The sequence below is a fragment of the Sturnira hondurensis genome, unplaced genomic scaffold (genome assembly GCF_014824575.4).
Source record: "Sturnira hondurensis isolate 20B ecotype Veracruz unplaced genomic scaffold, ASM1482457v3 Scaffold0024591, whole genome shotgun sequence".
Taxonomy (NCBI): domain Eukaryota; kingdom Metazoa; phylum Chordata; class Mammalia; order Chiroptera; family Phyllostomidae; genus Sturnira; species Sturnira hondurensis.
In genome coordinates, this window is record NW_028097222.1 from 889,507 (window position 1) to 1,033,685 (window position 144,179).

Genomic DNA, 144,179 nt, shown 5'->3' on the forward strand with positions numbered 1-144,179 from the left:
AAAACGATGATTTTCTCAGACTTAAACGTCTCTCACTTTTCAAAGGCCATTTCTAGCATTCTGAATATGTCGTGCCTCCCTGGCCTTCACTGCCTTTTAACATTTCCACATTTCAGCTGAAAGGTGGAAATTTGGGGTAAAATTCTGCAAGAAGACAAAGTAACTAATATTTGTCTAATCCCTAGCATGTGCCTGAAATACACTAAGTATTTTCAGCCATTAAATCAGGGGTGTCAAACTCATTTTCACTGAGGGCCACATAAGCCTTTGGTTGCCTTCAAAGGGGCAAATGTAATTTCAACTCCTTAACAGTTAAGGAGTCGTTACATTTATACGGCCCTAAAATTATTTCAGCCCTGGGCTCTGTTACTTTCCCAGGATCACACAGCTCACATGCATGACTCACACTAAAATAGTTGACTCCAAAGTATAGGTTGTTCCCAGGATCACCCTCCAGTGACATGACACCTCATGAGCTAGCAGCGCTGCATTCAGAATGAGGCCAGGATCAACAAGATAATCCTTCCTTCAAGGCCCAGTTTAAGACTGTGGCTTAGGCGACTGAACTAATGTTGACTGTGATAAGAGGAGTCCAGTTACCATCCCCAGTACTTGTCAAAGCTTCCTGGCTGTCAGGAAGGTTCAGCCTGTATACCATGTCCAGCCTGCTTCCATATCATGTAAACCAAGTTTTACCTCATGCTACAATGGCAGAGGTGAGTAGTTGTGACAGAGACCTCCTGGTTTGCAAAACCTAAAATAGTCCCTCTTTGTCCCTTTATAGAAAAAGCTTGACAGCCTCTGAGCTGCAAACATTTCCCACCTTCCCCTAAAGCAATGTGTGAAGCCAGAAGATGACAAAGAGGTGGGAGGGAGCAGGGTGATGAGAACTATCAATAAAAATGTATTGGACCTGTGATGGTTAATTTCATATGTCAACCTGACTGGCCCAAGGGACCCAGTGACACACTGTTTCTGGGTGTGTCTGGAAGAGACTGAATCAGTGGACTGAGTAAAGCTCCATCTCACCAAAGCAGACAGGCACCATGCAACCAGTTGAGGGCCGGAACAGAACAAAAAGGCAGAGGAAGGGCAGATTTTCTCTCTGCTTGAGCCGGGACATGCCACATTCTCTTGCCCTCAGACATCAGAGTTCCTGGTACTTGGGCCTTCGGACTCAAATCAAATTATATTAGCTGCTTCCCTGGTTCTTCAGCTTGTTGGTGGGAGATAATGGGACTTCCTGGCCTCTGTGACCATGTGAGACAATTCCTATAATAAATCTCCCCTTATGTGTATATCTACATACATCTTATTAGTTCTGCTTCTGTGTAGAACCCTAACAAAGCACCTTTTGTATGTGCTCAGCATGATAGCCACTGTCCTCCAGCAGGGCACAAGCGAGAGAGAGAGACTCATTCACTCAACAAGTACTTATTGAGTGACTCTATGTACCAGGCAATGGAGGAGGTGCTGGTTAGATGGTGATAAACATAAAGTGCATAGTCTATCTAGAGAGATACATACTTCATAATCTCTGCTTCAGAGAATTTACAACTCCATGGGGAATACAGGTTACAGTGGCACAGTGTAAATAAGGCAGTAAGAGGGTCTGAACACCCCTGGCTGCCAGAGAAGTGGGAGACAGAAGGCTTCCTTGGGTGACACCTGAGTGGAGTGTTGAAGTATGGTCTGCCAAAGGAAGAAGGGGAGGGAAGATGTGCCAGGCAGAGAGAAAAGGCAGTGCAAAGGTCCTGACATAGCACAGCACTGAGAAAGTCAAACCAACATCAAAGAGATGTCCTGTGACTGCAGCCCAGGGCATGAGAAGGGGGAGAGTGGAGGAGAAAGTTGCAATACTGTGGGCTAGGTGGTAGGTTATGCAGAAAGGTTCCACAGGTTCGATCCTGACCATATCAATCCAAGTATAAACCCTGCCTGCAGGATCAGAGTCAGTGCTTCTATGCCCAGCTCTCAGACTCATCATGAGGGCCCAAATATATTTATATACCTAGGACAGAATATGCATATAAGTGCACAGAAAATTCCTTTATAGTACTTAGCACAGTCTGATAGATCAAAGCACCAGCTAGTCACTTTTATTGTTAATACTACCATATAAGGGCTGATCAGAAAGGTCCTGCAAACCAACTGTTCTTCATATATTGCAACATTCAGCCTCCATGGATGCTTTAACTGATGAAGAGGAAAGTGTCAAAAAACAGTAGCCAGATAAAATGTATCAATACAGGCTGTAGTCAGAATGTGTCCCACTTCAAAGAGCAGACTGAACTCAATCCAGGCACCACCCTTTTCTGGGTGTGTGACCTGACAGAGGTTACCTAATCTCTCTGTGTCTTAATCTCTTGACCTGTAAATTTGGGATGATAAACACAACCGGGGGGTCCTAAAATGGTCGTGAGAATTAGATGAGATGAATACATAAAGCACCCAGCACAATGGTTGTCATGGAGCAAGTAATCAATAAATGTTAGCTACCAACTTATCTTCAAAGCCATCATTACTTGAGTGAAAGAGGAATGTTTTTTTCCTCATACTCTAGGAAGCCCCAATAAAGAATCAAGGGCTTTTATTCACTTGGCAAAATCACTTGACAGTCTAGATATTTCTAGTAAAAGCAGAGAAAAATATTCATGAGTGGGAGGCAAGCACAAATCCTGACACTTCTAAGTTCCTTTCCAACTGTAAAAATGTTGTCCATTATCTTTACTGGAAACTCCACCAGGTTGGGAACCAAAATTCCTAGTCTGCATGTTGTACTTAGAAGGAAGAGGTAGGGTCAGGACAAGAGCCTGTGGGGAAAAGACTGGGACAGAAGAAAGCCCCACTTGTATTTTCTACCTTCCCACTCCCCACTGTTGCCAACAACTTGTAAATATCAGGTCCTCTGGCTCACGGGGAATTGCCCACAGGTGGGTCCTCTCATTATCCAGGAGCGGAAGCAATCAGATTACTGTTTGCTCCTTGGAAGAGTATAATCCAACCTGAACTTAAAGCACCAGCAGCTAAATAGGTGCTTATTTAAACATCAATCTAAAATCAAGGTTTCCTTTTGAAACCCTTCCACTAAGAGGGCAGTGGTGGTGGAGTGGAGGGATAAAGCCTTGAGAGGTACCAGCTCTGACCACAGACATCTCAAGGAGACTTTACAGATTTCAGTGCATGACGAATGGAAACTAATTCTGAGAAGCGAACAAAGGGCATAATGCCAAGACTGGCTGCCAATCTAAGGACCCTGCATAAGTATGAAGATGCCTGGTCCTCCCTGCTTCAGTTAGCAAGAGACTCCTTACCACATCAAGCATACGAGCTGAGGCTGGAGCCTACAGAGATGACTGCCTAGTGAGTGAGGAATGGAAGAAGACATGAGAGAGATCATCGCTCTGTGACATGCATGCACATGTGCATGCATGGGGTGATGCAAGCGTGCACATTCTCAGAAGCACTCACACTCACATACATGCACAACCCTACACCAGGCATGGTTAAAAGGAAATGAGTCTTGGTGGAGAAGGTCCCAGCAGGATCACCTTGGCTCCTGGGAATTTTCTGCTGCCTGAGGAAACCTAGCACTCTGATTCTTGCTGCCCAAGTCTACTGATGCCAGGAGAGAATAAATGACCCTTTGATGGGCTGACCTAACACAGACCTGAACCTGGGATCACAAAGTCAAATCTCTATAGGAGTGAATGAACTGGAGGTCACAATAGGGAGTGATGGGGACTGTGGCAAACTAGAGAGCCCTCTAACTGTCTAAAAGACTGCCACCACTTAGCACCAGTGGACTGTGACTGGATAAGAATGTGGACCCAGTGTTGTTCCATATTTTAATTTTTTTAAGAATCTAGAAATCCAGATTTGTGTGTGTGTGTGTGTATATATACATATTCAATGTATTAGCTAATATATATAATCAATATATTAGCCTCTGATTCAAAACTGTCTTAAACCCCACTGTACCAAACAAATCAAATCTCATCTCTGGTGTAACACTGTCCCTTCACTTCACTGAGAACAGCAGGACCTGGGGGTCCCTCTCAGGCCAACTTTTACAATAGAGGAAACAGGGAGCCAGTCAGGCAGTATAGCTTTGGGTGCTGAGTTGAACTCCATAGGCAGCTCACTCTCAGGATGGGCAGGCCCTGTTCCACTCCACACCTGCTCTGCAAAATGTCCAAAGTGCACCCCAAGCAACATCCTGGCTTCTCAGCTGGTGGGATCCCCACCATGAATTTTGACCACACAAAAAGCTGGTCTTCCAGTGTGTTTGCTGAAGAAACAAGAGAAATGGAGAGAGAGAGGTAAAGAGGTAACACAGCCACTCCCTGCCCAGGTCCTCCAGACCAGTCTGATCTCCCTGGGAGGTGCCTTACCACTCAAGCACAGAGTGCAGCTATGACAATATAAAAAGAAAAAAAATCCTGCCAGGGTATGGCCCATAAAATACACATATTGTATGACTTGTCTACGTTGACTTGGACATGCAGGGGTGAGAAAAGACTGAAAGGCACAGTTTTGGGTATGAGAAAAAGTACGGGCCTCCAAAATCCAGCTGTGCTTCCTGCATGACATGCAACTCATCGCTTCGCTTCCTTCTGTTTCCTCCCTGTAAAGTGGAAAGGCTGGGCCTTAAGCTTTAAATTCCTCATGTCCAGTGTGAGCTCCACAGTGACACAGATGTGACTCTATTCGTCCATGTACCCACTGCTAAGTACAGTGACAGATCCACAGCGCCCATAAAGGAACTAATCCTCCAGGCACCCTAAGAGACCAAAGAGCACCAGCCAACATGAATCTGAGTGGCAGCTTTGTCATTGACTAGTGACCATGGTCTGTGACTTTACTTCTCCGAGATCCTATTTCCCCTGAGAAGTATTTATCAAGCATTTGCAATATGCCAGACACTGCTCAGTACTCTAACACACAGAGAGCAGCAGGCACCATTGTCCCACACCCAGGACACCCATGCTCAGAAGCATGCAGGATTCTGAGTCAGAGGCTCTGCAGACTGGCTGTGCCCACCTGGTGACATGGTGTACCTCCCAGACTCTGACTTTGCTCATCTTTAAGGTGATGTTATGAGGACAGAATGGGGAAATGCAGGTGGAAGCTCATTATACTGCTACTACCTGCAACAAGTTTGCTTTTAAGTGTCAGCTCTTAAACCTCCACCCCTAAATATGAGCTCTGTGAAGTCAGAGTACTTGTTCTCTTCATCACTGTGTTCCTGGTGCCTACTACATAATAAAGATACTCAATAAATATCCCTTGATTAAAAAGGATACATGTGCATAGATGACTAATAGATGTAACAATAGATGATAGATAACTAAAATAAAGTGACAGAAGAGTGAGTAGGAAAGACAGAGAGACAGAACTGTCACCAGCTAAACCCATCTATTATCTCTTCTCTCTGGACACAAATCTAGAAGTCTGGTCACAGTTTGCCAGGCTCTTCTGGCCACCAATGGGTAAAATTTGTACACAAGCTATAGCCCACTCACTTTCCCCTGGATGGACACACTTCTTCTGTGATTCATTCTACATCGAGTGGTCACTTGTATGTCACTCTAAGGAGTCTAATGTCAACGCATGGACCCCGGGTCCCAGGAGCTGGGGTGGGCCACTTCGTCTCACCATGTCCTCACAGCCCTGGGAGGTAGGCCCAGCTCACAGCACAAGAGATCGAAGGCCTGACTGGTTGACTGAACTCCCTAAGACCACACAGCTACTAAGTGATGGTACCTATTTTTGAGCTGTGCCCACTGATCCAAGTCCAGAGATCTCATCCCCACATCCCTGACATGCTACTCTTCCTGGTACCACTTTCTGACCACATTAACACAACACACCAATTAACCAATGAACACACCAATCAATAACCAGCCTAGTAACTTAGCTTTCAGCCAAGACTTCTCCCATGGAAATGGGCACTGGGCAAGTAAGCCATGGCCCAGCCACTTCCAACTCCTGCTCCCAGCACCACGTACTCAGCGAAGTACCTTGTTTTGTCTAAGTTGACCACGGATTGGACTAAAATGGGGCACCTGACTCAAAGAAGATCCATGTGTAGACTGGCTAACAAGTGTCATGAGGCCTGCTGGAGAGGGCTCTGCACTTGACAGTGACAGTATCTAGTTATGCCAATGAGAGTGCTCCCATTGGACCAGTCCCCACAAATTCACAGAAATGAATAGATGCCAACAGCCCAAGCCAAGCCTAAAAGGAACATGCAATTTGTCACAGCCTTTGACAGAGGATGTGTTCCATTCTGAAGTGTGGGATCAACACCCACTGACTTGCTCTGGTGGAAACAATGACAGCACTCTTATCTTAGCATCTGATTCAGAACCTGGGCCCTGAGCTCTGATCTCAGCTCTAGGCCCCTCTGACTTGGCCCCTTGTTTCAGAGACATTAGGGAACCAGTATTTTCAGCCCTGGCTCAGCTGTAACTGGCAACCAGCTTCTCATTATCAGGTCTTCACAATTTGATTCCTTTAGAAATAGCTTCTCAGCAGTGTCTCTGAATTTTTATAATGCCTTGGCCCACTGAACAGAGCACCATTTAGAATAAATGCGGTAGGGCAGAATTTCATGCCAGGGTTTGTTCCCTCTTCAGAAAACAAAGGTGTACTTTCAAGGACCAAATCATAATTTTCAATAAGTTATGATTTGATCCTTGGAAGGATCAAAGGATCAATAAGGCTACAGCCTCTGGAAGGCCAATGGTTGTGGCCTTGCTTCCTGCTCCTTCACAAAACCTTTCATGTGGACAGCTCTGCCACCCTTCAACAGCCACGGGTACTCAAAAAGGTGCTGTGCCACTGTCCCAGCCGTTTCCTCTTCCCCTCTCCCATCTCTTCATTTTAAGCTATTTCTCTTGTTCTATGTCTAGGCTTTTAAAAGAGATAGCTGACAGGATCAGAAGGTGGCCTGTCACAAGGTTACTTGTACATCAAATGATACTGCAGCAAGTTCAGGCATACAGCACTGAGTGGAATTATTTTCTGATCTCTTGTTCTTCCACAGAAAAGTGATTTCACCAAGATCTACATTCACGGCCACATATGGCAGGGTGCAAAAAGGACCTTCTAAATCGAGAATCATCACTCCTGGGGCATTGCTCTCCCTCATGTTCCTACCATCAAGCCAGCACTAATCTTAGTTCCAAGCTCATGTCACTGTCCCATCCCTACTCTGGGGGCAGTCAACACTGGATATCCTATAGAATTCAGCCAACGATGTGTGCCAAGTTGGCACAGGCAATGGTGATATTTCCAAACACTGGCTGGCAGAGTGAGAGTGATGACAGGACTAGGAAGGAAATACACGCACACATGTGTGTGCACACAAAGCCTATGTCCAGATCCCAGCCTGAAGGCAAAGCAGTGTATGATCCTTAGTTTTTTAGAGCCTCTGCTTCCTTGTCTGTGAAATGGGGTTGTGCTGCAAGTGTTAAAAGGAAAATGCACTAGTGAAAGGTGCCTATTCAGCAAGGGAACAGTGCCCCTGTTACCCTCCTCTCCTCCGGCAGCTCTGCACATCATCCAGTCTAGATCACCATCTGGGCTCAGGACACGAGTCACTCCTTATGCTCACTCCCTTCAATGTCCCAACATGTCCCCAACAGAATTCATCACCTCCCGGCCCCCACACGTGCTCATCCTTCTGTGTTCCCTGCATCACTGATGTGTGATACTACACAGTCACCCGAGCCAGAAGTCAGGCTGAATGTTGCACTCTCCTTCACCAAGTCCTTTAGAACCTGCTTCCTTAAATTCATCTGCTTCTTTCCATCTCTGCTTCTGCAACCCTAATTCTGTTCAGATCATTACCTGTGCTGGTTTTCTCACTGCTCTTCCTGAATACTTTCATGCCCATATCTAACCTGTTCTTCAATCACATGGCTAGAACAATTCTTCTGAACATTCAAATCTGAGCAGGCCACTCACTCCCTGAACAGGTCACTCACTAAATGTTAGAAACATTCAGTAGTTCACCATCGCCTTTAACATAAAAGACAATCTGCTTATGTCCCTGGCTTCAAGCTCTGGAAACCCTTCACCAACCCACAACCTTACTCCTCCTGTAGGCACACTTCTGTCCCTCCCCCTTGCTTTTGAGATCTGGCACAGCGACTTTCCTTCTGTCTCCTGCATGTGCCCTTCAGAGCTCTGCACATGCTCCTTCCTGCTGCTGCAATACATCTTTCCCCAACTCAGCTCCACTCCATCCCCACCCAGCTAATATCTCATCCTGATGATATTTGGCTTAGTGTCTGTCCTGCCCATGCTCTGTGCCTGGTGTTCCATCAATCTGGTAAATGCACAAATAATTTGATGCTCAAAATTTGCCCAGAGATGGCAGGAAAATGTCCACTCCAGGCACCCTGAGGGCCCTGGCTAGGTTCCCTTTGCCAACCCCGTCCTCAATCTGTTTGAAGCTGCTGAGAGGAGACTTAGGGGACAGCCATCGGAAGAGACTTCTTACCTCCTGGGCTGCCTTCCACCTGGGAGAAGCAGTTGAGCAGAAAGCACAGGAGCCTAGAAATCTCCTGTTGTTGCAACTTTCCCAAAGGCAGTTTCTCCCATAACTCCAGGGCTCTGGGAGACCTTGCCTGAGGTCAGAGCAGCCTTCTTACCAGGCAGCCTGTCAGCAGAGCCAGAACATGCTGAGATGGATGTGCTGTGGCAGCCAGAGGAGCAGGGTGAGGAAGAGACCAAGGCAGGTAGGTGAGCCCAATTCTTCAACTTCCACACACCTGCCCTGCCTCCTGGCAGCTGGGTGTCTGTCCCTGTCCCGAACATGCATTCGAGGACCAGCAGACTGAAGTCCTTCTCTGAGTCTGTCCCTGCCCCTCCGGTTGGTATTTCCACAACCTGCTTTCTTTCTGGCTTTTGCTTGGGGTAAATCCTTCAGCAGATGCTTGTGGCAGCCTTGCTCCTGGCATCCTCCTCACAGGAGCTGGTCTCACAAGTGATGCCACTTCTAAAGTCACTGAGATGAACTCACTTTTCCTGCTCTTCATGGAACTCCTGGCCCACTCCCCTCACCTGCACCCCCTCTCCACTGAGATCTTCCAAAGGACCACAGTGATCATGAGTGTAGACTCTCAAGTGAGACTGATCTGAACCCCACTTTCCTTTGTTGTAAAGTGATAAGATACTATCTACCTCAGAGGCTCACTATGAGGGTTAAATTCATACACATACAGTGTGTGTTGTTGGCACACGGCAACCACTCACCAATAGTACAATTAGGTAAGAACTGTCACACCAGTGGAGCATGATAGTGATGCTAGAACAGGGGACAGAGCACAGGAGTCTCTCCTTACCCAAATGGGATATGGTCCAAGACCATCATGCATGTCTGAAACCAAGGACAGCACTGAACTCTCTGTATACTATGTTCTTCCCTATGCCTACATACCTCTGATAAAGTCTAATTTATATACTAGTTAATTTCACAGGTAATTGTGAATTCTTTAGAAGAATCGTAGGGCTCAGCAGCTAGCAGCATACAATTGTTTTCTTTCCTTGTTAAGTAGAGAACTTCCACATTTTCACATAAGGTAAACACTCTGTGGCTTCTCTTTGGCATGTCTGAACTGTAAGCATTACTGCTCTTGTGCTTTGGGGGCCATTATTAAGTCAAATAAGATGTCTTAAACACAAGCACTAAGATACCACTATTGCCCACCTGCTAATCAAGACAGCGACTAAATGACTAGTGGGTGGGGAGTGGGTACAGAACAGAGATGCTGGGCACAGGGGTGGTTCTTGTTCTATGCAGGATGGAATGAGATAGCATGAAATTTCATCACGCTACTCAGAACTTCATGCAATTTAAAATTTATAAATTGTTTATCTCTAGGATCTTCTATTGAACATTTCGGATCATGGTTGACCACATGTAACTAAAACCCTGAAAAGCAAAACTGCAGGTAAGGGGGAACTACTGTAGGCACTTAAATATTTATTGAATGAATTAGTGATCTTGCCTTTTGTTTGAAGGGGGATATTAGAGAGCAGTCTCACAGGAACTGGTTCCCTTCCGTCTCTCAGCTCAGTTTCTGTGTCATGAAGATGTGAACAAACTGTTCCACCAACACTTACAACTCTTGGAGGGGCTCATGGAGACCCCAAACCCTTCCTAGTTGATCTACTAGTCAGTTTAGATGGAGGCTGTGCACCCAGTAGGGTAGCCAACAGCCACATGCAACTTTTAAATTTTCAGTGGTGACCAGCGGCCAGCATTTTGGGCAGTACAAACAGAGCACATCTCCATCATTAGAGAGAGTTCTGCTGAGCAGGGTCTGGGCAGGGTCATCTGAGCTAGATGGCAGCTAAACATCTGAGTGGAATGATGCATGGTGATAACCTGCTTGATTTTATGAACAAGATGTGGCTGTAAGAAATCTACCAGGTGAGTCCTGCAGGCCCTGGTTTCCCTAGGACCTGAACCTCGCCCAGCCTACCTGAGCTCTGGCCTGGGTCTCTCCAACTCTGGTTTCTTACCTAGAGACCAATCTGCATGCATTCATTCACCTTGACAAGCCACAATCCCTCCCCTATCTGCCTTTGGCCAATTGGAGCTCTGCTCAAAGGAGATTCTGAAGTTCTTCTGTCTCTGACTCAGCACCACTCCTACAGTCCCCTCCCAATTTCCTACACTATCCAAAGTCTTTTTTTTTTTCTTTTGGAAGAGTCACTACTGTGGGCTGGATTGTGTCTCCCCCAAAATTTATACATTGAAGCCATAGCCTCCAGTATTCAGAACATGACTATATTTGGATAGAAGGCCTTTAAAGCAGCAATTAAGTTGAAATGGGGCCATTAGTGTGGGTCCTGTCCAATATGACTGGTTTGCCTATGAAGAGAGACTAGGTCACAGAGAAAGATGCAGAGACATACCCACACACGGACCACGGGACGACCATGTGAGGGCACAGAGAGAAGACAGCCATCTGCAAGCCAAGAGAGAAGCCTCAGAAAAAAACCCATCCTACTGGCACAGTGACCTTGGACTTTCAGGATCCGGAACTTTGATGAAACACCTTTCTGTTGTTTAAGCTGCCCAGTGTGTGGTATTTTGTCATGGCAGCCCAACCAAACTAACACACTTGTTAAAATGGAGTTCAAGTCCTGCCTCTGCCATTTATAGTGTGACTTTAGGCACATTTCTGAATCTCAGCCTCGATTTTCCTATTCACAAATGAAGTAAACTTCTATATATCCTATCTGCGAGGGTTTCAGTCCCTCCTGCTCACCTGGTCTAGCTCCATGGCTGGCTCCTCTGCTAAGGAAGTCTGTTTCCCTCCTTGTCTCAGCTGCAGAAGCCTTGCCTTCAGGCCCCAACTTATAGTTACACCCCAGCCTCCATAACCAGCCTGTTATGGGCTCATAGCCCCTGTTGTAGTTCAGGTAGTCCCCTGGTGCTCCCTTTTCACAGTACCTGTCTTCCTTGTGTGTGTGGCTATTTCATTAATGTTGGTCTTCACAGCTAGACTATAAACCACACGAGGCAAGGGCCATGTTTTCTTTTGCTCACCTCAGCAACCTCAGCATCCTCAGCACCTAGCATGGTGCCTAGGACACAGCAGGAGCCATTAGATGAATAAATGAAAAGGCTACTGGGAAGATTAAATTAGAGAATCCATACAAAGTACTAAACACAGTGCCAAGCACAGGGCAGGTTCTTCCCAAATACCAGCTTTGTCACCTTTAGTGAATTGTTCCAATCACCTGCCAGTCACCTGCATGACTTCACTCTCTTCTTTCCTATTTCTAAGCAGGCCGTCGCTGAGCCAGGCTCACCCTTCTCAGTCCCTGCATTTACACCAAAGGCCCCTCTTCTTCTTTGGCAACACCTGTTTGGAGCCTGGCAGGCAATTTTTAGCATCTCAGTCACCCACCTTTCTACCCATCTTCATATGGCACAAAAGGAGCTGCACAGGTGAAGGCAGTGCTGCCAGCAAGGCGGCTTCTACAGCCTTGTAGGGCAGGGGTGTCAAACACATTGTCACCAGGGGCCACATAAGCCTCGCAGTTGCCTTCAAAGGGCCCGATGTAATTTTAGGACTGTGTAAACGTAACTACTCCTTAACAGTTAAGCACACACTCAGCGCTGCCACCAGGTAGAAACAAGGTGGAGGGCCGGATTCGGCCTGCAGGCCTTGTGTTTGCCACCTGTGTTGTAGGGAATGGAGAACCAGCCAATGCTTCTCCACTCTCAAATGAGAAGGGAGGTGAGAAGGGCCAGGCCCATGGGGGAAGTGAGTAAAGGGCAGACCAAAGAGGGAAGCATCTCTCTTATCCCACCATGGGTGCCAGAAGGATCTTCTTGGGACACACTAGAAAGACTGCAAGTTATTTTGGGGGCTCAGGAGAGACACAGGGAGAGAGAGCACACAGGAACTGCAACATCCCTTGGAAGTTAACATCTCTTAAAACAAGTTACCTTCTGTTCAAGGACCCCAGTCTGGATCTTATGTATTAAATGTTTATTGTGATTCTTCAATATTCCAGGCTTTAAACAGGGGCTGAGAACACAACAGGAATGAGAAGCCTTCTCCAGTAGCCCCACCTGAATAGACACCTGCACCCACACAGTCTCCACCTCAGGGTCTAGGAAGAAAGGCTGAGGAGCCAGAGTCTTCCCCTAAATTGGCCACCCAAGAAGATAAAGAAGGGAGACCTACATTCCATAACATAATACCAGCTTTTAATGGGTAGACAGAAATCAAATTACAAGGGATGCTCTACATCCTACATCATCAGAGAAATGCAAATTAAAGCAACACTGAGATACCACCACAAATCTATCAGAATGGCCTAAACCTGGAACACTGACACCACCAAGTGTTAGTGAGGATGTGGAACAACAGGGACTCTCAGTCACAGCCAGTGGAAATGCAAAGCGATGCAGTATAGCCACTTGGGAATATGGTTTGGCAGGGTTTTTTCTTTTAATTAAATGTGACCCAGCAATTGTATTCCACCTTATTTACCCAAAGCAGCTGAAAACTTACATCCACACAAAAACCTGCTGTGGAGAGTTGTAGCATCTTTCCTCATAGTTGCCAAAACCTGGATGTAACCAAGATGTCCTTCAGTAGGTGATGGATAAATAAACTGTGTTACATCCAGACAATGGAATATTATTCCGTGATAAAAAGAAATAAGCTATCAGACCATGAAAAGACACAGAGGAACCTGAAATGAATACAACTAAGTGAAGGAAACCTATTTAAGAAGGCTACATACTGTGTGATTCCAACTATGTGATGTTCTGGAAGAAGCAAAGCTATGGAAACAGTAAAAGGATCAGTGGTTGCCAGGGGTTGGGGGGAGGAGGGATGACTCAACCATGTGCAGAGGATGTTTAGGGCAGAAAATACTTGTGTGACACTACAATAGGGATACATGTCATTGTCAGGATGGGCGGGGTAGTACAAAATGGCGGCTGAACTACAACCCGGAAAAGATGGCTGACGTCAAACCAGAGAGCCGAAAGGGCAGGCTTCATCCTCATCAAAACCTGAGCCCGAGGAGAACCACCAATGATATATTGTTGTTTTTTCCAAAGGGGACCAATCCCCAGCTCCCATGAAGAGAGCCAACCAAAATAAAACCCCGCCATATTCCCTGCTTGGGCGCAACTTCCCTGGCCCCACTCTGAGGTTCGGAGAACCTCGCCCAGGTGTGCCACCCCAATAAAGCTCTATAGTGCCTGACTTTGTGGCTGATCAGCATTTCTTCCTCTGCAGAGCCTAAGAAAACCTTTCAGTCATTATACATTTGTCCAAACCCATGGACTATATACCACCTAGAGTGGACTCAGATGTAAGCTACAGACTCTGGTGATGGTGATGTGTCAGTGTGGGCTCATCAGTTGTAACAAATGCACTGCTCCGGTGGGGCGATACAGATGGGGAAGCTGTGCACGTGTAAGGACAGGGGCCACATGGAAACCTCTATACCTTCTCAGTTTTGCTGTGAATATAAAATTGCTCTAAAAATAGTCCATTTATAAAAGTTGCAAAACAAAAGTAAAATCATAAGATTTAAAAAGTTAAATAACTACAATTAAAAATAAAAGTTTTAAATATAAAAATAAATGTACTTTACACAGAGCCAGACTTTACTAGCTTTCTAGCAATGAGAAAACTTACAATCCTCTGCTTCAACAGTTTCAATGGCCACTCCCTCATTCTAGTCTTTTCAAAAGCCATTGGCAAGGCTTAGGTGGCACACACCTAACTGAATACTGATTACATGTCAGACCCTGGAATCTTCTCCAGGTCCTACAGAGCAGGTAAAAAGTTCACAACATAGTATCTTAAACCCCAAAAACAAGCAATATTTTTCTAAGTTCAAATAATCTTTAGCGAGCCACTGTTGTATACCAGACAGTACATCAAGTGCTTACCATAGTAAGACCAGAAATTAATTAAATACCTACTGTGCACAGTGCTCCATTCTAAGCACTATACACACATTAATTCATTTAATCTTCAGAGCACTTATTTTTTAATGTATTTAATTGTTGGTCAAGTACAGTTTTCTTTTATTCCCATCCCAGCCCACCCACCCAGTGCTCCCCACCTCCCTCCCATTTCCACCCTCCTTAGTTTTTGTCCATGTGTCCTTTATACTTGTTCCTGTAAAAGCTCCCTCTTTTCCCCTGAAATTTCCTCCTTTCTCCCCCCTGGTCACTGTCAGCCTGTTCTCTATTTCAGTGTCTTTGGTTATATTTTGTTAGCTTGTTTATTTTGTTATTTAGGTCCCTGTTAAAGGTGAGATCATATGGTATTTGTCTTTCACCACCTGGCTTATTTCACTCAGCATAATGCTTTCCAGTTTTGCCCATGCTGTTGCAAAGGGTAGGAGATCCTTCTTTGTTTTTGCTGAATAGAATTCCATTGTGTAAATGTACCATGGTTTTTTGATTCCCTTCACTCACTGATGGGCACTTGGGTTGCTTCCAGCACTTGGCTGTTGTAAATTGTGCTGCTATGAACATTGGGGTGCATTGGTTCTTTTGGATTGGCATTTCAGGGTTCTTAGGATACAATCCTAGCAGTAAAATTGCTGGGTCAAAAGGCAGATCCATTTTTAGTTTTCTTAGAAAATTCCATACTGTTTTCCATAGTGATTGTACAAGTCTGCAATCCCACGAACAATGAACTAAGGTCCCCTTTTCTCCACAACCTCTCCAACACAGAGCACTTCTTGATATGTATGCTATTACGATCCCATTTTATGGCTGATAAAGTGCAGGCACAGAGAGTTTAAGTGAATTTTCTCAAAGTCATTCATCCAGGAGGCAGCAGAAGGACAGGTTCAAAGCCAGACAGTCTGGCTCCAGGGTCTAGAATGAAGTCAGGTATCATAACTGTACGTGGTTTAAAGATAAGAGACTTGAGGCTCAAGGTAGTTAAATAACTTGCCAAAGGTCACATGGCCTACAGTGTTAGAGCTGAGATTTGAACCCATGTTTAAAAAGTTATACTGGGATGGAGAGAGAAGATGGCAGCTAGGTAAGAGGGAGCAGATTCCACTTCCCCCTACACACAGGAGAGAAACCTGGCCGACCTACGGAGGCACAGAGCAGGCAGACAGCCAACAGTACCCCAGCATATATGAAAATACAAGATCAAGTATTGTAGTGGACATGGAAAAACCAGATGGTAAGGAGAGTGCTTCAGGACAATAAGGGCCCAAAGATTAGCGCAGGGACCAGGGAGGCTGCAGTCCCAGGCCCTGGGACGCTGGGCTGGACACAGGGCTCTTGGGAGAGAGATGGGTTGGTTTTCCCTCCTGGGCCAAACAGGCTTTGAGCAGCACTGGAAGAGACCTGCTTGCCTGAAGTTGCAGAGAGGAGAGTAAGGTCTGAGTGACAAACACATGGGGGCTGTGAGCACCCATGCATAGCCCAGGAAAGAGTGTGCACTCAAGCTCATGGGACCCAAGGGGCCCACAATCCATGGAGAGAGAGCTTTGTGAAGTGCCTGGGGCCCACACTCATGGACCCTAAGACAGTGTGAGCCCTGTAAACCCAGAGTGAGCTCATGTGCCTCCAGAGATCCTCAGCCTGCACCTGGAAACCTGCCCCTCACCCTGCTGCAGCCAGCAAGAACAGAAAAATCAACCGGTTTGGTCCATTTGAAACCAGTAAGAGGTTTTTGTTGTTGTTGTTGTTGTTTTGTGTTTTTGGTTTTTGTTTGATTTTTTAAAGTAATTTTTTATTTTTTCATTTTTATTATTTTTTATCTCTCAATTCTTTTGCTTCTCCTTTGTTCTTTCTTGTTTTATTCCTTCTTCCTTTCTTTCCAATTTTACCTCTTCTACATTCCCTAGTCTGTTATTTTTTTTAAATACCCACAAATGAGACAAAAAAAAACAAAAGTGTGAAAAGACCAGAGTTGGACCCAAACAGTGGACATCCCAACAACTGAGACAGAGAGACAAATTTCACTTTGCTATTACAGAGAACCTGCAAGATGTTGCATATTTGTATTATTATTTTTCATTATTCTCACATCTTTTATTTGAATAATATTTTTTGTATTCCTCTTCTTTCTATTTAGTCTTCTTTGCTTGGCTGGTTATATTGTATCATTTGACAGGATTCCCCTGTTCTCTCATTCCTAGGCTATTGCTAATTTCTGTCCTTCACCTGTGTTCCATTAGCACACTACTGAAGGTCCAATGCTACCTATTCTTGGTATCTAGATCTCATAGATTCTATCATACAATTGTTGCTCCAATATTATTGTAAATAATACCTGTTCCATACTATTTTAAGTACTACACAACACCCCTCCCAGATCTTAGTCCACTTCACAGTTTTCTGAACTCTATTACTGTAGTGGTTAACTCTATTCTCTCACACACTACACCTATTTTCTATCCTTTATTCTCACTTTACCTCAGAATCTGACCTCCCACATCCTCACTGCTTTCTAGATCCAACTCACAATCCTTCCCTCCCGAACAAGAGTCTTATATTCTTTCCATTCTTTCTAAAAAGTGGCTAGTTGGGTGAAATATAATGATTAACACTATACATAGCCAAAGAATCTCCTATCTCTTCCTTACCAGCTGCTACTATAAATAGCATAAAATACTCTCTTCCTATCCTAAACCATTTTGCCTTACCCCTCCAACTAACCACAAAACAGAGTAGGTGGAAGTGGTGAAAACCAGTGGTGAACACCACTGAATCTCACAGGTATTCTACCACAGAAGATTACATCACAAACCCAGGGAGTCAGAACAGATCAATTTAAGATGATGCGACTAACAAGAAGAGTTTCACGAACAATGGGAAAACAAAGAAACAATCCCGAAATGAAAAGAAAGGAGGAAACCTCAGAAAGAATGCTAAATAGAGGCATTCAACTATCAGATATTGAGTTCAAAGCAATGGTTATCAGGAAGCTGCATGAGCTCACAGAGAATTACCAGAAACTACGGGGAAACTACAATGGACTCGTTGCAAATTATATCAATATGAAAAAGGAAATAGAAGCTATAAACAAAGACCAAGATGAAGTGAAAAATATAATATGTGAACTGAAGAACACAGAAGAAGGAATCAAAAGCAGAATAGATAATGAAGAAGATCAGATCAGCGAGCCAGAACACAAAGTAGAAAAAACACCAAGAAAACAAAAGAAAAGGAAAAGAGACTCAGAAACAATGAAGAGGGATTAAGATAAATACAAGAAAATATGAAACATAATAATATCCAAATAATAGGGATAACAGAAGAAGAAGAGAAAGGGATACAAAACCCATTTGATAAAGTAATGATGAAAAACTTCCCTAATTTGATGAGAGAAAAAGTCACACAAATTCAGAAAACACAGAGTCCCAGTCAAGAGGAACCCAAAGAGGCCCACTTCAAGACACATCATAATTAAAATGGCAAAATTCCAAGACAATGAGAGAACCTTAAAGGTAGCATGGGTGAAAAAAAATATCATACGAGGGAGCGCCGATAAGGTTAGCAACTGAGTTCTCAATGAAAACACTCCAAGCCAGAAGAGAATGGCAAGAAATATTCCAAGTAGTGAGAACCAGAGGACTACAACCAAGGCTACTTTACCCAGCAAGGCTCTCAATCAAGATAGAGGCCAAATAAAGAGCTTCCAAGACAAAATAAGTCTAAAAAACATGCCTCCACCAAACCAGCTCTAAAATGCTAAAAGGACTGCCTTAAGAAAAGGAAGGAAAAGAAAGAGAGAGAGGGAGAGAGAGAGGGAGGGAGGGACACATGTACAAAAATGACAATGAATAAGAACCTATCAATAATAACCTTCAATATAATGAATTAAATGCTCCAATCAAAAGACAGAATAGCCGAATAAATAAGAAAGCATGGCCCGCACATATACTGCCTAAAAGAGACCCACTTCAGGACAAAAGACCTACACAGAATAAAGGCGAAGGGCAAGAAACAAATTTTCTAAGCAAACAAATAGGTAAAAAAAGCCGGGATAGCAATACTCATATCAGACAAAATAGCCTTCAAAATAAGGGCCATTAAGAGAGACCCAGAAGGTCACTTCATAATACTCAAGGAAAGAATCCACCCAGAAGACAAAAACATTGTAAATATATATGCAACCAACATTGGAGCACCCAAATATATAAAGAAAATCTTAGATGATTTCAAGAAAGATATTCACAGCAACACAATTATAGTAGGGGATTTTAACACCCCACTGTCAAAAATGGACAGATACTCCAAACAAAATATCAATAAAAATATTGAAGAATTAAACAACTCCCTAGATGAAATGGACTTAACTGATATATGTAGAGCGCTTCATCCCAAAGAAGCTAAATTCACATTCCTTTCAAATCTACATGGAAAATTTTCAAAGATAGACGACATGGCAGGACATAAAACAAGCCTCAACAAATTCAAGAAAATTGAAATCATACCAAGTATTTTCTCCGACCACAAGGGACTGAACAAGAAACCAACCCAAAGGGAAAAAAACCCAAAGACTCAAAATCATGAAGATTGAATATGCTATTAAACAATGAATGGGTCAAGAATAAAATTACAGACCTACCTAAAAAAAATAGAAACATTTCAAACAGGACTTCCACCAAGATGGAGGCATAGGTGGAAACACTGTGCCTTCTCCCACAACCAAGTTTGAACACAACAAAGGTTTGGAGAACTAGGACACACCCAAAGACCAGAAAAGGGAATTATATGGAAGTCCAACAAAAACGAACCGTTCAACGGGGACGGTAAGAGAGGCGGAGTCAGCAGCGGAGCTGGGTCGGGCAGGACAGATCCCTCAAACTAGGTGCGCAGGCAGCCCGGAACCAGTTGGTGTGTGGGGCAGACTGACCGTGGTCGCACATGAGACGGACCACACAGGCCCCAGGGGGCAAACCCAGTGGTGGAGGGTGGACGGCGGTGGCACACTCGCGTGCAGTGGAATGAAACACGTGGGCCTGGTGACGGTGGTGGCTGTGGAGCCAGGGCTGTGGCAGCTAGCAGCAGAGGGAAGCCATTGTCCCTCTTTGAACCCGCCCCCACATACAACGTCACAACCCAGCGACTTAGTTGCCCTGCTCTAGTGAACACTTTAGGGCTCTGATCCTGATACGGAACAGGCACAAACAGCCCAAAAGATGGTGCAAGAAGAACTCAAAGTCCCAGAGCCAATAACTCTAAACGACCGAGAAATTGCCAGCCTCTCAGAAGCACAATTCAAGACACTATTTATCAGGATGCTCACAGACCTGGTAGATTATAGTCACAAATTAGAGGAACATAGTCACAAATTAGAGGAACATATGAAGGCTAAACTAATTGAAATGAAGGGAGATGCACAGGAAACCAATAGTGATGGAAAGGAAACTGGGACTCAGATCAATGGAATGGACCAGAAGGAAGAACAAAACATCCCACCAGAAAGGAATGAAGAAATGAGAATTCAAAAAAATGAGGAGAGGCTTAGGAACCTCCAGGACATCTTTAAACGTTCCAACATCCGGATTATAGGGGTACCAGAAGGGGGAAAGAAACAGCCACGAGTGCAAAACGTATTTGAACAAATAATAAAGGAGAACTTCCCCAGTCTGGCAAAGGAAATAGACTTCCAGGAAATCCAGGAAGCTCAGAGAGTGCCAAAGAAGTTGGACCCAAGAAGGAACACACCAAGGCACATCATAATTACATTAGCCAAGACTAAAATGAAGGAGAGAATCCTAGAAGCAGCAAGGGATAAGGGGACAGTCACCTACAAAGGAGTACCCATCAGCCTGTCAGCGGATTTCTCAAAAGAGACCTTACAGGCAAGAAGGGGCTGGAAAGAAGTATTCCAAGTCATGAAATCCAAAGACCTACAGCCAAGATTGCTTTATCCAGCAAAGCTTTCATTTAGAATGGAAGGACAGATAAAGTGCTTCTCAGATAAGGTCACATTCAAGGAGTTCATCATCACCAAGCCCTTATTATGTGAAATGCTAAAGGGACTTATCTAAGAAAAAGAAGATGAAAAATATTAACAGTGAAAGGACACCAAACACACAGTTATTAACAACCACAACTAAAACAAAAGCAAACCAAGAGGACAGCTAGATCAGGAGTGGAACCATAGAAATGAAGAACACATGGAGGGTTAGAAACAGGGGGGTGGGAGGGGGAGAAGGGGGGAGAAGGCACAGAAAATAGCATAGATGGTAAGTAGAAAATAGATAGGGGGGAGGGTGAGAATAGTGGGGGAAATATAGAATCTAAAGAACTTGAGACACGTGGTTATAAACTAAGGGGGGGAGAATGGTGGGGGAGGGAGTGTGCGGGTGGAGGGGAATGAAGGGGGGCAATAGAACAACTGTAATGGTATAATCAATAAAATATATTTTAAAAAGAAAAGAAAAGAAAAAAAGAAACATTTCAAACAAACATCCTAACCATACACCTACAAGAACTTGAGGAACAATAACAAAGACAGCCCAGAGCTAGTAGAAAAAAGGAAATAACCAAGATCAGAGCAGAATTAAATGACATAGAGACTAAAAGCACAATTCTAAGGGTTAATTAATCCAGGAGCTGATTCTTTAAAAGATAAACAAAATAGACAAACCTTTAAGCAGTCTCATCAAGAAAAGAAGAGAGAGGACACAAATAAACTCAATCAGAAATGAAAGAGGAGATATTACAACTGACACCACAGAAATATAAAGGATTGGAAGAAATTACTATAAAGACCTGTATACCAAGAAATTTGAAAACCTAGGTGAAATGGACAAATTTCTAGAAAAATATCGTCTTGCAAAATTCAATGAAAAAGAAGCAGAAAACCTGAACAGGCCAATAACAGCAGGTGAAATTGAAGAAATAATTTAAAAACTCCCAATACACAAAATCCCTGGACTAGATGGTTTCACAGGAGATTTCTACAAAGCATTTAAGGAAGAGCTAACCCCTATCCTTCACAGACTATTCCAAAAACTCTAAAATGATGGAAGACCCCCAAACTTTTTTTATGAAGCCAGTATCATCCTAATCCCAAAACCAGATAAAGACACAACAAAGAAAGAAAACTTCAGGCCAATATTGCTGCTGAACATGGATGCTAAATTCCTCAACAAAATATTGGCAAACTGCATCCAACAATACATTAAAAAGATCATACACCACAACCAAATGGGATTCATCCCAGGGATGCAAGGATGGTTCAATATTCACAAATTAGTAAATGTAATACACCACATAAACAAAAGCAAAAACAAAAAACACACAATCATATCAATATTTGTGGAAAAAAGCATTTGATAAGGTACAGCACCATATATGATAAAAACACTCAGCAAAGTAGAAATAGAGGAAGTAGTTCTCAATATAATAAAGGCCATATATGAGAGATCTACAGCCAACATCGTATTCAATGGTAAAAAACCTAGAGCTTTCCCACTAAGATCAGGAAAAAGACAAGGATGTCCACTTTCACCACTTCTATTCAGCATAGTATTGGAAGTTTTAGCCACCGTGATCAGACAAGAAAAGGAAATAAAGTGCATCCAAATCGGAAAGGATAAAACAAAACTGCCATTGTTTACAGATGACATGATAATAACAGCGGACATAGAAAATACTATAGACTCTGCCAAAACACTATTCAACCTGATAAATAAATTTGGGAAAACAACGAGATACAAAGCCAATATCCAGAAATCAAAGGCATTTTTGTATACCAACAATGAAAGAGCAGAAACAGAAATCAAGAAAAAAATCTCATTCGATCTAGCAAAAAGGAAAATAAACTACCTAGGAATAAACCTAACCAAGGAGGTAAAAGATCTGTACTCAGAAAACTACACAACACTGAAGAAAGAAATCAAGGAAGACACAAACAAATTGAAACATATATCGTATTCATGGATTGGAAGAATTAACATCATCAAAATGTCCATACTACACAGAGCAATTTACAGATTCAATGCAACACCTAATAAAATGCCATTAGCATATTTCACATAAAACAAACACTTCAAATATTTATATGGAACCATGAACAACCCTGAATAGCTGCTGCAATTTTGAGAAAGAGGAGCAAAGCAGGAGGAATCAGAATACCTGATACCAAACTGTATTACAAGGCCACTGTAATCAAAACAGCCTGGTACTGGCATAAAAGCGGACACATAGACCAGTGGAACAGAACAGAGCCCAGAAATAAACCCAAGACTCTAAGGTCAATTAATATTTGACAAAGAGGGCAGTAACATAAAATGGAGTAAAGATAGCCTCTTCAATAAATGGTGTTGGGAGAACTGGACCTCTACATGCAAAAAACTGAAACTCAAGTTCCAATTTACACAATACACAAAAATTAACTCAAGGTGGGCAAAAGTCTTAAATATAAACTGTAACACCATTGAAGTCCTAGAAGACAACATAGCAGGAAAATTTCAGATATTTCACACAGCAGCATTTTTACTGTTATGTCCCCTAGAGCAAGGGACATAAAGGAAAGAATAAACAAATGGGATCTCATCAAAATGAAAAGCTTCTCCATGGCTAAAGAAAATAGTATTAAAATAAAAGAGATAAAAGAGAGACTACCGTATGGGAAAACATATTTGCCAGTGATACCTCAGACAAAAGTTTAATCTCCAAAATATATAAATAACTTACATGACTCCACTCTAAGAAGACAAGCAACCCAATTAAAAAACAGGCAAAGGACTTGAACAGACACTTCTCCAAGGATGACATACAGAGGATCCAGAGACACATGAAAAGATGCTCAATATTGCTAGCTATCAGAGAGATGCAAAGTAAAACCACAGTGAAATACCACTTCACACCAATCAGAATGGCCATCATAAACAAAGCAACAAACAACCAGTGTTGGAGAGGTTCTGAAGAAAAGGGAACCCTAGTGCACTGTTGGTGGGATTGCAGACTGGTACAACCACTATGGAAAACAGTATGGAATTTTCTCAGAAAACTAAAAATGCACTTGCCTTTTGACCCAGCAATTCTAGTGCTAGGATTATACCCTAAGAACCCTGGAACAACAATCCAAAAGAACCTATGCACCCCAATGTTCATAGTGGCACAATTTACAATAGCCAAGTGCTGGAAGCAACCTAGGTGCCCATCAGTAAATGAAGGGATCAAAAAACCATGGTACATTTACACAATGGAATTCTATGCAGCAGAAACAAAGAAGGATCTCCTACCCTTTGCAACAGCATGGATGGAACTGGAAATCCTTATGCTAAGGGAAATAAGCCAGGCGGTGAAAGACAAATACCATATGATCTCACCTTTAACAAGAACCTAAACAACAAAACAATCAAACAAGCAAAATATAACCAAAGACTCTGAAATAGAGACAGTCTGACAGTGTCCAGAGGAGAGAGTGGAGGGAATTTCAGAAGGAAAGGGGGAGGTTTTACAGGAACAAGTATAAAGGACACATGGACAAAACTAGAGCTGTGGTAGAAATGTGAGGGATGGAGAAGGGCTGGGTGGGTGGGATGGGATGGCAGTAAAAGACAGAAAACTGTACTTGAACAACAATTAAAATTTTAAAAAATCCAAAAACAGTTACACTGGTAATCACCTGTCACAATGCAAAGTCTTCACAGTATACTGACAATTTTTTTTAATTATACCAGAATAAAGTTGGAGATTGAACACATCCCTATTTCAAACATACTACAAAACCATAGTAGTCCAAATAGTTCAGTACTGGAATTAATTTAGTCTAATAGGGCCACTAGGTACAGTTGTGTGGGTTGAATCCCAGGGCATAAACTCTAGAGGGCACCATTGACATTGGGATTTATGAGAATAGTGCCCTCCTGGAGTTGCGCAGTGCACAGCCTGCTCAATCTCACATGGCAATCCTGAACTTGTAGAAGACTGATTCTACTGAACTATAAATACAGGTAAGGGATTATTAAAATAATATGTTTGACCCTTGAATAAAGCAGAGGCTAGGGGTGCCAACTCCACATGTAGTTAAAAATCCATGTATCACTTTTAACTCCTAAAACTTGGTCATCCTTCACTATCCATGGAGGATTGGTTCCAGGGCCCCACAGATACCAAAATCTGCCAATATTCAAGTTCCTTACACAAAATGCATAAAGTAATGCATGCAGTGAGCCCTTTGCTCTTGCCCACAGATAGAAAATACTATCTTTGACCAACAGGTGGATCAGTCCATGGTCAGACACAGAGGACTGACTGTATATTTATTGAAAAAATCCATGTAGAAGTGGACCACACAGTTCACACCTGGGATGTTTGTTCAAGGATCAATTGCCTAGGAAACATATGGCCAGGTACCTGCCCACAGGTAGTTCTTGATCTTATTACATACATAAAATCTATGTCCAGGACAAGAATTGAGGGGAGAGCTACTGTAACACATTTTGCTTCAGTTCTTTCAATGTGGTACAAAGTCCACAGGCTTCTACCATCAGGTGCAGGAAAAATGTGTAGCTTCCAAGCAATTATGCTTCTTTGTTGTGCTATGCTGTTAGGTGGTGGTTCTTCTTTCTTCTTTCTTCTCTTCCTTCTTTCTTCTTTCTTTCTTCTTCTTCTTTTAAAGTGTTTTCGACTTCATTATAATTCTTCATCTTCCCTCATCTCTACACCAGCACCAGTGACATCTGTTTCACAAAAGGATAATTTTTATCAACAAAGCAGTTTCATGATAAGGGTATATTGTAGGTTTCAAGAGGCTGCAGCTGACTCTGCCTCCCCATAGAGGCTTGTAGTCCATATTGCTCTTGAGGACATGGGCTCTTCTTTGGGGTGCAATGAGAGCCAAGGAAAGGGTATGAATGGATGTCATATGATTCATCACTTTCATGTCCAATGTACATGCCCTTGTCCAATCAACTTGCCCTTGTTCTCAACTCTTCCTGCCAGTCTTATTTAAATTCAGACTTACCTCTGCCCTCAACTGGATAATTGCAACAGCCTTTCTGTCTGTGGATTTGTCCTGTACCTTCACCTCCTGTTGCAAAACCACCCCCTAGTAACCATTCCCACAGTGACCTGAGTGGCTTCACCCAGATCAAATAAAACCTATGTCACTTCTCTGCTTTGTGTCCTGCAAGACTGCTCCATTCCCACAATAAGAGTCACAGGCTCAGCTATTTTCCAGGTCCAGACAGGTAACATAAGGAAAGAATCATGTATGTGTGTGCATGTGTGTTTATGTTATACCACCTAGAGCTGTACCCTTCCCACACTGACGTACTCTGTTTCCATATTGAAGATGAAGAAATATTCTCCACCTCCACAAAGAAATATGTTTTCTCTCTTATTTTTCTTAAAACAGACAAATCTCTTGGTCTAGTTTTTGTTTTCCTTCTTTTAGTAGAGACATAAGGAAATAAAATATTTTATTCTCCTCTTTAAGGCAAACAACAATGCAAGTCAGACAATAAAATAAAGCTGACATTTAGCTTCAATGTCAGAAATCAGCTGAGGAGGGTAGGAACTGGGGTGAACCAGGGAACATGCACCCCACTGAAGGGGGCAGCCTTCCTTGGACAGCCAGCTCATCACTACCTTGTAGGAAGGCAGGCCCAGATTTTTTTGATTTTTCTGGCAAATTTTCTGGCAAACTTTCTGATTTTTCTAAGAAAAGCTGAAAATCTGGATGTTTATGTGCAAGATCCCTACTTAAAAACTGAAAAATTTATTTACTTTTTTTAAAAACTTCAGTCAGTCCAGCCCTGGCTGGTGTGGCTTAGTGGATTGAGTTCTGGCCTGTGAACCAAAGGGTTGCCAGTTCAATTCTCAGTCAGGGCACATGCCTGGGTTGCAGGCCAGGTCCCCAGTAGGGTGTGTATGAGAGGCAACCACACCCCTTGATATTTCTCTTCCTCTCTTTCTCCTTCCCTTTTCTCTTTGTAGAAATAAATAAAATCTAAAAAAAAAACCCTCAGTCCAACAAAGCATAGCTACAACCCATGTGTGACCTGTGGCTTCCATTCTATGACCTCTGACCTAGAACACAAAGGTCATCTTCACCTTCCAGCACTGCTGTATCATTTCCTTCACCCTAAGATCCTCCCTCCACCCCACATGCACTGGTTTGCCCATATCTGGGCCTTTGGGCATGCTGTTTCTTTTTCTTCCTTTTCTACCTGGAAAACTTCTTCTCCTCCAAAGCATGCCTCCAATGCCACCTGCTCAGTGGAGCCTTTCTGAATGCCCTGGCAGAATTCATCACTGACTCTCTAGGAATTCCCTCCACACCCTAAACATTACATTGCGAACCTACTTTTCATGTTATTTGAATTAACTTCAGCATCTCTGAATAGTATGTAAGCTTCTTAAATACAAGAGTTATATGCTTTTCATCGCTGTGGCTCCAGTGCTAACAAAGGGCTTGTTGTGGAGTAGGCTTGCATGAGTATTTGTTGAATGGATAGGTGGCCAGATGGATGGGTGGAAAGACAGAAAGATGGATGGATGAACTGTGTAACTTAAGGCTCCACACCAGGGTCTTCAGTATAGCTGCCAGGGACTACTCCAGACATTCGAATTTTATTTCAGTTCCTAAAACAGACCAAGCTTATTCCTTTACTGGGGACTCTGAACGTGGTCTTTCCTCAGCTTTCCCCAAAACTATGCAGTTCCTTCTCATGATTCAGACTTCAACTCAGATGAAGCCTTCTAAGAAAAGCCCTTCTCAGCTACCCCAATCAGAAGACCCACAGCCAAGTCAATAATTAATACATTATTGTGCCTGTTAGCAACTAATTCTCACTGTCTAAAATTGGTTTGTGTATATTTTTGTTTATCTGTCCATGTTATACATCCTTTCCACCTCCATGCCTCCACTAGAAAACTTCACAAAAACATTGATGTAGACAAACCTACCATTGTGTCTTGCACACTGCAAATGCTGAATAAAGATGGAAAAATTGAATAAATTGATTATTGGATAAAATAGTCAAATAAATAAGTAAAATCCAGTTCTTTGGTGCTTTTATTGGACTCTGCAGCATAAAAACAATATCCACTGGGAATAAGAAATCTCTAGTCCTTATTCAGGTTTCCTCTAGGAAGTTGTATGTTCTAGGTCTTAAGAGCCTGGGCTTAGATTCAGATCATCCTGGATTTGAGATGAGGATTTGTCACTTGTCATCACTAAGTGACCTTAGACAAACTACTTTTTAAGCATTGGTTTCCCCATCTGCCTAACAAAAATAAAAATAACACAAACTCCTAAAGCACTTGTGAAAATGAAATAAGGTCATCATGCATGAAAAGCATCTAACACCAAGTTCTTCACAAACTAAATACCTAAGTGAACAACACTGTCACTGGGAAGCTGTGAGCCATTCTGCCTGTTCACCTCTGATGTTCTGATACCTGGCCTGTGGAACAAAGATAACATAACGGACCCCTTCTCAGAGCACTTTAACTTAACGTGGCTTGTGAAAGCTTCCTGGACTGGACAAATGTCGTATGTGATGTTCACTCAGCTTTGAAGAAAAGAGTCAGGGTTTCCAATCCCACAGGAGGCAGAAAGGTGTGCACACCTAGGGCCAGTCTGCTCAGGACAGCACTTGTTCACAGACTCACTTCCTCTCGGCAGTGCCATTCTCCAGGAAAACCTCTTCTGAGCACACATTCCTTGGGGGTCAGGCCGCCGTATGTGAATCTCCTTTCAGGGCCTAGCATATGTCAACATGGTATTTTGCTAAGAAAACTCATAAAAAGGTTTACCAACTGCAATACGACACTCACTCTATAATACTGGCAGTCTAATTGTTTCCAGAAGCAAACAATTAAAGAGTTTATGAGAAAAACTCTATCTGTAATTGTAGGGCCTCTGCACAGCTGCTTCCAAGTGAGGCAGTTGGAGACTAGCGGGTGCAGAGATTAAAGTACAGTGTGTAGTCAGCAAGATGGCACCTAAATGCATCACAGCAGACCTACTGGGGAAATAAACAACATTCAAGTGTATTTTTGGAAGATAAATACTTGATTCTTCATTTAACATGTGGTTTGCTATTAGTGGTTAATCTGAAGAGGGAGCCACATTTTACATGGCTACAGAGGAAATGTAGAATTGATTGTGAGAATGATTGAGAATTTTTAAAGCACCCAGTTCCCAAGCTAGCAATGCCCTTTGTTGCTTTCTTTCTCCTTCTTTTCAAGTTGTCTGTAATCCACTCAGACAAATTACATTGGTTTCCTCTCTTTATTATGACCAATATGATTAATTACTAAACTTCTCCCTCATTCTTACACAACTCTAAGGTCTCATTTTTCATGTGCAGAGTGGCCTTTCTTGTCCAAGTGCACATACCCGCACCTGCTAAAACATCTCCATTTTATGTCTCTAGGTTATTAATAATAGTTTTCAATTGGCCCATTTGGAAAACTGGTCATTTGCAAATGTGAAATGTATCCAGAGCTAGCTGGGCCATACTGGAGAAGAGCCCAACTCCTCAATTGGATAATTAGTTGGCATGGTTTAGTGACCCTCAGAATCTTTCATAACACTGCTCTTTTGGGGACAAACTTATTCATGGAGTAAATGGAACTGGGAAGCCCTTCCTAGTCCACCTCTGCCTATATTTCCAAAGCCGGACTGAGTCATTCCCTGGTACAGAAGCTTTCAACCAGCCCCAAACTTAATCTTAGGATGGAAATAGAAAGAAAGGGAAAATGGATGCATTAGAGCAGATCTGAAACTTACTAGTCACAGAAATGCAGTGGGAAAGGCATTTTTTACAAAAACAATCTAGCGCATAACGACATGGGGACTTCCTTTCATCCATGTTAGACTGGGATCTCACTACTGACAGCAGCCTATTCTCACTCTGCCTTCCAGCAGACTGTCTAATCCTCATTCTCCACAAACACTACCACTGTGTGTGAGCCAAACAGCAGGGAAACATGAAAGGCAATTAGATTTAAATCTAGTCCTGCTTACTCCCCACTGGTCCTTCCCCCCCCGCCCCAATACAATACTCTTTAGTCTCAGAGCAAACGTGGTTCCTGTTTGGCACAGTGTGAAGCAGGAATGAGATGCAGCTCTGTTAGTGTGACTCAGCTACCTGATGGCATTTCTAACCCCTGAAAGGGGACTCTAAACACAGATTCCCAACAGAAATCTGAGTGCTTTTTAAGTATTTATATGTCATACCTACATCATTGATGTCTCTTCAGCAGGCATAGGGCTTATTCCTTGCTTTGTGTAACATTCTGTGACATTCTGTGAGTAAAATTATAAGGACCTTCAGCTCTGTCTATGCCACTTACTGAATTTTCTCAGTGATGGTCAAAATGAAAGAGACTTTCTATAACCAGAGAGAATGGAGGAGACCTGAATAAAGCCATACCCACATGCACACATGCACGCACACCAGCAAACATGCACATGTGCCCACATGCACACAAGTGCATCTGCCCACATCTCCACACTGCTAAAAGTAATATTTTCTGTGAGGTGGACAAAAAAGTAGTGGCAATCAGCCTTTTGTGCTGGCCCTCAGCAAGGGCCTGCACATGTCCACTGCTGTGAAGCCCTAGCCTCGGCCCAAGCAGATGCGGGCCTTGTGTGAGCCTCCCTCACCACCACCCCCTCCCCCCCGCCCCAGAAGCACATCAGTGCAACTCCTTGGCTCCTCGTCAGCAACACTCCCACCACACATCAGGGACTCCTTGCAAATTAACATTCCTTCCTCCTGCCTGCCCTGCCCTCTAGTTTTCAAACATAACAACAGGCTAAATGAAATAATGAGAGAGACTCATTCTAATGCTGTGGAGGAAACGGTTTTATTGCCAAGGCAGCAAGGAGAACTAATTCAATCCACTAGAAAGAAAGAAGTAGAAGGGAGGAGAAGAGGAAGGTGAGGTAACAAGACGGAATGATGAAGACTGAAGAGGCTGACACTTGCTGCACCCACATGCACACACACAGGCAGAACAAGCAAGTGGAAATATTCATAGGAGAGAAACTGTGTACATGTGAATGAAATGACTTCCAAGATGGCAACTATGCCCAGGGCTGGGCTCCCAGGTGCTTAAATCCATTTACTTAGTTCCATTTACTCCATGAATAAGTTTGTCCCCAAAAGAGCAGTGTTATGAAAGATTCTGCAGTTCATACTCCAAGCTCCTTGGAGAGCTATAGCACATTAGGCGGAGCATGTGATAGCTGTCTGAATACAGACACAAAGGTAACCTCAAGCCTAGGCAGCAGCACAGTGACTATAAAACACAGATGCCATGTTTATGACATGTCTTTCATGAAGAATGCAAGTCTGGAAGCCTAAGCTCCTTTCCCTTGAATCCAGGCAGACTCATCCCCTACGACTCCCAGAGTATGTAGCAATATGACTTCCAAGGCTAGCTCATTGAAGGCCCTGCAGCTCCCACCACTGTCACTGAAACAATTGCTCTGGGAGCCCTGAGCCGCAACATGAGAAGTCCAACTACCCTGAAGTCACCATGCTGTGAGGAAGCCCAGCCACACAGAGAGGCCACATGGGGGCATTTTACATTTTACTCAACAACACAATGGGCCAAGCCTGCATCACACCAGCCAGGCCCAAGACAGAGGCACTGAAGAGAATTCAGAGGGTTCCAGCACTGGGCCATTTGGGTTCTCCTGGCTTAGGCCCCAGGCCCTGTTCTGTTCCACCCCACAGAATCTGTAAGCCTAATAAAATGGTCATTGTTTCATGGTACCAATTCTGTGAGTTTGTCACATCATAAGAGCAAACCAGAATATTAAGTATTTATTTTCTCTACTTCTTCAGGAAACAATCAATTTCTACATTATTAACCTTAATTTCAGCATCTGGAAAATGGGACTAAGACTAATAATATCTACCTCACAGAGGGTTCTGAAGAGCCATCAACATAAAATTATAATAATAACAACAACCAACATTTATTTAGAGCTTCTATGTCTCAGGATCCATCTTACATGTATGAGGTCTATCCAGAAGTTATCCAGCCATGCAATATGAAAAGTAGATATGTTTACTAGAAGAAGATACTAGATACAGGAAACACTGTACACAAGACAATGATACCTTAGTCCCCCTCAAAGTAGGCACCACGGGACCTCACATAGTTCTCCCAATTGCCATCACCTGCCCCCGTTGTATTTTCCTGAATCGCATCAACAGTTTGAAATCTCTTCCCCTTCAAAAGTGATTTTAGTTTTGGGAAAAGCCAAAAGTCACAGGGTGTCAAATCTGGGCTACAGGGAAACTAAGTCAACTGATGCTTTGATGTTTCATCAAAAAAATTACATGAGATGTGATACATGAGCGGGTGAGCTGTTGCAATGAAGCTGCCAATCACCAGTTGCCCATAGCCACAGCCTTCTGAATCATCCAGTTTCCACAGAGGAATGTTCAAGTTTAACACAATATTTGATGCAGATTCATTGCTCTACTCACTCAGTCATTTTGAATGAGATGGCCACACAATGCACATGCTCACTCAATGGCGTCTACTGTCCCCACTCACTAGTACAGTGAGGTCATCTTTGTTCATGCATGTGCATTCCAGTCCACTTCCCTTGGTTGCCACATTACATCAATGTTGTGCAAACCATTCTTGTTATATCAACAATGGCCAATGGCTGGACTTTTTCAGGACAGACCTCATATGACATAAATTAATTCCCCTAACAACCCCATAAGGTATAAAGTTGTTACTGGTTACTGTCAGTTTAACCAGAGGGTAGGTGGGAGGGGATAATGGGGGGGAAGAGGAAGGGTTTTCAGGAACATGTACAAAGGACCCATGGACAAAGTCAAAGTGGGATAGGATCAAGGGAGGGAAGTGGGGATGGCTGGTGTCAGGGGGAGTGGTGGGGGGGAAAATGGAGACAACTGTACTTGAACGACAATAAAATTTATTTTAAAAAAGGTATGAAAGCACAGAGAGAACAGTAGCTTGCCAAAACATATAGTAAGAGGCAGAACGAGAACTTGAAACTAAAGCAGTCTTCTCCAGCTCCTTCACCATTCAAAAAATCTGCTCATAGAGACAAGCATGACAGTGCCTGACACATCCTTAAGCTTAAAAAAATTTAATGTTATTATTGTTGTTGCTCTTTAAGGATCTGACAATTAATAAACAGAGACTTAGGAAATACGAGAGTGGGTTTTTCCTACTTGTCTGGTTTAGGAATCTACAGGTGAACTTTAAAGTGCTTTGTACACCCTTCATAATACCCGCTCCCAGCTACCAGATAATGGGAAGAATATTCATATTGTATACCTCCTATACCAAAAATATTTCTATTTCATACTGTACTGAACCTTAAAAATGCCTCCTTAATCATGTTTTTATTCCCAACCAGTGTAGAAACTTTTATATTTCCCCATAAAGTGTATATTTACCCATTTCTACCAATCTAATGGCAATTTATGAAAAGTCAGGCAACAGCCAGTAAGATAAGTTTGAAGCTTTTATTCCAAAAGTTCAATCAGTTAACCTAGGACAGCAATCACATTTCCTGAATGAATAACTATGTGGAATAATATTCGAATGGAGATAAAGCCTTTTTTGCATAGGAAATTGCATTATCATGTGCACTATCTCAGCTGGATACATAAGTTTACCAATAAGGACAGTACTTCATGTATTTTTATCATGGAGTTGTTTGATGCTGGAGTTTCCAGAGGACTCACACATTGATGGAGGAATCCTTAATGTTTGTATAATGCGCGATGTTCTCTGAGCTGTAGGTATGAGGGTGCAAAGGCAGGAGCTGGCTCTGCAGGTCTGAAAAACTTCCACCATACCTTCTCAAGGGTTCCACCTTCCACTTAGCAATGGAGGAAAGCTAGTAAGGCACAGTGAGACTGAGTCCTTTAAAGCAATGGCACTGAAAATACCCATCATGTCAATTTTAGCTAATGGGGCACAGTATGGGCTCATTTTAAAGCTAGGAGGAATAGTGTGCAACCATTAACAAAGCAATGCTTATGCCATATGTGAGCATGCCATCCAAGCACAGCCAGAAACGCGTGACTCTGGGGAGAGCTCAGCACATGTCTCCCACAGACTTGGAGATGGCCCTCCCGCTGACCAGATCCCAGGCAACCATTAGGGAAGTATAATTGTAAATGAAATTAGTGAGGAAGTAGGCAAGGGTTTTTCCACTGGAGCATCAAAGACTCCTATTGGTGTGATCGAGAGACTTAATTCCTGATACCAGCAACTTCCCTTTTCACAGGTACAACTGCTAGAACATTTCAGATTCACACACCAGCTTGCCAGCTGACATTTATTTGAGAGCGCCCTTCCAAACTCAGGAGGAAGCTAACTGGGGAAAACCCTCTCTCCACCCATCACTCCCAGAATGACTGAGCTGCCTCTAGCAGAATTCCAAGTATGAATTATCTACTCAGCACTGCTTCTCCACTGAGAACACAGCCAGATTTGGGTCTCTGAAGGAAACTGAAGATTTCCACAAGAGTCTGTTGGTGCCCCCTGGAAGACAAATCTAGTGGCTAAGAGCATAGATATTGGTGTCAAGAAAACCCAGTCTTGAGCCCTGGACCTGCTACTCATCTCTTCTGTCTCTGCCTCAGTTCCTTCCTTCTATAAAAGAGGAAAAATGGCATCTGCCTGAGAAGAGCTGGGAGGATTCAGTGAGGAAATGCAAGTGCTATACATAGCCCTGTTCAAGTGAGGGTGCCTGATTCTTTCCAGTCCCTAAGTATTGATGCTCTGCCACCAGGGGCTGGGAATCTCATCCTGCCCCAAGTCCTGTGTGGAGATAAACCAAGTATCTTGGCCTATAGGAGGCAGCAAAAGCAGAGTGGTGCAATCAGTGCTGTCCACAACTACAGCACTGACATTGAGCTGCCTCCCTACCTTCTGAAACAGCCCTCAGGGCTACCTGATGGTCATGTCCACAGCCTCTAGTTGGCCAGCTGTCTCGGGTAAGAGGAGTGAGTCAGGCCGGTATTGAGGAACAAAGCAGATGGTAATTCTTCATGAGGGCAATCAAGTTTTCTCCACTTCTTTCTGAATAACTGTGATGGTAAACATCAACTTCTGACTTGTAACTTGAACCCTCCTTGCTTTCTACATACCTCAAACTTTGACCACTTGGACTACTTCTTCCTCCTTAAACACTTAACATCCACTCATATAGCTGTGCTTTTTGCACACACTGGCTGCTTTATTTAGGATGCTCTAACCTAATTCTTTGCCTACCAATTCCTTTAAAGTCCACATACTCACAGTCTAATGGAGCATACTTAGAGTAGAATCAATACTAAGTCCAAGAAGCAATGTTCCATATGGAACAAGTAGACAATGAATGATGAAAGAAATGAAGAAGGCTTTCCAATGGATGTGAAATCTATACACAATCTGGAGGATGCCTGGATCAGGCATCCATGAGCCTTTCTCCATGAAGGGGAAAGGCTGTGTGCAGTGGACACTAGTTTGTCAGTATCTGCCAAACTGTCCTATGATCCTAAGAGACCAAATAAAGAAATTTGAGCCAAATGAAACAAAGGTTAGAACAAGCCAGAGCTTATTTTTATTGAAAACATTTAGATTAGTAAATCTCAAGTTTTAATGGTATACAAAGACTACTACATACCATTATATTCTTTTTATATAAAATTCTAGACACATCAAAAAGCTGACATAAAGCATATTTATTGGGGCTACAGTGAGGATTGGACTGGAAAGCAACACATGAGAACTCTTTTGGGTGACAGAAATATTTTATATCTTGATGGTACACGTGACTGTATATATTCATCACAACTCATTAATTTTACATTGAATTTGTGTGAATTCCATGGAATGTAAATTATACTTCAGTAAAATTGCTTTTAAAGGAAGTAATAAAATATTGATATGTATAAAAATATAATATATAACCCACCACTTTGCATCTTTAACAAGCATCTCTAGCAAATCTGATGTGGATGGCCTGACAGCAACCATTTTAGAAGTGCTGACAGACTGATCATCAACTCAAAGTGGTACTTGGGAAAGTCTCTGGCTATGTGACATATGACCCAGTGCTTGAAATGGTATGGCCAAGACTGCCAGCTTCCCAGTTCACCACTTATTTTCTCATTCATCTTCAGTAATAGATGAATTTTTATATGAATACGTAGTTCCCTAGTAAAAAACTATTATTTCTTAGCCTCTCTTGCAACCAGATATGGCCATATGATTAAGTCCTGGCCAATGAAAAGTGCATTTCAAGATTCCCAGGAAAACTCCTTTATAAGGAAGAAATACGCCCTTTCTGTCTCTATTCCTCCCATTTAGAATATGAATCCACTGGCTGGCATCCCAGCATCCCTCTTTAACCCTCAGGCAGCATGTTAAAGATGAAGAAGCACTTGTTAAAAGGAGCTGAGTCCCTGATGGCCATGGAGAAATGATTGACTATATTAATCCAAACCTAACTCTGGACTTCTTTTATGAAGAGAAAAATAAACTGCTGTCTTATTTTAAGTTACTGTTATTTGGGACGTTTCTGCTATGTGCAGCACCTAATCGTAAGTCATACATATGGCTTACTAATGTTGCATTTCTTACCAAGCTGGTTTCATTATCTAGTGTGCTGGGTAGCAGAATGAAATTTCAGGCAAATCTGATAAAAACAATGAAAGATACCTGGTCAAAATTGGGACAAATAAAAAGTCTCTTAGCAGTCTTAGTTCACTATAGGACTCAGTATTAGTCAACTTCGTGATGTAGATGATTTTAAAAAGTTAATTCAATGTCAGGTTAGGTTAACAGAGAGGTAGAATATAAAGTACACAGAAGATGCCTTCCAATATGCTTTTTAAAAAACAGATGAAAATACTGAATTCACTTCTGACATGCCAATGGAAAAAGAGTGCTGACAAAATTGAGGGGATCCACAATGGAACAGAGGGAGTGGTGGGGCCTAGAAAGCATCAACTGAAGAATTTAGACTCTGTAAACTGGAGAAGGGAACTTGGGGGTGGAAGGCACAGGTGATGGGATACACCTGCACAGCCCTCACATTCGAGAGCAGGTCTCATTCCACACAACAAAAGACAAAACACCTGACGCAGGGTGCGAGTGTCCGAGGGAATCAGTGTAAGACCTGTCACAGTGAAAATGAGCTGCCCTACAAAATATTGACTTCTCTCATACACTGATTGATTAATTGATTTACACCTCCCCTTGTGCCCAAAATAAATATCTAACATTTCTAAAATGATTATGTGATAATACTATTCTGACTGCTTTATATGTATAATTCATTTGATTCACACAACACCCTTAAGTAGTTACTATTATTATCCCTATTTTTATGGATGAGCAAACTGAGAAAAAAATGGTTAAATAACTTGCCCAAGGTCACACAGATAAAAGGATGGAGTCAAAGTCAAGATTCAAGACAAGTGTCCCAGGAGCTGGTATCTGCCACCAGAAAGCTCCATGGCCTCCTGCTCACTAACACAAGCAAGGCTACCCACCACCACCCTATTACTGGAACTGGACCAGATCATAAGTGCTGACAGTCTACAGTGCTGAGATGACACTTGGGTACTGTGGACCTCTTTGACACCTTCAGTGACTTGGTACTTTGGGGAAGTTCTGTGGGATTTTGGATTTGTGGAACCATTGATATGCTGGGTTTGTGACGTGTGAAATCTGTCAGAAAGGTCGAGAAAAAAAACAAAGAATTTGAAATCATCCTTTGGATATGTGAGAACTGGAGCCACAAAACATTGGTATTTGAGAAGGTACAAAGAAAGCAGAGACTGAGGATGGCAGATGCAAAGGCCCAAACCATAAAGCATGCACTGTGCAGAGTGGAAAGAGAGGCAGGGGGCAGGGTGCACAGTCAGAAACTATAGGTGACAGGACATGAGCCCTCGAAGATGAGTGACTGAGAAGGGTCAAAGGCCTGCACCACTTCTGCTGGTTCAGAATTTACCCTCCTTACCCTCTACAGTGCGCCTACTTTCCCCTGGGAGTCACTCCTTTCTGTCATGTTCTCAGATATGCCTGACCCGTGAATCCACAATTAATTGCCTATGTTCAGACTAGGACAATAAACATGGCCTACTTCCTGGACCACTGTGATCGGTTTAAGGTGGACATATGACCCAAGCAAGTCCATTGAGAATCCACATTAAATACTTGGTGAAATTATTAGGAAAGATACTTTACCACTCAGGGCACACAAGCAGGTACGATGACTGTGTGGAGGTGCTGTGACCATCTTTGCCACTGTGGGGAGAACTTGCCCACAAGTGAACCAATGGGAGGAATACAGAGGCGAGGGATTGGTGCGGGGTGGAGTGGGGCTGCACACCCAGATCCAGCTCTTTGGTTATTTGTATACACCCTTTGGATTTTTCAGTTACGTAAGCAAACAAATTCTCCTTTCTGTTGGTTTCTGTCACTTGCTACTGAGAATGATGGCTGATATATCACTGCTATGCTTCAGAGAGACCTCTGTTCCAATGCCGTGCCTGTATGTTCCCATGCCTCTTTACTACAGCATGAATTCCTTGGGAGCAAGAAATGAACTTCCTCCACATGGCAGCACCCAGCACAGGGCAGGCACATTCACAGCAGAAACAAACATCACTGAGTTCATTTAAACCCATTTACTTAATGAACTAAACATCATTTAGTTCATTAAGTAAAATAATATAGGCAAGAGGGCGCTATAAGGATTTTTACTATTACTTCAAACAAAGATGATATCATAGCCTCTCTTTATTTTTAAAATGTACTGAGTCTGAAATTCAATTGAGTTCACTGAGAAGAGATACCCTCAAAGTATTCTGATCAGCTACGTATCATCCTACCAGTCTGGCCTTTGCCTTTTTTGCCTCCCCCCTGCCAAATGCATCCTTTAAGGAAATGCAGTGCTGGTACTTAAAATCAAATCTTGGCAAGGTAAATGCTTTCTTTTACACAAAAACAAAACAAAACAAAAAAGAATGAGAGTATGCCATTTAAAGCAATACAAAACAATTTATGACCCATCTCTGATGTTCAAATGCAAAACGGGACAGAGAAATGTCTATGTGTATTGAATTTTACAACATTTGCTAAAGTCCTGCATAGGAAGGAAAAAAGACAGATGATTTAAAAATAGAAATCTCTTCAATTCTAACACTTTTTTGCAAAAGTAAAGTATATACACATGCACACACACTATATTCTACAATAAAAAATGTAACAGTTACAGATTCCAGACAGAAACTAAAAATCTGTAATAGGCCCAGTAATGAGAAACTCTCACCATGTCTTTTAACCATATTTACTCACACACCCTGTCTTTCCCTGGTTCTTAGCAAGCGTAGAGACTAAAAGGTAAATAGCAGGGAAGGTGGAAACCCCATCCACTAAGCAATTAAGAACATGAGTTTGGGGGACATGTGAGTCCTGACTGCAACTCCGCAATCTTGAGCAAATCAATCCACCTTTCTGGGCCTCGGTTTCCTCGTTTGCAGAAGGGGTAAATGGTGCCCTCCGGGGTTTATGGGACTGAGTGAGAAAACGGCCTGGGAAGTGCTTACCACACAAATCCAACATTGTTTTATTTATTTTTTAAAGATTTTACTTATTTATCTTTAGAGGGGAAGAGAAGGAGAGAGGGAGAGAAACATCAATGTGTAGTTGCCTCTCCTGCATCCCCTGCTGGGAACTAGCCTGCAACCCAGGCATGTGCCCTGACTGGGAATCGAACCACGATCCTTTGCTTCACAGGCCCATGCTCAATCCACTGAGCTACACCAGCCAGGGGCCATCATCGTTTTATTTATGCTTTCTTCTTGCATGGTTTATATTAGCCACCACACATCAACAAGACCCACCTCATGAAGACAGCCACAATCAGAACACCAGGCTGCTAATTGCCTTACCCACGTTGATTTCTCCATTGGTTAAAGGAGACATTTGGAACCTGAAGTCTCCAAGGCCCATTCCATCTAAAAGAATGGACCTATGCAGAGTGCGCAAATTCATATTAAGGGAACGGGCAGAGAAGTGTCCTGACTTAGAAGGAGCCCTGTGCGTGACTACACAGCCTCTCCTGGGTCTCATCTCCACTGTCTGAGTGAAGTCTTGATGAGATGCTGTTAATCACTTCAACCACAGGAAGACGCCAATGCTGGGAGAGAGGCGCTGCCCTGCAATCAAAAGGTCTGTGAACTGCACTTGGAATCTCAAAAAAAGTTTAACTAGAACAGGCATCCTTCAATAGCCAACATCATCATCTCCCCCAAGTGTTGCCATCCCAAACAGACATGTCCAGGGAGTCCTGCTCTAGAAAGCACTTTTCAGGAAGCAAATTGCTTAAGATATCACCCAACCAATTCACTTTGACATTAATGAGCAAAGTAACCATCCTTAGAAAACAGAGACAGGAATTGCATACAGTCACTATGACAGCCAACTACTGGCGAGTCTTTTGAGGTGTTTTTTGTTTCCAAGTGTCATTCACTGAAGAGGAGATAGGGGAAGCGGGCAGGTACAAATAGCTGCCTGTCTCACTGGAGGCTTAAGATAATTACCAAACATTCTAAATCTCCATTCATTCATTCATTCACTCATTCAATAAATATCGAACCTTCCTACTCAGAGGAAGGTTCTGCTCTGGATGCTGAGGATATAGCAGTAAACAAACTAAGCACAATCTTTGTTCTCATAGAATGTATGTATCAGTGGAAGGACACATGCAAAAAACCAATGAGCAGATAAATAAAAGCATCTCAGGCAGTGTCGAGTGCTAGGGTGGGACCACACTCAGCAGTATGACAAAAAGTGACCTGGGCTGGAGGGAGCAGGGCTGGAGCCTAGGTGGGCAGGCTGTGCCCTCAATATTTCATGAATGAGTGACACAAGAGAGTCAGGAAAGCTACAGCAAAACCACTGAGGTACTTGCAGGTTTTCTTGAAGGGGGTGTTGTTGGTGCTTGAAGAGGGAGTGTTTTTGTCATGTGGTTCTGTCCTGAGCACTGCAGGACATTTAGCATCCCTTGAGCCTACCTACCTAACATCTTGTAAGGTCCACTCTGTAGCCATTAGAGTAGCGGAAAATGTTCCCACTCACTTCTCAAGCAGGTGGGTCATAACTCCCCTTGTTGAGAACCACTGATAAAGGCAAGGACCCAAGTTAGACACAAGCATGGCATGTTCAACAAACAGAGAAGGCCAGTGTATGTGGCATATAATGAGTGATGGAAAAAGATGGAAGAGTTTAATGTATTGTCATAGATGCTTAGCTGAGACTGCATATCAGCTGGGGAGGTTTCAGGTAGCAGACTAAGGGTGAGCAAACCACAGACACCAAGATTACCCAACCCCTTTGTGCACAGAATCATAAAGGGGGGTACAATTCTGTGGACAATCAGAGTAAGTATGCCACCTGGTGCTGCTATTAGCAAACATGGGAGAAGAAGAGGAAAGTGATTCAACATCCATATTTTATCCTAAAATATTTTAGGATAAAATATTTATTCACATTTTAGTCCTAAAATGTACATTTTTATTCACATTTCAGCCTATCTGAAATCAGAATGGGTCTCATAATGACCACTGGCCAGGAAGAAGTCATGACATATTGCCACTGCCTCATCCTGTGCATCAGAACCAGCAGAAGTGTAAAAAGTCTGAAAGACCATCAGGGCACTCTCTCAGAAATGCTGCAAGAGTGGCAGCCTTGATGGGATAGAGAGCAATACTATTGAAAGGATGGGAGGAAGGACACTACCAACTGGGGCGAACTCAGGAGGATCAAGCCCTGAACATGAAATTCTAGGAGGGGAACACTTGAACCAATTTCTTTATCTACTTTTTCAGATGCGTGAATACAGAGGAGTGGTAGAAGATAAACATCTAAGTATAAGAATTTTCTTTCAATTTACAAAATTTTCAAATTGTAAATGTGAAAGTATTATTGTGATTTAATTAGCTTTATTCCTAGTGGTCATAAGAGTGCACTTTAGAGACTGAAGGAGGCCTGGCAACACTGACAAGCCAGTGAGCACCAGGAATTCCACACACTCTCTACAGCACATGGCCTCACAGCAACTCTCGATATCCATCTGTGAACTCCACCTCACAGACGTTAATAAGTAACTTCATGGAGCATGACTTTTCCTCACTTCAAACAGATCACATTTGAGCCCTGACTGGTGTAGCTCAGTGGATTGAGCGCGGGCCTGTGAACCACACAATTGAGGTTCGATTCCCAGTCAGAGCACATGCCTGGGTTGCAGGCCAGTTCCCAGAGGGGTACTCATAAGAGGCAACCATGCATTGATGTTTCTCTCCTTCTCTCCTTCCCTTCCCCTCTAAAGATAAATAAATAAAAATTTAAAAAAAACAGATCACATTTCATATTTAAAGGGCCAAGCTTACTCTGTAGGGACATGACCAAGAGGGGTCATATCCTCAAAGATATGTTCTTCCAACATTGTTTTTCTGATTAATTTCCCCCTATACCTTTGTAATGTTTTTAATGTTTTTATTGTTTTTAACTTCTCAACTTGACCAAGCAAAGAAACCAAAATAGCTGGTGAAACATTACTTCTGGTGTGTTTGTGAGAGTGTTTCCTGGAGAAATTAGCATCTAAATTAGTAGAGTAAAAAAAATCCCCCTCACTAGTGTGGGTGGGCATCACCCAACTCACTAAGGGTCTAAACACAACAAAAAGGTGGAGAGAGGGTGAATTCTTTCTGCTTGAGCTGGGACATCATATTTTCCCTCGTGTTTCCCTGCCTTTAAATACCACACTCCTAGTTCTTGGGCCTTCTGACCTGGGATGAATTAGACCACCAGCTTTCCTGAGTCTCCAGTTTGCAGATGGCAGATCATGGGCCTTCTTGGTCTTTATAATCACACAAGCCCATTCCTATAATCAATCAGTCTCAATCTCTCTCTCTCTCTCCACACCCCCAGCTTCTGTTGGGATACATCTGTGTCACATGTGAGGGATCACCTGTCCGGATCACACAGGTCCGCTCTTTACACCTGGTGCAGCCTCCTAGACAAACTAGGCAGGCCTGGGATTGTCTGTCTGTGGCTAACTGTTCCTCCACTGTAAATTCCCTAATAAGGAAGAAGTGTGTCTTTCCTGGGCCCACAGCACCTCACGCAGTGACTGAAAAACACAAGCACACAGCCAATACGTACTGAATAAATGGTATACAATTGACAGTCTTGGGGCTGGGTGTTAGGGGTCCCGTTCCTGCTCACAGCCCCACACCACGTCTACATGGCTCACATTCAGGCCATGCCCCCTGGGACCTGGGGCTTCATTCTGTAACAGGGTGCAGCCAAGAGGGGTGCCCAAAAAGGGTTTTGGAATGGGGTCCAGAGCTCAGGGTTTCCAGGAAATATCAGAAAGGCATATAAGATGTCCTCACCCCTTACTACCCCCCCACCACCACCACAGGTGTCAGTTGGGGGAAGGGACAAATGGAGCAGGGCCATTGAGAGTTGTTTTGCATAGCAACTTCACAGATAACCTCTGGCATGGTCATTTAATGTATCTATAACCTTTAACTGGTTTCATAGATATGTTAAATAGCTGTGGCAGTGCTCTGAGCCAGGGGGATGGAAGTGACTTCCATCTAAGATGTAACTGGGGGCAGGTCCCCTGAGTGACAGCACCTGTGTGAGAGCTTGGAGAAGACTGGCTCTACCACATGGGGCCACACCTGCCCAGACTCACGATGGCAGCCCAGTCAACTTGGAATAATACAGGAATGCTGGCAGGTGTAGCCCATTGTGGGAGGAGTCGGAAATGGGGCTGCAAAAGAGGACCGGCACAGGGATTTAAAACCCAGACACGGTAGCCATTGGAGGAGTACCATGTGGCTTTGCCAGAGTGGGACCCCTGCAGCTTTGGTAGAAGAGGCACACGAGGCTTTGGGGTGCTCCCTTTGGCTACGTGGTCTGGGGAGCAGGAGAGACTTTGCCTGGAAGAAGGGTGAAAGAACTCTTTGCTGGTAGGCCATGAGAAGGTGCCACATGGCTTTGGAGTAATTAGAGATTCTGCCTCGGTGGCAACACAGCTGATGGTGCCAATGGCCTGAAACATGGACGTGTGCTTCTTTTCCTGAGTTACAGTACCCCAAATTAGGGCACAGGGAGAAGGGAGTGTTGTGTGCATCTGTGGGTATCCAAAAGGACTTTGATATTTTGATGGGGACTTTGGGTCACTACTTCAAGTCTGTACAGCACTAAATAAACCTTTCCTTTCCTTTTCACAAATCTCTGGCATTGAGAGATGTCTTTCCTCTGGCGGCAGACAGACGAGCCCAGTAGATGGTCTGGACAGTATTAGTATACTGTCCTTGCAGGGGGTTGGGGGGCTGTTGTTCTGTAACAGTTTTTGGCATCCCTGGGTGGGCCAAATATTACCCCCTTGGACCTCTGTTCTGTAACAATTTCAGCGAAGATGGAGGTGGGCCTCTGAGACCTGAGGTCAGAGCAGGGTGCTGTGCAGTTGGGTTTATTTGGCCCACCCTATGATTTCCCATGTTTCTAGCAATCTAAAAAAAAAATGAGAGATTTCATATAAAAACTCAGATCTCTGGCTTTTCTTCCAGAATAGAAGTTCAGGCAACACTGAGCCCACTTTGCCCAGAAGAACAATAGCCAGAGAAGAGTAATGACTGCCCCTTTAAAAGAGGCCTGAATCCCCACCCTGCACAGTCCCACCACAGTCCCTGCACCACGGCCAAACATCAGCTGCCATCCAGGATCACGTGGCCATTTCCTTTCTTTTAGTAAATAAATATCCATAAAGATTCTAAGAGGGTCATGTTTTAAAATATTTTAGAGAGCACATATTTCTTACTAGGAGTGAACTTAACCCCAGGTACTCAATAGCACAACCAATCATCCATGCCACAATTTACCATATGTGCCAGGTGCCATTCTAAGCACATTGACCCACCCTGTTCTGTCTTCATGGCAACCCTATGACATTGACCCTATGAGTAGCCGTATTGCTAAAAAGAGAAAACTGAGGCATAGAAAGGTTAAGGAACTTGTGCAAGATCACAGAGCCAGGAGCACAGGCAGCCTGCATGTACCCACTACATGCTGCTGTGACCTATTTCTGAGCTGGAGGAGCCTGGCCAGACTCACACCCAGACTGTTGCACTCACCTGTTCATTAATTCCATCTTTCTTGCTTCCCCACCATTTTTCAGAAAGGGAACCTAAAACCCAGAGGGGGGAAGCCATCTGTTCCCCCAAATTTATACAAAAAAATTGAGACAGGATGGGGGCCAGAATCCAAGCTCACCAATTCACAGCCCATTTCTCTGTTTTCTACACCATAATGCTTAATCCTGGATCCTAGACTAGAGTTAAATTCTCACATAGTCTCTTCTGAACCAGGAAATTGAATCATTTGGGGGACTCTCACTCACTACTTTGCATAATGTGATGCCACATGACCAGGCTTGATGCTCTGTTCCACAGGAAGAGACCAAATGCAGAGGGGATGTACAGTGTCAGCTTGTGCACAGGCATCTAGGAAGGGGACCATCTAACAAACCTGGTTATCTAAGCTCAAGCTCAGGATGAAGAGAATCAAGATTACTCAGGTGAGTAATAATCAAAGTTAACAAAGGTATACCTCACATCACCAATTTATTGGAACTTTTAAAATAATAAAATGTTGCCCTGGCTGGGTGGTTCAGTTGGTTGGAGCATCATTCGGTATGCCAAAAGGTTGTGTGTTCGATTCTCAGTCAGGGCACATACCTAGACTGAAGGTTCCATCCTTGGTTGGGGTGTGTACAGGAGGCAATCAACAGATGCTTCTCTCTTACGTCAATGTTTCTCACTCCCCCTCTCTCCTTTCTCTCTCTCTCTCTCCCTCCCTCCCTTCCTCCCTCTCTCTCTCTCTTCTTCCCTATTTCTCTCTCTCTAAAATCAACACACATATCCTTAGGTGAGGATTTAAAATAATAAAATGCATGTGCTTCTTTCTTGATAATATCTAAAATACATCTTCCACTGTTCTCATTTCACCACATCCTGGAGGAAGAAGAAGTTGAGGCAGAAGGCTGTAGAAATCCATTACATGGGAGGGATCTCAGAGACTAGATTGTTTTATTAGGAAGGCACTTTTCATCCATAAATCTACAGGGTAGGTAGGTGTGGAGACCCTCTATCAAAATAAATCAAAATGTATCATATTTGTTATTACTACAGCTGTTGTCAACAATGTTGCCATTTATGGAGTTCACGGTGGGCTAAGCTTAGTGCTGAACACTTTGCATACTCTGTCCTACTCATCAGCACAACTCTGCCATAAAGCTGGTACGACTGTTGTCTTCATGGGAGAAGAGCCTAAAGAGTTAGATGACAGGCCCAAGGACCCATAGCTAAGAAGTAGTGTGAGCAAGAGCAATAATTAATATACAGGGCTTAATTAGTATAGGGCTTCTCTAGTGCCTCCTTCTAGAAGTCTAATCGGTTCCGTGAGAGTAGTGGGATGCTTTGGGGTGTTGTTATTCTTGTTCTTGCTGTTAAATCAGTCAAGGCTGCACAAAATTACTATCAAAAACCCATTTCTTGAGGCTTCTTCGGGTTGTCAAGAGCTCTGTGGTGTCACCTAGGCTCTGACCATGTGCTGTGACACCAGAATGCCAGCTGAAAGTTGGCAGGAGTCACTGCAGCAAGTTTGAAAAGCACATGCTACTCTCCAGGGCTTGTTAGAGTGAAATAATCATGCATTTTCTGTTGTTTGGAGGCCCAGTCACAAGGGTCAGCCTCAGAGCGGGCATGTCAGTGTGGCTCATAGTAGGAGTCAGTCACAATGAGAATAGCAATTTATTTGGGCAGATCTGTCTACTGAACTCGTACAATGTAAAAAGGTAGCTGATGTAAATAAATTGCCTCCAGAAAGTACCACCTGCTTGGCAACCTTTGTTAACGTGGTGCCCAGGGTTTGGGGGCAGTTACGGGCCAGAAAGAAAGGAAAGAGTGAGGAAGAGCTACAATTCTTGTTTTAATAACTAAGTTTCAGGAACAAGGATACTGTCCCAGCTGATGTGACTGAAACTCGGTCCTGGGATTCTAAGAGAAGACAGGCCAACTCTAGTCACATTCCTTCTGGGTTTTGCCAGGATTCTACCCCAACTGAGGACCAGGAGAGGCCAACTGAACACTAAGCAATGTGATTCAACTGCTCCTTTGCAAACATCATGAAGAGGTTTATCCTTCCAAGGTAGATTCTAACAAAATTGTGGGACAGGAAAGGGAAAAAAAACAAATCTATTCATCATAGGCAGTCTTTAGATTTTCATGGAATACAAGGAAGCCCCTTTCTCTCCTCAGCATTGTGTACCACTTACCCTGGGGTCTGTGTTGAGGTGGGGTGCACATTAAAGGGCCCCCTTGGCAAGCAGCAAGGGCTTGATTGGACTGCCAGCAAACCCTGGCAGTCCAAGAAAAGGCCTGACCCTGGACTGTGTCCTAGGAGATAAACTCTGTGCCCTTGGAATACCTGCCTGATAAGAGTATCTCTGGGCACATGAGACGCTGGACCCTGCCAAGCAGTTTATGCTAACCTTGTGATTGGCAGTGAATAGCTGCAGCCCTTTGTCTGAAGCCTGGGCCACACCCTAGCAGCCTGACCTCTGCAGGAGGGTCCTGGAGACTGAGTGGAAGGTCAGGCCCACCAGCACTCAGTGCCTACACAACTGACCCCCAGTGCAATCCCAGGACACTGAGCCTGGGTGAGAGTCCCTGGTCAGCAGCACTCAGCAAGAACTGCCACATATCCTCGCTGGGAAAATGGCGCTGTCTACGCAACCCCCCTGGGAGGGCACAGCTGAAGCAGGGTCTGGTTTTTCTGAGGCTCTGCCCTTTATGTCCTTTCCCTTTGCTTATTTTAATGGACATACTTTCACTGTAATATATCGTAACTGAGTCTGACAGCTTTTCTGAGTTTTCTGAGTCCTTGAGTCCTCATTGCAAATCCTTGAACCTGAAACGCGGTTTCAGAGACCCCCAACCCAGTCAGGGAGGGAGGAGGAAAGAGGGCAGGAGAGGGATGAAATGGAATGAAACGAGTAGGAAACAAGCCAAGGAATTGTTCCAGTGCCAAAATTCTAACTGTATACCATGTATATAAGAACGCTGAAAGACACTGAAAATAGATGAAAATCAGAGGCTGCCTGTGCAACACCCAGGGCTTAACGGAACACTCCACTGTGCCGCCATGGAGGCGTCTCTGTCCAGCTGCTTCCCCAGGACACAGCCAACCTCCAGCTTGGGGAATGACTGTTCCCTTCTGATGAAAACGTTCCAGGAAATGAAATAAAATATTCACAGCTGATCTGGAAGAGATTTAAACAGATTATAGCATTAAATGCCTTCCTTTTACTTTTCATACTTGAGCAAGAGAATAAAATGACTTGTTGCCCACTTCGGGTGCAAGGGTACACATAAGCTGGCCAAGGGCCAAGAGTACACACTCCAGACCTGGACCCACCACTAGAAACTCAGCCCTTTGTTCATATGTACCTTTACCCTTTTCAATTCATTGAAAACGACTTTAAGCAAAAATCATTTGAAAGAAATTACTTCTGTGTACTACACCATAAGCAGTGACAAATGCCCCACATGAGACTCAATGGTCCCGAAGCAACAAAATATTTGCTGAAGTGCAAAGTGTAATAACTCAGGGAAAAGAAGTCCCCATGATAACTAGAAGGGAAAAGGAATAAGTGAGAGTCCGAGACTCTGAGTCTCTTACAACACGAGGCATCACTAATTTGCGCCTGGAAATCAGTCTCTGGAATTGAAATCCCGAAGAGCAGCTCCCTCTCTATCGCTTCTCTGCCTGCCCAGCTGGTACTGTTAGACCTAACACATTCCATCCAGGAGGAGGGCGGGAGTCCGGGCACCAGGGTGGAACCTGAGTCTCCTCCCAGTGTCCTGCACCTGGACTCAGAATGGCGCAGGCGCTCTCTACAGTCTAGAGCGAGACTGGGTCCAGAGGTCCAGCAGGCACATGTCTACGAGTTGTGGCCAACTCAGAAAACCACAGGATGTTCACACCATCTGATGCCTGGGATCATTCTCCAAGCTCTGTGTCCCATTTCTATCTCAGGAAGGTCTCAGGAAGGAAGCCCTATTTCTCCTCTGGGTTCCCTGGTGTGCCGCCCCAGGCCAGCTCCTCAGTGGGGGATCCTACCCCTCAGACTCTTTCTTGATGCCCCTACAAAAACCTATAGGACCAAAATTTTTAAGGGTTTAACCAGTTATCATTACAGAGAAACAGAAGACAACGAAACAAATGCTGACTCTTCTAAGATCTTGGTTGTATAGCCACTTCCCACTGGCTGGATCTCTGATGCTGAGAGACCCAGCATGCTGTCCATAGATGCTGCTGCTGTGGCCTGCCTGGCCCTGCCCAGCCCAGACCTGCAGTTCTCACTGACACCTTCCTAACAGATGCCCCTCTTCCCAAAATATCAGCATCATCAGAAAAAGCTATTCATTATTCAGTGGGTATCCAGGGGCTGCCATCAGGCTAGGTATTTTATGTATCTCCTTTAACACAACCAACAGCCCTATGGCACAGGTATTGTGCAAGATCAAAAAGTAAAGTTCAGAGAAGCCAAGCAACTAGCACAGAAAGCCTGAATATAAATCTACTGAAAATCCAACCAGAAAAGAAGAGGAGGTTAAATTTAGGCAACAAGTCGTGTGGAGTACATAATGCACATTCCCAGGGCCTGCACACTGAGCCAGACTTCCTCTCTCCAACTCATCCCAGCATTCCCATGAGGTCCTCAAAGCTGAAGTCATAAATTCTGACTTTGCCATTTTAAAGTGTGTGTATGGGTGTGTGAGCGCATGTGTTTCTTCCCAGGTTTAATCTTCCATAAAACACTTGGATGATCAGCAATCCTGGAAACCAATCATAATTCCAGTCACGAAGGGTACCAACTGGCGTAATTCAGCTCCCTGTGAAAGGATAAGGAGGACTGAGTGATGCGGGCGCCCCTGGGTGTAAATGGGCGGAGGCAGACAGGCCTTTCTGGGATGCAGAGTCCACTTCTTCCAAGTCTCTATGATTCCCAAGGATTTTCTCCACCCTAGAAGAACTCAGCCCCAAATTCTCAATCACAGACAGCACCATAATATGAGATCACTGAGTTGTTTTTCCGATGGACACTTCTCTAAAATATGTTAGACATTTTCTCATCTTTACTTTTTTCCACGATCTGTTTTTAATTGAAGAAATCCACTCATGTGGATTTTAAAAAGGAAAGTTCACAGTGTGAAGGATCCCCACAACCCACCAGTCTGCGCATTTTTCTTCCAACAAAGACCCGTGAAATTGCATCATGCCGAGACACACAGTACTGCCTCGTTCCTTTTTACACTCACTGTGTCCCTTCTGTGCACGGGCCATCACTTGTTTAACCAGTCTCACACTGATGTACATGGAGGTGTTGTCCAGACTTTTGCAATAACAAATGAAACAGAATTTGAATACGTTTTGTTACAAAAATGAGCTTTCAGCAAACTGAAGGCCAAGTGGCATGGCTCTAAATGCAGGTGCATGCCTGTTCTAACAAAGACAGCATTCTCCAACTCCAAAAGGAGGACACCGACCAGCAAGTAGAGGTGGACCTCTGGAGAGCATGATCATTTGCGGTAAAATGTGTTCTGGAGATTGTGTGACCCATGGTCACTGCATGTATGCTCCTGAGAGACTCAGAGGACCCCTGATCACTGCCAATGCAAACGTGCAAGGTCTAGAAAGTATTGCTCAGCATTGAAAATGTGCATTTCTTTTTGGTGGCATACGAGAAAAATACGAATGCTAAACCTCACCTGCAGGGCATGGTGCGTGGGACATTAACTTAATACAATTCAGACACAATAGCAATCTTCAGTCATAGATCAGTCGAATCGACTGCCGAAAACAGTTCTCCCCTCCCCGCTGAGAGCTGCTGTGAATTCCACCTGTGACTCAGATTCTAAGTTACCTCCAAAAATGTGGTTTTACGTGTGAGGGCAAGGAGGACTGGATGTCCCCAGATACAACTGGCCAGAGTGTAAATATTTATATAAGCTTCCTGGAGGGAAACTCAGCAATGTGTACCAAAAGCTTTAAAATCAGGCTCACCAGTCACCTTCTGCCCCAGTAATTGTTTACCCATTTACTCCTAGGAATTTACCCTAAGAAAGTGTGTGAGAATGTGTGTGTGTGTGTGTGTGTGTGTGTGTGTGTGTGTGTTTTCTGCACCCATTTATTCACTGCACTCTTTTCCGACTAGAAAACCTCAGAAGCACTGTCAATGCCAGGCTGTCTGGAATCAGTTAAATACATTATACTACACCTGTGCCACACAGTAAACACCACACAACCAACACAATTCACAGGATGAAGGAACAGTTCTCAAATTGTGGGACACAAGTTGTAATGAGTCATGAAACCAGGTTTTTTGTGGGTCATGACCAGTTTTTCAAAAGAAGAATAGAAAATACAAGTCCATTACACATAGTAAGTGGAAGCACAGTTTCATGATACCTTTTTTAAGCACAAATGTGCTTATGCTAGGTGATTATACAAAATCTCCTTAATGCCTGATTTAGTAAAAATAAATAAATTAAAAGCCATTGTGGTAATAAAATATCCAGCAGCATGGTAACATCTCAAAATTCTATATTTAAGGGAAGAAATATAGGTTAAAAATTACATAGTATAATCTCAAGTTCGAGATAATACAAATAACCAAATAGATACACACATATGTACACAGAAAAGGAGCATTCTGTGGGGAATAGGATTACACGCTTTTACAATAGTACCTTCTAAATATCCTATTATGAACAATAATTATACTAATAACCAGAAAAAAAGCCAAAGCTATTTTTCAAATGTGGTTGGGAGTAAATAGTGACAGAAAAAATAAATGAGATGACTAGGCGGTCCTCCCATCCTCTGAAACGCACCTGTGAAATTCACCCTTCAGAAGTGGTGCACGCCACCAAGGCACTGGGGCAGGTGGCATGTTCATACAAAAACGTGTGTGTGAAAAATAAAAGAATGGTAGTTCAGAGTTAAAAGTATTCTGTATTATGGTGTAACAACACATCCAAGTGACTGTTGTTTCTATGAAAAAGAAAGGAAGGGAGAGAAAAGAAAATTAAAGGATGGACAGAATAAAAAGAAAATAACTTATCTGCTATTCGAAAGAAAGAGAGAGAGAAAGAGGAAAGGAAGGATGGAGGGAGGGAGGAAGAAAGAAGGGGAAACTTGTCTATAAGATACAGCAGACCAAAAAAATGACAAAGCTTTCATATGACTTGGCCACCAAGGTTCTGTATGTGTTTATTAAATTTTAAAATGACCAAGAACTTAAAAAACTTGTTTTAATTCATAATAAGTAACTGCAGTGGCCAATGACATGCCCTCTTTTCAAATTACAGGAGGAATTTTATGAGCCAGTCCTACTCCAGGCCCTCATGATGACTTCATGCTAAAAACACACAGTGACATTTTTAAAAAGGAGGGGGGGCCTGTGGTATGAAAGTATAACCATGAGTGACTTTATTTGATCTTCTGCTTTGCCTCAATGGAGTCCCAGTGGGACATGTGGCTATTCAATGTGAAACAAGGAGACAGCAGCTTTTTAAAAAATTTTAATTGTTGTTCAAGTACAGTTTTCTGTCTTTTACTCCCAGCCCAGCCCACCCACCCATCCCTCCCCCATCCCTCCCATTTCCACCCCCCTAGTTTTTGTCCATGTGTCCTTTATACCTGTTCCTGTAAACCTTTCCCCTTTTCCCCTGAAATCCCCTCCCCTCTTCCCTCTGGTCCTTGTCTGACTGTTCTCTATTTCAGTGTCTTTGGTTATATGTTGTTTGCTTGTTTGTTTTGTTGTTTAGCTTCCTGTTAAAGGTGAGATCATGTGGTATTTGTCTTTCACCACCTGACTTATTTCACTTAGCGTAATGCTTCATTATGAATTCCATTCCTTCATTTCTCAAAGCTTCCTCAAATACAGTTGTGAGGACAGGTCCTCAAAATGTTTACATTCTGCAGGAGAGAAAATGACAGCTCCAGGATTTCCACTTAGTAGGTGATTTTGAGTTCTAGTTAGGATGAAAGAGAATGCTTGTTGATGGAAACAACTGGTACGAAGAGTTAAAACCGCCTTCCTGTTGCCATTCAGACACAACATAAATAACAATGGGAGGAGAACAAAGGGAGAAGAGAGCTAACTCAGGAAGAGTGAAAATCTTCCAGGCTGAAGAAGAAAAGTACTTGAATGTCACTAGTTATATTTCAGAAACAAGAGGTAAAAAATTGTTAGATGGATGGACAGATCCATCCTTTTGGATGTTGCCATGAAAATCTGGAGTCAAACTAAGATGGTTTTACTGACCACGTAAAATTTTCAAAGAGTACATTGGTTATATTTATAACCCTTTTTTCAAGTCTTGTAATTTGTTTTTGTATCACTAGCATCCTTCAAAGTACTGGAGATACCAGACAATTATAAAATAATTACCCAATATTATAGTTGCTTGAATTTTAAGTGGAGTTCAATAAGGATTTCAGAAAAGAAACATACAGAAACTCCCAAAGGCACCTGGATCAACTTGTCTATGGTCACAGATAACTGAATTCTAATTCTTTTTATTAAAAATTTTTTANCTAGTTATATTTCAGAAACAAGAGGTAAAAAATTGTTAGATGGATGGACAGATCCATCCTTTTGGATGTTGCCATGAAAATCTGGAGTCAAACTAAGATGGTTTTACTGACCACGTAAAATTTTCAAAGAGTACATTGGTTATATTTATAACCCTTTTTCAAGTCTTGTAATTTGTTTTTGTATCACTAGAATCCTTCAAAGTACTGGAGATACCAGACAATTATAAAATAATTACCCAATATTAGATAAATATAGTTGCTTGAATTTTAAGTGGAGTTCAATAAGGATTTCAGAAAAGAAACATACAGAAACTCCCGAAGGCACCTGGATCAACTTGTCTATGGTCACAGATAACTGAATTCTAATTATTTTTATTAATAATTTTTTATTTAATTTTTGTTCAAGTACACCTTTCTGTCTTATATTCCTAACCCTGCCCACCCCCAGCCCCATCCTCCCCGCCTCCCTCCCATTTCTGCCCCCCACCCTTAGTTATCCTCCATGGGTCTTTTATACTTCTTCATGTGAGTCCATCCCCTTTTCCCCTGTGATTATCTCCCCTCTGGACCCTGTCAGCACATTCTGTATTTCAGTGTCTTTGGTTACATTTTGCTTCCTTGTTTGTATTGTTTAGATTCCTGTTAATGGTGAGATCATATGGTATTTGTCCTTCAACACCTGGCTTATTTCACTCAGCATAATGCTTTCCAGTTCCATCCATGATGTTGCGAAGGGTAGTAGTTCCTTCTTCCTTTCTGCAGCATAGAATCCCATTGTGTAAATGTACCATAGTTTTTTGATCCAGTCATTTACCGATGGGCATCTAGGTTGCTTCCAAATCTTGGCTATCATGAATTGTGCTGCTATGAACATCGGGGTGCATAGGTTCTTTTGGATTGGTGTTTCATGGTTCTTAGGATATACTCCTAATAGTGAAATTGCTGGGTCAAAAGGCACATTCATTTTTAGTTTTCTTAGAAAATTCCATACCGTTTTCCATAGTGGTTGTACCAGTCTGCAATCCCACCAACAGTGAACTAGGGTCCCCTTTTCCCCACAACCTCTCCAGCACTTGTTTGTTTCTTTGTTTATAATAGCCATTCTGACTGGTGTTAAGTGGTATCTCACTGTGGCTTTAATTTGCATCTCTCTGATAGCTAGTGATATTGAGCATCTTTTCATGTGCCTCTGGATCCTCTGTATGTCATCCTTGTAGAAGTGTCTGTTCAAGTCCTTTGCGCATTTTTTAATGAGGTTGCTTGTCTTCTTTGAGTGGAGTCGAGTGAGTTCTTTGTATATTTTGGAGATTAAACCCTTATCAGAGGTATCATTGGCAAATATGTTTTCCCAAACAGTTGCTTCTCTTTTTATCTTGATACTGTTTTCCTTAGCCATGCAGAAGCTTTTAATTTTGATGAGATCCCACTTGTTTATTCTTTCCTTTATATCCCTTGCTCTAGGGGACATATTGCTGCATGGAATATCTGACATTTTCTTGCCAATGCTCTCCTTTTGGGCTTTAATGGTTTCCCAGCTTATATTTAAGTCTTTTATCCACTTTGAATTTATTTTGGTGTATGGTGTAAGTTGGTGCTCAAGTTTCATTTTTCTGCAGGTAGCTGTCCAGTTCTCCCAACACCATTTGTTGAAAAGGCTGTCTTTACTCCATTTTATGTTATTACCCCCTTTGTCGAATATTAATTGTCTGTAGAGACTTGGGTTTATTTCTGGGCTCTCTGTTCTGTTCTGCTGGTCTATGTGCCTGTTTTCATGCCAGTACCAAACTATTTTTTTACTGTGGCCTTGTAATACAGTTTGATATTAAGTATTGTGATCCCTCCTACTTTGTTCTTCTTTCTCAAAATTGCAACTGCTATTCAGGGTCTTTTATGGTTCCATATAAATTTTTGAAGTGTTTGTTCTATGTCTGTGAAATATACCATTGGTACTTTAATAGGTACTGCATTGAATCTGTAAATTGCTTTGGGTAGTATGGACATTTTGATGATGTTAATTCTTCCAATCCATGAACACAGTATATGTTTCCATTTGTTTGTGTCTTCCTTGATTGCTTTCTTCAGTGTTGTGTATTTTTCTGCATACAGGTCTTTTACCTCCTTGTGTAGGTTTATTCCCATATATTTTATTTTTGTTTTTACTATATCAAATGGGATTTTTTCCTTGATTTCTGCTTCTGCTGCTTCATTGTGGGTATACAGAAATGCCTTTGATTTCTGGATATTGACTTTTAACCCACTGTTTTGCCAAATTCATTTATTAGTTCCAGCAGTTTTTTGGTAGAGGCTATAGGGTTTTCCATGTACACTATCATGTCATCTGCAAACAATGCCAGTTTTGTTTCTTCCTTTCTGATTTGGATGCCTTTTATTTCCTTTTCTTGTCTGATCGCTGTAGCTAGAACTTCTAATACTATGTTGAATAGAAGTGGTGAAAGTGGGCAACCTTGTCTTGTTCCTGATCTTAGTGGAAAATATTTTAGTTTTTGCCCATTGAGTATGATGTTGGCTGTAGGTCTTTCACATATGGCCTTTATTATGTTGAGGAATGCTCCCTCTATTCCCATTTTTCTGAGTACTTTTATCATAAATGGGTGTTGAACCTTATCAAAAGCTTTTTCCCCATCTATTGATATGACCATATGGTTTTTGTGTTTGCTTTTGTTTATGTGGTGTATTACATTTATTTATTTCAATATATTGAACCATCCTTGCATCCCTGGGATGAATCCCACTTGGTTGTGGTGTATGATCTTTTTGATGTATTGTTGGATGTGATTTGCCAATATTTTATTGAGGATTTTAGCATCTATGTTCATCGGTGATATCGGCCTGTAATTTTCTTTCTTTGTTGTGTCTCTATCTGGTTTTGGAATTAGGGTGATGCTGGCTTCATAAAAAGAGTTGGAGAGTTTTCCCTGCTTTTGGATTTTTTGTTATAGTCTGTGAAGAATAGGGGTTAGCTCTTCCTTAAAAGCTTTGTAGAATTCTCCTGTGAAACCGTCTGGTCCAGGGCTTTTGTGTGATGGGAGTCTTTTGATGACTTCTTCAATTTCATCTGCTCTTATTGGCCTGTTCAGGTTTTCTGCTTCTTTTTCATTGAGTTTTCGAAGATTCTCTTTTTCTAGAAATTTGTCCATTTCACCTAGGTTTTCAAATTTATTGGCATACAGTTCCGCATAGTAATTTCTTAAAATCCTTTCTATTTCTGTGGTATCAGTTGTAATCTCTCCTCTTTCACTTCTGATTGTGTTTATTTGAGTCCTTTCTCTTCTTTTCTGGATGAGCCTACTTAAAGGTTTGTCTATTTTGTTTATCTTTTCAAAAAACCAACTCCTGGATTCATTGATCTTTAGAATTGTGCTTTTAGTCTCTATGTCATTTAATTCTCCTCTGATCTTGGTTATTTCCTTCCTTCTATTTGCTCTAGGCTGTCTTTGTTGTTGTTCCTCGAGTTCTTGGAGGCGTCGGGTTAGGTTGTTTGTTTGAAATGTTTCTATCCTCTTTAGGTAAGCCTGTATTGCTATGAAGTTCCCTCTCAGGACCGCCTTCACTGTGTCCCATAAGTTTTGGATTGTTGTGAGTTCATTTTCATTAGTTTCAGGAAGTTTTTTGATTTCCTCCCTAATTTCAATCTTGACCCATTCATTGTTTAATAGCATACCATTCAATCTCCATGCTTTTGGGTGTTTTGGGTTTTTTCCTGTGGGGTTGGTTTCCAATTTCAGTCCCTTGTGATCAGAGAAGACGCTTGGTATGATTTCTATCTTCCTGAAGTTGTTGAGACTTGTTTTGTGTCCTATCATGTGATCTATCTTTGAAAATGTTCCATGTGCACTTGAAAAGAATATGTATTTAGCTTCTTTGGGATGGATGGCTCTATATATATCAATTAGGTCCATTTCTTGTAGAATGTTGTTTAATGCTGCTATATCTTTGTTGATATTTTATTTGGAAGATCTGTCCATTTTTGACAGTGGGGTGTTAAAATCCCCTACTATAATAGTGTTGCTGTCAATGTCTTTCTTGAGGTCCTCTAGGATTTTCTTTATATATTTGGGTGCTCCTGTGTTGGGTGCATATATATTTATGATGTCAATGTCTTCTTGGTGGGTTCTTCCCTTGAGTATTATGAAGTGACCTTCTGGGTCTCTCTTTATCGCCTTTTTTTTGAAGTCTATTTTCTCTGATATGAGGATTGCTACCCTGGCTTTTTTTTTCTTGACCATTTGCTTGGAAAATTTGTTTCCATCCTTTCACTTTCAGTCTGTGGTGGTCTTTTGATCTGAGGTGGGTCTCTTGTAGGCAGCATATGTGTGGATCATGCTTTCTTAACCATTCAGCTATTCTATGTCTCTTAATTGGTGCATTTAATCCATTTACGTTTAAGGTTATTATTGAAAGGTACTTATTCATTGCCATTTATGTACCTGTGTTCCTCTCTGTCTCTCTCTTTTCCTTCCTTTCCTTAAAGCAGCCCTTTTAGTAATTCTTGTAGAGCCGGTTTGGTGGAGGAATATTCTTTTAGACTTCTTTTGTCTTGGAAGCTCTTTATTTGGCCTTCTATCTTGATTGAGAGCCTTGCTGGATAAAGCAGCCTTGGTTGTAGGCCTCTGTTTCTCATTACTTGGAATATTTCCTGCCATTCTTTTCTTGCTTGGAATGTTTCTGTTGAGAAGTCAGTAGCCAACCTTATTGAGACCCCCTTATATGCTCCTTCCTTTTTCTCCCTTGCTGCCTTTAGGATTCTCTCTTTGTCCTGGAGTTTTGCCATTTTGATGATGATGTGTCTTGCAGTAGGCCTCTTTGGGTTCCACCTGCTGGGGACTCTCTGCGATTCCTGGATTCGTGTGACTTTCTCTCTCCTGATGTTAGGAAAATTTTCCGTCATTACTCTTTCAAGTAGGTTTTCTATCTCTTGTTCTTCTTCTTCCCCTTCTGGTATTCCTATTATTCGGATATTATTAAGTTTCATATTGTCTTGCATTTCTCTTAGACTCTCCTCATTTTTTTCTGATTCTCTTTTCCATTACCTCGTCCGTCTGGGAGATTCTTTCCACCCTGTCTTGGAGCTCGCTTATGCGGTCCTCCGCCTCATCAATCCTACTCTTCATACCTTCTACTGTGTTCTTCAGTTCAGAAATTGTATTCTTCATTTCCTCTTGGCTCTTACTAATGGTTTCCATTTCCTTTTTCATGTTGGTATAGTTTACAGAGAGTTCATTGTAGCTACTCTGTAGTTTCTGGTGGCTCATTGTAAGCTCTTTGAATTTCCTGATAACCAGTGCTTTGAATTCAATATCTGATAGTTGAATTGCCTCTATTTCATCTAACATTCTTTCTGAGACTTCCTCCTTTTCTTTCATCTGGAGATTGTTTCTTTGTCTCCCATTGTTTGTGATGCTCTTCTTGTTGGCCTCAGCTTCTTAGATTGATCTGTACTGGTACCCTGAGTTTATGGCGTGAACTTCTGTGGTAGGATACCTGTGAAATTCAGTGGTGCAGTCTCCTGTAGGTGTCTTGGTGTTTTCTGCTCCCACTACTCCTCTGGTTGGTGTCCAGCGAATCAAACCTTTTCTTCTGGTCTCACTAGCTGCAGCAGCCTGAGGGCCTGTTACTGTGGCTCTTCTTGCATCTCTATACACTCAACTGGTCTCGCCAGTAGCCCCCAGGATCCAGACTGGCGCCACTCTCCCGCACCCTACTGAGAGCGGATTTTCTACAAGGCCTCCCAGCCCTGGTCTGACATGAGGGCACGCACTCCCAGCCAGGCTTTCCTGTTCTCGTAGGCTTGGGTGCGGACCTTTCCCTTTGTTGTGGCTGAACACACAGGGCAACTCACAATTCTCCCAAACCAACAGCAACAGCCTGACTCCCTGTGTTTCCCTGTCTGTGCTGGCTCAGTAGGGATGGAGCTGGCGACTGGCTCTCTTCCAGAGCCCAGCCAGCAGCCCGAGACTCCCAGAGACTGTTGGCCAGCCGGTGCAGGTCCTGCACCACAGGGATCATCCGGGCAACTCTCAATTCCCCAAGCCGAGGGTCGGCGCAGATCCCTCCCCACCGGAAAAGCACAGGCGACTGGCGGTTCCCCAAGTAAAGGGCCTGCATGGGGCCCCTCGAGGGCCGGGATAGCCTGGGCGACCGCCAGCCCATCCAGCCTGGCCGGCTCCGGCCTCTCTGGGGCCAGGAAGGTGTGCAAGACCGGCGGTTGGCAGAGCTGGGGGCCAGGAAGGCGCACACGACCTGCAGCCAGTCAAGTCGAAAGCCAATGATTGACTCCCAGTGCCACCCAGTCTGCACCAGCTGAGCAGGGATGGAGCTGGTCTGTGCCGGCTGAGTAGGGATGGAGCTCGCAACTGACCCACTTCTGGAGGCCCTGCCAGCAGCCTGAGACTCCCCGGGACTGCTCGAGGGCAGGCGCAGGCCCCTCGAAGCAGGGAATGCTCTGGCAACTCTCAGTTCTCCCAAGCCAGCAACCTGACTCCACGGGTTATCAGAGATTTCTGGTTTGCTTCTGAATGCTCACTCCTCTCTCTGCCACTAACTGGCAGACCGATCTCTTATGGTGTTTTCCAATCTGCGCCCTGCCAGATGAGGGTGGTGCCAGTGACCAGTTCTCTGCCAGAGTCGATGTTGCCCACCCTCGGCTCTCAGAGACCGGGGCGGCCAGCCAGGGCCCTGGCTCCGCCTGGCAGGGGGCCCGCCACCACCTCTGCGCTGCTCCCTTGTACCTTGTTGATCTGTGGTCCTCTCCTCTCCTCGACTTCTGGTCATTCAGTGTCCGCTACACTCTCTGGAGTCCTGCCTTCTTATATGCTGGGTCCCAGTTGGGCATCTGCTGTGCTCTTCCGCAGATCAGCCAGGTCCTTCTCTGGTGCGTGGAGAGAAGCAAAATCCTTTGTCCTACTCTACTGCCATCTTCCCAGGATCCCCCCTGAATTCTATTCTTAAAAAAAATGACTAGATTACCTATTTTGCTTTAGTATCTATTTTTCAGAGCTTTGCATGTGTATCTCATTTATTCCTTATAACCACCCTATGAAGTATGTATTATTGATACCTCCATTGTACAGGTGAGAAAACTGAGTCACAGGCCAGTTCACTAACTCATTCTAGGCAACACAGCTAGTAGGTCATACAGCCAATACCCCTAGCCAAGCAATTGGCTCCAGAGCTCGTGTTACCCTACTGGCCCCTATTTCCAAGGCAGTCTAAATGTCTAAAGTATGGCCCCTTATTCTTTCTTCCAAAAGCCACTGGAAATAGCTTGTTAAAATACTATGATCTTCCCCACATCTTTTTCTATAACCATGCCCATGTAGGACACTGTGAGACCAATGTAATTTCCTGCAATGCCAAACTTCATTCCTCACTAGCTGAAAAGCAAAGCAAATGAAACAAAATAAAAGGAGGACAATGAGGGGCTCTTTTGACCCTCTGTGTATTGGACCTAAGCAAATAAAATGGTTTTAATAAGGGAAGGACAAGTGAGCACATACATCAGTTAACCTGGTACCTTTGGTAGACCAGATAACCCACGTCATGGAGTCTCAGAGCCTGGAAGACAGATGTGCCCTATGTTCTGGGTTTTATACTCTCTGAGGTCTGATAGGGCAAGTTTTAATGAAAACAACTGGCACTGTAGGATACATAGCTAGTAGGTTAATTTTAGGGTACAAATAGTTGACTGGTTTTATTCTCAAACAAAAGTCAGGTATGTCAACACACTTCCGGTAAAAACCTTGGGTAGTTATGCAGTTATCTAATAAACTGGAGTTTCCTGAACTGGCCACACTCTGTCAAAACACAAAAGTGGCAAACAAGGGCCAGAATTGTCTTTTAGAATAAAGATAATGGGGTGCATTGAAGAAATATGGTCACAAATTAGTAAAGGCACATATAAAATTTTCCACACTCCATGTCTTTTTTTCAGCTTAATGTTTCTTGTCAAGAGAAGGAAAACTTTCAGTATAAATATGCACTTCGATCATAAAATCCACCCAGTACTTTTTCAGAAACAGAGAGAAAGGAGAGGTCCCAGGAGAAACATCTAGGTAAAAAATAGAAAGTGCCTTTGCCCTGCTCATCAACTCATGGTGCCTTCCCCGTCTTCTCATCCATCCCACTCATGTTACACAGAATGCCACACAGAATTCAACAGATATCACTGTGAAAGTGGAGGCCAGACAATTTCTCTCAAAGATTATCTGCACAAAAGCTACACTGACGGGCTGTGGTCAGCCAGACCACACGGGCACAGGAAAGTGTTCCCGCCATGTGAGTGAGGGGATGTAGAATGTTTTTTTCGCTTGGATGACATTTGTGAAAGAGATCATTTCGAATGAAAGGAGTGTATCTCATTTCTAGGCAGGCACGTGCCATCAGGAAAAAAATAGCAAAAAAAAAAAAAGGCCAAGGCTAGCCCATAGAAGGTAGTACTTATAAGGCAACTCTCAATACAGAATTTGTGTGCATGCTCCAAGGTTAGACTGCAGTGACATTCTCCAACCCCCATCAGTAATAATCCATACTGATGCATGTTTAAAGAGAAGAATTATTATTTTACCATAGGATATGTAAGTACCATGTCCTCTCTCCCCCAAACTTTTGTCTACTCTGTTGCTTTGGCCTGACATTCTGAGCCTAAAAAAACTAAGCCCTACAGGTCTCTTACGTATCAGCTTCAGTGTCCTTTCTCTCGGGAATTCCTTCGTTGTATTCACTGTGCACACTCCACATCAACAACAGTGCCCAGCAGGTAGCAGTTACCTAACAGACTGTAACAGATGGATAATGTAACAAATGAATATGACCTATTTGTGGCCAGTATGGTTTAGAGGAAACATCCTAAGGTCTTCTGGAAGGTATTTCTCCCTTATATAAGGGAAACACTGCCTGAAGACCAGCGATTTATCCTTTTCTGCCTTCCTTCTTTGCAGCAGCTATCTCCAGATCATGATCAACAAGCTGCAGTTCAAACCTGACAGCCTCACATGGGAGCACAGGAAGGACGCAACCAGCCTGACCCTGCCCACACAGTATTTTGCTGGATTTATCCTGAGACCACCAATCCATATTTCTTGCTAAGTGAAAATTAAATATCCTAAGTCAGTGTTTGTTAGGTTTCTCTTGCTTACAGCCAAAAAGTATCCAAACTGACACATTATACACTACCATCTAAATTGTAATTGGCACTTGCTGGTCTGTCTTCCTAACTAGGCCAACTTTGACAAGCATAAAAATGCCTTGTTATTTACCATTTGCCTGTCCTCTACAGTGCCTGGCAAGGTACAGGATGCCCTAAACCTCTGTTACATGGGAGGCTCATGTCCCCTCTTCTGCCTCCCCCCCAGTTCCCAAGAACTAAAATTCAAGCAGACCTACTTGTCTCTCTCTGAACTGTCAGAGATATCTGTGAGGTTGGCTCCCAGCTCTCAGATGGCAGGACACATCTTAAAAGCCACTCTCCCTCAATTTTTATCTAAATCAAATGGACATTTTTCAGACTTCAGTTTGGAAGACCTTTTTGTGACATTCAACATGGATGCCCACTTCTTCCTTTTTAAAACACCAAGTGCCATAAAATGCATTTTGATTTCTTACTGGCCTCCTGTATATTTCATTTTTATGTATTCACCACCCAATTTCAAACCTAATTTAAAGCCTTCTTCTCTTCCCACCGTGTATTTGCTCCCTATGCAAAATCACCTTGATTGTGGCCCCAATCATCACCTTTATGTTGATAACTCCCAAATACGTATCTTCTAGCCATGTCCTCTCCCCTGGGCTCAGATGCATATATCCAACTAGCTAATATCTACATATAGATATCTCAAAACCATGTGAAACTCAGTATTTTTGAAACTGAACTCATTATCTCCCCTGATTAATCTGGGTGCAGATGATGGCATCAGAACCATACCTCAAGCTTAAGACAGAAGAGGAAATGTGTTGGCTCAAGTCATGAGAAAGCCCTTGGACAGAGCTGGTCTTAAGCACACCTGGATTAAAGAATTTAAACAAGACATGTTCCCTCTCCCTCCTTCCCTCCCCTCCCCCACCATTAATCTCCCTCTAACTCTTTTCCCTCCCACTGTAAACCAGCTATCTGGTTTACATAGGTTGGAACATGACCAGAAACATAGGTTGGAACATGACCATAGGTTGGAACATGACCAGAAACATCTACAGCACTCCATCCTTCTTGTTCCAAGATCCCAAAAGCAAACCCTTCATCTTCACCTCCAACGTCCCATGAAAAGGAATCTCATCATACAAGCTTTGGTCACTGGAGCAAGCTTTAAGCCAGTGCTTGCTCCAAGCTCACTGTCACACTGAAGCACAGTGTGCTACAGCCAAGAGAGCTGGATTTTCCTAAAGGAAGATCTAGCTAAAAATCACATAATTGGACTAACAGTTCTTCAAAGGACTGGGGCACAGGGTATGCTGAGCAGGTTCTCTTAGCAGATGTCCTCTGTCTACCCCAAGGCTGCACTTCTGAGGTTATATCTTGGGGAATAAAGTCATCATTCTCCCATGTGATTACAGAAGCCAGGCACGTAAAATTCCTGCTGACTTCATTCTCTCTCATCCCCAGAGGCAAGCCAACATCAGAGCCTTTCAGTTTTGCCTCCCAAGTATCATTCAACATCATCTAATCCTTTCCATCTTCATTGCCCCCTTTCCTGGTCTAAGCCACCAGAAACTGCCTGCACTACTGTAAGTACCTCCTACATGGCCACTCTCTTGTCCCTCTGGCCCATTCCCTACACAGCAACTAGGCTGATCATTTCGAAGTTGGAACATACCGAGGTCACCTATCTGCTAAAACCATTTAACAGCCCTCCATCTCCATCTCTTTGAAGATAAAGCCCCAAATCTTTAACATGTCATAAAAGTCCCTGCACAGCTACCCTCTCCAGCTTCATCCTCAGCCATGCCTCCCTCTCCTACTGGGCTCCTGCATTCTGGGATTTTAGTTCTTCCAACACGCCATCCACCTTCCTGTCCTGAGGTCACTGCACATGCTATTCCCTCTGCTTGGATTACCTGATCCCCGAAACATACACACACTCTTACTTCCTACACATCTTTCAGATGCCATTTCCTTAAGAGTCTCCCCAATCTCTCTAATATTCCAAGAGGTTAGACCACTTGCTATTATAAGTTCAAATTCACCCTTTGTTATACTCTTTTCCCTTACAGTATTCATTAGGCTCATAAATTTATTTTTTTTAAATTTACCTTCATTGATCATATTCCTTCTCCACCTGAAGGTAAGAGCCACAAGAGAGCAAGAATCAACTGCTCTTGCTTACCTGTGCACCCCCAACATCAAACACAGTGCCTGGCACATTGGAGGCTATCAATAGGAATTGAGAAGCAGGTGTTGAATAATTTCTGAGAGGTGTGCAGATTAAAGGTACAGGTTCTGGAGTCAAAGAGGTTAAAATCTTGGGTCAGTCAAAATACAAGGTATGCCACCTTAAACAAGTCACTTGTAATTTCCCTTCTTTATGCCTCAGTTTTCTCACTTGTAAAATATAGACAACAGTAAGAGTTCATAAGATGATCTACCTAAAACATTTTACACAATGCCTGGAACACAGGTGGCACATGTACCCACTACAGTTAAGTTTAGCCAAGAGCAACTGAAAACCCAAAATAACATGGATGAGGCAATACAAAAATATATCTCTGTCTTATTCAGAGGGTTCCCATGGGCTCTTCTGTCTTGTTCTCCATCACTCTTAAGATGGGCTTTTCTCACCAGTGTGTCAAATTACTATTCAAGCTTCAACTATCATGTTCACATTCTCATCAATAGCAAGGAAGACTGTCCTCAGAAGGACATTTCTCAGAAGTCACACCCAGCACCTCCTGTCTAATCCCACTGGTCCGAACTTAGCCTCATCAGCCACATCAAGCAGAAGGCCAAGAAACAGAGTCCTTGTTCCAGATTGTTATATGCCCAACAAAAACTGAGAGACACATAGTAGCCTCTTTCACAAGAATGAAAGAATTCTTACACAGAATTGGGCATTTTATGTCTCATGCTTCCGTAAAAAGTTATATAGGCAAATGAAACTACAGAAGCACCTACCAGTGCTTCTCATCTTGCCACAGTATGAGGCCACAAGTGTACCTTTTGTATTTTAAAGAAAACCACCACCACCATACCCTAGCCAAACTTTCTTAATCCATGGGCCAAGGCCTCACAGGTCCCCTCAGGAAACTGTTCAGCTCTGGTCTTGCCCAATTCCATGATCTCCTCCCTCATCACAGTAGGAGAGGAACCTTCAGAGGAGCCTGTCCGCTGTCACTCACATACTCCTGCCTGCCTTGGGATTTGCAAAATGCAAACAGGTACCAAGCTGGACTTCTCAGAGCGGTCAGGGCAATCTTATGCCCAAAGAATTCCCTACAGGGGAGGTCACAGAGGACAATGCTGACTCAACTGTACGTGACACGTTGAGGGCTTCCCCATCCATCATGAACCACCATCTCAGAAATCATCTTGTTTTAGAGTTAAGGCAAGCCTGTTGCTCCACTTAAATTCACTTGGGAAGCACTCTCTGCCTCAGGAACATGATGCCACCTCCCCTTTGCATCACCTTTACCCTTCTCTCTCCTAGGCTTCAGGGGCTCCTTATTTTGCCTCTGTAACTTGTTTCCTGAGCCATTTTCTTCTACCACTCACTTCTTCTACCTCTGTGACTTTCCAAATAAAGTTTCTCTTATAGTTTGAAAAAATTTTGCCTGGGAAAGTTTAAAAAGGAAGTTTTGGCACCCTGGCAGGGCAGTTCAGTTGATCAAAGTGTTGTCCCTTACACCAAAGGGTTCCAGGTTCAATCCCTGGTCAGGGCACATATGGGAGGGCACATAATCAATGTTTCTCTCTGTCTCTCACTCTCCCTTCCTCTCTCTCTAAAATCAATAAACATATCTTCAGGGGAAGATAAAAAAGGAATTTTTGGCTTCACTGTGAATTCTCAAGTCTTACAAAAAATGATTCTGCAATAGTTCAAAGAGAGAAATGAAGTATTTACTTTTCCCCTCTTTCACGCAGAAGAGAAGCATTGAGGATTATTTTGATAATAGAAACTAAACTCTAAACAAGAGCATCCAAGAATGATAACCATACTGCCTATTTTCCTTCATCCTGTGGTAGCTGTACATGGAATCCATCCTTACAGTTAAAAGTTTTTATCAAGAGCCAGTACATGCCAGGGCAGAAAAGGGACTGACTTTTACTAAATCTGTATCATTACTTGGAGGCCATGTGCAGGTTTTTCCCAAGAACTTAGAAATATGATTGTTTTCTGACAAGTTACCAAATATCTCAAAGGGTCTCTAACTTTAGAAAGTGCACACTTGGGCATATGTCTGAAGGAATGGTCATTCTATCATGATACAGCCAAACAAGGAAACACATTGTCAAGCTTACAATTAATGAACTTGACCTGTATGCAGTGTTGTGGAAAGCGTATGACAAGGCACCACAGCAAATACAGCTTGGAAGTCAGTAGCTCTGGCTGAAGTGTTTCCCAGCTCTGTGACTGTGAGCAAGTTCCTGGATATCTCTGCGCTGCAGTTTCCTCAGCTAAAACATGGGCTAGTAAGAGGCCCCCCTCACAGATCAAGCCCAGCACTCAGCCTGCTAGATGATGAAACAGCATGGGGTGTGAACTAACTACAGTAGTGCAGCAGTGTTAGTAGTGTCCATAACACCGCATCTGTCTGTGTCATCGGACTATATCAGTGACCACATCTCACTGCACTGTGCTAGCAGCTCAAAGGGAAGGAAATAGCCCACTGCCAGCAGTGGCTCCCTTCAGGGAATGAGGTGGGCAGTGCAGGAGGCAGGATGTAAACCGTAGAGAGACTTTTATTTTCATTTTAATTTTTTGTCACTGTCTTTTTCTTCTAATACCAGCTCATGTTACTTTTACTATAAAGGTTTTTTTTTTCAAGATTGGTCTCTAGGAATTAAACTTTAATTGCATCGCTGAATGGATTAGAGTATGGTTCTATAAAACTAGTGATGCAGATGATCCTAAATCTGGGCAGCTTAGGAAGAATAAGGACAGTAGAGGTGGCACAGGCATCCCAGCAGCTCCCAGGGAAGAGGCAATTTGGGCTCTTAGACCCTCATCTGCCAGTGTGTCCTCCAGGCTCCTCACTTGGCTTTCGAGCTGCATGCATTTCAGCCTGAGTTTTGTGTCTCCCAAACTCATGCACCTCAGAACATGATAGATTTGGAGACAGCATCTTTGAAGAAAGAACTCGGGTAAAATGAGGTCACTAAGGTGAGCCCTAATCCAATATCACAGGGATCCTTAGAGGAAAGTGAAATTAGGACACAGACACGCAGAGAGCGACCATGTGCCGACACAGGAAGGAGAGGACGGCTGTCTGCAAGTCAAAGAGAAAGGCCTGAGAAGAAACCAACCCTGTGGGGAAAAGGGGACCCTAGTTCACTGTTGGTGGGATTGCAGACTGGTACAACCACTATGGAAAACAGTATGGAATTTTCTAAGAAAATTAAAATGAATGTGCCCTTTGACCCAGCAATTCCACTATTAGGAGTATATCCTAAGAACCATGAAACACAGATCCAAAAGAACCTACGCACCCCAATGCTCATAGTGGCACAATTTACAATAGACAAGAGTTGAAGCAACCTAGATGCCCATCGGTAAATGAATGGATGAAAAAACTATGGTACATTTACACAATGGAATTCTATGCTGCAGAAAGGAAGAAGGAACTACTACCCTTTGCAATATCATGGATGGAACTGGAAAGCATTATGCTGAGTGAAATAAGCCAGGTGGTGAAAGACAAATACCATATGATCTCACCGTTAACAGGAATCTAAACAACAAAACAAACAAGCAAAATATGACCAATGACACTCAAATACGGAACAGGCTGACAGGGTCCAGAGGGGAGAGGGGAGAGAATCATAGGGGAAAAGGGGATGGACTCACATGAACAAGTATAAAGGACACATGGACAATAACTAAGGGTGGGGGGTGGAAATGGGAGGGAGGTGGGGAGCACGGGGTGGGGGGCGAGCAGGGCTGGGAATATATGACAGAAAGCTGTACTTGAACAAGAAATAAATTTAAAAAATTATTTTAAAAAAAGAAAGAAAACTGTACTTGAAAAATAATTAAATAAATTAAAAAAAATAAATCTTTAAAAAAAAGAAACCAACCCTGTGCACACCGTGATCTGGGACTTCAAGTCTCCTGAGTTCTGAGAATAAACCTCTGTCACTGGGGCCTTCAGGTGTGGTACTCTGCTTTGGCAGCCCAAAGCTGGCTAATGCCCTCTGTTGATCAGTGTCCTCCTGTACATGAATTTTACATTTTCTATATGTAAATCCATCAAGCTTTCCCTTGTGGATTCGGGGTTGTCATTTTGTTTTAAATCTTAATTTGAAAGGATAATTCTATCCCACCATTATTAAGATATACCCACAATGCCTTCTGATGTTCTTTATCATTTTCTTATTATTACTGTGATTATTCTTTGTGATATCTCTTGTCTAAGTATTTATCTGCAATTTATTTCTGCAATTTGTTTGTGGTTATGCCCTAACCTCTGGGGTAGCCCATTGTCTATATTACTTTTTACACTCATAAAAATATTGAAATTATGTTACAAAAGTATATTTTAGGCATAGGAAGATGTTCATGTTACACTTTTAGGTGATAAAAAACAAGTTACTTTTAAATACATATTTTTGAAAAAACTATATGAATACACACTTTGTAGTTATTGAAAATAATTGTGGAACAGGTGACACTAAATTATTAGTAACAACCACCCTTAGGTGACTGAATTTTTAATGCTTTCAGTATTTTCTAATTGTCTTTACTGAATACAGATGACTTAAATGATAATAATTTAAGTGGAATCCTACTGTATTCCAAGGGTTGGGCGGATCAGAAGACTGAAACATAACTCTGTGCTGAAGTACAGAATCTGACAGTGAGGTTCTGGGCTTCACCCCAACTCTTCCCAGGATCAAAGTGACCTTGGGCAAGTTATCTGACTTTCCCTGCCTCAGTTTCCTGATGTATAAAATGGAGGCAAGAACAGTCTTTCTCTTGGTGCTATAGAAAGACTGATTTATTTTTAAGGAAAATAAAGTGCAATGGATATAGAATCAGATTTAGAAGATGAAGTCTGTTTTCCAGCAGTGCAAATGTACTTAACACTACTGAACTAATGGTATACTTAACACTGGTTAGGATGGTAAATTTTTATATTTCGTGTTTTTTACAACAATAAAAGAAAAACAAATTGGACTATGTTTAAAAAGGGAAGAGTCTCTCACATGGGGTTGTTAGGAGGACTGTTTGGGAAGAGGGTACACTTCAAAGTTCTTAGAACAAACAACAAGCATCAATCGATGTGCCATGCCGCCCTGCACAGGTGTGAAGAAGGGCATAGCCCACCTTCTGGACAGGTGTATAGGCAGAGCAGGGAACAGACAGAGCCAGGCTTGTGGAGGATTGGGTTTCGGGAGCTCTGTGCCTCCATGTCAGGTACCCTGCACCGACTTTAGAAAGACCAGGAATGTCTGTGTCACAGAGCTTTGTAACAAGAGAGAGATGTACATTATTACCAAAGTTTTACCAAAGCTCTCTGTCCATGAAAACACTTTTCCAAAGGCAGCCGTCAACCTTGGGAGGAAGGGGGATTCCTCATGAGGAACAGGAGAGCAGCCATGACAGAGCAAAACACCATCTCTGCTACCAGCCCTCCACACAGAGATGGCCCACAGACAAGGCAGCAGGTCAGAGGAGATGCTTTCTAACCCTCACACTTCCTTGAAACAGCCTACGCTTGGAGGGGTTTTCTCTCCCTTTCTGTTTTAAAAAATGTACAGCCCAGAGCAACTCTCAGACCTCAGCTGCCCCACTTGGAGAAGGCGCAGCTGAGTCACTGCGTCTCTGAAGCAACCAGTGCACAGCAGGGCTCGAAAATCGATAGGACTCTGAAGTCAACCCAAGTGCTGAGACCTCTGCACCCAACTCTGGTAGGCAGACATTATCAACAGCCTTTCATAGCACTAAATATGCAGGTTTATTTTCCAAGCAGCCTCAAAATTCTGTAGCAGAGCTATTTTCTAAGATGCAGAAGTGAGATTTGGCTGCAGAAGTGGCTCCCAGACAATCACAGCTCTGTCTGCAGATGGCACAACAGACAGCTGGACTCTGGACACTAGATGGAACAAGATCCCAGCATCTTCTCTCACTGACAAGTAGCACAAGACTGTGGCCAAAACAATGCACCCTAAGTGCCCCTGTTCAAACCCAAGTTGCATTGGTAATGACCTGTGGATCTTTCAGTACCATTCTGCAACTCCTTATGCCTCAGTTTTCACAAAAAGACAGTGCACTAACTCAGCAGAGGTGCTGTGAGGATTAAGTGAGACAGGAGGAACAGGACACACTGGGGTTTCCTTTTAATCATGTAAGTAAAGGAAGTTAGCTACTGTTACCAAGAATTTGTAATATGCAAAAGCGCAACTGCTGGAAAGCAGAAATCATGAAAGTTAACTTCTTGCATAATCTATTGGTTATTAAATTTTGCCTTTTTCTGAAATAAGACTTTTGAGGAAATCTTGAGAATCTTAAAAAAGTCACAAGAAATCTGGAAGAGAACTCAAAAGAACCATTCATATATATGGACCTAATGGACACTGGATGACCAACAAAAAGTATTTTTGGTACAACTCCTGCTTCCTCCATCTTTCTTCTCCAGCAGGCAAAGTCTTAAAGAGGAAAAGGCCTGGGGTTTTCTTTTCAGGGGGAATGGAGGAAGTTGATTCCCAGTGCACAGGTAAAGGGGGAGGGACCCCACAGCACAGGGGGGACAAGTGTCAGGGATGGCTGGAGCTGGAGCCTGAAGAAGGCCTAAGGTCACACGGAAAATGGGATGGACACCAGGGCTTTATAAGCCCAAACTCTGCCTGCTGTGGGACCTTCACAAAGAAATTTCAACATACAATTTGCACATACACACATGAAGAAAACACCATAACACAGGATACCTATGTTTACACCAAGGCACTAAATATGACCAAAAAAGTTTCAGAAATTTGGATTTATTTTCATATAAATTCTTCCAAAAGCATAAAAATTAAGTCACATGTAAGCCTCTTTTGCAGGCCTTCCCTTAAATGGAGAAAAATGACACAGAATCAGGCTGTTCTAGAAATCCCAAGCTGCCGATTGTTATGCTAAGAATGAAATGCCAGTGCATTCTTCCCTCTCTCCTTGAAGTGCATGGAACAGAAAGACTTAATGGGATAAAACCTTTCACTCACTAGCTGAAGAATTCTCTACTAAGATATGCAATCCCTTTAAATGTTCACAGGCAGTTTCCAGGGATTGCTCAGGATGTGATAGAAATAGAAAACAGTCTAAATAAATAAATGATGATTTCAGGAGGCAGGTTCCTTAGAATATTTTTTCAGTATTTAACACATCTTGGGTGCAGAGACCAAACAAGTGTCCTTTGTGTCCCTTCCCCCTCTCCATCTTTCCTTTCCCTCCCCCTTCCCTTTCTTCCTTTCTGGGCAGTGAGGCAGGGGGCACCCAGATCTCCTACAGCCACAGGAGCCAGTGGCATTCTCAATATGTGTTTCTTTCATCTGTGCTTCAGTGAAAGATTACATCTGAACAGACAAGACTCGAAACAGGCATCTGTTGTTTTGGCAGCAGCACCCACTTCCCAGCTTCCTGGCTTTGATAACCATACCCTGTGTGCGTCTGCTTTGGGAAAATGCCCAAATTGCATCCTCTGTGCCTGAGGAGCACGGACTCCACCTCTGCTCCAGGGGTGGGGTGCCTCAAGCTCACACCCCCTCTGGCAACCAGGACTGGCTGCTGGATGTGCATGGGCCCCCAAGGAAACAGTGTGCCCCAATGACACTTCAGCTGAGATATCTGGGACAGAAATGGTGTACTTTCCCTACTGCATTTGGGACAAGAGAAGTGGACTGGCACCCACTGACAACCACGGGGCATGGGTTTTAAGAAATTAACCAACTGCCTCAGAGGCAGCAGGCTCCAAAAATAAGAAATCTGGTGACATTGTTTAAGCCCTAATTAGGCTGCCCCCATCATCCAGAACTTCTCAATGCGTGTTTGAATACACACATTGCATTGAATAAATAAGCCATTCAGTTCCTTTCTGGATCATGCTTGGTTCAAATTTTACCTTTAACTTGTGTGTTTTAACCAGAAGAATTGTAGCCAATAGAATTTCACAGCTAAATCCAAGTTTCCAACCAACAGGAAAATCTTTCTTTAAAGGTGCTCTAATATGTTATGACATCAGACAATTTCTTCTTCTTGGTGTATGAGAGATAAAGAGATTGATAAGAAACACAATCCTGCCATAGCTGGTGTGGCTCAGTGGACTGAACACCAGCCTGCAAACCAAAGGTCACTGGTTCAATTCCCAGTCAGGGCACATGCCTGGGTTGTGGGTCAGGCCCCCAGTAAGGGGCATGTGAGAGGCAACCACACATCGATGTTTCTCTCCTTCTCTTTCTCCCTCTCTTCCCCACTGTCTAAAAAAATAAATAAAATCTTTTTTTAAAAAAGAGTTTGTTTTAAACATGCTTTAAACATCTATCATGAAGTCTATTTATTATTTACTGAAAGCAAATCCTTTATAAAGCCTCCTGTGGTACAGGGGCAAATATGCAGGATTACCCCTGGCTGAAGGAGCCAGAAGCCAGTCACGTGGTACATCTCAGAAAACGACCTACTTTGGACTCAGCTTGTGTCACCTCACCACCACCTAGTGGCAGTGTGCTTAAATAACAGGGATAGTTGAGCATTCCATAAATTTGTTTCAAGTGACCCCCAGTAACATCAAGGTCATTTGGTGGCACCAGATCAAAACAAGACCTTCCCACCACAATGGGAGAATTAATAACCAGGAAATTAAAACACCTAGTTCTTAATTTGGATGAAGTTGAAGCAACTATGGAATGTGGGCAAATGTTAATAGCAACCTGCAACAATTTCTAGTGAATGGAGCTCTTACTATTAGAAGTGGACAAGGTCAGTCCAGGTGGTACAAGAAAAGGCCATACCAAGGAGGACATGGTTAAACAGAGGCTTGAATTGAAAGGAGGATGCAAGCCATGCAATTATCTAAGCAAAAAGCATTGCAGGTGGGGGGAGCAACAAGTGCAAAGGCCCTGAGGCACAGTCATATTTGGCTTCTTGGGTAGAGAGAAGACACCAGTGTAGCTCAAGCAGAGGAGCAAAAAGAAGGCAGCAAATAAATGTGTCTAGAAAGGTGGGCAGGCATCAGACCCCATAGGGCCCTGTAGACCATGGCCAAAACAAAAATTTATTTATAGGCTGACAAGAAGCCATTGGAAAATTTAAAGTAGAAGCACAATATGGGTTGCTTTAAAGGGATCACTTACTCCAGTGACTGTGTGAAGAGCTGATTACAGAGGGCCAAGAGTGTCAGCATGAATAAGAGCAGAAGTCTACTGGAGCAGCCTGGACGACCATGAGGGTGGCACAGCAGGTGGTGCCAGACAGACAGATACAGAGCAAGACTGAGACATAGAGACATGGAGATACATAGATACAGATCACACACACATAGATATGTACGATACATATACACAGATATGTACATATGTATGTGTATCTCCATCTCATAACCACACTTAGAGTAATAATAAAGTCTTTAAAATCATTAAATAAAACTATTATTTTTCATGTAAAAACAATATGAGGGGGGACCCAAAAACAGAATTTATTTATAAAAAAGTATGTATTTATTCTTATATGTTTAAACTTCAGTCACCTTCAAAGAACTCTCTATTTGATGTAATATACCTATCAAGACATTTTTTCCACTGCTCAAAAACACTTTTCTTTTTTTAAAAATTGTTGTTCAAGTACAGTTATCTCCATTTTCACCCCACTTGGCTCCCCACCCCACTCATCCCTGACTCCCACCCTCGAACCTACCCCCTTTGGCTTTGTCCATGGGTCCTCTATACATGCTCCCTGATGGACCTTCCCTTATTTTCCCCCATTATCCCTCTCCCCCCTCCCCTCTGGTTACTGTCTTTGTTCTTTATTTCAGTGTCTCTGGTTATATTTTGCTTGCTTATTTGTTTTGTTGATTAGGTTCCACTTACAGGTTCAAAATGGTTTTTGAACTCATCAATTTTGATGCCTTTTAGTGATTCTGATTTTTTAAAATATTTTATTTCTTCTTCTTATTTTTTTTCTAGAAAGAGGGAAAGAGAAGGAGAAAGAGTGGGAGAGAAACATCAACATGTGGTTGCCTCTCACATGGCCCCCACTGGGGACCTGGCCCGAAACCCAGGCATATGCCCCGGCTGCGAATTGAACTACAGCCCTCTGGTTAACAGCCCATGCTCAATCCACTGAGCTGCACCAGCCAGGGCGGTTCTGATTTTTTCTTTTTTGTTTCACCTCTCCCACATAGGCAAAATGTTTCCCTTTAAGGAGTTTTTCATCCAGGGAAACAAAAAACAACATTGCTTGGGGAGAGATAAGGTGAATAAGGAGAGTAGGGCATGGGGGTCATGCCATTTTTGGTCAAAAACTGCTGAACACTCAGTGCAGTGTGGGCAGATGCACTCATAAATCACCCATCACGAAATGGGAAAATGCGCTGAAAGAGTCTTCAAACATAAATTCACTGAAGCCCAATGCAGTTCTTCACAACATGAGCTGCTAAACTGATACAGATGGGTTCCTACAATACTTACCAAGTGGGGGAAAGTCTACTACAGGTGCCTGCCCTCTAGAAGGTAATTTCAGGTTTTTGGGCCCTCCCTTGTATAGGCAAGTACATCTATAGGTAAAAGAAAAAATTGCAAGAGTAACTTCATGACTGAAGTTTATAAGATGCAAACTCTTGATGTCAAAATACACCATTAGTGACCCAAGTAAATTTTATGTGGTCTAAAATATACTGTACTCTTCTAAACTAGTTCTATGTTCTACATTCTATTATATATATATATATATATATATATATATATATATATATATATTTCATATACACACACACACACACACACATCCTTCTCAATTTAGTTCACCCTCCAACTGATTAACTTCTTGAAAGAGGAGAATAAAAGGAGATACAGTATGACCACATCCTTGCATTACTACTTTAGTAGACAGCCAACTGTCCCCCAACTTTTTCTCCCCTTCTTCTTGGGCACAGAGACACTCAGAATGTTCCCCAGACTCCACTGCAGCTGAACAAGCCACACCACAAAACCTCCCTGACAAAATGAAAGCAGAAGTTTTCTGCTTTGCAGAAATATATACTTCTGCCTTGCTTGCATATATTTCTTCCTGGACTTCTGCCCTTACTGTAGTCCTGCTGCTGGGATGTACATCGTGCAAAGGAGAAACACCTGTAAGGCAGGGGGAGGTTCTCAACCAGAGGTGACGTTGCCCTAGGGGACATGTGGCAATGTCTGGAGACATTTTTGGCTGTAATATTCGGTGAGGACCAAATTCCTAACACCTTCAGGGCAGAGAGACCAGAGATGCTCTCCAATGCCCAGGACAGCCCCCCACGACAAAGCCCATCCTGGCCCAGAATGCCAATGGTGCTGAAGTTGAATAAGCTTGCTCTAAGGCCAAGTTTCTCAACCTTCGTGCACAAGAAATACCCAAAGATCTTCTTAAAATGTCAAGTCTGCTTCAAAAATGTGGGATGGGGTGTGATTTTCTGCATTTCTAACAAGCTCCCTGGAAGATGGTGCGGCAACAAGATGGAAAGACTAGAACTTGAGTCTCTGAAGGACCTTCTGGAGCCCCACTCTCCCAGTTCCCTCCCCACCTCCCCTCCCCCCACCCAGTCTAGACTGGCTGAGTATTCACACAGGACCGCTATTCCAACACACACACCTGTGCACCTGAACACACTGTTTTTGGCTTGGGTCCCTCTGAGCATTTGGTCACCATGCAGCACTACGAATGTTAAATGTGGACTTCATTACGTAGGAGAGAAACCATCTATCTTATTGAAGCTGCTCTAAGTTGGGTCTCTTGGTGGCAGAAGTTTGGTTTTTACTCTAACTAGTGTGGTGTCATCTGCAAATGGTGGACATTTACAACTATGTTGCTGTTTGGCAAGAGACCTTATAAGTCTCAGAGGTGCTATTTTCCAGAAACAGAGAAAGGGCAAAAGGAAGAAAAAACCCCAAGAGATTGACTGCTAGAAGTGTCTGAGGAGAGTGTATTGTTATTGTCACAAATGGCCACCACTGACTGGCTTCACAGCTCTGGAGGTCAGAAGTCTAGAAGGGTCTCCAGAGGCCAACACCAGTATCAGCAGGGCTGCCTTCCTTCTAGAGGCTCTAAGGAGGAACAATTCCCTTTCCTTTCCTAGCTTCTAGAAGCTGTCTGAATTCTTGGCTCCTGGCCCCTTCCGCTATCTTCAAAGCCGGCAACAGCAGGCTGAGCCCCTCTCATGCTGCCATCCCTCAGATTCTAGTTCTCCTGATTCCCTCTTTCACGTAAAAGGACCCGGTGATTACACCAGGCCTATCCAGATAATCCAGGACTATCTCCCATTTCAAGGTTCTCTGTTAGCCATCATAGTTCCATCTGCAACTGAACCTCAGTCTCCCTTTGCCACATAACAAAGCATATTCATAGGTTCTGGAGATTAGGACAGGTTACCTGGGTGGTTCAGGGGGCATTTCGCTGCCTTCCATAGTTTAGAAAGGAGGCGAGTCAGGCATCCAGAGGTGGGACATAAATATGCCAACCTGGGAAACGTGGGCAAGGTGTGCCAGAGGAAAGGAATGACAGGTCAAAAGAGAACAAAATGAGACTCTTCTGGTCACTCCAAAGCTTCTCAACTGCAGGGTGATCCTAAACAGCAAATGTGGCCTGCAGCTGAGTCAAGGAGAGGAGTTAAAGCAACAGCGGTGCTCCGGGAATCCTGGGCATGTTTATGCAGTCTGCCCTCACAAGGTTTGATATCCATGGCCTATAATGTTTCTGTAAATTAAACTTCTTAATCTAACTTTATGATAAGAGTGCTTGTCCTGTATTTCAGGTACTCCCTGGAGTGCAACATTCCAGAAAAGCAATTACCGGGGGGATTCATGGAAACGTGCATGGATTAGTAACAACTGACACGTGCAGGCAAAGCAGATCCTAGCACATCACTATTACCCTATCCTTGCAAAATCACTGCAGAGTTATTAGAAGCTGTTTTCCCATTGTAGAGATGAGAAAACAAGGGCTCAGAGGCTACATATGCACCTATGCACACAAAGCAAGGTAGACACAGAACTCAGACTCAGATCCTTAATTTCCGGTTCCAGGTTTAGCTTTATTTTTCAAAATACCACAAAGCTCCAAACAACCAAAGTGTCCTATGACAGAGGCGCTCTGGCAGTTTGACTCAAATGTTTCCTTCGCTCCCCACACCTCCAACCCCTCACAGAAGGCTTAACCTGGAGGCACAGGGGACAGTGTTCGTACACCTTGGAGTAACAAGTCAAGCGTAGGGCCTCAGTGTAATGGTTTGACTATTAAATGATGATTATGCAGTTTTAATAATGCACTTAAAGAAACAAAATCCCAACTGATTGTGGAGCATAACAATCTACCAGGAATAACCCAAGTTCTCCTAAAACTTTGGTGGTGATAGCAACAAAGGCCAAAATCCAAAGCCACATGTTACACTGAAAAAAAAAACCCGGCTCTCAACAGCCTGCTGTGTGACCCTGGGACTGCTGCGTTCTGAGATCTCATTCTCTTTATTGGTTACAATGGGATAACAAGGTATCAACTTTATCAGGCTTCTGTGCAGACCAACTGAGACAATGCCATGTGTTATAGGGCCCTTTTAGGAAGAATGTCTAGCCCACACAGCTTGTTTGAGGGAGTTGAGTGAGTCTATCTTACACCCAAAATAATCTTGCAGAACTAGTATGAGATAGAACTTAGAACAATCATCAGCCAGAGTTACCAAAAAATGTGTTACTTCTTTTCAGAAGTTTCTGGAAGACAACTTAGTACATATAAGGCCTGCCTTTCATTCATTGTTTCATAATTAGTGATTAATAAATTACCATTATTGAGTGTCTATTGTGTGCCAAATACTGTTTTGGACATTGGCAACAAAGAAAATGGAAAAGACCCCTGCTCCTATGTAATTTACTTTCTAGTGAGAGAGAGACATACAATCAGGATGATGTTGGAGAGCAGTACACACTGCGAAGAAAACCAAGCATCAGAAAAAGCTCAGATGTGGAGAAAGTTCTTTAAATTAGGAAGCAGAGACATTTCTTTCTGAGGAGCTGAAATGTAAACAGTCATCTGAAGGTTAGATAAGGAGACACCTTCAGCTTCGGAATCAGGGGACAGAGTATCCCGGGAGGATACAACAGAGAATTAAAAGGCCCTAATGTGGGGATGAACTTGGTCCCAGAACAGAAAGGAAGCCACTTCTATGTTGGGACAAGACCCTCCCACCCTTAATGAGCCTATGCTGTGGGCATGCCAATCAGTCTGCACACAGGGACCCAAAGCTCCTGGACAGTAAAACTGCTTAATGACTGACATTAATTCCCATAAGTCCAGAAGACACCTCCATGGTGTGAAAGACCCCTGTGACAAGTAAAAGGACATGCTGTATGTTTGGCGTCAAACACTTGTAGTTTGAATCCCAACTCCACATTTTGACTGTCCTGTGCCTCAGTTCCCTCACCAGTAACACCTGGGCAAAACAGTACCTGTCTCACCAGGTTATTGTAAAGACTGAATGAATCCACTGCTTGGAACAGAGCCTGGCACATGCAAGTGCAATGTGTGTTTACCACCATCCTGCTGCCCCCACTCTTACTACTGCTGCTACTGTTACCCCAGCTACTCTTCCCACCACCATTGTTACTACCACAGTTACGGTTACCACCGCTACTGTGACACCATTGCTACTGTTGTCACCACTACTACTGTTGCCAGGCCAATACTGTTGCCATACTGATACTATTATTCTTTCAGGTCTAAATATTTGCCTTTGTGGTGCATTAAAAATAACCATTGCTTGTCCCTGGTTTGTTTTTTGCTTTGTAACTACAGAAGTGCATCTAAATTTACTAACTTTCACCAACTCAACTGTTAATCCACACCTGTCTGGGCACAGTCCTACCACCCCTAAATTCAGGATATAACCACCCCACCAAGGATTTGTAAAACTGTTTTTTTAATCTAAATAGTAACAGTTGTCTTACTATCCTTTCCCCAGTCAGACAAAGTGTGGAAAGTAAAGGAATCATATAAATGAAGCCCAGCACTTTGGCCACACTCACATAAACAATATTTGCAGACCACTCTCAAGCACACCACATGGATCTCAATCTAGCAGCAAAGAACTCCAGTAAAAAGGGCTAAAGAGAAGGGGAGGACAGAAAGGTGGAAAGAAGGAAATGCTATCCTAGAGAAAGAGATGTTTCTCCATTTACTCCTCTATGTGAATGCCCCTGAGTAAAGTACTGAAATTTTATTCTTATAGATCCTTTATTGCAAGATCCCTTGCAATTTTTGCTAAATATATTCCTAGTTATTTTGTCTCTTTGGTGATTCTATAAATAGAATATTTTCTCTCATTACATATTTTCAAAACTGCTGGTGTAGGCATATCATAAAACTATAGATTTTGCATAATTTCCTTGCCAGTCACCTTAATAAATCCTCTTACTGCTCCTAATAGAGGTCATTGGTTATTTAGGTTTTCCAAAGAGAGATTAACTTACTAGCAAATGGTGATAACTCTACTCCCCACTTTCTTTTTTTCCCACATCTAACTGTATTATTTATTAATTTCTGAGCAAACAGCAGTAAATAGTAGTAAATAGCAGTGACAACCACGGGCATTTGGTCTTGTTCTGAAGTGTGGGAGTGTTTCTAGTATTACACCACTACACGTGATGCTGGGTTTGGGAATGATCCTATTTTATCAGGAATTTGTGCTAAAAATCAGGAATAGATGTTTAATTTGATCAGATGTCTTTTTAGCATCCATTAAACAAATCCTAAAATTTTTCTCATTCACCCATATTAAGAATAAATCAAATTATTAGATTTTTCTAAGATTAAACCATCCTTCTATTTCTGGAGTAAATCCTACTTTGTCAGGACTTTTCTGACCTTGTAATCAATTATTCATCCATTTCCTTGCCCCATGAGCTCTTTCAGGTCACTGGACATGACTGATTCATGTCTGGCCCAGCACACAGTTAAAAATCGATACATGTTCAACGAATGAATAAGTACATGATTAAAATAAAGGCACTGATTCTCCCAAATTAACCCACTGTCCCTCTTCCTCTGTTAAAATTCTCAGAGAGATCTTGTGCCTGTCCCAGAATGGCTCTGCATATGATTAACGAAAATGAGGTTTCATTGACCCCCACCTCAATTTCTGTGGGACTCTATTCCTTATGGAATCAATGGGACGCACTCTGCTTCCCTACTCCTGCCACCACCCTGAACCAAGGAGGGCCTGCACTGCCAGGACTGACTTCGGTGCTGCGTGACTGCTTTAGGAATGGGCGCACAACCCAACTGGCGCCAAAGACATCTTCAGGAATTGCTTACAGAAGCTCTTGTGGAAAATTATTTCCAAAATAATCAATAAACTTAAAATATGTTTGTCTAGGGTTCTGCTTACCAGTTTGCCTAAAATGTGGTGAGACGACCTATCTGAGAATGAAGTGAGGTAGACACCAACACGACAAAGAAGGGACAGAGAGGGGGACCTAATGGCGTCATTCAGCTCCTGGATTCAGCTTTCATTCTGAAGCCAATTACCCCCTAGACTTCCTAAGTACATAAGCCAATAAATTACTTTTTCTGTTTATAATATGCTTTATATCCTCAAGTAAAAGTCAAAAAAACTTAAATGAAAGCAGTCCTAATAAGTGTTTAAAAAAATCAACCACCTGCTTTTAACTAATGGCAAGATGGGCTGAAAGGTTCCATCAGTGAATTATAATTTCAGATTAAAATTACCGAGACAGTTACAGAGGTCCTTGCTAACCCACAGAAATCAGTGGAATCAAGAGATTACTGTAACAGGTTGATGGTTCAATCAGTTCCAGAGGCACCATCACCATCATGATAAACCAAAACATCTACAACTTTCTGACATAGAGCCCTAGCAATCATCCATTCCCCCTAAAGTCTCGAGGCCTCTCTCCTGACTTGATTTAAAAGTGAAAATAAAAATAAATTACTGTTATGATGGCAGGAGAACACCAGTGAAAGCAGCCAAATCTCAAGATAGGGGTTTCATGGGGGTCTTCCCAAACAGTCCTGCACTGGCAAATGCTTCCACTCTGCAGAAAAGGGAGGGCAGGCGCACGCTGTCCTATGCAAACAGCACTGACTTCTCCTACGGACTTGAGGAGATGTCAGCGTGCCCCTTCCACAACTCCTCCCCATCCTGGAGAACCTAGCTTCACGAAATCAGACGCTTCTCCTCCTCCTGCTCAAGTTACAAGAGACCAAATTCTGGAATCCAGTTTTGATTATTCTCTGGAGAGCTACTTAAGAGCTGCTTCAGGGTTTGAAATCCCTCATTCAGACATAATCTTGAAATAAAAGACTATTCAAATGAAAAATGCATTACAGCTTTCTCTTTGGGACCTTCAGGACTGATGAGATAAAAGGAAGAAATTGAAGGAAAACGAAGAAGAAAAGCAAAGAAAAAAAGGGAAACTGGGGGAGAGAGAGAGGAAAGAAGGGAAAAGGGGAATCGGCTATACCACAAACCCTGTGTGGGCCCTTTGAATGCCATTTTATTTCATCCTCACTTAATCCCTTGGAAGTAATATGGAGCCCATTAGGCAAATAAAGAGATTGAGGTTTGGTGGCATTAAGTAACTTGTCCACTGTCAAACAATGAGGATGAGTGGATTCTGAATCAAAGACACAGAAACATGCTCCCAACAGTGGTGTTCCTACTCTACCATTTTCTTCCTCTGAGTAACACAGAAATTGGTTCTAGAATCAAAGTATTTTGGTGAATGAACGGGCAGGTCCTACGGAGACAACGCTGCCTCGTCACCTAAAATAAAAAGATGAGCCCTGGCTGGTGTGGCTCAGTGGACTGAGCGCGGGCCTGCGAACCACATGATTGCGGTTCGATTCCCAGTCAGGGCACATGCCTGGGTTGCAGGCCAGTTCCCAGTGGGGGGCGCACAAGAGGCAACCATACATTGATATTTCTCTCCTTTTCTCCTTCCCTTCCCCTCTAAAGATAAATAAATAAAATTTTAAAAAAACAAAGATGAAAGAGACAAATGTTAATTAAGTAACCTGATGTCCAGCAGAGCTAGTATGTGGCAAAGTAAAACCTAGAACCCAATTTTTTAAACTCTGACCGGAATCTATTATTTATAAGCACAATTTATCTATATGGACCAAATATGGGCACTCTTGATTAGTAAGTGAACAACTGAGAATTTGTATCACATTCTAGAAAATGTTTATTAAGAACAAATGGGAAGTGTATTTATGAAGTGTCTTTTTCTGCTTCAATTGTCCTGTTTATATACAGCCTCTTTCGTTGTTGCAAAATATCCGGGAGGTATTTTCCCCATGCTGTTGCAAGATGGGGGGAAAAGGGGAAAAGTCTAAACTAAATTAGCACATGTAAGCAACAATTCCGGCTGCTGCAAAGGGGCTAGGTATGCCCACTACTTTCTGAAATGGGCTTAAAGCAGTGACTGCCAACTGGCAGCCAGCTGCCAGTGCCCAGAGATGGATTCTGTTTGCCTAACATGGTTGGCCTACACGATACTTTTAAGAAACTTCATTCTGCTGCCAACATTAAAAACCAGATTTCACATTAAAATCTAATGTCCACTTCCTCTTACCGAGTGGGAGAGCCGGTAACCCTGATGCAACACCTGAGCATGGACAAGAGAAGCCGAAGCAAGGGGTGGCCACCCCTTCAGATAGAATGTATACACTACCGTTTCTTCCAGCTGGTTCACTCCACTCATTTGGAGGATCCCTGTGAGCCCTCAGTGACCCCTGGTTTAAAAGGTTAAGCAGATAGAGATGGCAAAGCCAATGTTCCCCAAAGCATACCCAATAAAGAGGCATTTCAGCCAGAATTACAGCAGCATGACAGAAAGAAAAGCATAGGAGACCAATGTGATTTGGGAAATGGGAAAACCCAGTCTGGGCCCATTTGGGTTTCTGTTGTAGCACACTCATTCTTTGTTTAGAAAAATATATTCACTTGCATTATTTCCTTTATTCCTCCAAACAATCCTGCAAGGAAGAAATTACAGTCAGACAAACAAACTAAAGCTTAGTGATATTAAATCAGTTACCCAATCAAGATCATCAACTAGTAAGTGACAAAGCCAGATTTTGAACGAAGTTTGGTTCTGCTACAAATGCTGTGCTTTGGAAATAGTAAAAGAACACTTTGGAGGTCCTCAAGGCTTATTTGCACCTCAGGACCTTTGTACTTGCTGTTCCCTCACTTGAAAACCTCTGTACCCAGATCTTCACATGGGAGGACCTCACTCCCTCACTTCATTTCTATCACCATCACAGAGAAGAGCTCCTTGATCATTTGATTTAAAGTACAATAACACATGTGTGCACCAGTCACTCTCTAAGCCCCTGCTGCTCAAAGTGAGGCCCAGGAACCATCAGTACCATTATCACGTGGGACGTTAGAAACACATGATGTGAGGTCCCTCCCCAAACCTACTGAATCAGAATCTGCATGTTAACAACATCCCCCAGACGATCTGTACATGTTCACAGTTTAAAACCACTGCTCTACAGGAGCCCTGCTCAGTGGAAATGAAATGTGAGTAGTAAGTGCAACTTTAAATGTTTCTAGTAGCCACATGAAAAAGGTAAAAAGAAAGACTGTTGGTTTGCTGTCTCTCCTAACCCACCCACTGCTGAAATGTCAGTTCCAGAACAGGTGCTTCATCACTCTTGCTCACCACTTTATCCAGGGAACCTGAAACAGTACTAGACACATGGTAAATATTAATATATGTTTGTTGAATGCAAGAATATAGGAAGAAGATGACCTTTCTAGTGTGTTATGTGCAGCAGTGTGGGGCAGGGGAAGAAACTCTGCAATGGGATAGACTTGGTCAGCTCACCCTGGACTAGCTGAGAAACCCTGAGCAAGTTTTCACCTCGGGAGCTACCTGTGAAAGAGGAGAATTGCCGTTATGCTCACAGCCTCCTCATGACACTCAAATGTGATCGCATGTTTATAAAACACCAACCACCACAATGACAGGCATTCAATAAATGCAAGTCCCTTGTCCTTCTTCCATCTCTCAGGATACCCAGGTACGAAGAACGCTGTTGGCCACTTTCCTCCAGGGAGTATGACGGTGACTACCTAAACTGTCTCCTGAGTCATCTTCCCCAAGGCAGTGTGACGTGTGTCTTAACTCTATGCAGTAAAGACAACTTGAAACCATGGAGGATCACTTTCCATCGTCCTGGGGCTGAGTAGTTTCAAAAAGCAAGGTGGTCATGGTCACTCTACAGTCTGAACCACAAGGGAGGCAACAGCTCCAGCCGCCTCTGTCACTTTGCTGAGTTCTACCATGACAGGCCTGCCCCAAGGTCCCCTCCCTTAGAGGGGGTTAAGGCCTCTGCCCACACAGAGGCAGCTTTTATTGAAAAGTGCATTGTAGCTTTGCCCTTTTATTGTGGCGGGGGTGGGAGTGGGAGGGGAGGAGAGGGTGTAATATATACCCCCAAGCCTCCTTATTAACCGCTGGCCTGGGTTGGTCCACAAACAGAGGCTTGCTTCTCTGCAGCTATAACACAAACACCTAATCCAGGAGACTATCTCGGCCTGAAAATCTAATGCACATGTTCTAATCCCAAATGTTTTAAAATCACATTAGATCAACAGCACAGGAGAAAGCAAAACACGGATTTACACACAAATGGAGTGATACAGAATAAAGCTGCTAGGGCTGCTTAGCTGGATATGAGGAAAGCCCAGACCAGCTCTGCAGAGAGCAGCCCCCATCTTCTTTCTCCCCCTCTTGCAGAAAACACAAACCTCAGAAACACTTGCAGAATTAGTAGACCATTGGGAAACACATTGAAAAGAAAAAAAAATAAGTGGAAGGGAGAATCAAACCCTTGAATTGAATGGGGCACATAGAAGAGTAAGATGCCAGACAGGATACATGGAGTTTGGGGAGCAAGTGGAACCATTTCCGTCCAGAGGCGGAAAAGATGGAGTCACACCAGGGAACCAAAATCAAGGGTCTCCGTTCCTGGTCTGAATCAATGCCACTGCTCCCTCTCTACAATACAGTGAGGATGTCATGCCCTCTTCTTTCACGGAACAGAGAAACAGGAGCCTGTAACAGAGCTAAGGTAACTCCCACAGGTACCCTCAAAGCACTGCTATCCCTAGTAAGGCGAGAGAGATGACCAAGTCGTCCCAGCACACGTGGCCCCTGTGGGTGTGAGGGCTCTCTGGAAGTCCTCTCAACAACCAGGCATCATTGGCTGCGATTCACTCTGTATCTTATAGAGTCTTCTAGAGCACTTCCAGTCCCACGGCTAAGCCGTGTACGGACCCACCACTGGTGAGAGCCTGGGCCAGGGGCTGAGGACACAGAGACACCACACGGTCCTCAATTTCCATCCACATCTCTACAGTATAACATCTCTAAGGGTAGCTACTACCAAATGCTGACGCTGAGCCCCAAATACCACAGTGCTGAGGTACCTTCCACAGCCAAGTCCTGACAGCCAGGTAGTTTATGTATCTTCTTGTGCAGCCTAATGTAAACAAACACCCAAAAACCAGGCATCATCTCTCCTTTTGGTCAAAACATCCTCCAGACCCTATCGTGGGACTTCTGGACACACATTCCACCACACCCTCCATTAACCATCAACTTTATTTCAAGTCATCTCAATTAAACACCCGCTTCTACTTCCAGCTGCTGCAAAGCTACCCAAACACATTTTGGAAAGATCTGATCTTTATGCCTTCCTCTTCCCAACAGCGCTTCTCACAAGATACACGGCTTTAAAATTAAAAGTGGGGGGGAAAGCCAGTTACCCTCTTAAGACCGAAGCTCCCCCCAGAAGAAGCCAGGACCTTCCCAGGACCAACAATTAACCAGACCCTACCCAGACAGCATGCCCTTTTTCTGTGCTTTGCTATGTTTACTTCAATCACCCTAACACCTTTTTAATGGTAATTGCAAACTGGAAGTCATGGCTTGCGATATTCTAAATACTGATTTTCCAGTTAGATTAGGCATTCGCTGTTTCATATTTTGATAGGAAGGGGATGTGTGAAGCCACCTAAAATACTGCAATTAGTTCTGCATGTTGAAACAGACATGACTTTAACAGACACATCTGCTGTTTCCTTTTAATGTGCTGGAATGTTCATGCTTAAGTGTACTTCTCTCCAGCTTTCTAAGCACAAGGCATATTTTAAAAAGTAGGGTGAAAAGCAATCACAGTGCACACATTTATTATATATTTCTGAAGTTATAGCTAAAACTTTCCCAGGATGTAATTTAAACTTAGGAAGCCCATTTCTCTTCAACAGGAAAACACTTGTTAGGAAACAATCCTTATTTTACCTCTTGGCTCTGTTAACATGATAACATCACTTTAACACAGGAAAGCCTGTGTTTCTGTTTGACAATTGCAATTAATTGCTGAGATGCAACAGAGATGGGGCCAGCCAGCCAGATCCGTTTCCCAAAGGGATATAAAACAGAATGAAAGAGGGGAAGAAAAAACCAAAGCAGGTTTGCATTTGGGCATCCACATCAGTGTTGTTTTAAATGATATGGCTGGCAAGAAAGATGGGTTATGATTCATTTTACCTACGCCAACTTTCTAGTCCCCTGCTCTCCCTTTCTCTCACGGCTGGCAGAGGGTGGGGCAGGAGGGAGAGAAACATCTGGCGAGAAGGAAGCTCCAGTCTTGCGAAAGGGCCCGGGTGCAGGGCTTGAGTACTCTTAAGGCACCACTGCCATGTCCACATTAATACTCCAGCAGCAAAGACAGCCCAGTGTTCACTGAGCCACAGGGCGACAGAAAGTCCTGGAGCTGGGGAACATCCTCAGTCTCTACTAGAAAGTACAAACCTGCCAGCACCATCTTTTTAAATGTCCCCTGTTCACTTTGCTCTAACCTGAAAATACTTAAAGTTGGTATCCAGGCAAGCAATGAGTTCGAGGGCAATTTTGAGAGATTCCCGGCCATCTCAAAGTCCTTTAGTCAGCAGCGCTGTCCTGCGTCACTCCTCAGCATGCCCAAAACACAGAAGCCCAGAGCCTCTCAAGAGCCTGGGTTGGGGAACACTCTGAAGGCACGAGGGCAGGGGACGCCCAGGCGTGAAGCTGCGCAGATTCAGAAAGCAGCTACCTGGACGAGGAGCCCAAGCAGACAGAGCTCGCTGCCACCTGCTGCCCTCTCCTTTAAATAAAGTGATTCCTACCTGGGCCCCCACCTCTCCGCCGCGCCCCACGCAACCCCTCCGGGGGTCCTCGAAGTCCTCGCGGAGCGCAGGACCATCAGGACGGCGCCTGGACTTCCCCTCTGCGTCTCCCCACCAGCCGAGCCTGGGATCCTACCTGTACCACTCCAGCCCCTTCTCATAGTTCCTGTCGAAGAAGTGCGGCTCTACGCCCACCGCCCGCACGTCCGGGTGCACGCGGATCGCCTCCAGCAGCGCGCGGGTCCCCCCTTTCTTGACACCGATGATCAGCGCCTGTGGCAGCTTCTTCTCCCCGTAGTCCGGGGTGCTTGCGGCGCCATCCCGCTCGCTGCTCCCGTTGGCCGCCCTACGGCCTGCGAGCTCTTCGTCCGTGGTGCTGGACTCCTGCGCTTCCCTCTCCAGTAACGCGCTCTGAGCTGTGGTCATCTCGCTGGGGGCCTGTGGGGGCCGGAGCCAGGCGTCCCGGGCGCCGCCGCCGCCGCTGCCACCGCTCGCCAGCCCCCAGCCGTCGGCTCCGGGGGCGGCAGCCTGCTCTGGGGGCTCCGGCGGCTCCCGGAGGCTCGCGTTGTCCGGCGGCGGCGCGGGCGGCTGCGAGGGGGCGCCGAGGCGCACGGGGGGAGGCGGCAGAGAGGGCGGCGGCGGGCTCCGCGGGGGCTCGGCGGCAGCGCCCGCCGGCTCCTGCAGTGCCAGGGGGAACTGCAGGGATCCCGAGCCGCCCAGGAAGCTGTAGCACAGGTAGGTGACGGACAGGGACAAGGTGCACATAAACAGCAGCTTCCGCGCTGGCGGCCCCTTAGTCAAGGAGCCGGGTGGTGGCGGCGCGGCGAGAGGTGGAGGCGGAGGCGGAGGAGGTGCGGGCCACCGGGCCATCGCGGCTCCCGGCTCGCGGCGGCGGCGGCCCCCAGCGCTGCCCGGACATGGTTTCAGCCGCCGCCCCCGCCACCGCCGCCGCCGCCGCCGCTGCCACTGCTGCCCAGCCGCCCGGGCTGCATGGAGCGACGCCGCTGCGCCCCCGGCCCTGGCCGCTGTCCCGCTGAGCCACGGGGAAGCCCGGCCGCATGGCCCCCCTCCCTGCTCTGTCCGCGGAGTCCCGGTGGTCCCCACCACCCCCCCTCAGCCTCTGGCAAGGGGACCGAGGGGGGCGCGCGGACCCGCCGGCTGCACCTGCTCTGCCTGCAGCGCCTCTTTTTCTCGGCTCGACCGCGGGTCCTGTTTCAGCCTCTGCCGCCGATGCACGCTGTTGCGGCCCCGAGTTCCATCCCCGCTGCTAACTTTCTGCGGGGAGACCAGAGCTGCGCCGAGTGGAGGTAGAGGTCCGGGCGCGCGCCTCGCGCCGCCGAGGGAAGAGGGAGTGCGCCGAGCGCGCGCCTGCGGAGGGGGCGCCGGAGCGGAGGCGAGCGCTGGACTGGGGCGCCCAGGAAGCGGAGGTGGTGTCCCCCCACTCCCCCTCCGCCGCCTCAACTGAAACACAGTGGACGTGTTCCCCGCCCAGCCCCGCGGTTTCCCCTTCTCAGGAGCCTGGGACTCTGTGTTCTCCATCCTCTCCCAGTACTTTTTGGGACGTAGAGCCGCCCGCCGCTGCTGCGGTGCACCAGGGAGACAGGGGCCAGAGTCTGGCGAGCTCTGGCTTCTTCCCCTTCTCCTGGGACTCCAGGCAAACTCTGCTGGTCTCTGACCCACCCTTCTCTCTCCCCGGGTATCCTCCTACCTTTGGCCCAGGAGCAGTATATTCTCCCTAACAGCTTCCCCGTCCCAACTTCCATTTTCCAGCTTCCTCATCTTATCTTGGACCTCCTGATGGGTGAAGGTTTGACCCAAGCCCCCAGGTTTTCCTGTTCCAGAGCTTTTGCCTCTGTCCTGCCACCACGTGACTGCTTTCTGCCCCAAGAGATGAGGCTGTCCCTGCTTAACTACAGTTACACCTGTGTCTCTTAGGGACATTGCAGCTAAAGGAATTCAGATTTCCCTGAACTGAAATAGACTGAGACTGTCATAGCCCTAAACATCTAATATACAGACACGAGCTGAGCGACACTCTGCTTCCTGGCGACAGGGCCTGTCCCTGCGCAGTCCCTGCCAGGGCCTGGCTCCAGTGCGTCCCTAGCACCTTGCTAGCCACAGCTGGGTGTCTCACAGGTCTGGTGTGGTTGGCATTGCTGGTTCTGTTTGCTCACATAATAGATACAACAGTTGAAAGAAAATGTATACAATGTCTAAATATTAACTAGATATCTAATGCCAAAGAGGAAGAAAAATGTTAATCAAATAGGATGAAAAACAGGGACTTTTCCCTGAGTGAACAAAAGCTCACTGCTGCTCTCAGCTGGACATGAGCTTCCTTCACTGCTGCTTCAGTTCCAATACAGATTCTTCCTTTACAGTGTATTTTTTATGGTACACTGGAGACCTTTAAAATGCAGACTCTGGTGTCCTGTAAATCATCCTGTGTAACCAGGGATGCTTTTTCAAACACCACACAACTGCATTACTGCACTCTTCATGGGAAGGGGCCCAGTGGAGCTGAGGGGAGCACAAGCTTACCTATCCCTCTGTGCAGTCCCACCCAGTTCAGGGTGGTCAGCCCAGGAGGCCTTGGTTGCAGCAAATATTGCCACTGCCAAGGCCCATAGCCCTTTCAAGGTCCAGGCACCAGGAGGCCCACTGTGTGGCCCAGGGTCCCCCTGTGCGGGGACAAGTAGTGCCCACACTCTCTACCTACCCTCTCAGCAATCCAAAGAACCTGTTCTCTAATCTAATTTTGCTAAAGATGTGCTTTCAAACTTGGAGAGGTTTTGACAAAATGGTATTAGAATTTAACCCAGAGGTGGCAAACTGAGAGTGAATGTGGCCAGCACAGTCATATGAAGAAATTTTAAACAGTTGGAATGTTTTTAAATTCGGGATTTCCCCCCAAAATATGTAGATACAAAGTTGCTGTTGAAATAGCAGACCCAGCAACTTTGGGCCCCTCGGTCAGAGCTGAGAAGCCCGCTTTAGGCAGAGCATGTGGGCCCTGTTCTTCTTTAGGCAGAGCATGTGGGACGCCCAGATTGCTCCCATGCGTTTACGTTACTTGCCTGTAGGCTGTTAATGAAGAAACTTCCCAGGATCCCTGTTCCCTCTTGTCCCCAAATCTTTACAGTTGAATAAAAGACTCTCGAAGGAATGGAGCCCATTGATGAAATGTTAGGCCCTACAACTGATGGGGAAGAATTGGTTTTGCAGGAGAGGCGCTTTGTAGACTTCTCCCTTAGGCTGGTGCCTGTTATTTTTTCTTCTCTTGACCCAGGCTTTATCTCGGAGCAGGTTCTTGAGAAACGTGTAGTGAAAAGTAGGGGCTATCTACAGAAAAATAACTCCAAACTTCAGCAATCCCCAATGGGTCTAGAAACTAGAGAGGAGTTTTTTTCTGTTTCCACAGCTAACACCCATGCTCAATCAGACTGAGTTTTCATAGTATTCCTCCAGTTGGTGTCCAGGCCTCCAGCATGCCTCATTGCTACTGATCCTGGGCAGCTAGCTACTAGTATCCTCTCCAACTCAGGAACCTTCTTCTCCCTGCCTCACTAATGAACTCCAACCTCTTTCCCTTTGTACTCAAGGTTCACTCCCACACTTCACGTATCTCACAGTCCTGCCAAACCAATGAGTGCATGCTACTCAAACATGCATTGCATTATTCTGGTTCCCTCCACGTAATAAGATGATAAAATTAGAACAAAGCTGTCATTTGTTGGCTAAGTGGCTTTTAGACAGGTCATTTTACCTCCCTACACTTCATTTTCTACATATACAATTATGGATAAGACTCACCGCAAATTGTTTGTATAAAGAGTGAAATTGACTTAGAAAAAATATACAAAAATAACAGGACTCCTGCTTAATGTATGGTGGCTACCAATAATTATTTGAATCTAAATATTGGCTCATGCCATGTCTGCTCCTAGTAAAACCTTATCCTTGAAAAAATGTATGTACCCTTTTGTCAAAACCAGCCCAGTGTGTGAACTGAAGTCCAGTTTCCTAAGCTGCTTTCCTTAGTTTCCTAAGCTGCAACCATCATGCCAAGTCCAATGCCCTCTAAACATTTTTAAAGCAATAGAAACTAACTCTAGCTAATTTCGTTTTTTTTAGTTTTTCATTAAAGAAATTTACTAGAAGGTTGTGTGATAACTTGCATAACCGAAGGGAATTTTTTTTAAATTGATAAACAAAAAGCAAAAAGACAGGTTTGGGAAAGGGCATAGAGCATATAGGGTAAGGCTGTCATTAATGTCATTCACCACATATTCTTGGTTCTTCAGTGGCCCACAGAAAGGATGTATTTTCTTGGCCTCTTAAAGGTAGGTGTGACTCTGTGACACTGGCTAATGTAGCTTGAGGAGGAGTGAGGTTGTCTCTTGTGCCAGGCAGGAGATTACCAATGGAAGTAGGTTTTTCCTGCCTGACAATTGTGCGAGGAGTTGGACTGAGCCTGTTCCAGCTTCCATCTGCTCAGTCCTCCACAGTGAGTGCAGGCGATGATGATCCAGGTGCTGATGACAGGAAGCATGATTGAGAAATACACCTTGGTTGTTTTCAGTTCCCAAGACTTGATGGTTGGCTATGAACACAACACAACCTTTACTATCGGACCGAAGAAACCACACATGTTATTAATCCCTTCTCCTGTTAACTAAATAACTTCAGCAAGCCCACATTAGACTTTCCTTTCACAGAGGTAGATGAGTGGCAGGCCGGAAGTCTACACTGCCCCAGCACTGTAGCAGAACCCTTGTCTCACATTGCATATATAGCCAATATATTTCTCCATTATATCTTTGACTTGTCAATAAAAAGTGTATTTATAGAAATCTGGAGGTAAGCCTCCTGGAAAAACCAACACAGTGACAAAGAAGGACATTATATACTTGCAAAAGGAGCAAAAACTAACAATAATGATCATGAACATCTAGGACCTCACATTGAAAAAGATCTCACATGGAAATGAGGGAATGCTTAGGACTGAAAGTACTCCATGGCAAAATCTGGTGGATGGGATTAAGCAATTTACAATAAAGATGAAATCTTCAATATACTTACCCCAAACAGAAGAAAAAGTAAGGATATTAGCTACATGTTTAACTCAAGAAGCCAAAACAAACAAACAAACTAGCAAACAAACCAAGAGAGTAAAGTGAGAAAGAAAAAAAATGATAAATATAAATGCCAAACTGGTTTACATTTATTTGCTGTTTATTTAGTCATGAACTAAACTGTGTCTCCCCAAAAATCCCTATCTGGAAGTTCTATCCCCCAAGGTGACAATATCTAGAGATATGGTGTTAGAAAGTAACGAAGCTTAAAATGAGGTCATAATGGTAGTACTCTAACCGGATAGGGCTATTATCTCATAAGAAGTTGAAGCCCTGGCTGGCGTAGCTCAGTGAATTGAGCTCGGGCCTGCGAACCAGATGATCGCGGTTTGATTCCCAGTCAGGGCACATGCCTGGGTTGCAAACCGGTTCCTTGCAGGCTAACTACCAGCAGGGGATGCACAAAAGGCAACCATACATTGATGTTTCTCTCCCTCTCTCCTTCCCCTCTAAAAATAAATAAATAAATAAAAATCTTTAAAAAAAAAAGAAGTTGAAAAGATAACCTTGTTTCTTATGCAGATACTCACACCCCACCATCTGGGGACATAGAGAGAAAGGGACCTTGTCCAAGCCAGGAAGAGAGCTCTCACCAGAAGCCAACCTTGCCAGCACCTTGGGCTCAGACTTCCAGCCCCTAGAACTGTGGAAAATAAATTTCTGTTGTTTAAGTCACCTCGTCTATGGTTATCTTGTTAAGGTAACCTGAACTATGTAGGACATTTATCCTCCACAGTTTATAAATAGTTTCTGGTACCAATTCCAATGAGTGTGTATCCTGATGGAGACACCCGCCCCATTGTCACACCACTAACAAGCAATTCTTTTAGCACCAGCTGTTGTCCTACAATTCAACTCCATTCTGACACAATGTACCCAGAGATAGTATCAGGTTAATCTCAGTACCCAGAGATTCCACAAATTAAGAGTTCAGCCCCACCAGACTGTCCCCACCTCAGATGCCAATCATAAGTCCAGTTTGTCACCTGTCCCGATGACCCACTGACTATAAATCAGAAGTTTGCACCACTCCCTCCTTGAGCCCCATTAACTTGCTGGAGTGGCTCACAGAACTCAGAGAAACAGTTTACTCACTAGATCTCTGCTTTATTATGAAAGGATGTAACTCGGAAATAGTCAGATATAAGAGATGCTTAAAGCAAGGTATGGGGAAAGGGCTCATAGCTTCCATGCCATCTCTGGGGTATCATTCCCCCAAATCACATGTTCACCAGCCAGCAAACTCTCAGAAACCCCTCTTTTGGGGGGTTTTATGGGGGCTTTGTTACATCGTCATGGTTGACTAAATCTCTGGCCATAGATTCAATCTGTAGGCCCCTCTCATGAAACATTAGGGGTGCATAGTATTAATAGTTCCAACACTCAAATTACATGGTCAGGTTCCCTGGCAACCACCTCCCATCCTTTGGTCACGAAGTGGCTCTCTGGAAGTCACATCATTAGCAAAAGACAACTTTATTGCTCTTATCATAGAAAATTCCAAGGGTTTTTTTTTCTTCTAAGCTCTGGGCTTAGAAGAAATGAGTCCAAGACTAAATACATATTTGAAGACCAAATATGTATTTCTTATTATAAATCACAGTATTACAGTTCATGCTCTGGTCTTCTAACAGGGATCCCCTTAGAGCAAAACAATCACAAAGGTCGAAAGCTACCAGCACGTGACCAGAATCTAAGTAATCAATAACTAGTCAGTCCATCACTTTATCATGTAACAGTATCTCAGAAGGTGAGGCCACTCAGGTTTGCAGGCTGCCATTCGATCTTGACAGGTTCCCAAAGCAGGAGAGGTCTCAGCAATATATGGCCCCAGCCTTTCAGGCAGACCTGGTGTGATGGAGCCAAGAGACAACATCATCTCTCACTCCGAGCCTCTTTCAAGGTGTGGATGTAATGTTAGATTCCCCTCATGAAAAAAACAGCTCACGTTTTCATTTCCCTACCCTCAGCCACTATTTTTGCTTGTCTGCATGTGCACCCAGGTTCCTGCCTTTGGAGTGAATGCTGGGGTTGCCACGGTGCTGGGCTGGACTGTGGGCAGAGGTGCTGGTCTGGCCGTGCCCTCCCTCTGTCCACTCTGGTTCACACTGGGTAAGGTGACACAGGTGCAGAGCTGCAGGGATATCTTTGCCACCAGGCAACATAGCTGCACTTGCTGTTAATCCCCGTTCTGCCAGAGGGGGTCAAGGCCCTTCCTGTTCAATCAGGCCCTTGGGGATTGTGACATAAGGTTAAAAGCACAGTCCCAGTCTCTCACTTGGGAATCATCCCTGTTCACAGCCCTTGTAGCTGCAGCCCTGGTCCTGTGGCCACTGCATCAAGTAGGAAAGAAAAAAATATTGTTGTGGGAAAAAAGAGGAATAAATATAGTCATACATCATTGTCCTCCATTGGCAAGAACTGTGGTCATACCAGAATCCTTCCCCACACCCACTTTCATTATCCCCTCATCTGCCAGAAAAACAGAGAAAGCTGCCCACTGCCACATCCTTCAGCCCGACTCATGTTCATGTTGAGTGTGAGCACACAATCAGGAAGGTGTTTATTTTTATTTTTATCAGTTTTCTATTGCTGAGTTACTGTTTCTTTCTGATTCATAAAAGCCTCTTAGGTATTGAGGATATTAGGTTTTGTCCTCTACCATATAGCTTTCAATTATTAAGCTACCAGTTTGTCTTTACCAGGAAATTGTTTTAGTGTTTTTAATTACAAATATTTTTATTTTCATATATTCAGTCTCTCAATTATTTTCTTTGTAGTTTTTACCTTTGGTGGAGAATAAATGGTGTCCCCAAAGTAAATGTACATTTTCTTCTAGTACATTTTTGGTTTCTTTTCTAAACTCAAGTGTTGAAAGCATCTAAAATTTATTTTGACATGTGGTTTTACACAAGGATTTAACTGTATTTTTCTGTTTTTTAAAGACTTTATTTATTTATTTTTAGAGCAAGGAGAAGGGAGGGAGAAAGAGAGGGAGAGAAATATCAGTGTGTGGTTGCCTTTCACGTGGCCCCCACTGGGGACCTGGCCCACAACCCAGGCATGTGCCCTGACTGGGAATTGAACCGGCGACCATTAGGTTCCCAGGCTGCATTCAATCCACTGAGCTACACCAGCCAGTGTGTATTTTCTTTTTCATTTTCCTGGCACTAGTTATTTCCCAACAGTTTGAAATTCAAATGTTGTATAATAAACCCATAACGTTGGAATTTGCCATTCAGAAATACAGAAGACGAATCTTCATTCATTCAATCTTTTTTTTTTTATCTTATTGGACTTTTACAATTTTATTGAGATAAACCCTGCACAAATTTGTCTGGGTGAATGTTCTAACATGCTTTGTTTAATTTTATAAAATTTCTTGCTCTACTTTTGTTTCATCTACTTATTCATTCTTTTAATTACCATTCATAGTGACTGGTATATTCTGGGCCCTGGATTAGACATGGAGGTAGTAGTGAGGCAGAAAGCAAGATCCCTGCCATCATGAAGGCAGAAACAATCACATAAGCACATTGCTAAGTAAGGCAAACAAACACCAGAAGAGAGAAAGTACAGCGTGCTGTGCAGCACATTGGCAGAGCACTGATGCTAGCACACAGGCAAGAGAGAAGCCTTCACACAGGAAGTGACATTTATGTCCATATACAAAAGGAAAATTGGGTTAAGGCAGATAAAACAAGATTATTTTTAGCATGTGCAACATCTCACCCACTTCATTCATTATAAATATACTTAGCACAGTAAACTGAAGGTGATTTCCCTCAGAGAAAAAAGAATATCTACCAAAAAACCTAAGTAAACATTACAAGAAACATGGTAGAACAGAATCTCTTAAAGACAAGAACTAGACAAGTATGCCCTCCATCATATCCTTCCTTCAGCATTAAATTAGGTTCCCAGTGAATGCACTAGAATAAGAAAGAATAACAAAAGCATGAGAGTTGGGAAGAAAACAGATGATTGCTTTTTACAAACTTTTTTTTTCTGGTGCCAAAAAATAAAATCCATGGAAATCCACAAAAAAAAAAGAATAAAACTTAAAACCGAAGGGTAACAGCGTTCTTATATACAACCAGGATACAATTAGAAAATATAATTTTTTAAATATTTTTGTTTATTTATTTTTAGAGATAGGGGAAGAGAAGGAGAAAGAGAGGGAGAGAAACATCAGTGAGTGTTTGTCTGTCACGTGGCCCCCCACTGGGGACCTGGCCTGCAACCCAAGCTTGTGCCTGGACTGGGAATCGAACCAGTGACCCCTTGGTTTGCAGGTCAGAGCTCAGTCCACTGATCCACACTAGCCAGGGCAGAAAATATAATTTTAAAAGAAGTTTCTATTCAGAACTACAATAAAAATCCATTAAATACTTAGAAATAAACTTGATAAAGACAAGCAACTTCTTTATACATAAAATTATACAATTTTTTATAAAAACATTGCATTAAGTACATTTCCCAGGGCTGTCATAACAAAGTACCACAAACTCTGTGGCTTAAACCAGAAATTTATTCTTTACCATTCTGGAGGTGAGAAGTCAGATATCAAGGTGTCAGCAGGGCCACATTCCTTCTGAGGCCCTGGGTAGAATACTTCCTTGCTTCTCTCTAGCTTCTGATAGTGGCAATCAATCCTTGGAGTTCCTTAACTTGAAGCTTTACCACTCCAATCTCTGCCTCAGTTGTCACATAGCATTCTCCTTGTGTGTCTCTCTTCTCACAGCACTTTCCTCTTGTACAGACACCAGTCATGTTGGCTTAGGGCCCACCCTGATGATCTTGCTTTAACTTGACTACATCTACAAAACCCCTATTTCTAAATAAATTCCCATTCCCACAGGTACTAGGAGGTAAGGCTTCAACATATCTTCCTATGAGATACGATTCAACTAATAACTGGCATGAAAACATATAAACAAATAAAACTTACACATTTATACACTTACCATATTCATAAATTAAAAACTCAGTACAATGAAGATTAAATTCTCACCATTAATCAATAAATTCCAAGAAATTTCAAACAAAATCCCAATAGGGTCATGTGCAGGTATGGGTTATGTAGTATGGATTATATCCATATAATCCATATATATATACATATATATATATATATATATATAAATTTATATACATAAATTTAAAATTTCATATGGAGGTGTAGAAGCAAACTAATATCATCTGCTCCTTTAGAAAGTGTGTAACCAGAAAAACTAGTGTCTCTTTAAGAATGGACAGAATTTTAATTAAATGAGAAGACTAAAATAAATTTCTTAGCTCCAAAAGTGCTTTGGTTATTCAGATGCTCTGATATAAATTGTTTCCATATTCTGCTAAGAAGACTGAATTGACAACCTCAGAGACTAATCAAGGAGCTGGGGTTTGTTGATATTAAACAAAGACGAAGTTACCAAGTAGAAAATACTGCAAGTAGAAACAAATGTAACTATATAATCTGATATCTGTGAGAGACAGGTTTGACCCAGTATATTTTCCTACCATTCCAGGTGAAAAGAAAATAAGTCTATTGTTGCAAAGTTATTTTTATAGCAGAGCATGTCTTTACCTATTTGAAATGTAAATATTTATATGTGCATGAATGTTGATGTACAAAATACATTTTCCATAATTACAAGAAATCAAAAATATGACCTTTGTAGGAATAGGTAGTGATTGTTCATTATTGTCATTCATCTCAGTGAACTCACAAGTTTCTCACTGAGTTTTTTAAAAACATTTTTTCACTTTGAAATACTTGTAGTGTGGCAAATCAGTGAGAACACAGCACAGACAGTTCCTTTATACTCATCCAGCTTCCCCTAGGCTAGCATCTTTTTAAAAACATATATTTTATTGATTATGCTATTACAGTTGTCCCATTTTCCCCCTCCATTCTCTTCCACCCTGCACACCCTCTCCCACCCACATCCCCCCCCCCCTTTAGTTCATGTCCATGGGTCATAAGTTCTTTAGCTTCTACATTTCCCATACTATTCTTGCCCTCCCCTTGTCTATTTTCTACCTACTGTCTATGCTACTTATTCTCTGTACCTTTTCCCCCATTCTCCTCCTCCCACTCCCCTGTTGCTAACCCTCCATGTGATCTCCATTTCTGTGTTTTTGCTCCTGTTCTAGTTGTTTGCTTAGTTTTTTTCTGTTTTTGTTTTAGGCGTGGTTCTTAGTAATTGTGATTTTGCTGTCATTTTACTATACATGTTTTTTTATCTTCTTTTTCTTAGATAAGTCCCTTTAACATTTCACATAATAGGGGCTTGGTGATGATGAACTCCTTGAACTTGACCTTATCTGAGAAGCACTTTATCTGCCCTTCCATTCTAAATGAAAGCTTTGCTGGATAGAGCAATCTTGAATGTAGGTCCTTGCCTTTCATGATTGGAATACTTCTTTCCAGCCCCTTCTTGCTTGTGAGGTCTCTTTTGAGAAATCAGCTGACAGTCTGATGGGCACTATTTTGTAGGTGGCTGCCCTCCTTATCTCTTGCTGCTTCTAGGATTCTCTCCTTCATTTTAATCTTGGCTAACGTAATTATGATGTGCCTTGGTGTGTTCCTCCCTGGATCCAACTTCTTTGGGACCCTCCGAGTTTCCTGGACTTTCTGGAAGTCTATTTCCTTTGCCAGATTGGGGAAGTTCTCCTTTATTATTTGTTCAGATAACTTTTCCACTTGTTGCTCTTCCTCTTACCCTTCTGGTACCCCTATAATTCGGATGTTGGAACATTGAAAGATGTCCTGGAGGTTCCTAAACCTTTCCTCCTTTTTTGAATTCTTGTTTCTTCATTCTTTTCTGTTTTGTTGTTTCTTTCTTCCTTCTGGTCCACTCCATTGATTTGAGTCCCAGTTTCTTTTCCATCACTATTGGTTCCCTGTGCATTTTCCTTCATTTCACTTAGCATAGCCTTCATATTTTTTAATCTAATTTGTGACCAAATTCAAGCAATTCTGTGAGCATCCTGATCACCAGTGCTTTGAACTGTGCATCTGATAGGTTGGCTATCCGTTCATCACTTAGCTGTATTTGCTGTGAAGCTTTGATCTGTTCTTCCATTTGGGCCATTTTTTTGTCTTATCATGCCTGTTATGTAGTAAGGGGAAGAGCCTTAGGTATTCACCAGAGAGGGGCAACCCAGTTACTGGGTTGTGATGCTGTATATGGGGGCAGCATCAGAGAGGGAACAATAGCACTGGCTCTGCTCTCTGTCATATCTCAGTCCCCTCTGCCACTTCCCCCAAGCAAACTGGTCCTTTCTGGTGCTGATTCCCATGTGGGTGGGCTTGTGTACATTCTAGGACCCTGTGAGTCCCCCCAAGAATTCTCCTATGAGGCTGAGAGTCTCTCCCTGTGCATCAGCCCCCATATGTGTTTTCAATCGGTGTTTTGAGGCTTTATTTCCACGTGTTGAGACCCTGGGTTACATGGTCTATCTTCCTTCCAAAATTCACCTGGTTTATCTGCACAAGAATGTGGGACCACCCGGTCAGCCATCTTGTGTGCAGTGCCTCACTCTCCAATCACCACCTCCCTGAGTCTGCCCATTGCCACCTTACACCCGGGGTCTGCCAGCTGCTGCCTTCACACCCAGGGTCCACTCACTGCCTTCTTGAGCACCTGAGGTGCCTTTCACACCCAGTGCCATCACTTTTTGTGCCTTGACCCCTCTCTGTCTGGCTGCCAACTCTGCACCGCTTACTGGTCTGGATGAATGTGTCTATTTTATCTCCTTGGTTGTCCAACTTCCATACAGTTCCATTTTCTGTCAGTTCTGGTTGTTATTTTGTTTCTAAACTGTTGTTGTCCTTATTTTGATTGTGCGAGGAGGCACAGTGTGTCTATCTACGCCTCCATCTTGGCTGGAAGTCTAGGCTAGCTAGCATCTTATATAAACATGGTACCGCTGTCCAAAGTAAGAACTTAGCCTTGCCATTACACTACCAACTAAACCACATGCTTTGTTTGTATTTCATTGGTTTCTCTACTAATATCCAACTATTTTTAGTTTTATCATCATGTCTTCTTAATGTCCTCTGGTCTATCTGTAGGAGGAGGTCATTAAGAGGACAGGATCATCAGTTGACCCTCAAACTGGACCTAGGTAGGCATTTGGGGGTTCCTAATCCCCTCCCCTGTCCTTGGAATGTATGTTCTGTCCACTGGTCCCATAGTGTGAGCCATTTACTCTCGCAAAGAGAGTAAAGCTGTTGTTGAGAACATCTGGACTGAATATGTGACTGAGCCAAGTTATAGTTAGTATACAAACTTTTACAATTCAGGGGGCAGGGGGCAGGTAGAGATCTGCTCACATTGGGGTCACCTAAGATGAGCCTTATAAGTTCCCTGGCTTGATAAACTGCCCATCTACCAATGTGGGATGGTCTGCCTCTTTCTTTGATATCTCCTTGCCCATAAGGATGAGTCAGAGTGACTTCAAAGGGTATGAGATAACACTGTGCTAGCTCTCTATATCTCCTCATCTTTCACCACTTGGACACTTCTAAGGAGCACCAGACAGGGATTGTGTAGGTGATCCCTCAGTTTTGGCTTTATCTGAGGGTTTCCTCATGATTTGATTGGGATTTCAGGTTTAGGAGAAGATCACAGAGGTGAAATGCCCTTCTCATGACATCCTATCTGAATTCATGACATCCATGTGACTCATTTGTGATATTAACCTTGAAAACAAGATTAAGGTGGTGTCTGCCAGCTCTCTCTACTGTAAAGATATATTCTTTCTCTTTCCATAATCTATGTTTTAGATGTGAGTGACTAAGTCCAGCTCAAACTTTAAAGGAGAGCAATAAAGTTTCACCTTCCAGAGGCAAGACTATCAAATATTATGTGAACGTATGTTAAAACCAGTACAATAATTAATAAGTATTTGGGGGGAAAGATTTGAGGTTATTCAAATATCCTGTTTCTCTTTAAAGTTGCACAAACGAATTAACATTCATCAGTGGACCTTACCTATAGCAATGATTACTCTGGCAGTCTAATGCTGATTTTCTATTTCCCTCATTTTTTAACATCTGTTAATTGGAATTTTCACGTAAGGAAAATTTATTCTGAAAATGGGGGCGGAGTAGGATGGAGCGACTCCAATTCTCGTACACCTGGGAAAAAATCCAGGAAGATTTACAGAACAGTGCAATCAATTCCCCAACCAACAACTCCCCAGCATTTCTGAAAATAAGAGACCAGAGATAGTGAGGACCAGACAGCTAGAGGTCCTTGGGGTCTCAGGGACGCGAGTAAGGACAGAGGCGGCCAGGCCAGCGGGATGGCAGCCATTAGCCAGCGCGAAAAGACCTCGGAGCTGCGGCTCCCCCAGCCGTCGGAGCCCAGAGGCTTCCTTCCATCTGTGCCCAGCGACAGGGGCGTCTGCCACGGAGAACTCATCGGGAGCCCGGCAACCCTGAGTAAAGTCAAGGGCAGCGGCAGCGGGAGGACAGCATTGGCTGCCTCAGCGGTTGGGGCCCAGAGGCTTCCGCCTGCCCCCAGCGACAGGGGTGCTTGACACAGAGGACTCATTGGGACCCTGACACCTGTGAGTAAAGACAAAAGCAGAAGTGCCAGGGCTGGCTGCCCTCGGGAGCCAGGCACCCCAGAGTAAAGTCAAAAGCAGCAGCAGCAGGACCAGCAGCCATTGGCCGCCTGTGAAGACCTCGGAGCTGCTGCTACAGCAGCTTCCAGGATCCAGAGGCTTCTGTCTACACCCAGCGTCAGGGCGTCTGCCACAGAAGACTCAGTGGGAGCCCAGCAACTGTGAGTAAAGACAAAAGCGGCAGCAGCAGGACCAGCAGCCCTCGGCCAGCCCAAAATGCCTCGGAGCCACCGCTGCCACTGTGTTAGGGGTGTAGAGGCTTCCCTCTGTGGCCAGTGCCATGGAGGACTCATAGGGAGCCCAGCAGCCAGTGGAGCATTGGGCTGGCTGCGGGGTCCCTGGAAGAGCTGGCTCCCTCCCTCACCATCTAGGCAGGACTGGGTGGCAGAGACCTGTCTGCCTAGATGCGCAGGGAGGGTGGCAAGGACAGGGGGCCATGTTCACTTGCGATCTCTGTGGTCACCAGCCCACCAGCCTGCCAGCCCAGGAAATTTGAGAGGAGCATTGTCCTAACCAGTCAGGTTGGGGATTGGGCTGGGCTGAGAGGCACGCTTTCTGGAGAAGTTTTTACTGGAAAGTAGACTGAGGTGTTCTCCTGTGAAGGCAGCTTGACTTGCTTCTCACCCAGCCACAGGACTGGGAAGGACCAGTACCAGATCCTGTGGGACCAAGGCAGCCTGTCAGGTGGGCAGGCGCCCGCACCCCAGTCTGGTAGCCTGGCTGGTGGGCGGGTGTGTGCCTGGGCCTACAACCCAGGCCTCAGAGGGGTCCCACCGAAACCAGAAAAACCGGATTGGACAGTTTGAAACCAACAAGGAAGGAGGTTTTTTTTTCTTTTATTTTTAATTCCTCTCCTTTCTTTTTTCCTGTTTTAGTCTTTCTTCATTTCACCCCAAACTTATTGCTTTTTCCTCACTTCTCTTGCCCCTTTTTTGTGTGTTTGTTTGTTTGTTTATTGCTTTCTATACCACTGTAAATACTTCACAACACATCTCTCAGGTCTTAGCCCACTTGACAGGTTCCTGAATTCTATTACTGTAGTGATTAACTCTACTTGCTCACACGCTACGTCTATTTACTATTCTTTACTCTCACCTTACCTCAAAACCTGACCACCTGCAACCTCACTGCTTTCTAGATACAACTCACAAGCCTTCCCTACCCAACAAGAGACTTATCTTTGGTCTATCTTTTCCTAGAGGTGGCAAATTGGGCTGAAGATTACAGTTAACACTATATAGAGCCTAAAGATCTTCTATCTCTTCTTTACCAGCTGTGACTGTAAATATCATAAAATACTCTCCTACTGTCATAAACCATTTTGCCTCCCCCTCCAGCTGATCATACACACACAGAAAGGAGTAGGTGGAAGCAGAGAACATCAAGATACCTGCAGGAGACTGCACCACTGAATTTCACAGGAATTCTACCACAGAAGTTCACACCATAAACCTACGGAGTCAGAACAGATCAATTTAAGACGATGAAGCCAACAAGAAGAGTCTCATAAGCAATGGGAAGACAAAGAAACAATGCCCAAATGAAAGAAAAGGTGGAAGTCTCAGAAATAATGTTAGATGAAAGAGAGGCAAGTAAGCTATCAGATATTGAATTCAAAGCACTAGTTATCAGGAAATTCAAAGAGCTAACAATGAGCTACCAGAAACTAGAGGGGAGCTACCAGAAACTAGAGGGGAGCTACAATGAGCTCTCCACAAACTATATCAACATGAAAAAGGAAATAGAAACTATCACCAAAGGCCAAGAGGAAATGAAGAATACAATTTCTGAATGAAAGAACACAGTACAAGGAATGAAAAACAGGATCGATGAGGTAGAAGATTGGATCAGTGAGTTGGAGGACACAGTAGAAAGAATCTCCCAGAAAGAGCAAGAAAGGGAAAAGAGGCTCAAAAAGAATGAAGAGGCAGTAAGAGAAATGCAAGATAATATGAAACGTAATAATATCCGAATAATAGGAATACCAGAAGGAGAAGAAGAAGAACAAGGGATAGAAAACCTATTTGACACAGTAATGATGGAAAATTTTCTTAATTTGATGAGAGAAAAAGTTACACAAATCCAGGAATCACAGAGAGTCCCATTCAAGAGGAACCCAAAGAGGCCCACTTCAAGACACATCATCATTAAAATTGCAAAATTTCAAGACAAGGAGAGAATCCTAGAGGCAGGAAGGGAGAAAAAGGAAGTAACATACAAGGGAGCCCCAATAAGGTTAGCTACTGACTTCTCAATGGAAACACTCCAAGCAAGAAGAGAATGGCAAGAAATATTTCAAGTAATGAGAACCAGAGGCCTACAACTGAGGCTACTTTACCCAGCAAGCCTCTCAATCAAGATAGAAGGCCAAATAAAGAGCTTCCAAGAAAAAAGAAGTCTAAAAGAATATGCCTCCACCAAACCAGCTCTACAAGAAATACTAAAAGGGCTGCTTTAAAGAAAGGAAGGAAAAGAGAGAGACAGAGAGGAACTCTGGTACAAAAATGGCAATTAATAAGTACCTTTCAATAATAACCTTAAATGTAAATGGATTAAATGCTCCAATCAAAAGACATAGAATAGCGGAATGGATAAGAAAGCATGACCCACACATATGCTGCCTAAAGGAGACCCACATCAGGACAAAAGACCATCACAGACTATAAGTGAAAGGATGGAAACCAATTTTCCAAGCAAATGGACAAGAAAAAAAAGCCGGGGTAGCAATTCTAATATCAGACAAAATAGACTTCAAAAAAAGGGCCATAAAGAGAGACCCAGAAGGTCACTTCATATTGCTCAAGGGAAGAATCCAGCACGAAGACATTAACATCATAAATATATATGCACCCAACATAGGAGCACCCAAATATATAAGAAAAATCCTAGAAGACTTCAAGAAAGATATTGACAGCAACACAATTATAGTAGGGGATTTTAACACCCCACTGTCAAAAATGGACAGATCTTCCAAACAAAATATCAACAAAGATATAGCAGCATTAAATGAAACTCTAGAAGAAATGGACTTGACTGATATATATAGAGCGCTTCATCCCAAAGAAGCTAAATACACATTCTTTTCAAATGCACATGGAACATTTTCAAAGATAGACCACATGATAGGACACAAAATGAGCCTCAACAAATTCAAGAAAATTGAAATCATACCAAGCATTTTCTCTGACCACAAGGGACTGAAATTAGAAACCAACCCCAAAGGAAAAAACCCAAAACACCCAAAATCATGGAGACTGAATGGTATGCTATTAAACAACGAATGGGTCAAGATTGAAATTAGGGAAGAAATCAAAAAGTTTCTGGAAACAAATGAAAATGAACTCACAACAACCCAAAACTTATGGGACACGGCCAAGGCAGTCCTGAGAGGGAAGTTCATAGCAATACAGGCTTACCTAAAGAAAATAGAAACATTTCAAACAAACAACCTAACCCGACGCCTGCAAGAACTCGAAGAACAACAACAAAGACAGCCCAGAGCAAGTACAAGGAAGGAAATAACCAAGATCAGAGCAGAATTAAATGACATAGAGACCAAAAGCACAATTATAAGGATCAATGAATCCAAGAGTTGGTTTTTTGAAAAGATAAACAAAATAGACAAGCCTTTAAGTAGGCTCATTAAGAAAAGAAGAGAGAGGACACAAATAAACACAATCAGAAATGAAAGAGGAGAGATTACAACTGATACCACAGAAATAGAAGGGATTGTAAGGAATTACTATGAAGAACTGTATGCCAAGAAATTTGAAAACCTAGGTGAAATGGACAAATTTCTAGAAAAATATAATCTTCCAAAACTCAATGAAGAAGAAGTAGAAAGCCTGAACAGACCAATAACAGCAAATGAAATTGAAGCAGTAATCAAAAAACTCCCATCACACAAAAGCCCCGGACCAGATGGTTTCACAGGAGAATTCTACAAAGCGTTTAAGGAAGAGCTAACCCCTATTCTTCACAGACTATTCCAAAAAATCCAAAATGATGGGAAACTCCCAAACTCTTTTTATGAAGCGAGCATTATCCTAATTCCAAAACCAGAGAGAGACACAACAAAGAAAGAAAATTACAGGCCAATATCACTGATGAACATAGATGCTAAAATCCTCAACAAAATATTGGCAAATCGCATCCAACAATACATCAAAAAGATCATACACCATGACCAAGTGGGATTCATCCCAGGGATGCAAGGATGGTTCAATATCCGCAAATCAGTAAATGTAATACACCACATAAACAAAAGCAAGGACAAAAACCACATGGTCATATCAATAGACGCGGAAAAAGCTTTTGATAAGGTACAACACCCATTTATGATAAAGGTACTCAGCAAAGTGGGAATAGAGGGAGCATTCCTCAATATAATAAAGGCCATATATGAAAGACCTACAGCCAACATCATACTGAATGGGCAAAAACTGAAAGCTTTTCCACTAAGATCAGGAACAAGACAAGGTTGTCCACTTTCACCACTTCTATTTAATATAGTATTGGAAGTTCTAGCCACAGCAATCAGACAAGAAAAGGAAATAAAAGGCATCCAAATCGGAAAGGAGGAAACAAAACTGTCACTGTTTGCAGATGACATGATAGTGTACATGGAAAATCCTATAGACTCTACCAAAAAACTGCTGGAACTAATAAATGAATTTGGCAAAACAGCGGGATACAAAGTCAATATCCAGAAATCAAAGGCATTTCTGTATACTAACAATGAATCAGCAGAAGCAGAAATCAAGAAAAAAATCCCATTCGATATAGCAAAAAGAAAAATAAAATATCTGGGAATAAATCTAACCAAGGAGGTTAAAGACCTGTATGCAGAAAATTACACAACACTGAAGACAGAAATCAAGGAAGACACAAACAAATGGAGACGTATACCGTGTTCATGGATTGGAAGAATTAACATCATCAAAATGTCCATACTACCCAAAGCAATTTACAGATTCAATGCAATACCTATTAAAGTACCAATGGCATATTTCACAGACATAGAACAAACACTTCAAAAATTTATATGGAACCATAAAAGACCCCGAATAGCAGCTGCAATGTTAAGAAAGAAGAACAAAGTAGGAGGGATCACAATACCTGATATCAAACTGTATTACAAGGCCACTGTAATCAAAACAGCCTGGTACTGGCATAAAAACAGGCACATAGACCAATGGAACAGAATAGAGAACCCAGAAATAAACCCAAATCTCTACAGTCAATTAATATTCGACAAAGGGGGCAGTATCATAAAATGGGGTAAAGATAGCCTCTTCAACAAATGGTGTTGGGAGAACTGGACAGCTACATGCAAAAAAATGAAACTCGAGCACCAACTTACATCATACACCAAAATAAATTCAAGGTGGATAAAAGACTTAAATATAAGCCATGACACCATTAAAGTCCTAGAGGAGAACATTGGCAGGAAAATCTCAGATATTTCACGCAGCAACATTTTTACTGATATGTCCCCTAGAGCAAGGACTATAAAGGAAAGAATAAACAAATGGGATCTCATCAAAATAAAAAGCTTCTGCGCAGCTAAAGAAAACAGCATTAAAATAAAAAGACAACCAACTGTATGGGAAAACATATTTGCCAATGATACCTCAGACAAAGGTTTAATCTCCAAAATATACAAAGAACTCACACGACTTCACTCTAAGAAGACAACTAACCCAATTAAAAAATGGGGAAAGGACTTGAACAGACACTTCTGCAAGGAGGACATACAGAGGATCCAGAGACACATGAAAAGATGCTCAATATCACTAGCTATCAGAGAGATGCAAATTAAAACTACAATGAGATACCACTTTACACCGGTGAGAATGGCTATCATAAACAAAGCAATAAACAACAAATGTTGGAGAGGGTGTGGGGAAAAGGGGACTCTGGTCCACTGTTGGTGGGATTGCAGACTGGTACAACCATTATGGAAAACAGTATGGAATTTTCTCAGAAAACTAAAATTGGACTTGCCTTTTGACCCAGCAATTCCACTGCTGGGATTGTATCCTAAGAACCCTAAAACACCAATCCCAAAGAACCTATGCACCCCAATGTTCATAGCAGCACAATTTACAATAGCCAAGAGTTGGAAGCAACCTAGGTGCCCGTCAGTAAATGAATGGATCAAAAAACTATGGTACATATACACAATGGAATTTTATGCTGCAGAAAGAAAGAAGGAGCTCCTACCTTTTGCAACATCATGGATGGAACTGGAAAGCATTATGCTGAGTGAAATAAGCCAGGTATTGAAGGACAAATACCATATGATCTCACCTTTAACAGGATGCTAAACAACAAAACAAAAAGCAAGCAAAATATAATCAAAGACACTGAAACAGAGAACAGGCTGACAGTGACCAGAGGGGAGAGGGGAGGGAATTTCAGGGGAATAAGGGAGGGATTTAGAGGAAACTATATAAAGAATACATGGACAACAACTGAGAAGGGTGGAAATGGGAGGGAGGGGGGAGCATGGGGGTGGGATGGGAGGGGAGTAATAGACAAAAAACTGTACTTGAAAAATAATTAAATAAAAAAAATTGGGGGAAAAAAGGAAAATTTATCCTTTTTTATATGTTTATTTATTCAATTCATTATTTACATCACTAAGAAGTCACGAATATTTATTTTATTCTTTGGTCTACACAATCAGTACAGTCCTATTCTCTATAATTTATCTTTTTTTTTAAGATTTAGGCAGAAAACTGTACTTGAACAAGAATTAAATAAAAATAAAAATAAAAATAAAGATTTTATTCATTTATCTTTAGTGGGAAAGGGAAGGAGAGAACCATCAATGCATGGGTGCTTCTCGTGGGTCCCCTGCCGGGAACTCGTCTGCATCCCAGGCATATGCCCTGACCTGGAATTGAACCGCAATCGTGTGGTTCGCAGGCCTGTGTTCAATCCACTGAGCCACACCAGCCAGGGCTATAATTTATCTTTTTAAAAAAATATTTTATTAATTTATTTTTAGAAAGGGGAAGCGGGGGAGAAAGAGAGGGAAAGAAACACCCATGTGTGGTTGCTTTTCATGTGCTCCCTGCTGGGGACCTGGCCTGAAACCTAGGTATGTGCCCTGATTGGGAATTGAACCAGCACCCCTTTGATTTGCATGCCAGTGCTCAATCCACTGAGCCATACCAGCTAGGGTCAATATAATTTATTTTGTTCTGAAAATGTTCCAGATTTGGTTATTGGAAGTTCTTTCATGTTAGTGCCTGTACCATTCTGACTGGCTCCCATCTTTTTATTTATTATTTCTTCTTTCTGGACACTTCAAGATGCTCCATGTTGTATTTTCCCTGTTCTAACCCTAAAACTGGCCATTTCTCCAAGGAGTTTTGATTCCTTTCATCAAAGAAAGATATAGAGCCCTGGCTGGTGTAGCTCAGTGGATTGAGCATGGGCCTGTGAAGCAAAGGGTCACTGGTTCGGTTCCCAGTCAGGGCACATGCCTGGGTTGCAGGTCAGATCCCCAGTAGGGGACATATGAGAGGCAACCACATATTGATGTTTCTCTCCTACTCTTTCTCCTTCCCTTCCCCTCTCTCTAAAAACATAAATAAATAAAATATTTTAAAAAAGAAAGATATAGAAACCAAGAAACAGATGCTGCATGCTCATTGCTACTGGAGCATCACTGTCAGTGCTTTTAGGCTTTCTCAAAGGACAGACCTAGAAATGTGATTTAGTAACACACACATATATATATTTATATATACATATATGTCTGTATTAGCACAGATGTATATGTAAACATGAGTTCATACTGATGTCTCCAGCTATCTAATTTAGCACTAGAGGGTCCCTTCTAATCTTCATTCTTGCTTATTTGTAACTTCCTTCTCTGACAGTGGGAAGCCGGGCTCCTACTATACATGATTTATTTATTCATTTGTTCAACCCTATTAAGCATATTAAAGTGGTATCAGAATTGCTAGCCCATATCTGTGTGTAACTCACCATTTGTTTTTTCCCCTCCCTTAAACTGAAATGTTGGTTCCACATATATGACAAATACCTTAGCATTGTTCTATGAGTTTAAATCTCAGCTAGTCTGTTGTCTCCTCTCTGTAACAATTAATATTAAAATCCCTCTGACAGCATCTAACTTTAAAGCACAACAGAAGGCTATGTTGATTCTTCCACACCATGGAAGAGGACCAAGAATACCTAACATAATTCTGAAGAACACAAATAAAAAATGAGTATTCACAACATCAGATAGCAAAAATATGTATATATTATAAAGTTATAGTAATTAAAGTAATAAGAACAATGACCCAAGGGTTGGTAAATGAATCAATAAAAGAGAATTTAAAAAAACGGAAACAGAAATTGGATTTTAACAAAGAAGGCATCACAAGTCGGTGGGAAAAAGAATGGACTATTTAATAAATCATTTACTGTCCAGATGCAAAAAGAAAAAGATCCACCGCACACCGAACAAGGTACAGGCATATTAAAGACCTAAATATTAAAAGAACTGTTTAAGTTTTACAAAAAAAACACAGAAGATGATCTCTATGGCATCAACTAGGAAAGAATGCCATAAACAAAATACAAAGAGCACACTTCAAGAAGGAAAAATAATAAATTTGCCTCTATTTTAAATTTCTTTGAATCAAAAGATGTCACAAAAAGAAATGAAAACCAAAGTAGTCTGGGGAAATGACTTAAAATTCACAATATACATAACAAATTCCCACAAGTAATTTGAAAATCACTAAAAAAAATGAAAAGGATATAGAGGCAATTCACAAAGGAGAAAATCTGAACAGCAAATATTCATAAGATTATATTCAACCTCACCACTATCAATCAAAATAGTAAAAATTAAATAGTTAAAATTCTATGTTATACTCATAACATTGGCAAAAATTAATACCTTATAGCTCCAAATTTTAATAAGGATGTAGGGGAGGAAGCTATCTTATATCACCAAGGGGACTGTAAATTGGTACAGCAACACTGGAGAAAATAACGATATCAGGTAAATGTAAATGTGTCATCACTGGACCAAATACCACTTCCTGGTCTTTACACACAGGACATAGGTATTGTATGATCTGACAACGTATAAAGGTAAAGGGGGAACAACTTAACTTTCCATCACTAAGGAGGTGGATCACTGGAATATTATACTGCAGATAAAGAGAACTAACACATATCAACATAGGTACAGCTCTTTACAAAGGTGTAGCTTACAAAGCTATTGCTGATTAACAAAAGTCAGTCCAAGAAGGGTTTTGCAGTGGGATGCTATTTATGTAAACAGTTAATGCATAAAAAGTTACTTTCTTAATGGTGATACATTCACATATTATTGGAACAGTTTATATTAATCTCAGGATATTGATACCTATGATGAGGGTGGGAGGAGAATGGGGTGGAAAGCCAAATATTAGGTGTAGTGCAACATACTGTTTCTTAAAAACAAAAGCACTGTTATGGGCTGAAATGCACCCTTCAAAATTAATACATCCAAGTCCTTACTCCAGGACCTTGGAATATGACTGTATATGGAGATAGAACCTTTAAAGAAGTGATTAAGGTAAAATAAGATCATATAGATCGTCCCCAATCCTAACAGAATTGGGGCCTATTCCCATGTCCTTTTAAGGATAGGAGATTGATTAGGACACAGGCAAAACACGGGATACAAAGTACACAGCAAGAAGGTGGTCATCTGCAAGCCAAAAAGAGAGGCCTCAGAAGAAACTAAATTTGCCAACATCTTGATCTAGGACTTTTAGCTTCCAGAACTGTAAGGAAATAAATTTCTGTTAAGTTATCCAGTCTGTGGGATTTTGTTATGACAGGCCTAGTAAGCTATTACAATATCTGAAGCAAACATGGCAAAATTTAACATCTGTTTATTGTAGCTATTGGGACCATAAATACAGATTATATTATGTACTCATGTGTATATTTCAATATTAGTTAAGAAAATAACATGAAGATTCCAAAAAATAGTGACACAAATACAATAAAAATGTATCTTTGGCCACCTTACAGGACAAGGTGTGGGTATTTTCTTGGACAGATGGCTCTCTCCCACGGGGTGTGTGTCTTGAACACAGGACAGGACTTCCCATCTTTTGGCTCTGGTGACCCTGAGGGCAATAGGGTTGCCTAAAACTTATCTGCAGAAGCAGCATAGGGAAGACACACCTGCTTTTCCAAAGTTTCTGTCTGAAAATGGTGTGTATCACTCCCACTACTGTTCCATCAGCTGAAGCACAGTTACCTGCTGTGCCTGACTGTAAGTTTCTAGCATCTGCTTTACTGTGTACCCAGAACAAGAAAAAAAGTATAGATTTAGACAAATAACTCATAGTCCTACCCACACTGTCATAACTAAAATTTTTAAATTATTAAATTTAAAGGCCATCAATGAAAGAATATTAACTCCTGTGTTACTCAGGGTTCACCAGGAAACCAATAGGAGATTAGGTAGGTAGGTAGGTAGATAGACAGACAGCCAGATAGAATCTAAAGGATTGGCTCACTCAATTATGGAGCTGGAAAGCTGGAGACCCAGGAGAGCTGACGGTGTCTTTCCAGTCTGAGCCAGAGGGCCTGAGAACCAGGAAAACCAGCATTACAGTTCAAGTCCAAAGGTAGGAAAAGCTCCCCCTTACTGGAGAGAGGTTAGCCATTTTTCTCAGGCCTTCAACTGATTGACAAGGCCCACTCACAATCAGTTTAGGTAGAGCAATCTGCTTTTAGTCTAGAATTCAAATGTTAATCTCATCCAGAAGCACCCTCATGGACACCCTCAGATTAGTGTTTGACCAAATATCTGGCCAGCCTCTGAGCCATTCAAACTGAAACATAAAACTAACCAGCAGTGCCTCTGAACTGTTCCCTTCCCTGCTGAATCCAGTGTTATTATTGCTGAATCCATATTTTAGTTATCTTCTTTTATATTTACATGTGTTTTCACCCTGTATTTAAATAGGTAATCGTTTATCCTTAATGCCTGCTGTGTTAAATCCTTCATGGCTCATTACAGTCCTTTTACACTTCCCATACTTTAGTATTTTGATTTGATTCTGGTTTTTTTTGGAATATAGCTTTCCACAAAGTCTGAGCTAGTTGGAGCCAGAACTTGGCAAGGTTTCCAAGTAAGTAGTGTGTTTTTACATAAGAGACATAAATTGGCTGTTTTTCTTGATACAAAGGAATCTCAAAAATGGTTAGATCAAAACAAGCAAACACAAAACAGTTTTCATGAGGGGATGAAAAAAATGTGGAGAAATACAATTCTGCCTGCCAGTACATAGCACAATTTTAAGGTATCTTCTTTTCCTACTGTTTTCTGTTTTTGTAATTATAAAATATGGTATGAATATATAGTCATAAATTAAGTGAAAAAATTAACTCCAAGAATACAGATTTAACTGGGAAGCTCCTCTATGAACAAACATTGAACCTACAAATTTGCATAAATATAGTGCAAGATCCTTCTAAAAGCTGAAGCGCTTGGAGTCCGCCCCTTTCAGCTCATTCGATCATGTCCACTCGGTTTTTACGCAGCCTTTCAGTCTGCACTGTAATTGCCAATCTTATGCTTCATGTTCAGATATTTTTCAAATATTATTGGCACCATCATATCTGATAAGTAGAGAAGCAGCAAGGATATTGAAAAAGTTACTAAGAAAGGGCACATGATTAAAAAGGAAAAAAGAGAGATTTCTGGAAATCAGGGAGTGAAGAAGGTGGAATATACGCACTGAGTAAATTATTTGAGAGTGTGAGTGATTTTGAAGGAAGAATAAACTGAGCAGGATGAGAAGAGAATATTGCCTGTGAAATCAATGGTATTCTTAAGAAATGAGAAAAACTGTTGGACTGAGTGAGACCAACAAGTCAGACATCCGTCCTCCTGATGTTGTCATTGCTGCAGAGACCTAATATGGAGAATTAAGGCCTAGGTAGTCTTTAGGGCTGGCTGTTGGTGACCCCTGCCTTTCACAAGGCATTGGCAATCAGTACACTACGTGTGAATGCAAAAGTAGCACATGTGGACCTTAGACTGATGAAGAGTAATGCATGGCAATAGCCAAGATAATGTGGGAAGAGACAAGTACCTGCCTTAACAGGTTTCTAAAGGAAGACAAAATTTATCTATTTGGGGAAAATAAATCCACTAGAATATACAGATGTCTGAGGAAGAAGAATATGCCTGCTTTTTAAATCTCAAAGAAATTGAATCATGTTCCTGTTAGGACAAAATACAATAGAGAACTACAAGTTTACCTCTGTCTTAGTTATTTGGACTTGAAAACATATGGATTTACAAATATCCTTTAGAACCCAATCTACCTAGGAGTATAGAATTGTCCTAAGTAACAGTTGTTAACAATTTGATAGGCACTGGTCTTTTTAAAAAAACGTTTCTGTAATAAATAAAAATTGGATTACAAAATAAATAATGTTATTTGCCAAATTCATGTTGTTACAATGATTTAGGAGATTATTTCTTTTAATGACCACAAAGAATTAATTAATCTACCACAAAATATTAAACTATTCCACTGGTACACATTTAGGTTATTTCCAATTTGGAAATGTGTGTATTTATATGAGTGTATGTGTATTCAGTAGAATTGCTGTATGTGTGTGTGTGTGTGTGTATACAGTAGAATTTCTCTGTCAACTTGTACATGCATTTCATAAAGAACTAAAACTCTGTGGCATTTTATAGTTCCACCCAGTAATTTTAAATATTTTTATTTTGAAAAAATACTAAATTTACTTAACATTTACAGTATTAATACCTAGAACTACTCAATAACTTTTACAAGATTCAGCAGTTGTTAACACTTGCCATGTTTCTCTAATCATTCTCTCCTCTTTCTTTTCTCATTCTTCCTGATTCCAGAGTAGTTTCATACTTTAATATAAAACCAATTTATCCTATAATATTTCACAGTGTATTTTCTAAAAACAAGGCTATTCCTTTATGTAACCACACTACACTCATCAAGTTCAGTGATTTTAACATTGACATAACACTTTTATCTACTTTGAAATTTGTATTCCAATTTTGTCAGTTGTGTCAGCAATGACTTTTCAGCACTTTTCCCCCTAAATACAGAATTTAATTGTTGTGGCTCTTTAGTCTCTTTTAATTTGGAAATAGTCCTTACTTAGCCTTTCATTGTTTCTCATGACTTAAGACATTTTTGTAAAACATGGCAAGTTTTTTCACAGAATGTCCCTCAGTTTGGGTTAGTGTGATGTGTCCTCATGATTAAATGGTGTTTGACATTCCTGGCAGAACAATGTAAGAATGATGTTGTGTTCCCACTCAAAGGTAATTTAAATTTTTCTCAGCTGATAAAAGTCTTGTCTATCTTAGTTTCTCTATATAATTACTATCATCCACTGTATGTATTAAAATCTCTGAAGGGAGACATTTTCAGATCTTGCAAATATCCTGTTCCTCATCAGAATTTCATGTCCTAGATATACTATCCATTGGCAATTGTTTTTTTGAACAAGTCTTTACAATAATGATTTTGAAATGGTTATTTTCCAACTCTACTACTCCCTCCTCATTTATCAGTTGGCATTGTATTGAAGAAAGAGCATTTTCTGACTTGGAAGATGGCAACAGAGTAGGAGGGAGCAGATTCCACTTGCCCCTACACACTGGAGAAAAGCCTAACCAATCTATAGAGGGACAGAGTAAACAGCCAACAGCACCCCAGCATATATGAAAATAAGACACCAGAAACTGTAGCGGACACTGGAAAACCAGACAATAAGGCGACGACTGCAGGACAATAAGGTCCTGGGCACCAGCACAGGGACAGAGGCAGCAGCAACCTGGGCCCAGAACCTGGCGCCTGGAGCCTGGCACTCAGGCCTGGGTCTACCACAGACTCCTTGGGAGTAATGGGCCTGCCACAGAGTCCTTGGGAGAGAGCTGGGTCAACTGCTCCCTCCCTCCCCAGCCAAGCAGAGTTTGAGCAGCACCGGGAGAGACCTTGTTGCTTGAAGTTGCAGAAAAGAAAATGAGGACAAAGAAGCAAACACACAGGGGGCTGTGATCACCTGCAGAGTCTGTGGTCCTCAGTTTGGGAGAGTTGAGAGTCACAGTGTCAGGCTCTGACCCTGATAGGCACCGGTCTAGCTGGAGAATCGGGCTGTAGGTGCTGAGCAGCAGGCTTGAGTAGGAGGAATTTCTCAAAAAGTAAAGCTGTTTGAGGGATTCTCCTGCCACAGCCACTCGGCCTACTCCCCGAGTAGGCAAAAGGCCCTGCATTTCCCCATAGCACTGGGAAGGGTTCATGCCCAAGCCCATGGGACCCAGGCAACCTGGACAGCACGCATGCCCACCCCCAACCCTAGCCCACAGCAATGAACGCTTGGGAAAGAGCACTCTAAAGAAGACCTGGATTCCCCTCCTGGGGCGCTGGGAAGAGGCTCCAGACTAGGTCTTGGGAAAATGCTTGCAAGACTGCCTGAGTACACAAGAAAAGCCACACCAGTTGCCCCTCAGCCTACTGCAGCCAGCAAGACCAGAAAAACCAGTTTGGCCACTTTGAAACCAACAAGAGGATTTTGGGGTTTTTTTTTTAGTAATCTTTTATTTTTTTAATTTTTATTATTGTTTTATCCTTCAATACCTTTTCCCCTCTTTCCTTTTTTCTTCTTTTATTTCCCCCTTCCTTTCTTTCTAATTTGATCTCTTATTCCTCCCTTCTCCTGCCTTTTTTTTTTTAATACTCATAAGTGAGATAAAAAACTTGGTACTGTGAAAGGACCAAAGTTAGACCCAAAGAGGGGGCATCCCAACAGTTGAGACAGTGAGACAAATTTCACTTTGCTATTGCAGAGAAACTACAAGCTACTGCATATTTGTATTATTATTTTTTTTATTATTCTTACATCCTTTATTTTAATAGTATTTTTGTATTCCTCTCCTTTCTGTATAGTCTTCCGTGCTTGGCTGGTTATCTTGAATCATTCGACAGGTTTCCCCTGTTGTTTGTTCCACAGTGTATTGATAATTTTCTATACTTCACACCACTTGTTTTCCTTTAGCACACTATCCAAAGCTCTATACCCCCTATTCAGATGGATCACATAGAGTCTGTCATATGATTGTTGCTCTAATATTATTGTAAATGATAGCTGTTCTATATAACTGTAAATACTTCACAACACATCTCCTGGATCATAGCCCACTTTACAGGTTCCAGAATTCTATTACTAGAGTGATTAACTCTATTTGCTCACATACTACAACTATTTACTATTCTTTACTCTCACCTTACCTCAAAATCTGACCTCCCACAACCTCACTGCATTCTAGATCCAACCCACAAGCCTTCCCTCCCCAACAAGAGACTTATCTTTTGTCCATCCTTTCTTTTTTTCCTTCCTTATCTAAATATGAAATATCAACAACTACAGTGTCTGGTGGAAGTAAGGCCTGCTTGAGTGTGACTAGTAGGGTAATATTATGGGCACAATAATTTATAGTTTTAATTTGAACATTTCACCTAAAATGTCATATGGTGTGCTAAAGCATGACACTGTTGTTACAGAATTACATGCTTATGATTTTGTAATAGAAGATTTAGAATAACATAGGGGAGTTATTTGTGCCAGACCCTGAACTTCTTTTATTTTTTTGAATTGTTCTGTATTTATTTCAAAATGTGATTTTTAAAATTTATTTAATTATTTTTCAAGTACAGTTTTCTATTACTCCCATCCCATCCCACCCCCCATGCTCCCCACTCCCTCTCATTTCCACCCTTCTTGCTGTTGTCCATGTATCCTTTATATTTGTTCCTCTAAATCCCTCCCCTATTTCCGCTGAAATTCCATCCCCTCTCCCCTCTGGTCACTGCCCCGCTGTTCTCTATTTCAGTGTCCTTGGTTGTATTTTGCTTGCTTGTTTGTTTTGTTGTTTAGTTTCCTGTTAAAGGTGAGATCATATGGTATTTGTCCTTCAATTTCTTTTTTAAATGTATTTTATTGATTATGACATTACAGTTGTCCCATTCCCCCCGCTTTGTTTCCCTCCACCCTGCACACCCCTCCCCCCCATTACCCCCTTTAGTTTAGGCCCACGTGTCTCAAGTTCTTTAGATTCTATATTGCCCATACTATTCTTGCCCTCCCCTTGTCTTTTCTACCTACCATCTATGCTACTTATTTTCTGTACCTTCTCCCCCCTTCTCCTCCTCCCACTCCCCTGTTGCTAACCCTCCATGTGATCTTCATTTCTATGGTTCCGCTCCTGATCTAGCTGTCCTCTTAGCTTGCTTTTGTTTTAGTTGTGGTTGTTAATAACTGTGAGTTCAAGGTCCTTTCACTGTTCATATTTTTTATCTTCTTTTTCTTAGATAAGTCCCTTTAACATTTCACATAATAAGGGCTTGGTGATGATGAACTCCTTGAATTTGATCTTATCTGAGAAGCATTTTATCTGCCCTTCCATTCTAAATGAAAACTTTGCTGGATACAGCAATCTTGGATGTAGGCCTTTGGATTTCATGATTAGAATACTTCTTTCCAGCCCCTTCTTGCCTGTAAGGTCCCTTTTGACATATCAGCTGACAGTCTGTTGGGCACTCCTTTGTAGGTGACTGTCCCCTTATCTCTTGCTGCTTCTAAGATTCTCTCCTTCATTTTAATCTTGGCTCATGTAATTATGATGTGCCTTGGTGTGTTCCTTCTTGGGTCCAACTTCTTTGGGACTCTCTGAGTTTCCTGGATTTCTTGGAAGTCTATTTCCTTTGCCAGATTGGGGAAGTTCTCCTTTATTATTTGTTCAAATAAGCGTTCCACTCGTGGGTGTTCCTTTTCCCCTTCTGGTACCCCTATAATTCAGGTGTTGGAATGTTTGAAGATGTCCTGGAGCTTCCTAAGCCTCTCCTCATTTTTTTCAAATTCTTGTTTTTTTCATATTTTTCTGTTTGGTCATTTTTTTCTTCCTTGTGGTCCATTCTGTTTCAGTCCCAGTTTCCTTTCAATCACTATTGGTTTCCTATGCATTTTCCTTTATTTCAATTACTTTAGCTTACATTTGTTCACCTAATTTTAACTAAAATCAACCAGTTCTGTGAGCATCCTGATCACCAGTATTTTGAACTGTGCATCTGAGAGGTTGGCTATTTCTTCATCCCTTAGAGTTGTCAGCTCTGGGGCTTTGAGTTCTTGAGCCATATTTTGGTCTGTTTTTGCCTGTTACATATGAGGAGCAGAGCCCTAGGTGTTCACCAGGGCAGGGCAAGCCAGGTCGCTGGGTTGTGAACCTGTATGCGAGGGTGGGGTCAGAGAGGGGCAATGACAGTCCCCTCTGCTGCTTCCCACCACTGGGGCCTGTCTCACTTCTCACTCCTTCACTGGTTTATCTGACTGTGAATGTGTGACTGTGGTCAGCCGGGTGCCCTCACTGGGTCTGCCTGTCACAATCCCATGCCTGGGATCTGCCAATCACCGCCTGCGTGCCTGGTTTGGTCTGGCAGAGTTTTCCTTCATGACCCCACTCTGCCAGTCACTGGCTCCACCCTCTTACCAGTCTGGCTGAACAGTTTATTGTTGTTGGACTTCCGTACAGTTCAATGTTCTGTGTTTTGGTTTCGTTTTTGTTACTAAAACTTTGTTGTCTTTAAACTTGGTTGTCTGTGGAGGCACAGTGTTCCACCTACACCCTTATCTAGGCTGGAAGTCCCTGTCCATTCTTTCTTAAAAGTGACAAGTTGGGTTGAAGATTATGGTTAATACCATATATAGCCTAAAGAACTTCTATCTCTTCTCTACTGGCTGTGATAGTAAATATCATAAAATACTCTTCTGCTGTCATAAACTATTTTGCCCCACCTCCAACTGATCATACACACACACAAAAAGGATTAGGTGGAAGCAGAGAACATCAAGACACCTGAAGGAGACTGGACCACTGACTTTCATAGGTATTCTACCACAGAAGTTCACACCATAAACCCAGGGAGTCAGAACAGATCAATTTAAGAAACTGAGGCAACCAAGAAGAGTCTCACAAACAATAGGAAGACAAAGAAACAACTCCTACATGAAAGGAAAGAAGGAAGCTTCAGAAACAATGCTAGATGAAATAGAGGCAAGTCAGCTATCAGATAGTGAATTCAAAGCACTAGTTATCAGGAAGTTCAAATAGCTCACAATGAGCTAGCAGGAACTACAGGGGAACTACAATGAACTCACTGAAAACTATATCAACATCAAAAAGGAAATAGAAACTAATAATAAGGGCCAAGAGGAAATAAAGAATACAATTTCTGAACTGAAGAACAGAGTGGAAGAAATCAAAAGCAGGATCGATGAAGCAGAATATCAGATCAGTGAGTTAGAAGAATAAGTAAAAAAAAAAAACCACCCAGAAAGAGCAAGAAAATAAAAAGAGGTTCAGAAAGAATGAAGAGAGACTAAGAGAAATAAAAGACGGTATGAAACATAATAATATCTAAATAATAGGAATAACATAAGGAGAAGAAGAAGAACAAGGGATAGAAAAATTATTTGAAAAAGTAATGATAAAGAACTTGCCTAATTTGATGAGAGAAAAAGTCACACAAATTCAGGAAACACAGAGAGTCCCAGTCAAGAGGAACCCAATGAGGCCCACTTCAAGACACATCATCATTAAAACAGCAAAATTCCAAGACAAAGAGAGATTTCTAAAGGCAGCAAGGAAGAAACAGAAAATAACATACAAGGGAGCCTCAATAAGGCTAGCAACTGACTTCTCAATGGAAACATTCCAAGCAAGAAGAGAATGGCAAGAAATATTCCAAGTAATGAGAATCAGGGGCCTGCAACGAAGGCTACTTTACCCAGCAAAGCTCTTAAAAAAAGATAGAAGTCCAAATAAAGAGCTTCCAACACAAAAGAAGTCTAAAAAAATATGCCTCCACCAAAACAGCTGTCCAAGAAATGCTAAAAGGACTGCTTTAAGGAAAGAAAGGAAAAGAGAGAGACAGAGAGGAACTCAGGTACAAAAATGGCAATGAATAAGTACCTATCAATAATAACCTTAAATGTAAATGGATTAAATGCTCCAATCAAAAGATATAGAATAGCTGAGTGGATAAGAAACCATGACCCACACATATGCTGCCTACAAGAGACCCACGTCAGGATAAAAGACCTACACAGACTAAAAGTGAAGGGCAGGAAATAAAATTTCCAAGCAAGCAAAGAGAAAAATAAAGCCAGGATAGCAATACTCATATCAACAAAATAGACTTCAAAACTGGGCCATAAAGAGAGACCCAGAAGGTCACTTCATAATACTCAAGGGAAGAATCCACCAAGAAGACATAAACATTGTAAATATATATGTACCCAACATAGGAGGACCCAAATACATAAAGAAAATCTTAGAAGACTTCAAGAAAGATATTTACAGCAACACAATTATAGTAGGAGATTTTAACACCCCACTGCCAAAAATGGACAGATCTTTCAAACAAAATATCAACAAAAATAATGTGCATTGAACAAAGCCCTAGATGAAATGGACTTAACTGATATATATGAAGAGCCCTTAGCCCCAAAGAACCTAAATACGCATTATTTTCAAATGCATATGGAACATTTTCAAAGATAAACCACATGATAGAATACAAAACAAGCCTCAAGAAATTCGAGAAAATTGAAATCATACCACACATTTTCTCTGAACACAAGGAAATAAAACCGGAAACCAGTCCCAAAGGAAAAAACTCAAAACACTGAAAATCATAAAGACTGAATAGCATGTTATAAAAAAATGAATGGGTCAAGAACGAAATTAGGGAAGAAATTAAAAAGTTTCTGGAAACAAATGAAAATGAACACAAAACAACTAAAAACTTATAGGACACAGTGAAGGCAATCCTGAGAGAAAACTTCACAGCAATACAGGCCTATCTAAAAAAGAGAGAAACATTTCTATCGACAAGAACGAGAGGGATAACAACAAAGACAGCCCAGAGCTAGTAGAAGGAAGGAAATAACCAAGATCAGAGCAGAATTAAATGACATAGAGACTAAAAGCACAATTATAAGGATCAATGAATCCAGGATCTGGGTTTTTGAAAAGATAAACAAAATTGACAAGTCTTTAAGCAGGCTCATCAAGAAAAGAAGAGAGAGGACCAAATAAACACAATCAGATATGAAAGAGGAGATATTACAACTGACCTCACAGAAATACAAAGGACAGTAAGAAATTACTATGTATTAATGCATGCCAAAAAATTTGAAAACCTAGATGAAATATATAATTTTCCAAAACTCAATGAAGAAGAACCAGAAAACCTGAACAGACCAATAACAGCAGATGAAATTGAAGCAGCAATCAAAAATGTCCCAACACACAAAAGCCCTGGACCAGATGGTTTCACAGGAGAATTCCACAAAGCATTTAAGGAAGAGCTAACCCTTATCTTTCACAGGCTATTCCAAAAAATCAAAAATGATGGAAGACCCCAAACTCTTTTTATGAAGCCAGCATCATCCTAATCCCAAAACCAGATAAAGACATAACAAAGAAAGAAAACTTCAGGCCAATATTGCTAGTGAGCATAAACACTAAAATCCTCAACAAAATGTTGGCAAACTGCCTTGAACAATACATTAAAAAGATCATACACCATGACCCAGTGGGATTCATCCCAGGGATGCGAGGATGGTTCTATATTCACAAATCAGTAAATGTAATATACCACATAAACAAAAGCAAAGATAAAAATCACATGACAATATCAATATATGCGGAAAAATCTTTTGATAAGGTACAGCACCCATTTATGATAAAAACACTCAGCGAAGTGGGACTGGAGGGAGCATTCCTCAACATAATAAAGGCCATATATGACAGACCTACAGCCAACATCATACTCAATGAGCAAAAACTAAAAGCTTTGCTACTAAGATGAGGAACAAGACAAGGTTGTCCACTTCCACCACTTCTATTTAATATAGTATTGGAAGTTTTAGCCACAGTGATCAGACAAGGAAAGGAAATAAAGTGCATCCAAATCAGAAAGCAAGAAACAAAACTGTCATTGTTTGCCAATGACATGATAGTGTACATGGAAAATCCTATAGACTCCACCCAACAACTCCTCGACCTAATAAATGAATTTGGCAAAACAGCAGGATACAAAGTCAATATCCATAAATCAAAGGCATTTTTGTATACAAACAATGAAACAGCAGAAGCAGAAATCCAGAAAAAAATCCTACTCAATATAGGAAAAAGGAAAATAAAATACTTAGGAATAAACCTAAACAAGGAGATAAAAGACCTATATGCATAAAACTACACAACACTGAAGAAAATAAAGTAAGACACAAACAAATGGAAACATACTGTGTTCATGGATTGGAAGAATTAACATCATCAAAATGTCCACACTACTGAAAGCAATTTACAGATTCAATGAAATACCTATTAAAGTACCAATGGCATATTTCACAGACATAGAACAAACACTTCAAAAATTTATATAAAACCATAAACAACCCCAAAAAGCAGCCACAATTTTGCCAAAGAAGAACAAAGTAGGAGAGATCACAATACCTGATATCAAACTGTATTACAAGGCCACTGTAATCAAAACAGCCTGGTACTGACATAAAAACAGGCACATGGACCAATGATGGAACAGAACCGAGAGCCCCAAAATAAACCCAAGTCTCTATGGTCAATTAATATTTGACAAAGGGGGTAGCAACTTAAAATTGAGTACAAATAGACTCTTCAACAAATGGTGTTGGGAGAACTGGACAGCTATGTGCAAAAAGCTGAAACTCGAGCACCAACTTACACCATACAGCAAAATATATTCAAGGTGAGACATTCATTTACTTTCAGGCACCTAGGTTGCTTCCAACTCTTGGCTATCGTAAGTTGTGCTGCTATGAACATTGGGGATGAAAAAACTATGGTACATATACACAATGGAATTCTATGCAGCAGAAAGAAAGAACGAGCTCCTACCTTTTGCAACAGCATGGGTGGAAGTGGAAAGCATTATGTTGAGTGAAATAAGCCAGGTGTTGAGGGACAAATACCATATGATCTCACCTTTAACAGGAAGCTAAACAACAAAACAAACAAGCAAGCAAATATAACCAAAGACACTGAAATAGAGAACAGGGGGACAGTGACAGGAGGGGAGAGAGGAGGGAATTTCAGGGGAAATAAGGGAGGGATTTAGAGGAACAAATATAAGGGATACATGGACAACAAGTAAGAAGGGTGGAAATGGGAGGTAGGGAGGAGCACGGGGGTGTGGGATGGGATGGGATTAATAGACAAAAAACTCTACTTGAAAGATAATTAAATAAATTTTAAAAAGAAAAAGAAAAAAATAAATTAAAAAAATTAATTCAAGGTGGATAAAAGACTTAAATATAAGCCACGATACCATTAAAGTCCTAGAGGAGAACACAGGCAGGAAAATCTCAGATATTTCACACAGCAACATTTTCAGTGATATGTCCCCTACTGCAAGGGACATAAAGAAAAGAATAAACAAATGGGGTCTCATCAATATAAAAAGTTTTTGCATGGCTAAAGAAAACAGTATTAAAATAAAAAGAGAATCAACCATATGGGAAAACAGAGTTGCCAATGATACCTTGGACAAGAGTGTCCAAAATATATAAAGAATTTACACAACTCCACTCTAAGACAAGCTACCCAATTAAAAAGTGGGCAAAGGATTTGAACAGACACTTCTCCAAGGAGGACATACAGAGGATCCAGAGACATATGAAAAGAGGCTCAGCATCATTAGCCATGAGAGAGATGCAAATTAAAACCACAATGAGATACCACTTCACACCATTCAGAATGGCCATCATAAACAAATCAACAAACAAGTATTGGACAGAATGTGGAGAAAAGGAAACCTTAGTGCACTGTTGGTGGGATTGCAGACTGGTGCAGCCACTGTGGAAGACAATATAGAATTTCCTCAGAAAACTAAAAATAAAACTGCCTTTTGAGCCAGCAATTCCACTGCTGGGGTTATATCCTAAGAGCCCTGAGCTACCAATCCAAAAGAACCTATGCGCCCCAGTTTTCATAGCAGCACAATTTACAATAGCCAAGTGTTGCAAGCAACCTAGGTGCCCATCAGTAAATGAATGAATTAAAAAACTATGGTACATTTACACAGTGGAATTCTATGCAGCAGGAGGAAAGAGGGAGCTCCTACCCTTTTCCAACAGCATGGATGGAACTGGAAAGCATTATGCTAAGCAAAATAAGCCAGGCCATGAAAGACAAATACCATATGATCTCACCTTTACCAGGAACCTAAACAACAAAACAAACAAATGAGCAAAATATAACCAAAGACACTGAAATAGAGAACAGGCTGACAGGGACCAGAGGGAAGAGGGGAGAGAATTTCAGGAGGAAAGTGGAAGGAGGGTTTACAGGAACAAGTATAAAGGACACACAGACAAAAACTAAGGGGGGTGGAAATGGCAGGGTGGTGGGGAGCACTGAGGGGGTGGGCTGGGATGAGAGTAAAAGTCAGAAAAGAAATTGTTGTTCGGAATAGAAACTAAGCTCTAGGTCTTGGGTTTGTTCACTGTCCCTGAGATGTCCTTACCTTTACATTGTTTCAGTGGACAGAGCTATGAAATGTTTATATTTGTATATTAGAAATCACAGATTTATACTAATACCCCTAAAATCCAATCTAATCCTTTAAGCTTCCTCCCTTCTTTTCCCCACTCCCAAGTGAGAATCCTGGCTACCAATATCAACACATTTACCCATTTTTGCAATTGCATATCTCACCGAAAAATGTTTCAGAATTGTTATAACTGTATACTATAACAAACATACCTACTAAGAAAATCTCAAGACTAATCTGTGATCCATTGTTCCCTAGACTGACAGTAAGTAGTGAAAGCACTGTTTTCAGATGATACTTGCAATCATATCCTCTAATAATTTCCTCTACAGTTTAAATTCTTCTGCAAAGCAAGTGGGTTCATTGGCCTCTGTTTTTTTTAAATCCTCACCTGAAGATATACATATTGATAGATTCATTGAGAGAGAGAGAGAGAGAGAGAGAAACATCAATCATTTGCCTCCTCTGTGCACCCCAAACAGGGATCGAACCTGCAAACTGTTGTATGAGAAGACGCTCCAACCTCCTGGGCCACGTGGTCAGGGCTCATTGACCTCTTTTTGCATTCAGTTTAGGCTTTTCCCCATTGTAGTAATTACATTTTATTTTACTTTTGTTAATTGATTGGGGTGATTTTGGTTAATAAAATGATATAGGTTTCAGGCATGCAATTCTATAATATGTTGTTTGCATATTATGTCATGTGTTCATCATCCAAAATCAAGTCCCCTTCCTTCACCATTTTCCCCCCTATACCCTCTTCTACCTCTTCTGACTCTCTTCCCTCTGGTAATCACCATACTATTGTTCCTGTGCATGAGGTTTGGGGTTTTTTCCTTGTTTTGTTTTTTGCCTAATCCCTTCATAGCCAGGCAACTCACCTCCTCTCTGACAGCATTCAGTCTGTTCTCTATCTATGATTCTTTCTATATTGTTTGTTAGGGTTTTTTTTCCACACATGAGTAAAATCATATGGTACTTGTCTTTCCCTGACTGGCTTATTTCACTTAGCGTAATGCTCTCCAGGTCCATCCACACTGTCACAAAGGGTAAGATTTCCTTCATTTTTACAGCTGAGTAGTATTCCTTTGTGTAAATGTACTATAGGTCTTTTAAAAATGTATTTTATTGTTGTTCGGTAACAATTTGCATTTATACTCCACCTCTCCCCCCAACCCTAGCCATCCCCATTTACCTCCCTTGTTTTCATGTCCCCCTTTGGTTTTGTCCATATGTCCTTTATAGTTGTTCCTGAACACCCTTTCTCCCTTCCCGCTATTATCCCTTCCTACCTCCCCTCTGGTTATTGTCGGATTGTTATTCATTTCAATGTCTCTGGTTATATTCTGCTTGATTGTTTGTTTTCTTGATTAGGTTCTAGTTAAAGGTGAGATCATATGGTATTTGTCTTTTACCGCCTGTCTTATTTCACTTAGCATAATGTTCCATCCATGGAACATTAGGATAGGAGCTCCTGTCCAAAGGATAGGAGCTCCTTCTTTCTTTCTGCTGCATAGTATACTATTGTGTAAATGTACCATACTTTTTGATCCACTCATTTACTGATGGGTGCTTAGATTGCTTCAGCACTTGGCTATTGTAAATTGTGCTACTATGAACATTGGGGTTGGTAGGTTCTTTTGGATTGGTGTTCCAGGTTTCTTAGGATATAGTCCCAGGAGTGGAATTGCTGGGTCAAAAGGCAGTCCCATTTTTAGTTTTCTGAAAAAATTCTATATTGTTTTCTACATTGACTGCATGAGTATACATTCACACCAACAGTGGACTAGGGTTCCCTTTTCTCCACATCCTCTGCAACATTTGCTGTTTGTTGCTTTGTTTATGATGGCCATTCTGAATGGTGTGAAGTGGTATCTCATTGTGGTTTTAATTTGCATCTCTCTCATGGCTAATAATGCTGAGCCTCTTTTCATCTGTCTCTGGGCCCTCTGTATGTACTCCTTGTAGAATTGTCTATTCAAGTCTTTTGCCCAGTGTTTAAAAAATTGGGTTGTTTTTCTTCTTAGAATGGAGTCATGTGAGTTCTTTATATATTTTGGAGATCACACTCTTGTCCAAGGTATCATTGGCAAATATGTTTTTGCATATAGTTGGTTCTCTTTTCATTTTAATGCTGTTTTCTTTAGCCATACAGAAGCTTTTTAATTTGATGAGGTCCCGTTTGTCTGTTTTTTTTTCTTTATGTCCCTTGTTCTAGGAGACATATCAGTGAAGATATTGCTGCATGGAATGTCTGAGATTTTTCTTCCTCTGTCCTCCTCTAGGACTTTTATGGTGTCACAACTTCTATTTAAGTCTTTTGTCCACCTTGAATTTATTTTTGTGTATGGTGTAAGTTGGTAATTGAGTTTCTTTTTTTTTTTTTGCATGTAGCTGTCCAGATCTCCCAATACCACTTGTTGAAGAGGTTATTTTTGCTCCATTATATGCTTCTGCCCCCTTTTCAAATATTAATTGACTGTAGAGACTTTGGTTTATTTCTGGGCTCTCTATTCTGTTCCATTGGTCTATATGTCTGTTCTTGTGCCAGTACCAGGGTGTTCTGATTACAGTGGTCTTGTAATACAGTTTGATATTAAGTATTATGATCCCTCCTACTTTGCTCTTCCTTCTCAAAATTGCTGCAGTTATTCAGGATCATTTATGGTTCCATATACATTTTAAATGTTTGCTCTATATTTGTGAAATATATCATTGGTACTTTAATGGGGATTGCATGAAATCTATAAATTTGGGGGTATATGAATATTTTGATAATGTTATTTCTTCCAATCTATGAGCATGGTACATGCTTCCATTTGTTTGCGTTTTCCTTAATTTCTTTCTTCAGTGTTGTATACAGACCTGAGTAGAGGTCTTTTACATCCTTGGTTAGGTTTATTCTTAAGTATTTTATTTTCCTTGTTGTTATATCAAATGGGAACCTTTTCATGATTTCTGTTTCTGACATTTCATTGTTGGTGTACAAAAATGCCTTTGATTTCTCAATATTGACTTTGTATTTTGCTGTTTTGCCAAATTCACTAACTATTCAAATTAGGTTGAATAGTTTATTTGTGGAGTCTATTGGGAACAGGTCTGCCTGGCAGTGGAAAATGTAGCCCAGTCCTATTGGAAAACTGGCAGGTGCAAGTCGACATGCAGGAGCCAAACCCATGGATCAGCTTTCCCATGGGAAACCAGGCTTGCATTATTCCTAGGCTGCTTTGATGCTTGCTCTTACTGGAACTCCCTCACCCTGAATTGAAGGTGCAAATATTTACTGAATATCTTTAAAGTAACTTGCTAAAGTCTGTGCTAATTCTCCCAAGGATGCAGTATAACCGGACCAATCACTCTTATTGTTCCCTTATATTTGCAACATTTTTTCTAGTTAATCAGTAAGAAATAATAGTAACATCCTTTCCTTTGTTATCCATAAAAAGTAATCATATAAAGCAAACCTGAGCATAATAAATGAGAACCCTCTTTGATGAATACTGTTAGAAAGCAATAAAAGCCTGTCCAGGCAAGGGTCGGGGTCTTTCTCTCTTTCTTTCAGAGAGTGGCTGTGCTGTCCCTTTTTATCCACAGGATTTATTCATTTCACTTGAATTTGTTCATTGCCTTCACAAGACCATGGAAACAGATGACAGAGGTTGAGTCAGGAATCTATAAGATTTTCTATGTATGCTATCATGTCATCTGCAAACAATGACAGTTTTACTTCCTACTTTCCAATTTGGATGCCTTTTATTTCCTTTTCTTGTCTGATCGCTGTGGCTAAAACTTCCAATACTATGTTGAATAGGAATGGTGAAAGCAGGCATCCTTGTCTTGTTCTTGATCTTAGTTGGAAAGCTGTAAGTTTTTACCCATTGAATATGATGTTGGCTGTAGGTCTCTCATATATGGCCTTCATTATGTTGAGGAATCCTCCCTCCATTCCCACTTCACTGAGTGTTTTTATCATAAATGGGTGCTATGCCTTATCAAATGCTTTTTCCACATCTATTGATATCATCATGCAATTTTTGTCTTACTTTTTGTTTATGTGATGTATCACATTTACTGATTTGCAAATATTGTACCATCTTTGCATCCCTGGGATGAATCCCACTTGATCGTGGTGTATGATCTGTTTAATGTATTGCTGCATGTGGTTTGCCAATATTTTGTTGAGGATTTTAGCATCTATGTTCATCAGCGATATTGGCCTGAAGTTTTCCTTCTTTGTTGTGTCTTTATCTGGTTTTGGGATTAGGATGATGCTGGCTTCATAAAAAGAGTTTGGGGTCTTCCATCATTTTTGATTTTTTGGAATAGTCTGTGAAATATAAGGGTTAGCTCTTCCTTAAAAGCTTTGTGGAATTCTCCTGTGAAACCATCTGGTCCAGGGCTTTTGTGTGTCAGGAGATTTTTTATTACTGCTTCAATTTCATCTGCTGTTATTGATTTGTTCAGGCTTCCTGCTTCTTCATTGAGTTTTGGAAAATTATATTTTTCTAGAAATTTGTCCACTGCACCTTGATTTTCAAATTTCTTGGTATATACTTGTTTGTAGTAATTTCTTATAATCCTTTGTATTTTTATGGTATCAGATGTAATGTCTTCTCTTTCATTTCTGATTGTGTTTATTTGGGTCCCCTCTCTTTTTTTCTTGATGAGCCTGCTTAAAGACTTGTCTATTTTGTTTATCTTTTCAAAGAACCAGCTCCTCAATTTGTTGACCCTTAGAATTGCGCTTTTAGTGTCTGTGCTGTTTAATTTTGCTCTGATCTTGGTTATTTACTTCCTTCTACTTCCTCTGGACTCTCTTTGTTGTACTTCTTGTAGGTGTAGGATTGGGTTGTTTATTTGAGATGTTTCTATCTTTTTTAGGTAGGCCTGTGTGGCTATAAATTTCCCTCTCAGTACTACAGCTCTTTTAGCCACTGATCTAATGATTGACACTTCGCTGCTTCCAAATCTTGGCTATTGTAAATAAAGCTGCAATGAGCATAGGGGTGCATATATTGTTTCAAATTAATGTTTAGGGTTTCTTTGAATGTATTTCCAGGAGTAGAATCACTGGGTCATAAGTCAGTTCTATTTTTAATTTTTTGAGGTACCTCCATACTGTTTTCCACAGTGGCTGCATCAGTCTTCATTCCCACTAACAGTGCATAAAAGCTCCCTTTTCTCCACATCTTCACCAACACTTGTAGCTTTTTTAAATTATTATTTTATTGTTAAGTACAGTTGTTTGCATTATCTCCTGCCACTCCCACCAACCCTAGCCATTCCCACCACCCTCTCCTTCTTCCACTTCTCCCTTGGTTTTCTCCATGTGTCCTTTATTACTGTTCCTGAACCCCCCACCCCCGCTTCTTCCCCTTTATCCTCTCCCACCTCACATTTGGTTACTATTAGATTGTTCTTAATTTCAAAGTCTCTTGTTATATTTTGTTTGCTTGTTTGATTTTGTTGATTAGGTTCCACTTAAAGGTGAAATCATATGGCATTTGTCCCTCATCGCCTGGCTTATTTCGCTTAGCATAATGCTCTCCAGTTCCATTGATTATGGCAGGTGTGAGGTGATATTTCATTGTGGTTTTAATTTGCATTTCTCTGATGGTTAGTGATGTTGAGCATCTTTCCATAGGTCTGTTGACCATCTGTGTGTCTTATTTGGAGAAGTATCAAGTCAGGTTCTTTGCCCATTTTTTAAATTAGATTATATTGTTCTGTTGAGTTTTATAAGTTCCCTGTAAATTTTGGATATTAATACCTCATCAGGTGTATCATTGGTGAATATATTCTCCCATTGAGTGGACTGTCTTTCAATCTTGTTGATGATTTTCTTTGCTGTACAAAAACAGTTTAGTTTGACAGAGTCCCATTTTTTAATTTTTTTTGTTTCCCTTGTCTGAGGAGCTATATCAGAAAGAATATTGTTACAAGAAATGTACTAGATTTTACTGCATATATTTTTTCTAGGATTTTTATAGTTTAAGAATCTAACATTTAAGTCTTTAATCCATTTTCAGTTTATTCTTGTGTGTGGTGTAAGAAGGTAGTCTATTTTCTTTTCTTTCTTTTTTCTTTTTGTATGTATCTGTTCAGTTTTCTTAACACTATTTATTGAATAGACTATCTTTACCCCGCTGTATGTTTTTATCTCCTTATCAAATATTAATTGACCATAAAGACATGATTTTATTTCTGGGATTTCTGTTCTCTTTCATTGGTCTATATGTCTATTTTTATGTCAGTACCATTCTGTTTTGATTACTCTGACCTTGTTTGTATAATTTGATATCAGGTAGCATGATTCCTCCAACTTTGTTCTTCTTTCTCAAGACTGCTATGGTTATTCAGTTTCTTTTGTGGTTCCATATAAGTTTTTGAAATATTTGTTCTAGTTTTATGAGATATGTCATTGATACCTTGATAGCAATTGCATTGAATCTATAGATTGCTTTGGGTAGCATGAATATTTTAATGATGTTAATTTTTCCTATCCATAAACATGGTATTTGCTTTCATTTATTTGTATTTTCCTCATTTTCTTTCTTCAATGTCTTGCAACTTTCTAAGTACATGTCTTTCACATCCTTGGCTAAATTTAATCCCAGGTATTTTATTTATGTTTTTTTTTTTAAATATAATTTTTATTTAATTCTTGTTCAAGTACAGGTTTCTGTCTTATAATCCCAACCCTGCCCGCCCCCCACCCCATGCTCCCCGCCTCCCTCCCCTTTCCGCCCCCCACCCTTAGTTATTGTCCATGTGTCTTTTATACTTGTTCATGTGAGTCCATCCCCTTTTCCCCTATGATTCTCTCCCCTCTCCCCTCTGGGCCCTGACAGCCTGTTCCATATTTGAGTGTCATTGGTTGTATTTTGCTTGCTTGTTTGGTTTGTTTAGATTCCTGTTAATGGTGAGATCATATGATATTTACAATAGCATCAAAACATAATTATTTATGTTTTGATGCTATTGTAAATGAGATAGTATTCTTAGTTTCCCTTTCTGATAGTTCATTATTGGCATATAAAAATTCAAGTGATTTCTGGATATTTATTTTTTATCTTGCTACTTTACTGAATTGATGTTCAGTTCCAGTAGCTTTTTGGAATCTTTAGGGTTTTTTATATACAGTATCATGTACTCTGCAAATAATGACAGTTTTACTTCCTCCTTTCCAGTGGATGCCTTTTGCTTCTTCTTCTTCTGGTCTGATTGCTATGGCTGGGAATTCCAGTACTATGCTGAATAAGATTGAAAGTGAACATCCTCATCTTGTTCCTGTTCTTAAGGAAAGCCCTTGTAGTTTTTCTCATCGAGTATACTGTTGGCTGTGAGTTTGTCATGTATCGCCTTTATTTTTATGAGGTATGTTCCCCTTATTCCCACTTTGCTAGGAGATTCTTTTTTTATCATAATGGGTGATATATCATATCAAGTGCTTTTTCTGCATCTATTGACATGATCATGTGGTTTTTATCCTTCATTTTGTTTATGTGGTATGTCACATTTATTGCTTTGTGCATATTGTACCAGCCTTGTATCCCAGACTTAGATCCCAGTTCATCATGATGTATGATCTTTTTAATATATTGCTAGATCCAGTTTGCTAATATTTTGTTGAGGATTATATCATCTATCCTCTTCAGAAATATTGGCCTACAATTTTTTCCTTTGTAGTGTCTTTATCTAGAAGATAAATGCTCATAATCAGAATTACGATAATGCTCTTGTAAAATGGTCTTGGGAGTCTTCTCTGTATTTGAATGCTTTGGAATGGTTTGAGAAAGATAAGTATTAGTTCTTCTTTGGATGTTTTGTAAAATTCACCTGTGAAGCCATCCAGTCCAGGATTGTTTGTTGTGAGGTTTTTGATTACTGCTTCAATTTCTGGATGTAATCTGCCTATTCAGATTCTCTGATTCTTCCAGATACAGTCTTGAAAGATTGTATGTTTCTGGGAATTTATCCATTTCTTCCAGGTTGTCCAATTTGTTGGCATATAGTTGTTCATAATACCTTCTTGTAATCTTTTGTATTTCTTTGGTGTCAGTTGTTACTTCTCTTTTGTTTCTGATTTTATTTATTTTGGTCCTCTATTATTTTTCTTGATGAACCTTATTAAAATTTTGTCTATCTTGTTTATCTTTTCAAAGAATCAGCTCTTAGTTTCATTGATCTTTGTATTGATTTTTAAGATTCTATTTCATTTACTTTTGCTTTGATCTTTGTTATTTTCTTTTTTATATTCACTTTGGGCTTTGTGAGTTGTTCTCTTTCAAGTCCCTTTAAATACAAAGTTAGATTCCTTATTTGTCATTTTCTTATTGCTTGAGCTAGGCCTATAATGCTATGAATTTCCCTCTTAAGACTGCTTTTTCTGTGTCCCACAGACTTTCTAGGTTCTAGTGTTCTTATTTTCATTTGTTTCAAGATATCTTTTGATTTCTCTCTTGATCTTGTTGTTAACCCATTTATTGTATAGTAACAGGTTTTTAGCCTCTATTTTAGCCTCTATTTAGCCTCAGGTTTGTTTTTCAGTTATACTTTATATTTGAATATGTAATAAGTTAGCATATTAGCTGTATTTTTATTTTATCAGAGTACATAACATTTATATACTATTCATTCACACATGTACCCTCCTTGTATTAATTTTATCTCTATAGCTAAATATACTAAATGTTCACTATGAACCCTTCTGCCAATGCTTTCCAAATAATTTCCTGGTTGGCCAAAATTTGTCTACAAATAAATTCTTCAGGATGGGCACAAGCGTACAGTATTTTCTGAATACTTTCGTGTTTAAAACTCCTTCTACAACAAGGTTTCTCAGCACTAACACTATTATTATTTGGGGAAGAGTAATTCTTTGTTATATAGTACTGTTCTACACATGGTAGGATGTTTGGCAGCTTTCCTGACCACTGCCCACTAGATGCTGGTAGCACTCCAACTCCGACTCATGACAACAGAAAATGCCTCAGAAGTGACAAATGTCCCAGGGGAAGGGATGGCCTCACTGTCCTACAGCCTAGATACACAAAGGGCTTCTGCTAAATATAAGTCTTTGACTAACACTTTCTTTCTTTGAGGTCTGGTGTTCCCTTGAATTGTTTATTGCTTTTTAAGTCTGATTCCAGCTTAATTTTTGTATTCTTATGAGTAATTTTGGCTTTGATTTTATTCCTGGAAGTCCAAATGATTTTTTATCATCTTTGAATTTTGATCACTTTGCTAAGATATGACTTAATACAATTATTCCAGGTCAATTTTCCCAGGAACATTGTGGTGTCTTTTGAAGTGCAGATTTAAATTTTCTTCCATTTCCAGGAAATTTCCTTGGATTATAGTTTAAATCTAGTTTTATTACATTGTTTCCCCTCTCTTTCCCTTTGAATCCTTAATTATATTTATGTTGGACCTTGTTTGCATATCTTTCATTACATTAATTTGGTGGCTTACTGCCTTTCTTCAATTTGATTAATTTCCACATTCAAACTGATTCTTGCTGAGACACCTTGTGGTTTAGTCTTCATTTATGAGATGGTTTTGCTTTTATTTCTATTTTTTCTTAAGTTTGATCAAATATCACTGCATTTCTTTTTGTGCTTTATTTCTGTTCTTAGTGTTTGAATTTCTAATTCTAGGTGTTTTGTTTTTGTTTTTGTATTTTCAAAATGCTTGTTTGAAATAATTTATATGGAGTGTTGTCCTAAAGTTTTTCCTTAGTCTTTGGAGGAGCAGAGGAGGTAATTTTTATTAGCTGCAATGTTATGTTTCACTTTTTCTGTTTTCTTCTTATAATAACTTTGGCATTTGTGGTTTTTAAAAATATATTCCTAGATATTTCATGGAAAGAATACCTAGTTTGAGAGAGCCCATTCTGTCGGTACAGTGAGTTTCAGTTTCTTTAATGAATAATGTTATTGGAAAGTGAGAGAGATTTTTTTTATTTATGAAAATCCATAATATTACTTTCTAATTTCTTGACCTCCTTTTCTCCCCATACACACATCTCTATGGACCACCACCTCCTCTTTTCCAAACTCCTGATTCTCCCATACAAGAAATGCTTCTTCAAGGCTGACACCTCCAGAGACTTTCGCTTGTAAGTAGTGTGCTTTTGGACAATGATGAGAACCACCAAGTGCTAAACCTGTGTTCAGTACCTTAGAATTTAGTGCTGAACTTTCTCTTTGGATTAATTTTATCTCTGTTTCATGTGATTTCTCCATGACCCTCTCATCCTTTTCATGGATTCTCTTAAGCTTTCTATGCCTCCATTCTCCCAAAGTCTGTCAGTAGTGGCAGGAGCCAGGTTGGAACTGAATGCTCATTTATGAATCTACAGATAATTAGAAAGTTATGGTATTTCTTGTCTTCTTGTAATGCTTGATTACATGGAGCTTTGTTTGTTCTCCTGTTGATTATATGGTTTGGGGGACTTGACTATATCATTAGAAAAGATTTGGACTCATGGAAGTATCATTATCTTCTGCACCCTGAAGTTTCTCCCAAAGTTTCTGTAAGTACCTGTGTTTACATGCCTTCCCAATACATAATGTTATCAGCATTATTTGTTATCTCAATTTGATGACTGAGGATGATATTCCATTACCAATTTTATTTTTAATTAATCAATTCTAACATGTTTGCAGCTAGGTCATCTGTATTTTTCCCAGTGAACTCTTTATTCATGTCCTTTGCCCATTTACTAGTTGGGATTTAGAGCTCCTTTCTCAGCATTAATATTAATCATTTGTCTAGTTTATGTGAGTGCCAATATTTTTCTGAGCCTGTTTCCTCTTTTAACTGTGTTGATAGTATTGTTGCTAAACAACATGGTGATTTTCTGAGTCCTTGCACATTAGTATAAACCCTTTTTTTTCTTTTTGTCTTCACTCATGAATGAGAGATTTTCTGGCTGTAGAATGTTTATCTCACAAAATGATGCCCCTGTGTTCACACCATTGCTCCAGTGTATTCTAAAATCACAGGTGAGCAGCTAATATCAATATGACCTTTTTTCTTTCTTCCTAGATACCTACAAAATTTTATTTATTTTTTAAATTCGAAAACTTTTTTGATATATGTTATGGTAAAACTTTTTTGTCATTAATTTTCCTTAGTGTTAAGTATAATGTATCCTTTTGCTGACTGGGGCCTTCCTTAATTTCTGGGAAGTTTTTTCTGATGTGTCTTTAGATATTATTTTTCCTGTTTGCTCTGTGCTCTCCACCAGACATGCCAAACATTCATACATTGGAAATCTCCTCCACCTCTGGAGTCTTCTCACTAATTATCTTTTCTTTTATCCCCTTCTTTCTGAGTTAGTTTATCAAGAAAACCTTCAGCATTATTATTTATGGTTTAAATTCTGATATCAGTGGTTTAAATTCTGATCTTTGTTATTTATAAACCTTGCATTTAATCTCAAGAGAAATTTTATTCCTTTCAGAACATTTCTTCTTCTTCTCTCTCTATTTTCTATCATACCGCCCTCTCCCTATACTTCTCAATCTCTCAACTTATCATATGGTTTTTCATTTCTTATTTTGAGCAGTTTCCTGAGTTTTACTGAGAACACAAATGCAACAGATTTTTTCTGAAGTATGATTCTGTTTTCTCTGATAGCACTCAACCAAAATTTTTTCTGACTCTTTAGAAGATTTTATTTATTTATTTTTAGACAGAGAAGGGAGGGAGAGAAACATCAATGTGTGGTTGCCTCTTGCCTGCCCCCTACTGGAGACCTGGCCCACAACCAAGGCATATGCCCTGACCAGGAATCAAACTAGTGACCCTTTGCTTTGCAGGCTATTCAAACCACTGAGCCACAACAGCCAGGGCAAGACTTTTCTTCTGACTCTTAAGCTTAACATTTCTATCTCTGTGCTGTATGATTTTGAAAAAAAGACTAAGATACATAGTTGAATGTAAATTGTTCTTATTTCCACTTCTTCTTTATCAGTGAACAAGAAATGTATAGATTTTTCCTTTTCATTATGCATACAATTTTTCCTTAGTTCCTTTGAGTTTCCATCAGGTTACTATCTGATCCATTCCTTCTTCCTATTCTGGCACTGGAGATCTATTTGATGTGCACAGCCTCTAGCCAAATTTTTAGTTCATAATAGCCTGTTATCATTAAACTTTCTAGTTCAAAAAGCCAATTAAAAAAATAACAGTCTGATGTCCTAAGGAGGAATAGTGTATTGCCACTACCATATTGTCTTCCTACAATGTTTACAATTTATTCCTGGATAGGCTTTCTCTGCATTCATGACTAAAATCGACAATCTTCATCATGGCCACTGCACAGCTTGTTTCCTTCTAAATGCAGATTTCAGATCACAACTAATGCTGGGGGTGGGTGTTAACAGACTATAAATACTCTCGTAAAAAGTTTCTGTACTAAGGGAGATTTGAACTCCTTCACTCTGATGGAATAAAGTCAAGCTTGTGAGGTCCTTGAAGTACTTTTACACTACTGGCTCCACCACTGTCCCTGTAGTCTTCAAATGTTTAAGTCACAGAAGTTCTCCCTGTTTTCTAGTTGTGTTTGCATAATATTCCTCATGCTACTGAACTTCTCCATCTCCTCTAGAGTTCTTATATTTATGTGAGTTTGGAGAATGACTAATCAGAAAGCCCGAGCTTCCTGTAATCATGCTTCAGAATTAGGTGAGTTATGATTATGTCACTCTGCTGCATGAAACCCTACAAGGGTGTACAGTGAAAGGTATGAAAACCTCTCAGAACAGCATGTGAGATCTCTACAATCTGGCACCAGCCTAGCTTTTCAACTTTACTCACATCCTGACATGTATCACAAACTCTCACCATACTGGATTATTAGTTTCTTTCTCCAAACCTGCCAGGTAATTTCAGACCTTTCTACTACTGCTCAGATACTGTTCCTTATGCCTGAAATGCCTTGCCTCTCAGAGGGAAATTCCTAGTTGTCCTTCAAGTGGAGCAGAAATAACATCTCCTCTGTCTTCTATTCCTGAAGCAAAAGTAATTACATCATTCTTTGTGGCCCCATTGTTATGGTCTAAACGTTGTATTAGTTGTGTGCCTACAGAATTCACATGTTAAATCATAACACTTAATGTGATGGTACTTAAAGCTAGGGTGTTTGTCAGGTGATTAGGTCTTAAGGACTGAGCTCTCTCATAAATGGGATTAGTGCCTTTATAAAAGGGGCCTAGCCTTTGTCAGGGAAATCTTCTTGCAATAGATCACTGAATTTTTCTTCTCTGTTATAATCTCTATTCTCTGCCTCCAAAATCCCAGTAAAAGAAATGGCAGACACCTATGCTGTTTCATACTTATAACATACACACATTACTTTGCTTTCGGCTCAGGTCTGCAACATTGCATTGACTTTATCCCCAGATCACCAACTTGGTTGCCACTATAACCATGCTCTTATTCAGTCTGTCCACTGAATTTGTGTTAATGCCAAACACACTTTCAGTTACCAGGTCTTCATGTGGTTCTCTGACTGGTCCTTTGTGTAACAGCAGTCTATCCTTACTGATGTGTGTATCATCATTCTAGTCTCACTGGAAACATTTATTAATTTTAAACGGTTTTATAGTTTTAATTACATTTTATTGATTATGCTATTACAGTTGTTCCAATTTTCCCCTTTTGCCCCCTCTATGAAGCACCCCTCACTCCCTCAGGAAATTCCCCTACTATTGTTCATGAACATGGGTCATGCATGTAAGTTCTTTGGCTACTGAATTTCCTATACTGTACTCCACATCCCCATGGCTATTCTGTAACCACCTATTTGTCCTTCTTAATCCCCTCAACTTTTCACCAATTCTCCTTCACCCACCTCCTGTCTGGCAATCATCAAAACGCTTTCTGTATCTATGATTCTGTTCTTCTTGTTTGCTTAACTTATTTTTTATATTCAGTTGTTGATAGATATGTATTCTTTGCCATTTTATTGTTCATAGTTTTGACCTTCTTTTTCTTTAATAAGTCCCTTTAACATTTTGCATAATAATGGTCTGGTGATGGGGACTTCCGCCAAGATGGAGGTGTAGGTGGAAACACTGTGCCTTCTCCCACAACCAAGTTTGAATACAACAAAGGTTTAGTAAACAAAGACACAGCCAAAGAACAGAACATTGAACTATATGACAGTCTGACAACAAGGAACCATTCAACGGGGACCAGTAAAAAGGGCGGAGCCAGCAGCAAAGCAGGGTCGGGCAGGAAAGATCCCCCTGATCCAGGCATGCAAGCAGCTGGGGTAGCAGCACGGACCCAGTGAGGGTTCGGGGCAGGCTGACTGCGGTCACACTTTCACGCGCAGATAAACCAGCATAGTGAGCAGTGAGATGGACTGTGCAGTCCCCAGCAGGCGAACCCAGCAGTGGAAGGCTGACTGCGGTCGCACATTCCCACACAGTGGGTTGGAACACGCAGGCCCCGGCAGTTGTGGCAGCAGTGGGAGGCAGCAGACGGAACCACCATTGCTTTCCTTTGACCCTGCCCCCACATACAGCGTCACAACCCAGCTCTGGTGAGCTGGTGAGTTGCCCTGCTCTGGTGAACACCTAGGGCTCTTATCCTCATACGTAACAGGCACGAACAGTCCAAAATATGGCTCAAGAAGAACTCAAAGCCCCACAGCCAATAACTCTAAGCAAAAAAGAAATAGCAAACCTCTCAGATGCACAGTTCAATACACTGATAATCAGGATGCTCACAGAACTGGTTGATTATAGTCACAAATGAGAGGAACATATGAAGGCTAAACTAATTGAAATAAAGGGAAATGCACAGGAAACCAATAGTGATGGAAAGGAAACTGGGACTCAAATCTAGGGCGCAGACCCAGAAGGAAGAAAAAAATGACCAAACAGAAAAATATGAAGAAACAAGAATTCAAAAAAATGAGGAGAGGCTTAGGAACCTCCAGGACATCTTCAAACATTCTAACATCTGAATTATATGGGTACCAGAAGGGGAAACGGAACAGCCACGAGTGGAAAACTTATTTGAACAAATAATAAAGGAGAACTTCCCCAGTCTGGCAAAGGAAATAGACTTCCAGGAAATCCAGGAAGCTCAGAGAGTCCCAAAGAAATAGGACCCAAGAAGGAACACACCAAGGCACATCATAATTACATTAGCCAAGATTAAAATGAAGGAGAGAATCCTAGAAGCAGTAAGAAATAAGGGGACAGTCACCTACAAAGGAGTGCCCACCAGACTGTCAGCGGATTTCTCAAAAGAGACCTTACAGGCAAGAAGGGGCTGGAAAGAAGTATTCCAAGTCATGAAATCCAAAGACCTACATCCAAGATTGCTTTATCCATCAAAGCTTTCATTTAGAATGGAAGGACAGATAAAGTGCTTCTTAGATAAGGTCAAGTTCAAGGAGTACATCATCACCAAGCCCTTATTATATGAAATGCTAAGGGGACTTATATAAGAAAAAGAAGATGAAAATATGAACAATGAAAGGACAGCAAACTCACAGTTATTAACAACCACACCTAAAACAAAATCAAACCAAGAGGACAGCTAGATCAGGAGTGGGACCATAGAAATGAAGAACACATGGAGGGTTAGCAACAGGGGAGTAGGAGGAAGAGAAGGGGGGAGAAGTTACAGAAAATAGCATCGACTGTAGGTAGAAAATAGATAGGGGGAGGGCAAGAATAGTGGGGGAAATATAGAATCTAAAGAACTTGTGACATGTGGACATAAACTAAAGGGAAGGAATGGTGGGGGAGGGGTGTGCAGGGTGGAGGGGAATGAAGGGGGAAATAGAACAACTGTAATGGTATAATTAATAAAATATATATTGAAATTTAAAAAAATAATGGTCTGGTGATGATGAACTCCTTTAGTTGTTTCTTGTCTGGGAAGCTCTTTATCTGCCCTTTACTCTAAATGATAGCTTTGTTGGATAGAGCAATCTTGACTGGAAGTCCCTGCATTCATCATTTTGAATACTTCTTGCCAGTCCTTTCTGCAAAGCTTCCTTTGAGAAATCAACTGACAGTCCTATGGTAAGTCCCCTGTAGGTAACCAACTGCTTTTCTCTTGATGCTTTTAAGATTCTCTCTTCATCTTTAATGGTTGGTGTTTTAATTATGATGTATCTTGGAATGGGCCTCTTTGCATCCATCATACTTGGAGCTCTATTTGCTTCCTGTACTTACATGCCTATTTCCTTTACCAAATTAAGGAATTTTTTTCATTATTTTTTCAAATAGACTTCCAACTTCTGTTTCTCTTCTCCTGCTGGAACCCCATGTGATACAAATGTTGGACCTGTAGAAGTTGTCCCAGAGACTGCTTCTACTATCCTCATTTCGGGGGGGGGGGGGTCTTTTTTCTTCTTGTTATTCTGATTAGTTTTTTTTTTAGCTCCCTTATATTTCAAATCATTGAACTTAGTCTAGGCTTCATCCACTCTACTGTTGTTTCCCTGTGAATTGTTCTTTATTTCAATTAGCATATCTTTCATTTCTGACTGGACCTTTTTTATGCTGTTGAGGTCCTCACTAAATTCCTTGAGCATCGTTATAATGAGTGTTTTGAACTCTGCATCTGATAGATTGCTTATCTCCATTTCATTAGCTTTTTTTTCTGGAGTTTTGATCTGTTCTTTCATTTGGGCCATGTTTCTATATCTCCTTGTTTTGGCAGCCTCCCTGTGTTTGTTTCTTTGTATTAGGTAGAGCTGGTTTGACTTGGTGTCTTGGTAGTGTAGCCTAATATAGTAGTTGTCCTGCAGGGTCTGGTGGCACCGCCTCCCCTATCACCCAAGCTGAGTAATTGAGGTACACCTGTGTAAGCTGGGCACACCCTTCTCTTGTAGTTAGCGTTGGTTGCTGCAAGGCTAGTCATCTGCAAGGGATTGGCTGTCACCACTGACCACCAACTTCCACCCTCTGTGGAGGATCAGCTGTGCAGGAGCAGGGTGGTGGTGCTCCAACAAGGTCTTTATATGTCCACTGAGTGTGCTGGTCCTGGGATTTCCCAGGTGGTGCAGGCCAAGGTCAGCCTGCACCTGTGTTTTGCCTGGGGCCACCCTTCCTGAGCTATAAAGCAATCTGAGTTGGCTGCTACTTGTGCTGGGCTTGAAGATTCCCACGTGAAATCAAGCTGTGATTCTAGGCTGGCTTCTGCAAGTGCTGGGCCTGGGGCTCACTCACTGAGGCCAGCTATTGCTGATTTGAGAGGATTTAGGAAGTTGTGAAGCATGAACCAAGATCAGCCATTATTATGGAAAAGCAGCTATGGTGGGTCCATAAGTTAGGTGGGGCACAGTGTCTGGGGATCTCCAAGGCAGTGTTAGCCAGGTTTATAGAGTCTCTGACATGAGCTTGCCCGCTCTGTGGGGCAGAGTTCAGAAAAAGGGCAATGGCCTCTGCTTGCCTTGATGATAGATACTTCAGTTTCTCCCTCTATGCCATTGGTGCCTTTCAAGCTGCTACCCCAGTGCTGTAACTCAAAGAGAGTGAGTCTGTGTATGTGATTCTGAGTGTCGGTTCTTTAAGAAGAACTGCTTGAGGCTCCAACAGTTTCTTCCACTGACTCAATCCCTGCTGGTTTTTGTTGCCAGAAGTTATAGGGATGTATTTCCCTGGCACTGGAACACTGGGCTGGGGTCCTGATGTGGGGCTGGGACTCCTTGCTCCTGTGATATATCCCTCCTGAATTTTTATCCACATATGTGGTTGAGAGACCAGCCCAATTTGCATCTGGACCCTTCCTACCAGTCTGGATGGATATGGTCTTTAATTCCGTAGTTGTCAGACTTTCATTCAACTCAATTTCTGATGGTTCTGATTGATGGTTGTTCTATATTTTAGTTGTAATTTTAGTCACCTCTGAAGAGGTGAGCCATGT

General features: G+C 41.9%; 1 protein-coding gene across 1 annotated transcript; it reads right to left on the reverse strand.

The window, feature by feature from the left end:
* Positions 1–25,154: 25,154 nt before the first annotated feature.
* HS3ST4 (heparan sulfate-glucosamine 3-sulfotransferase 4) lies at positions 25,155–88,672 on the reverse strand. Its single transcript, XM_037038575.1, has 2 exons — positions 87,939–88,672; positions 25,155–25,191 (listed from the first exon to the last, which is right to left on the reverse strand). Exons 1-2 carry the CDS (start codon positions 88,670–88,672, stop codon positions 25,155–25,157), a joined length of 771 nt encoding a protein of 256 aa, XP_036894470.1.
* Between the last annotated feature and the right edge of the window lie 55,507 nt (positions 88,673–144,179).

What these genes read in the sequence shown, in the direction of transcription:
- HS3ST4 (XM_037038575.1), bottom strand. Translation starts at nt 88,672, where the DNA reads ATGGCCCGGTGGCCCGCACCTCCTCCGCCTCCGCCTCCACCTCTCGCC. An exon ending in AAGGGGCTGGAGTGGTACAG is followed by an intron (nt 25,192 to 87,938) that starts GTAGGATCCCAG and finishes TTTGTGAAACAG; the next exon opens with ATGTCACTGGTGCTGGTGTA.